The sequence below is a fragment of the Condylostylus longicornis genome, unplaced genomic scaffold, assembly GCF_029603195.1.
Source record: "Condylostylus longicornis isolate FDR11 unplaced genomic scaffold, ASM2960319v2 ptg000215l, whole genome shotgun sequence".
NCBI lineage: Eukaryota > Metazoa > Arthropoda > Insecta > Diptera > Dolichopodidae > Condylostylus > Condylostylus longicornis.
Genome location: NW_026578182.1, coordinates 1 through 144,179, shown reverse-complemented (window position 1 = coordinate 144,179; position 144,179 = coordinate 1). Strand labels below are relative to the sequence as shown.

Genomic DNA, 144,179 nt, shown 5'->3' with positions numbered 1-144,179 from the left:
AGTAATAAATAATAAATAATAAATATTAAACAATAAATAATAAATAATAAATGATAAATTATAAATTATAAATAATAAATAATAAATAATAAATAACAAATAATAAATGATAAATAATAAATAATAAATAATATACATTAAAAATAAATAAGAAATAATAAATAATAAATAATATATATTAAATAATAAAATATAAATAATAAATAACAAATAATAAATAATGAATAATAAATTATAAATAATAAATAATAAGTAATAAATAACAAATAATAAATAATAAATATTAATAATAAATAAGAAATGATAAATAATGAAAAAAAATGACAAATAATAAAAAATAAATAATAAATATTAATAATAAATAAGAAATAATAAATAATAAGTAATATATATTAAATAATAAAAAATAAATAATAAATAATGAATAATAAATTATAAATAATAAATAATAAATAATAAATAATAAATAATAAGTAATAAATAATAAATAATAAATAATATATAATAAATTATAAATAATAAATAATAAATAATAAAAAATAACAAATTAATAATAAATAATAAATATTAATAATAAATAAGAAATGATAAATAATGAAAAAAAATGATAAATAATAAAAAATAAATAATAAATAATAATAATAAATAAGAAATAATAAATAATAAGTAATATATATTAAATAATAAAAAATAAATAATAAATAATAAATAACAAATAATAAATAATGAATAATAAATTATAAATAATAAATAATAAATAATAAATAATAAATAATAAATAATAAATAATAAATAATAAATAATAAATAATAAATAATAAGTAATAAATAATAAATAATAAATAATAAATATTAAATAATAAATAATTAATAATAAATAATAAATATTAAACAATAAATAATAAATATTAAATAATAAATAATTAATAATAAATAATAAATATTAAACAATAAATAATAAATAATAAATGATAAATAATAAATTATAAATTATAAATAATAAATAATAAATAATAAATAATAAATAATAAATAATATATAATAAATAATAAAAAATAACAAATAAATAATAAATAATAAATAATAAATAACAAATAATAAATAATGAATAATAAATTATAAATAATAAATAATAAATGATAAATAATAAATTATAAATTATAAATAATAAATAATAAATAATAAATAATAAATAATAAATAATAAATGATAAATAATAAATAATAAACAATAAATAATAAATAATAAATAATAAATAATAAATAATTAATAATAAATAATAAATATTAAACAATAAATAATAAATAATAAATAATAGATAACAAATAATAAATAATAAATAACAAATAATAAATATTAAATAATAAATAATATATAATAAATAATAAATAATAAACAATAAATAATAAATAATAAAAATTAATAATAAATAAGAAATGATAAATAATAAAAAATAAATGACAAATAATAAAAAATACATAATAAATGATAAATAATAAATAATAAGTAATAAATAATAAATATTAAAAAAAAAGGAAATGATAAATAATAAAAAATAAATAACAAATAATAAAAAGTAAATAATAAATATTAATAATAAATAAGAAATGATAAATAATAAATAATTAATAAAAAGTAAAAAAAATAAATGATAAATGATAAATAATAAATTATAAATAATAAATAATAAATGATAAATAATAAATAATAAATAATAAATAATAAATAATAAATAATAAATTATAAATAATAAATAATAAATAATAAATAATAAATAATAAATAATAAATAATAAATAATAAATAATGAATAATAAATAATAACTAATAAATAAAAAATTATAAATAATAAATAATAAATAATATATAATAAATAATGAATATTAATAAAAAAAAAAAAATACTAAACAACAAATAATAAATAATAAATATTAATAATAAATAAGAAATGATAAATAATAAAAAATAAATGACAAAAAATAAAAAATAAATAATAAATATTAATAATAAATAAGAAATAATAAATAATATATATTAAATAATAAAAAATAAATAATAAATAATAAATAACAAATAATAAATAATGAATAATAAATTATAAATAGTAAATAATAAATAATAAAGAATAAAAAATAAATAATAAATAATAAATAATAAGTAATAAATAATAAATAATAAATAATAAATAATAAATAATAAATAATAAATATAAAAATAATGAATAATAAATAATAACTAATAAATAAAAAATTATAAATAATAAATAATAAATAATATATAATAAATAATGAATATTAATAAAAAAAAAATTAATAATAAATATTAATAATAAATAAGAAATAATAAATAATAAAAAATAAATGACAAATAATAAAAAATAAATAATAAATATTAAAAATAAATAAGAAATAATAAATAATAAATAATATATATTAAATAATAAATAATGAATAATAAATCATAAATAATAAATAATAAATAATAAATAATAAATAATAAACAATAAATAATAAATAATAAATAATTAATAAAAAAAATAAATATTAAACAATAAATAATAAATAATAGATAACAAATAATAAATAATAAATAACAAATAATAAATAATAAATATTAAATAATAAATAATATATAATAAATAATAAATAATAAACAATAAATAATAAATAATAAAAATTAATAATAAATAAGAAATGATAAATAATAAAAAATAAATGACAAATAATAAAAAATAAATATTAAATATTAATAATAAATAAGAAATAATAAATAATAAATGATAAATAATAAATAATATATATTAAATAATAAAAAATAAATAATAAATAACAAATAATAAATAATGAATAATAAAATATAAATAATAAATAATGAATAATAAATAATAACTAATAAATAAAAAATTATAAATAATAAATAATAAATAATATATAATAAACAATGAATAGTAATAAAAAAAAAATAAATAATAAATAATAAACAACAAATAATAAATAATAAATATTAATAATAAATAAGAAATGATAAATAATAAAAAATAAATGACAAATAATAAAAAATAAATAATAAATATTAATAATAAAAAAGAAATAATAAATAATAAATAATATATATTAAATAATAAATAATAAAAAATAAATAATAAATAATAAATAATAAATAATAAATAATAAATAATAAATAATAAATAATAAATAATAAATAATAAATAATAAATAATAAATAATAAATAATAAATAATAAATAATAAATAATAAATAATAAATAATAAGTAATAAATAATAAATAATAAATAATAAATAATAAATAATAAATAATAAATAATAAATAATAAATAATAAATAATAAATAATAAATGATAAATAATAAATAATAAATAACAAATAATAAATAATGAATAATAAATCATAAATAATAAATAATAAATAATAAATAATAAATAATAAATAATAAATAATAAATAATAAATAATAAATAATAAATAATAAATAATAAATAATAAATAATAAATAATAAATAATAAGTAATAAATAATAAATAATAAATAATAAATAATAAATAATAAATAATGAATAATAAATAATAACTAATAAATAAAAAATTATAAATAATAAATAATATTTCATAAATAATGAATATTAATAAAAAAAAAATAAATAATAAATAATAAACAACAAATAATAAATAATAAATATTAATAATAAATAAGAAATGATAAATAATAAAAAATAAATGACAAATAATAAAAAATAAATAATAAATATTAATAATAAATAAGAAATAATAAATAATAAATAATAAATAATATATATTAAATAATAAATAATGAATAATAAATCATAAATAATAAATAATAAATAATAAATGATAAATAATAAATAATAAATAATAAACAATAAATAATAAATAATAAATAATAAATAATGAATAATTAATAATAAATATTAAACAATAAATAATAAATAATAAATAATAAATAATAGATAACAAATAATAAATAATAAATAACAAATAATAAATAATAAATATTAAATAATAAATAATATTTAATAAATAATAAATAATAAACAATAAATAATAAATAATAAAAATTAATAATAAATAAGAAATGATAAATAATAAAAAATAAATGACAAATAATAAAAAATAAATAATAAATATTAATAAAAAATAAGAAATAATAAATAATAAATGATAAATAATAAATAATAAAAAATAAATAATAAATAACAAATAATAAATAATGAATAATAAATTATAAATAGTAAATTATAAATAATAAATCATAAATAATAAAAAATAAATGACAAATAATAAAAAATAAATAATAAATATTAATAATAAATAAGAAATAATAAATAATAAATAATAAATAATATATATTAAATAATAAATTATAAATAATAAGTAATAAATAATAAATAATAAATAATAAATAATAAATAATAAATAGTAAATAATAAATAATAAATAATAAATAATAAATAATAAATAATAAATAATAAATAATAAATAATAAATAATAAATGATAAATAATAAATAATAAATAATAAATAATAAATAATAAATAATAAATAATACATAATAAATAATAAATAATAAATAATAAATAATAAGTAATAAATAATAAATAATAAATAATAAATAATAAATAATAAATATTAAATAATAAAAAATAAATAATAAATAACAAATAATAAATAATGAATAATAAATTATAAATAGTAAATAATAAATAATAAATAATAAAAAATAAATGACAAATAATAAAAAATAAATAATAAATATTAATAATAAATAAGAAATAATAAATAATAAATAATATATATTAAATAATAAAAAATAAATAATAAATAACAAATAATAAATAATGAATAATAAATTATAAATAGTAAATAATAAATAATAAATAATAAATAATAAAAAATAAATGACAAATAATAAAAAATAAATAATAAATATTAATAATAAATAAGAAATAATAAATAATAAATAATAAATAATATATATTAAATAATAAATAATAAATAATAAATAATAAATAATAAATAATAAATAATAAATAATAAATAATAAATAATAAGTAATAAATAATAAATAATAAATAATAAATAATAAATAATAAATAATAAATATTAAATAATAAAAAATAAATAATAAATAACAAATAATAAATAATGAATAATAAATAATAAATAGTAAATAATAAAAAATAAATAATAAATAACAAATAATAAATAATGAATAATAAAATATAAATAATAAATAATAAATAATAAATAATAAATAATAAATAATAAATAATAAATGATAAATAATAAATAATAAATAATTAATAATAAATAATAAATATTAAACAATAAATAATAAATAATAAATAATAGATAACAAATAATAAATAATAAATATTAAATAATAAATAATATATAATAAATATTAAATAATAAACAATAAATAATAAATAATAAATAATAAATAACAAATAATAAATAATGAATAATAAATCATAAATAATAAATAATAAATAATATATAATAAATAATATATAATAAATAATCTATAATAAATAATAAGTAATAAATAATAAAAAATAAATAATAGATAACAAATAAAAAATAACAAATAATGAGTTATAAATAATAACTAATAAATAATACATATTGCTTAACAAATAATAAATAACAAATAATAAATAATAAATAATAAATAATAAATAATAAATAATAAATAATAAATAATAAATAATAAATAATAAATAATAAATAATAAATAATAAATAATAAATAATAAATAATAAATAATAAATAATAAATAAATAATAAATAATAAATAATAAAAAATAAATAATAAATAATAAGTAATAAATAATAAATATTAAAAAAAAAGGAAATGATAAATAATAAAAAATAAATAACAAATAACAAATAATAAAAAGTAAATATTAAATATTAATAATAAATAAGAAATGATAAATAATAAATAATTAATAGTAAGTAAAAAAATAAATAATAAATGATAAATAATAAATCATAAATAATAAATAATAAATGATAAATAATAAATAATAAATAATTAATAAACAATGAATAATTAATAATAAATAATAAATAATGGATAATAAATAATATATAATAAATAATATATATTAAATAATAAATAATAAATGATAAATAATAAATAATAAAAAATTAATAATAACTAACAAATAAAAAATAATAAATAATAAACAAAAAATATTAAATAATAAATAGGAAATACCAAATATTAAATAATAATAAAAAGGTAATAAATTAAAAAAATAATAAATAAGACACACTAAATAATAAATAATATATAATAAATAATATATAATAAATAATAAAAAATAAATAATAGATAACAAATAATAAATAACAAATAATGAATTATAAATAATAACTAATAAATAATAAATAATACATAATAAATAATAAGTAATGAATAATAAATAATAAATAATAAAAAATAAATAATAAATAATAAATAATAAAAATTAATAATAAATAAGAAATGATAAATAATAAAAAATAAATGACAAATAATAAAAAATAAATATTAAATATTAATAATAAATAAGAAATAATAAATAATAAATGATAAATAATAAATAATAAATAATAAATAATAAATAATAAATAATAAATAATAAATAATAAATAATAAATAATAAATAATAAATAATAAATAATTAATAATAAATAATAAATAATAAATAATTAATAATAAATAATAAATATTAAGCAATAAATAATAAATAATAAATAATAGATAACAAATAATAAATTATAAATAACAAATAATAAATAATAAATATTAAATAATAAATAATATATAATAAATAATAAATAATAAATAATAAATAATAATTAATAAATAACAAATAATAAATAATGAATAATAAATTATAAATAGTAAATAATAAATAATAAATAGTAAAAAATAAATGACAAATAATAAAAAATAAATAATAAATATTAATAATAAATAAGAAATAATAAATAATATATAATAAATAATATATATTAAATAATAAAAAATAAATAATAAATAGCAAATAATAAATAATGAATAATAAATTATAAATAGTAAATAATAAATAATAAATAATAAAAAATAAATGACAAATAATAAAAAGTAAATATTAAATATTAATAATAAATCAGAAATGGTAAATAATAAATAATTAATAGTAAGTAAAAAAATAAATAATAAATGATAAATAATAAATTATAAATAATAAATAATAAATGATAAATAATAAATAATAAATAATAAATAATAAATAATAAATAATTAATAAACAATGAATAATTAATAATAAATAATAAATAATGGATAATAAATAATATATAATAAATAATATATATTAAATAATAAATAATAAATGATAAATAATAAATAATAAAAAATTAATAATAACTAACAAATAAAAAATAATAAATAATAAACAAAAAATATTAAATAATAAATAGGAAACACCAAATATTAAATAATAATAAAAAGGTAATAAATTAAAAAAATAATAAATAAGACACACTAAATAATAAATAATATATAATAAATAATAAAAAATAAATAATAGATAACAAATAATAAATAACAAATAATGAATTATAAATAATAACTAATAAATAATAAATAATACATAATAAATAATAAGTAATGAATAATAAATGATAAATAATAAAAAATAAATAATAAATAACAAATAATAAATAATGAATAATAAAATATAAATAATAAATAATAATCAATAAATAATAAATAATAAATAATAAATAATTAATAATAAATAATAAATATTAAACAATATATAATAAATAATAAATAATAGATAACAAATAATAAATAATAAATAACAAATAATAAATTATAAATATTAAATAATAAATAATATATAATAAATAATAAATAATATATATTAAATAATAAATTATAAATAATAATCAATAAATAATAAATAATAAATAATAAATAATTAATAATAAATAATAAATATTAAACAATATATAATAAATAATAAATAATAGATAACAAATAATAAATAATAAATAACAAATAATAAATTATAAATATTAAATAATAAATAATATATAATAAATAATAAATAATAAATAATAAATAATAAATAGTAAAAAATAAATGACAAATAATAAAAAATAAATAATAAATATTAATAATAAATAAGAAATAATAAATAATAAATAATATATATTAAATAATAAAAAATAAATAATAAATAATAAATAACAAATAATAAATAATGAATAATAAATTATAAATAGTAAATAATAAATAATAAATGGTAAAAAATAAATGACAAATAATAAAAAATAAATAATAAATATTAATAATAAATAAGAAATAATAAATAATAAATAATAAATAATATATATTAAAAAATAAAAAATAAATAATAAATAATAGATAACAAATAATAAATAATAAATAACAAATAATAAATTATAAATAATAAATAATAAATAATATATAATAAATAATAAATAATAAATAATAAATAATAAATAATAAATAATAAATAACAAATAATAAATAATGAATAATAAATTATAAATAGTAAATAATAAATAATAAATAATAAATAATAAATAGTAAAAAATAAATGACAAATAATAAAAAATAAATAATAAATATTAATAATAAATAAGAAATAATAAATAATAAATAATATATATTAAATAATAAAAAATAAATAATAAATAATAAATAACAAGTAATAAATAATGAATAATAAATTATAAATAGTAAATAATAAATAATAAATATTAAACAATATATAATAAATAATAAATAATAGATAACAAATAATAAATAATAAATAACAAATAATAAATTATAAATATTAAATAATAAATAATATATAATAAATAATAAATAATAAATAATAAATAGTAAATAATAAATAATAAATAACAAATAATAAAAAATAAATAATAAATAACAAATAATAAATAATGAATAATAAAATATAAATAATAAATAATAATCAATAAATAATAAATAATAAATAATAAATAATAAATAATAAATAATTAATAATAAATAATAAATATTAAACAATATATAATAAATAATAAATAATAGATAACAAATAATAAATAATAAATAACAAATAATAAATTATAAATATTAAATAATAAATAATATATAATAAATAATAAATAATAAATAATAAATAATAAATAATAAATAATAAATAATAAATAATAAATAATAAATAATAAATAATATATAATAAATAACAAATAATAAATAATGAATAATAAATTATAAATAGTAAATAATAAATAATAAATAATAAATAATAAATAGTAAAAAATAAATGACAAATAATAAAAAATAAATAATAAATATTAATAATAAATAAGAAATAATAAATAATAAATAATATATATTAAATAATAAAAAATAAATAATAAATAATAAATAACAAATAATAAATAATGAATAATAAATTATAAATAGTAAATAATAAATAATAAATATTAAACAATATATAATAAATAATAAATAATAGATAACAAATAATAAATAATAAATAACAAATAATAAATTATAAATATTAAATAATAAATAATATATAATAAATAATAAATAATAAATAATAAATAATAAATAATAAATAATAAATAATAAATAACAAATAATAAATAATGAATAATAAATTATAAATAGTAAATAATAAATAATAAATAATAAATAATAAATAGTAAAAAATAAATGACAAATAATAAAAAATAAATAATAAATATTAATAATAAATAAGAAATAATAAATAATAAATAATATATATTAAATAATAAAAAATAAATAATAAATAATAAATAACAAGTAATAAATAATGAATAATAAATTATAAATAGTAAATAATAAATAATAAATATTAAACAATATATAATAAATAATAAATAATAGATAACAAATAATAAATAATAAATAACAAATAATAAATTATAAATATTAAATAATAAATAATATATAATAAATAATAAATAATAAATAATAAATAGTAAATAATAAATAATAAATAACAAATAATAAATAATGAATAATAAATTATAAATAGTAAATAATAAATAATAAATAATAAATAATAAATAGTAAAAAATAAATGACAAATAATAAAAAATAAATAATAAATATTAATAATAAATAAGAAATAATAAATAATAAATAATATATATTATATAATAAAAAATAAATAATAAATAATAAATAACAAATAATAAATAATGAATAATAAATTATAAATAGTAAATAATAAATAATAAATAATAAATAATAAATAATAAAAAATAAATGACAAATAAAAAAAATAAATAATAAATATTAATAATAAATACGAAATAATAAATAATATATATTAAATAATAAAATATAAATAATAAATAACAAATAATAAATAATGAATAATAAATTGTAAATAATAAATAATAAATAATAAGTAATAAATAACAAATAATAAATAATAAATATTAATAATAAATAAGAAATGATAAATAATGAAAAATAAATGACAAATAATAAAAAACAAATAATAAATATTAATAATAAATAAGAAATAATAAATAATATATATTAAATAATAAAAAATAAATAATAAATAATAAATAACAAATAATAAATAATGAATAATAAATTATAAATAATAAATAATAAATAATAAATAATAAATAATAAATAATAAATAATAAATAATAAATAATAAATAATAAATAATAAATAATAAATAATAAATAATAAATAATAAATAATAAATAATATATATTAAATAATAAAATATGAATAATAAATAACAAATAATAAATAATGAATAATAAATTATAAATAATAAATAATAAATAATAAGTAATAAATAACAAATAATAAATAATAAATATTAATAATAAATAAGAAATGATAAATAATGAAAAAAAAATGACAAATAATAAAAAATAAAAAATAAATATTAATAATAAATAAGAAATAATAAATAATAAGTAATATATATTAAATAATAAAAAATAAATAATAAATAATAAACAACAAATAATAAATAATGAATAATAAATTATAAATAATAAATAATAAATAATAAATAATAAGTAATAAATAATAAATAATAAATAATAAATAATAAATAATAAATAATAAATAATAAATAATAAATAATAAATTATAAATAATAAATAATAAATAATATATAATAAATAATAAAAAATAACAAATAAATAATAAATAATAAATAACAAATAATAAATAATGAATAATAAATTATAAATAATAAATAATAAATAATAAATAATAAATAATAAATAATAAATAATAAATAATAAATAATAAATAATAAATAATAAATAATAAATAATAAATAATAAATAATAAATAATAAATAATAAATAATAAGTAATAAATAATAAATAATAAATATTAAATAATAAATAATTAATAATAAATAATAAATATTAAACAATAAATAATAAATAATAAATGATAAATCATAAATTATAAATTATAAATAATAAATAATAAATAATAAATAATAAATAATAAATAATAAATAATAAATAATAAATAATAAATAATAAATAATAAATAATATATATTAAAAATAAATAAGAAATGATAAATAATAAAAAATAAATAACAAATAATAAAAAGTAAATAATAAATATTAATAATAAATAAGAAATGATAAATAATAAATAATTAATAAGTAGTAAAAAAAATAAATAATAAATGATAAATAATAAATTATAAATAATAAATAATAAATAATAAATGATAAATAATAAAAAATAAATAATAAATAATAAAGAATAATTAATAAATAATAAATAATTAATAAACAATGAATAATTAATAATAAATAATAAAAAATAAATAATAAATAATAAATAATAAATAATAAATAATAAATAATAAATAATAAATAATAAATAATAAATAATAAATAATAAATAATAAATAATAAATAATAAATAATAAATAATAAATAATAAATAATAAATAATAAATAATAAATAATAAATAATAAATAATAAATAATATATAATAAATAATAAATAATAAATAATAAATAAGAAATAAGAAATAATAAATAATAAATAGTAAATAATAAATAATAAATTATAAAAATAATAAATAATAAATAATAAATAATAAATAATAAATAATAAATAATAAATAATAAATAATAAATAATAAATAATAAATAATAAATAATAAATAATAAATAATTAATAATAAATAATAAATAATAAATAATAAATAATAAATAATAAATAATAAATAATAAATAATAAATAATAAATAATAAATAATAAATAATAAATAATAAATAATAAATAATAAATAATAAATAATAAATAATAAATAATAAATAATAAATAATAAATAATAAATAATAAATAATAAATAATAAATAATAAATAAGAAATAATAAATAATAAATAATAAATAATAAATTTTAAATAATAAATATTAATAATAAATAAGGAATGATAAATAATAAAAAATAAATAACAAATAATAAAAAGTAGATAATGAATATTAATTATAAATAGGAAATGATAAATAATAAATAATAAGTAATAAAAAATAAATAATAAATGATAAATAAAAAATTATAAATAATAAATAATAAATCATAAATACTAAATAATAAATAATAAATAATAATTAATAAATAATTAATAAACAATGAATAATTAATAATAAATAATAAATAATAAATAATAAATAATAAATAATAAATAATAAATAATAAATAATAAATAATAAATAATAAATAATAAATAATAAATAATAAATAATAAATAATAAATAATAAATAATAAATAATAAATAATAAATAATAAATAATAAATAATAAATAATAAATAATAAATAATAAATAATAAATAATAAATAATAAATAATAAATAATAAATAATAAATAATAAATAATAAATAATAAATAAGAAGTAATAAATAATAAATAATAAATTTTAAATAATAAATATTAATAATAAATAAGGAATGATAAATAATAAATAATAAATAATAAATAATAAATAATAAATAATAAATAATAAATAATAAATAATAAATAATAAATAATAAATAATAAATAATAATTAATAAATAATAAATAATAAATAATAAATAATTAATAATAAATAATAAATATTAAACAATATATAATAAATAATAAATAATAGATAACAAATAATAAATAATAAATAACAAATAATAAATTATAAATATTAAATAATAAATAATATATAATAAATAATAAATAATATATATTAAATAATAAATTATAAATAATAATCAATAAATAATAAATAATAAATAATAAATAATTAATAATAAATAATAAATATTAAACAATATATAATAAATAATAAATAATAGATAACAAATAATAAATAATAAATAACAAATAATAAATTATAAATATTAAATAATAAATAATATATAATAAATAATAAATAATAAATAATAAATAATAAATAGTAAAAAATAAATGACAAATAATAAAAAATAAATAATAAATATTAATAATAAATAAGAAATAATAAATAATAAATAATAAATAATATATATTAAATAATAAAAAATAAATAATAAATAATAAATAACAAATAATAAATAATGAATAATAAATTATAAATAGTAAATAATAAATAATAAATGGTAAAAAATAAATGACAAATAATAAAAAATAAATAATAAATATTAATAATAAATAAGAAATAATAAATAATAAATAATAAATAATATATATTAAATAATAAAAAATAAATAATAAATAATAGATAACAAATAATAAATAATAAATAACAAATAATAAATTATAAATAATAAATAATAAATAATATATAATAAATAATAAATAATAAATAATAAATAATAAATAATAAATAACAAATAATAAATAATGAATAATAAATTATAAATAGTAAATAATAAATAATAAATAATAAATAGTAAAAAATAAATGACAAATAATAAAAAATAAATAATAAATATTAATAATAAATAAGAAATAATAAATAATAAATAATATATATTAAATAATAAAAAATAAATAATAAATAATAAATAACAAGTAATAAATAATGAATAATAAATTATAAATAGTAAATAATAAATAATAAATATTAAACAATATATAATAAATAATAAATAATAGATAACAAATAATAAATAATAAATAACAAATAATAAATTATAAATATTAAATAATAAATAATATATAATAAATAATAAATAATAAATAATAAATAGTAAATAATAAATAATAAATAACAAATAATAAAAAATAAATAATAAATAACAAATAATAAATAATGAATAATAAAATATAAATAATAAATAATAATCAATAAATAATAAATAATAAATAATAAATAATAAATAATAAATAATTAATAATAAATAATAAATATTAAACAATATATAATAAATAATAAATAATAGATAACAAATAATAAATAATAAATAACAAATAATAAATTATAAATATTAAATAATAAATAATATATAATAAATAATAAATAATAAATAATAAATAATAAATAATAAATAATAAATAATAAATAATATATAATAAATAACAAATAATAAATAATGAATAATAAATTATAAATAGTAAATAATAAATAATAAATAATAAATAGTAAAAAATAAATGACAAATAATAAAAAATAAATAATAAATATTAATAATAAATAAGAAATAATAAATAATAAATAATATATATTAAATAATAAAAAATAAATAATAAATAATAAATAACAAATAATAAATAATGAATAATAAATTATAAATAGTAAATAATAAATAATAAATAATAAATAATAAATAATAAAAAATAAATGACAAATAAAAAAAATAAATAATAAATATTAATAATAAATACGAAATAATAAATAATATATATTAAATAATAAAATATAAATAATAAATAACAAATAATAAATAATGAATAATAAATTGTAAATAATAAATAATAAATAATAAGTAATAAATAACAAATAATAAATAATAAATATTAATAATAAATAAGAAATGATAAATAATGAAAAATAAATGACAAATAATAAAAAACAAATAATAAATATTAATAATAAATAAGAAATAATAAATAATATATATTAAATAATAAAAAATAAATAATAAATAATAAATAACAAATAATAAATAATGAATAATAAATTATAAATAATAAATAATAAATAATAAATAATAAATAATAAATAATAAATAATAAATAATAAATAATAAATAATAAATAATAAATAATAAATAATAAATAATAAATAATAAATAATAAATAATAAATAATAAATAATAAATAATATATATTAAATAATAAAATATGAATAATAAATAACAAATAATAAATAATGAATAATAAATTATAAATAATAAATAATAAATAATAAGTAATAAATAACAAATAATAAATAATAAATATTAATAATAAATAAGAAATGATAAATAATGAAAAAAAAATGACAAATAATAAAAAATAAAAAATAAATATTAATAATAAATAAGAAATAATAAATAATAAGTAATATATATTAAATAATAAAAAATAAATAATAAATAATAAACAACAAATAATAAATAATGAATAATAAATTATAAATAATAAATAATAAATAATAAATAATAAGTAATAAATAATAAATAATAAATAATAAATAATAAATAATAAATAATAAATAATAAATAATAAATAATAAATTATAAATAATAAATAATAAATAATATATAATAAATAATAAAAAATAACAAATAAATAATAAATAATAAATAACAAATAATAAATAATGAATAATAAATTATAAATAATAAATAATAAATAATAAATAATAAATAATAAATAATAAATAATAAATAATAAATAATAAATAATAAATAATAAATAATAAATAATAAATAATAAATAATAAATAATAAATAATAAATAATAAGTAATAAATAATAAATAATAAATATTAAATAATAAATAATTAATAATAAATAATAAATATTAAACAATAAATAATAAATAATAAATGATAAATCATAAATTATAAATTATAAATAATAAATAATAAATAATAAATAATAAATAATAAATAATAAATAATAAATAATAAATGATAAATAATAAATAATAAATAATATATATTAAAAATAAATAAGAAATGATAAATAATAAAAAATAAATAACAAATAATAAAAAGTAAATAATAAATATTAATAATAAATAAGAAATGATAAATAATAAATAATTAATAAGTAGTAAAAAAAATAAATAATAAATGATAAATAATAAATTATAAATAATAAATAATAAATAATAAATGATAAATAATAAAAAATAAATAATAAATAATAAAGAATAATTAATAAATAATAAATAATTAATAAACAATGAATAATTAATAATAAATAATAAAAAATAAATAATAAATAATAAATAATAAATAATAAATAATAAATAATAAATAATAAATAATAAATAATAAATAATAAATAATAAATAATAAATAATAAATAATAAATAATAAATAATAAATAATAAATAATAAATAATATATAATAAATAATAAATAATAAATAATAAATAAGAAATAAGAAATAATAAATAATAAATAGTAAATAATAAATAATAAATTATAAAAATAATAAATAATAAATAATAAATAATAAATAATAAATAATAAATAATAAATAATAAATAATAAATAATAAATAATAAATAATAAATAATAAATAATAAATAATAAATAATAAATAATAAATAATAAATAATTAATAATAAATAATAAATAATAAATAATAAATAATAAATAATAAATAATAAATAATAAATAATAAATAATAAATAATAAATAATAAATAATAAATAATAAATAATAAATAATAAATAATAAATAATAAATAATAAATAATAAATAATAAATAATAAATAAGAAATAATAAATAATAAATAATAAATTTTAAATAATAAATATTAATAATAAATAAGGAATGATAAATAATAAATAAGGAATGATAAATAATAAAAAATAAATAACAAATAATAAAAAGTAGATAATGAATATTAATTATAAATAGGAAATGATAAATAATAAATAATAAGTAATAAAAAATAAATAATAAATGATAAATAAAAAATTATAAATAATAAATAATAAATCATAAATACTAAATAATAAATAATAAATAATAATTAATAAATAATTAATAAACAATGAATAATTAATAATAAATAATAAATAATAAATAATAAATAATAAATAATAAATAATAAATAATAAATAATAAATAATAAATAATAAATAATAAATAATAAATAATAAATAATAAATAATAAATAATAAATAATAAATAATAAATAATAAATAATAAATAATAAATAATAAATAATAAATAATAAATAATAAATAATAAATAATAAATAATAAATAATAAATAATAAATAATAAATAATAAATAATAAATAATAAATAATAAATAATAAATAATAAATAATAAATAATAAATAATAAATAAGAAGTAATAAATAATAAATAATAAATTTTAAATAATAAATATTAATAATAAATAAGGAATGATAAATAATAAATAATAAATAATAAATAATAAATAATAAATAATAAATAATAAATAATAAATAATAAATAATAAATAATAAATAATAATTAATAAATAATAAATAATAAATAATAAATAATAAATAATAAATAATAAATAATATATAATAAATAATAAATAATAAATAATAAATAAGAAATAAGAAATAATAAATAATAAATAGTAAATAATAAATAATAAATTATAAATAATAAATAATAAATAATAAATAATAAATAATAAATAATAAATAATAAATAATAAATAATTAATAAACAATGAATAATTAATAATAAATAATAAATAATAAATAATAAATAATAAATAATAAATAATAAATAATAAATAATAAATAATAAATAATAAATAATAAATAATAAATAATAAATAATAAATAATAAATAATAAATAATAAATAATAAATAATAAATAATAAATAATAAATAATAAATAATAAATAATAAATAATAAATAATAAATAATAAATAATAAATAATAAATAATAAATAATAAATAATAAATAATAAATAATATATAATAAATAATAAATAATAAATAAGAAATAAGAAATAATAAATAATAAATAGTAAATAATAAATAATAAATTATAAAAATAATAAATAATAAATAATAAATAATAAATAATAAATAATAAATAATAAATAATAAATAATAAATAATAAATAATAAGTAATAAATAATAAAAAATAATTATTAAATAATAAATAATTAATAATAAATAATAAATATTAAACAATAAATAATAAATAATAAATGATAAATCATAAATTATAAATTATAAATAATAAATAATAAATAATAAATAATAAATAATAAATAATAAATAATAAATGATAAATAATAAATAATAAATAATATATATTAAAAATAAATAAGAAATGATAAATAATAAAAAATAAATAACAAATAATAAAAAGTAAATAATAAATATTAATAATAAATAAGAAATGATAAATAATAAATAATTAATAAGTAGTAAAAAAAATAAATAATAAATGATAAATAATAAATTATAAATAATAAATAATAAATAATAAATGATAAATAATAAAAAATAAATAATAAATAATAAAGAATAATTAATAAATAATAAATAATTAATAAACAATGAATAATTAATAATAAATAATAAAAAATAAATAATAAATAATAAATAATAAATAATAAATAATAAATAATAAATAATAAATAATAAATAATAAGTAATAAATAATAAATAATAAATATTAAATAATAAATAATTAATAATAAATAATAAATATTACACAATAAATAATAAATAATAAATAATTAATAATAAATAATAAATATTAAACAATAAATAATAAATAATAAATGATAAATCATAAATTATAAATTATAAATAATAAATAATAAATAATAAATAATAAATAATAAATAATAAATAATAAATAATAAATGATAAATAATAAATAATAAATAATATATATTAAAAATAAATAAGAAATGATAAATAATAAAAAATAAATAACAAATAATAAAAAGTAAATAATAAATATTAATAATAAATAAGAAATGATAAATAATAAATAATTAATAAGTAGTAAAAAAAATAAATAATAAATGATAAATAATAAATTATAAATAATAAATAATAAATGATAAATAATAAAAAATAAATAATAAATAATAAAGAATAATTAATAAATAATAAATAATTAATAAACAATGAATAATTAATAATAAATAATAAAAAATAAATAATAAATAATAAATAATAAATAATAAATAATAAATAATAAATAATAAATAATAAATAATAAATAATAAATAATAAATAATAAATAATAAATAATAAATAATAAATAATAAATAATAAATAATATATAATAAATAATAAATAATAAATAAGAAATAAGAAATAATAAATAATAAATAGTAAATAATAAATAATAAATTATAAAAATAATAAATAATAAATAATAAATAATAAATAATAAATAATAAATAATAAATAATAAATAATAAATAATAAATAATAAATAATAAATAATAAATAATAAATAATAAATAATAAATAATAAATAATAAATAATAAATAATAAATAATAAATAATAAATAATAAATAATAAATAATAAATAATAAATAATAAATAATAAATAAGAAATAATAAATAATAAATAATAAATTTTAAATAATAAATATTAATAATAAATAAGGAATGATAAATAATAAATAAGGAATGATAAATAATAAAAAATAAATAACAAATAATAAAAAGTAGATAATGAATATTAATTATAAATAGGAAATGATAAATAATAAATAATAAGTAATAAAAAATAAATAATAAATGATAAATAAAAAATTATAAATAATAAATAATAAATCATAAATACTAAATAATAAATAATAAATAATAATTAATAAATAATTAATAAACAAAGAATAATTAATAATAAATAATAAATAATAAATAATAAATAATAAATAATAAATAATAAATAATAAATAATAAATAATAAATAATAAATAATAAATAATAAATAATAAATAATAAATAATAAATAATAAATAATAAATAATAAATAATAAATAATAAATAATAAATAATAAATAATAAATAATAAATAATAAATAATAAATAATAAATAATAAATAATAAATAATAAATAAGAAGTAATAAATAATAAATAATAAATTTTAAATAATAAATATTAATAATAAATAAGGAATGATAAATAATAAATAATAAATAATAAATAATAAATAATAAATAATAAATAATAAATAATAAATAATAAATAATAAATAATAAATAATAATTAATAAATAATAAATAATAAATAATAAATAATAAATAATAAATAATAAATAATAAATAATAAGTAATAAATAATAAATAATAAATAATAAATAATAAATAATAAATAATAAATAATAAATAATAAATAATAAATAATAAATAATAAATAATAAATAATAAATAATAAATAATAAATAATAAATAATAAATAATAAATAATAAATAATAAATAATAAATAATATATAATAAATAATAAATAATAAATAAGAAATAAGAAATAATAAATAATAAATAGTAAATAATAAATAATAAATTATAAATAATAAATAATAAATAATAAATAATAAATAATAAATAATAAATAATAAATAATAAATAATAAATAATAAATAATAAATAATAAATAATAAATAATAAATAATAAATAATAAATAATAAATAATATATAATAAATAATAAATAATAAATAATAAATAAGAAATAAGAAATAAGAAATAATAAATAATAAATAGTAAATAATAAATAATAAATTATAAAAATAATAAATAATAAATAATAAATAATAAATAATAAATAATAAATAATAAATAAGAAATAATAAATAATAAATAATAAATAATAAATAATAAATAATAAATAATAAATAATAAATAATAAATAATAAATAATAATTAATAAATAATTAATAAACAATGAATAATTAATAATAAATAATAAATAATAAATAATAAATAATAAATAATAAATAATAAATAATAAATAATAAATAATAAATAATAAATAATAAATAATAAATAATAAATAATATATAATAAATAATAAATAATAAATAAGAAATAAGAAATAATAAATAATAAATAGTAAATAATAAATAATAAATTATAAAAATAATAAATAATAAATAATAAATAATAAATAATAAATAATAAATAATAAATAATAAATAATAAATAATAAATAATAAATAATAAATAATAAATAATAAATAATGAATAATAAATAATAAATAATAAATAATAAATAATAAATAATAAATAATAAATAATAAATAATAAATAATAAATAATAAATAATAAATAATAAATAATAAATAATAAATAATAAATAATAAATAATAAATAATAAATAATAAATAATAAATAATAAATAATAAATAATAAATAATAAATAATAAATAATAAATAATATATAATAAATAATAAATAATAAATAAGAAATAATAAATAATAAATAGTAAATAATAAATAATAAATTATAAAAATAATAAATAATAAATAATAAATAATAAATAATAAATAATAAATAATAATTAATAAATAATTAATAAACAATGAATAATTAATAATAAATAATAAATAATAAATAATAAATAATAAATAATAAATAATAAATAATAAATAATAAATAATAAATAATAAATAATAAATAATAAATAATAAATAATAAATAATAAATAATAAATAATAAATAATAAATAATAAATAATAAATAATAAATAATAAATAATAAATAATAAATAATAAATAATAAATAATAAATAATAAATAATAAATAAGAAATAATAAATAATAAATAATAAATTTTAAATAATAAATATTAATAATAAATAAGGAATGATAAATAATAAATAAGGAATGATAAATAATAAAAAATAAATAACAAATAATAAAAAGTAGATAATGAATATTAATTATAAATAGGAAATGATAAATAATAAATAATAAGTAATAAAAAATAAATAATAAATGATAAATAAAAAATTATAAATAATAAATAATAAATCATAAATACTAAATAATAAATAATAAATAATAATTAATAAATAATTAATAAACAATGAATAATTAATAATAAATAATAAATAATGGATAATAAATAATATATAGTAAATAATATATATTAAATAATAAATAATAAATAATAAAAAATAAATAATAAATAACAAATAAAAAATAATAAATAATAAACAATAAATATTAAATAATAAATAGTAAATAACAAATATTAAATAATAACAAAATGTAATAAATTAAAAAAATAATAAATAATACACACTAAATAATAAATAATATGTAATAAATAATATATAATAAATAATAAATAAAAAAAATAAATAACAGATAACAAATAATAAATAACAAATAATGAATAATAAATAATAAATAATGAATAATGGATGATAAATGATAAAAAATAAATAACAAATAATAAAAAGTAAATAATGAATATTAATAATAAATAAGAAATGATAAATAATAAATAATTGATAATAAGTAATAAAAAATAAATAATAAATGATAAATAATAAAATATAAATTATAAATAATAAATAATAAATAATTAATAATAAATAATAAATAACCAACAACAAATAATAAATAATACATAATAAATAATAAATAATAAATAAGAAATATTAACGGATAATAAATAATAATAAATAATGGATAATAAATAATATATAATAAATAATATATATTAAATAATAAATAATAAAAAATAAATAATAAATAACAAATAAAAAATAATAAATAATAAACAATAAATATTAAATAATAAATAGTAAATAACAAATTTTAAATAATAATAAAATGTAATAAATTAAAAAAAATAATAAATAATACACACTAAATAATAAATAATATGTAATAAATAATATAATATAATAAATAATAAATAACAAAAAATAAATAACAGATAACAAATAATAAATAGCAAATAATGAATTAAAAATAATAACTAATAAATAATAAATAATACATAATAAATAATGAATAATAAATAATAAATAATGAATAATGGATGATAAATGATAAAAAATAAATAACAAATAATAAAAAGTAAATAATGAATATTAATAATAAATAAGAAATGATAAATAATAATTATTGGTAATAAGTAATAAAAAATAAATAATAAATGATAAATAATAAAATATAAATTATAAATAATGAATAATAAATAATTAATAATAAATAATAAATAACCAACAACAAATAATAAATAATACATAATAAATAATAAATAAGAAATGATAAATAATAAATAGTAAATAATAAATAATAAATAATATATAATAAATTATAAATAATAAATAATAAATAATAAAAAATAAATAATAAATAATAAATAATAAATAATAAATAACAAATAATAAATAATAAATAATAAGTAATAAATAACAAATAATAAATAATAAATAATGAATTATAAATAATAACTAATAAATAATAAATAATAAATAATAAATAATAAATAATGAATAATAAATAATAAATAATGAATAATAAATGATAAATGATAAATGATAAAAATAAATAACAAATAATAAAAAGTAAATAATGAATATTAATAATAAATAAGAAATGATAAATAATTGATAATAAGTAATAAAAAATAAATTATAAATGATAAATAATAAAATATAAATTATAAATAATAAATAATTAATAATAAAAAATAAATAACAAACAATAAATAATACATAATAAATAATAAATAATAAATAAGAAATATTAATTATAAATAAGAAATGATAAATAATAAATAGTAAATAATAAATAATAAATAATATATAATAAATTATAAATAATAAATAATAAATAATAAAAAATAAATAATAAACAATAAATAATAAATAATAAATAATAAATAACAAATAATTAATAATAAATAATAAATAATAAATAATGAATAATAAATAATAAATAATGAATAATAAATGATAAATGATAAAAATAAATAACAAATAATAAAAAGTAAATAATGAATATTAATAATAAATAAGAAATGATAAATAATTGATAATAAGTAATAAAAAATAAATTATAAATGATAAATAATAAAATATAAATTATAAATAATAAATAATAAATAATTAATAACAAAAAATAAATAACAAACAATAAATAATACATAATAAATAATAAATAATAAATAATAAATATTAATAATAAATAAGAAATGATAAATAATAAAAAATAAATAACAAATAATAAAAAATAAATAATAAATATTAATAATAAATAAGAAATAATAAATAATAAAAAATTAATAATAAATAAGAAATAATAAATAATAAATAATAAATAATAAATAATAAATAATAAATAATAAATAATAAATAATAAATAATAAATAATAAATAATAAATAATAAATAATAAATAATAAATAATAAATAATGAATAATAAATAATAAATAATAAATAATAAATAATAAAAAATAAATAATAAATAACAAATAATAAATAATGAATAATAAATTAAAAATAATAAATAATAAATAATAAATAATAAATCATAAATAATAAATAATAAATAATAAATAATAAATAATAAATAATAAATAATATAAAATAAATAATAAATAATAAATAATAAATAATAAACAATAGACAATAAATAATAAATAATAAATAAGAAATAATAAATAGTAAATAATAAATAATGAATAATAAATAATAAATAAAAAATTATAAATAATATATAATAAATAATGAATATTAATAAAAAAAATAAATAATAAATAATAAATAACAAATAATAAATAATAAATAGAAAATTATAAATAATAAATAACATATAACAAAGAATAAATAATAAATAATAAATAATAAATAATAAATAATAAATAATAAATAATAAATAATAGATAATAGATAATAAATAATAAATAATAAATAATAAATAATAAATAATAAATAATAAATAATAAATAATAAATAATAAATAATAAATAATAAATAATAAATAATAAATAATAAATAATAAATAATAAATAATAAATAATAAATAATAAATAATAAATAATAAATAATAAATAGTAAATAATAAATAATAAATAATAAATAATTAATAATAAATATTAAACAATAAATAATAAATAATAAATAATAGATAACAAATAATAAATAACAAGTAATGAATTAAAAATAATAACTAATAAATAATAAATAATACATATTAAATAACGAATAATAAATAATAAATAATAAATAATAAATATTAAAAAAAAAAGGAAATGATAAATAATAAAAAATAAATAACAAATAATAAAAAGTAAATAATAAATATTAATAATAAATAAGAAATGATAAATAATAAATACTTAATAATAAGTAAAAAAAATAAATAATAAATGATAAATAATAAATTATAAATAATAAATAATAAATATTAAATGATAAATAATAAATAATAAATAATAAATAATAAATAATAAATAATAAATTATGAATAATAAATAATAAATAATAAATGATAAATAATAAATAATAAATTATAAATAATAAATAATAAATAATAAATAATAAATGATAAATAATAAATAATAAATATTAAATAATAAATAATAAATAATAAATAGTAAATAATAAATAATAAATAATAAATAGTTAATAATAAATATTAAACAATAAATAATAAATAATAAATAATAGATAACAAATAATAAATAACAAGTAATGAATTATAAATAATAACTAATAAATAATAAATAATACATATTAAATAACGAATAATAAATAATAAATAATAAGTAATAAATAATAAATAATAAATAATACATAATAATAAATAAATATTAGAAAAAAAAAGGAAATGATAAATAATAAAAAATAAATAACAAATAATAAAAAGTAAATTATAAATATTAATAATAAATAAGAAATGATAAATAATAAATAATTAATAATAAGTAAAAAAAATAAATAATAAATGATAAATAATAAATTATAAATAATAAATAATAAATAATAAATATTATATGATAAATAATAAATAATAAATAATAAATAATAAATAATAAATTATAAATAATAAATAATAAATAAGAAATAATAAATAGTAAATAATAAATAATGAAGAATAAATAATAAATAAAAAATTATAAATAATATATAATAAATAATGAATATTAATAAAAAAAATAAATAATAAATAATAAATAACAAATAATAAATAATAAATAGAAAATTATAAATAATAAATAACATATAACAAAGAATAAATAATAAATAATAAATAATAAATAATAAATAATAAATAATAAATAATAAATAATAAATAATAAATAATAAATAATAAATAATAAATAATAAATAATAAATAATAGATAATAAATAATAAATAATAAATAATAAATAATAAATAATAAATAATAAATAATAAATAATAAATAGTAAATAATAAATAATAAATAATAAATAATAAATAATAAATAATTAATAATAAATATTAAACAATAAATAATAAATAATAGATAACAAATAATAAATAACAAGTAATGAATTAAAAATAAGAACTAATAAATAATAAATAATACATATTAAATAACGAATAATAAATAATAAATATTAAAAAAAAAGGAAATGATAAATAATAAAAAATAAATAACAAATAATAAAAAGTAAATAATAAATATTAATAATAAATAAGAAATGATAAATAATAAATAATTAATAATAAGTAAAAAAAATAAATAATAAATGATAAATAATAAATTATAAATAATAAATAATAAATATTAAATGATAAATAATAAATAATAAATAATAAATAATAAATAATAAATTATAAATAATAAATAATAAATAATAAATAATAAATAATAAATAATAAATGATAAATAATAAATAATAAATAATAAATAATAAATAATAAATTATAAATAATAAATAATAAATAATAAATAATAAATAATAAATGATAAATAATAAATAATAAATATTAAATAAGAAATAATAAATAATAAATAGTAAATAATAAATAATAAATAATAAATAATTAATAATAAATATTAAACAATAAATAATAAATAATAAATAATAGATAACAAATAATAAATAACAAGTAATGAATTAAAAATAATAACTAATAAATAATAAATAATACATATTAAATAACGAATAATAAATAATAAATAATAAATAATAAGTAATAAATAATAAATATTAAAAAAAAAAGGAAATGATAAATAATAAAAAATAAATAACAAATAATAAAAAGTAAATTATAAATATTAATAATAAATAAGAAATGATAAATAATAAATAATTAATAATAAGTAAAAAAAATAAATAATAAATGATAAATAATAAATTATAAATAATAAATAATAAATAATAAATGATAAATAATAAATAATAAATAATAAATTACATATAATAAATAATAAATAATAATTAATAAATAATAAATTATTAATAAACAATGAATAATTAATAATAAATAATAAATAATGGATAATAAATAATATATAATAAATAATATATATTAAATAATAAATAATAAATGATAAATAATACATAATAAAAAATTAATAATAACTAACAAATAAAAAATAATAAATAATAAACAAAAAACATTAAATAATAAATAGGAAATACCAAATATTAAAAAATAATAAAAATGTAATAAATTAAAAAAATAATAAATAAGACACACTAAATAATAAATAATATATAATAAATAATATATAATAAATAATAAAAAATAAATAATAGATAACAAATAATAAATAACAAATAATGAATTATAAATAACAACTAATAAATAATAAATAATACATAATAAATAATAAGTAATGAATAATAAATGATAAATAATAAAAAATAAATAATAAATAATAAAAATTAATAATAAATAAGAATTGATAAATAATAAAAAATAAATGACAAATAATAAAAAATAAATAATAAATATTAATAATAAATAAGAAATAATAAATAATAAATGATAAATAATAAATAATATATATTAAATAATAAAAAAAAAATAATAAATAATAAATAACAAATAATAAATAATGAATAATAAATTATAAATAATAAATAATAAATAATAAATAATAAATAATAAATAATAAATAATTAATAATAAATAATAAATATTAAACAATAAATAATAAATAATAAATAATAGATAACAAATAATAAATAATAAATAATAAATAATAAATAATAAATATTAAATAATAAATAATAAATAAAAAATAATAAATAACGAATAATAAATTATAAATAGTAAATAATAAATAATAAATAATAAATGATAAATAATAAATAATAAATAATAAATAATTAATAATAAATATTAAACAATAAATAATAAATAATAAATAATAGATAACAAATAATAAATAACAAGTAATGAATTAAAAATGATAACTAATAAATAATAAATAATACATATTAAATAACGAATAATAAATAATAAATAATAAATATTAAAAAAAAAGGAAATGATAAATAATAAAAAATAAATAACAAATAATAAAAAGTAAATAATAAATATTAATAATAAATAAGAAACGATAAATAATAAATAATTAATAATAAGTAAAAAAAATAAATAATAAATGATAAATAATAAATTATATATTATAAATAATAAATAATAAATAATAAATGATAAATAATAAATAATAAATAATAAATAATAAATTATAAATAATAAATAATAAATAATAAATAATAAATGATAAATAATAAATAATAAATAATAAATAATAAATAATAAATTATAAATAATAAATAATAAATAATAATGATAAATAATAAATAATAAATATTAAATAATAAATAATAAATAATAAATAGTACATAATAAATAATAAATAATAAATAATAAATAATTAATAATAAATATTAAACAATAAATAATAAATAATACATAATAAATAATAGATAACAAATATTAAATAACAAGTAATGAATTATAAATAATAACTAATAAATAATAAATAATACATATTAAATAACGAATAATAAATAATAAATAATAAATAATAAGTAATAAAAAATAAATAATAAATAATAAGTAATAAATAATAAATATTAAAAAAAAAAAGGAAATGATAAATAATAAAAAATAAATAACAAATAATAAAAAGTAAATAATAAATATTAATAATAAATGAGAAATGATAAATAATAAATAATTAATAATAAGTAAAAAAAATAAATAATGAATGATAAATAATAAATTATTAATAATAAATAATAAATAATAAATAATTAATAATAAATAATAAATAATAAATGATAAATAATAAATAATAAATAATAAATAATAAATTATAAATAATAAATAATAAATAATAATTAATAAATAATAAATTATTAATAAACAATGAATAATTAATAATAAATAATAAATAATGGATAATAAATAATATATAATAAATAATATATATTAAATAATAAATAATAAATGATAAATAATAAATAATAAAAAATTAATAATAACTAACAAATAAAAAATAATAAATAACAAACAAAAAACATTAAATAATAAATAGGAAATACCAAATATTAAATAATAATAAAAATGTAATAAATTAAAAAAATAATAAATAAGACACACTAAATAATAAATAATATATAATAAATAATATATAATAAATAATAAAAAATAGATAATAGATAACAAATAATAAATAACAAATAATGAATTATAAATAATAACTAATAAATAATAAATAATACATAATAAATAATAAGTAATGAATAATAAATGATAAATAATAAAAAATAAATAATAAATAATAAATAATAAAAATTAATAATAAATAAGAAATGATAAATAATAAAAAATAAATGACAAATAATAAAAAATAAATAATAAATATTAATAATAAATAAGAAATAATAAATAATAAATGATAAATAATAAATAATATATATTAAATAATAAAAAATAAATAATAAATAATAAATAACAAATAATAAATAACGAATAATAAATTATAAATAATAAATTATAAATAATAAATAATAAATAATAAATAATTAATAATAAATAATAAATATTAAACAATAAATAATAAATAATAGATAACAAATTATAAATAATAAATAATAAATAATAAATAATAAATAATAAATAATAAATAATAAATAATAAATAATAAATAATAAATAATAAATAATAAATAATAAATAATAAATAATAAATAATAAATAATAAATAATAAATAATAAATAATAAATAATAAGTAATAAATAATAAATATTAAAAAAAAAGGAAATGATAAATAATAAAAAATAAATAACAAATAATAAAAAGTAAATATTAAATATTAATAATAAATAAGAAATGATAAATAATAAATAATTAATAACAAGTAAAAAAAAACAAATAATAAATGATAAATAATAAATTATAAATAATAAATAATAAATAATAAATAATAAATTATAAATAATAAATAATAAATAATTAATAAACAATGAATAATTAATAATAAATAATAAATAATGGATAATAAATAATATATAATAAATAATATAAATTAAATAATAAATAATAAATGATAAATAATAAATAATAAAAAATTAATAATAACTAACAAATAAAAAATAATAAATAATAAACAATAAATATTAAATAATAAATAGGAAATACCAAATATTAAATAATAATAAAAAGGTAATAAATTAAAAAAATAATAAATATGACACACTAAATAATAAATAATATATAATAAATAATATATAATAAATAATAAAAAATAAATAATAGATAACAAATAATAAATAACAAATAATGAATTATAAATAATAACTAATAAATAATAAATAATACATAATAAATAATAAGTAATGAATAATAAATGATAAATAATAAAAAATAAAAAATAAATAATAAATAATAAAAATTAATAATAAATAAGAAATGATAAATAATAAAAAATAAAAGACAAATAATAAAAAATAAATAATAAGTATTAATAATAAATAAGAAATAATAAATAATAAATGATAAATAATATATATTAAATAATAAATAATAAAAAATAAATAATAAATAATAAATAATAAATAATAAATAATAAATACTAAATAATAAATAACAAATAATAAATAATAAAAAATAAATAATAAAAAACAAATAATAAATAATGAATAATAAAATATAAATAATAAATAATAAAAAATAAATGACAAATAACAAAAAATAAATAATAAATATTAATAATAAATAAGAAATAATAAATAATAAATAATATATATTAAATAATAAATAATAAATAATAAATAATAAATAATAAATAATAAATAATAAATAATAAATAATAAATAAAAAATAATAAATAATAAATAATATATATTAAATAATAAAAAAAAAAAAAAATAAATAACAAATAATAAATAATGATTAATAAAATATAAATAATAAATAATAAATAATTAATAATAAATAATAAATATTAAACAATAAATAATAAATAATAAATAATAGATAACAAATAATAAATAATAAATAACAAATAATAAATAATAAATATTAAATAATAATTAATATATAATAAATAATAAATAATAAATAATAAATAACAAATAATAAATAATGAATAATAAATTATAAATAGTAAATAATAAATAATAAATAATAAATAATAGAAAACAAATAATAAATAATAAATAACAAATAATAAATAATAAATAATAAATAATAAATAATAAATAATAAATAATAAATAATAAATAATAAATATTAAACAATAAATAATAAATAAGAGAAAACAAATAATAAATAATAAATAACAAATAATAAATAATAAATATTAAATAATAAATAATATATAATAAATAATAAATAATAAATAATAAATAACAAATAATAAATAATGAATAATAAATAATAAATAATAAATAATAAATAATAAATAATAAAAAATAAATAATAAATATTAATAATAAATAATAAATGGTAAATAATAAATAATAAATAATAAATAATAAATAATTAATAATAAATAATAAATAATAAATAATAAATAATAATGATAAATAATAAATGATAAATAATTAATAATAAATAATAAATATTAAACAATAAATAATAAATAATAAATAATAAATAATTAATTATAAATAATAAATATTAAACAATAAATAATAAATAATAAATAATAGATAACAAATAATAAATAATAAATAACAAATAATAAATAATATATATTAAATGATAAATAATAAATAATTAATAACAAATATTAAACAATAAATAATAAATAATAGATAACAAATAATAAATAACAAGTAATGAATTAAAAATAATAACTAATAAATAATAAATAATACATATTAAATAACGAATAATAAATAATAAATAATAAATAATGAATATTAAAAAAAAAAGGAAATGATAAATAATAAAAAATAAATAACAAATAATAAAAAGTAAATAATAAATATTAATAATAAATAAGAAATGATAAATAATAAATAATTAATAATAAGTAAAAAAAATAAATAATAAATGATAAATAATAAATTATAAATAATAAATAATAAATAATAAATGATAAATAATAAATAATAAATAATAAATAATAAATTATAAATAATAAATAATAAATAATAAATAATAAATGATAAATAATAAATAATAAATAATAAATTATAAATAATAAATAATAAATACTAAATAATAAATAATAATGATAAATAATAAATAATAAATATTAAATAATAAATAATAAATAATAAATAGTAAATAATAAATAATAAATAATTAATAATAAATATTAAACAATAAATAATAAATAATACATAATAAATAATAGATAACAAATAATAAATAACAAGTAATGAATTATAAATAATAACTAATAAATAATAAATAATACATATTAAATAACGAATAATAAATAATAAATAATAAGTAATAAATAATAAATAATAAATAATAAGTAATAAATAATAAATATTAAAAAAAAAAAGGAAATGATAAATAATAAAAAATAAATAACAAATAATAAAAAGTAAATAATAAATATTAATAATAAATAAGAAATGATATATAATAAATAATTAATAATAAGTAAAAAAAATAAATAATGAATGATAAATAATAAATTATTAATAATAAATAATAAATAATAAATAATAAATAATTAATAATAAATAATAAATAATAAATGATAAATAATAAATAATAAATAATAAATTATAAATAATAAATAATAAATAATAATTAATAAATAATAAATTATTAATAAACAATGAATAATTAATAATAAATAATAAATAATGGATAATAAATAATATATAACAAATAATATATATTAAATAATAAATAATAAATGATAAATAATAAATAATAAAAAATTTATAATAACTAACAAATAAAAAATAATAAATAATAAACAAAAAACATTAAATAATAAATAGGAAATACCAAGTATTAAATAATAATAAAAATGTAATAAATTAAAAAAATAATAAATAAGACACACTAAATAATAAATAATATATAATAAATAATATATAATAAATAATAAAAAATAAATAATAGATAACAAATAATAAATAACAAATAATGAATTATAAATAATAACTAATAAATAATAAATAATACATAATAAATAATAAGTAATGAATAATAAATGATAAATAATAAAAAATAAATAATAAATAATAAAAATTAATAATAAATAAGAAATGATAAATAATAAAAAATAAATGACAAATAATAAAAAATAAATAATAAATATTAAAAATAAATAAGAAATAATAAATAATAAATGATAAATAATAAATAATATATATTAAATAATAAAAAATAAATAATAAATAATAAATAACAAATAATAAATAATGAATAATAAATTATAAATAATAAATTATAGATAATAAATAATAAATAATTAATAATAAATAATAAATATTAAACAATAAATAATAAATAATAGATAACAAATTATAAATAATAAATAATAAATAATAAATAATAAATATTAAATAATAAATAATAAATAATAAATAATAAATAATAAATAACAAATAATAAATAACGAATAATAAATTATAAATAGTAAATAATAAATAATAAATAATAAATGATAAATAATAAATAATAAATAATAAATAATGAATAATAAATAATAACTAATAAATAAAAAATTATAAATAATAAATAATAAATAATATATATTAAATAATAAACAGTAAATAATAAAAATTAAATAATATGTAATAAATTAAAAAATTAAAAATAATTCACACTAAATAATAAATAATATATAATAAATAATATATAATAAATAATATATAATAAATAATAAGTAATAAATAATAAAAAATAAATAATAGATAACAAATAATAAATAACAAATAATGAGTTATAAATAATAACTAATAAATAATAAATAATACATATTGCATAACGAATAATAAATAATAAATAATAAATAATAAATAATAAATAATAAATAATAAATAATAAATAATAAATAATAAATAATAAATAATAAATAATAAGTAATAAATAATAAATATTAAAAAAAAAGGAAATGATAAGTAATAAAAAATAAATAACAAATAATAAAAAGTAAATATTAAATATTAATAATAAATAAGAAATGATAAATAATAAATAATTAATAATAAGTAAAAAAAATAAATAATAAATGATAAATAATAAATTATAAATAATAAATAATAAATAATAAATAATAAATAATAAATGATAAATAATAAATAATAAATAATAAATAATAAATAATAAATTATAAATAATAAATAATAAATAATAAATAATAAATAATAAATGATAAATAATAAATTATAAATAATAAATAATAAATAATAATGATAAATAATAAATAATAAATATTAAATAATAAATAATAAATAGTAAATAATAAATAATAAATAATAAATAATAAATAATAAATAATTAATAATAAATATTAAACAATAAATAATAAATAATACATAATAAATAATAGATAACAAATAATAAATAACAAGTAATGAATTATAAATAATAACTAATAAATAATAAATAATACATATTAAATAACGAATAATAAATAATAAATAATAAGTAATAAATAATAAATAATAAGTAATAAATAATAAATATTAAAAAAAAAAGGAAATGATAAATAATAAAAAATAAATAACAAAGAATAAAAAGTAAATAATAAATATTAATAATAAATAAGAAATGATAAATAATAAATAATTAATAATAAGTAAAAAAAATAAATAATGAATGATAAATAATAAATTATTAATAATAAATAATAAATAATAAATAATAAATAATTAATAATAAATAATAAATAATAAATGATAAATAATAAATAATAAATTATAAATAATAAATAATAATTAATAAATAATAAATTATTAATAAACAATGAATAATTAATAATAAATAATAAATAATGGATAATAAATAATATATAATAAATAATATATATTAAATAATAAATAATAAATGATAAATAATAAATAATAAAAAATTAATAATAACTAACAAATAAAAAATAATAAATAATAAACAAAAAACATTAAATAATAAATAGGAAATACCAAATATTAAATAATAATAAAAATGTAATAAATTAAAAAAATAATAAATAAGACACACTAAATAATAAATAATATATAATAAATAATATATAATAAATAATAAAAAATAAATAATAAATAACAAATAATAAATAACAAATAATGAATTATAAATAATAACTAATAAATAATAAATAATACATAATAAATAATAAGTAATGAATAATAAATGATAAATAATAAAAAATAAATAATAAATAATAAAAATTAATAATAAATAAGAAATGATAAATAATAAAAAATAAATAACAAATAATAAAAAATAAATAATAAATATTAATAATAAATAAGAAATAATAAATAATAAATGATAATTAATAAATAATATATATTAAATAATAAAAAATAAATAATAAATAATAACTAATAAATAAAAAATTATAAATAATAAATAATAAATAATATATATTAAATAATAAACAGTAAATAATAAAAATTAAATAATATGTAATAAATTAAAAAATTAAAAATAATTCACACTAAATAATAAATAATATATAAAAAATAATATATAATAAATAATATATAATAAATAATAAGTAATAAATAATAAAAAATAAATAATAGATAACAAATAATAAATAACAAATAATGAGTTATAAATAATAACAAATAAAAAATAAATAATACATATTGCATAACGAATAATAAATAATAAATAATAAATAATAAATAATAAATAATAAATAATAAATAATAAATAATAAATAATAAATAATAGATAACAAATTATAAATAATAAATAATAAATATTAAATAATAAATAATAAATAATAAATAACAAATAATAAATAACGAATAATAAATTATAAATAGTAAATAATAAATAATAAATGATAAATAATAAATAATAAATAATAAATAATGAATAATAAATAATAACTAATAAATAAAAAATTATAAATAATAAATAATAAATAATATATATTAAATAATAAACAGTAAATAATAAAAATTAAATAATATGTAATAAATTAAAAAATTAAAAATAATTCACACTAAATAATAAATAGTATATAATAAATAATATATAATAAATAATATATAATAAATAATAAGTAATAAATAATAAAAAATAAATAATAGATAACAAATAATAAATAACAAATAATGAGTTATAAATAATAACTAATAAATAATAAATAATACATATTGCATAACGAATAATAAATAATAAATAATAAATAATAAATAATGAATAATAAATTATAAATAATAAATTATAAATAATAAATTATAAATAATAAATAATAAATAATAAATAATTAATAATAAATAATAAATATTAAACAATAAATAATAAATAATAGATAACAAATTATAAATAAAAAATAATAAATAATAAATAATAAATATTAAATAATAAATAATAAATAATAAATAACAAATAATAAATAACGAATAATAAATTATAAATAGTAAATAATAAATAATAAATAATAAATGATAAATAATAAATAATAAATAATAAATAATAAATAATGAATAATAAATAATAACTAATAAATAAAAAATTATAAATAATAAATAATATATATTAAATAATAAACAGTAAATAATAAAAATTAAATAATATGTAATAAATTAAAAAATTAAAAATAATTCACACTAAATAATAAATAATATATAATAAATAATATATAATAAATAATATATAATAAATAATAAGTAATAAATAATAAAAAATAAATAATAGATAACAAATAATAAATAACAAATAATGAGTTATAAATAATAACTAATAAATAATAAATAATACATATTGCATAACGAATAATAAATAATAAATAATAAATAATAAATAATAAATAATATATAATAAATAATAAATAATAAATAATAAATAACAAATAATAAATAATTAATAATAAATAATAAATAATAAGTAATAAATTACAAATATTAAAAAAAAAGGAAATGATAAGTAATAAAAAATAAATAACAAATAATAAAAAGTAAATATTAAATATTAATAATAAATAAGAAATGATAAATAATAAATAATTAATAATAAGTAAAAAAAACAAATAATAAATGATAAATAATAAATTACAAATAATAAATAATAAATAATAAATTATAAATAATAAATAATAAATAATTAATAAACAATGAATAATTAATAATAAATAATAAATAATGGATAATAAATAATATATAATAAATAATATATATTAAATAATAAATAATAAATGATAAATAATAAATAATAAAAAATTAATAATAACTAACAAATAAAAAATAATAAATAATAAACAATAAATATTAAATAATAAATAGGAAATACCAAATATTAAATAATAATAAAAAGGTAATAAATTAAAAAAGTAATAAATATGACACACTAAATAATAAATAATATATAATAAATAATATATTATAAATAATAAAAAATAAATAATAGATAACAAATAATAAATAACAAATAATGAATTATAAATAATAACTAATAAATAATAAATAATACATAATAAATAATAAGTAATGAATAATAAATGATAAATAATAAAAAATAAAAAATAAATAATAAATAATAAAAATTAATAATAAATAAGAAATGATAAATAATAAAAAATAAAAGACAAATAATAAAAAATAAATAATAAGTATTAATAATAAATAAGAAATAATAAATAATAAATGATAAATAATATATATTAAATAATAAATAATAAAAAATAAATAATAAATAATAAATAATAAATAATAAATAACAAATAATAAATAATATATATTAAATAATAAAAAATAAATAATAAATAACAAATAATAAATAATGAATAATAAAATATAAATAATAAATAATAAATAATAAAAAATAAATGACAAATAATAAAAAATAAATAATAAATATTAATAATAAATAAGAAATAATAAATAATAAATAATATATATTAAATAATAAATAATAAATAATGAATAATAAAATATAAATAATAAATAATAAATAATAAATAATAAATAATTAATAATAAATAATAAATATTAAACAATAAATAATAAATAATAGATAACAAATAATAAATAATAAATAACAAATAATAAATAATAAATATTAAATTATAAATAATATATAATAAATAATAAATAATAAATAACAAATAATAAATAATGAATAATAAATTATAAATAGTAAATAATAAATAATAAATAATAGAAAACAAATAATAAATAATAAATAACAAATAATAAATAATAAATATTAAACAATAAATAATAAATAATAAATAATAGAAAACAAATAATAAATAATAAATAACAAATAATAAATAATAAATATTAAATAATAAATAATATATAATAAATAATAAATAATAAATAATAAATAATAAATAATAAATAACAAATAATAAATCATGAATAATAAATAATAAATAATAAATAATAAATAATAAATAATAAATAACAAAAAATAAATAATAAATATTAATAATAAATAATAAATGGTAAATAATAAATAATAAATAATAAATAATAAATAATAAATAATTAATAATAAATATTAAACAATAAATAATAAATAATAAATAATATATAACAAATAATAAATAACAAGTATTGAATTATAAATAATAACTAATAAATAATAAATAATACATATTAAATAACGAATAATAAATAATAAATAATAAATAATAAGTAATAAATAATAAATATTAAAAAAAAAGGAAATGATAAATAATAAAAAATAAATAACAAATAAAAAAAAGTAAATAATAAATATTAATAATAAATAAGAAATGATAAATAATAAATAATTAATAATAAGTAAAAAAAAACAAATAATAAATGATAAATAATAAATTGTAAATAATAAATAATAAATAATAAATAATAAATGATAAATAATAAATAATAAATAATAAATAATAAATAATAAATAATAAATAATAAATTATAAATAATAAATAATAATTAACAAATAATAAATAATTAATAAACAATGAATAATTAATAATAAATGATAAATAATGGATAATAAATAATATATAATAAATAATATATATTAAATAATAAATAATAAATGATAAATAATAAATAATTAATAAACAATGAATAATTAATAATAAATAATAAATAATGGATAATAAATAATATATAATAAATAATATATATTAAATAATAAATAATAAATAATAAATAATAAAAAATTAATAATAACTAACAAATAAAAAATAATAAATAATAAACAAAAAACATTAAATAATAAATAGGAAATACCAAATATTAAATAATAATAAAAATGTAATAAATTAAAAAAATAATAAATAAGACACACTAAATAATAAATAATATATAATAAATAAATAATAAATAATAAATAATAAATAATAAATAATAAATAATAAATAATAAATAATAAATAATAAATAATAAATAATAAATAATAAATAATAAATAATAAATAATAAATAATAAATAATAAATAATAAATAATAAATAATAAATAATAAATAATAAATAATAAATAATAAATAATAAATAAAAAATAATAAATAATAAATAATAAATAATAAATAATAAATAATAAATAATTAATAATAAATAATAAATAATAAATAATAAAAAATAAATAATAAATAATAAATAATAAATAATAAATAATAAATAATAAATAATAAATAGTAAATAATAAATAATAAATAATAAATAATAAATAATACATAATTAATAATAAATAATACATAATAAATAATAAATAATAAATAATAAATAAGAAATAATAAATAGTAAGTAATAAATAATGAATAATAAATAAAAAATTATAAATAATAAATAATATATAATAAATAATGAATATTAATAAAAAAAATAAATAATAAATAATAAATAATAAATAGAAAATTATAAATAATAAATAACAAATAACAAACAATAAATAATAAATAATAAATAATAAATAATAAATAATAAATAATAAATAATAAATTATAAATAATAAATAATAATTAACAAATAATAAATAATTAATAAACAATGAATAATTAATAATAAATAATAAATAATGGATAATAAATAATATATAATAAATAATAAATAATAAATAATTAATAAACAATGAATAATTAATAATAAATAATGGATAATAAATAATATATAGTAAATAATATATATTAAATAATAAATAATAAATAATAAAAAATTAATAATAACTAACAAATAAAAAATAATAAATAATAAAAAAAAAACATTAAATAATAAATAGGAAATACCAAATATTAAATAATAATAAAAATGTAATAAATTAAAAAAATAATAAATAAGACACACTAAATAATAAATAATATATAATAAATAATAAATAATAAATAATAAATAATAAATAATAAATAATAAATAATAAATAATAAATAATAAATAATAAATAATAAATAATAAATAATTAATAAACAATGAATAATTAATAATAAATAATAAATAATGGATAATAAATAATATATAATAAATAATATATATTAAATAATAAATAATAAATAATAAAAAATTACTAATAACTAACAAATAAAAAATAATAAATAATAAAAAAAACATTAAATAATAAATAGGAAATGCCATATATTAAATAATAATAAAAATGTAATAAATTAAAAAAATAATAAATAAGACACACTAAATAATAAATAATATATAATAAATAATAAATAATAAATAATAAATAATAAATGATAAATAATAAATAATAAATAATAAATAATAAATAATAAATAATAAATAATTAAAAATAAATAATAAATAATAAATAACAAACAATAAATAATAAATAATAAATAATAAATAATAAATAATAAATAATAAATAATAAATAATAAATAATAAATAATAAATAATAAATAATAAATAATAAATAATAAATAATAAATAATAAATAATAAATAAAAAATAATAAATAATAAATAATAAATAATAAATAATAAATAATAAATAATTAATAATAAATAATAAATAATAAATAATAAAAAATAAATAATAAATAATAAATAATAAATAATAAATAATAAATAATAAATAATAAATAATAAATAATAAATAATAAATAATAAATAATAAATAATAAATAATAAATAATAAATAATAAATAATAAATAATAAATAATAAATAATAAATAATAAATAATAAATAATAAATAATAAATGATAAATAATAAATGATAAATAATAAATAATAAATAATTAATAATAAATAATAAATAATAAATAATAAATAATAAATAATAAATAATAAATAATAAATAATAAATAATAAATAATAAATAATAAATAATAAATAATAAATAATAAATAATAAATAGTAAATAATAAATAATAAATAATAAATAATAAATAATAAATAATAAATAATAAATAATAAATAATAAATAATAAATAATAAATAATAAATAATAAATAGTAAATAATAAATAATAAATAATAAATAATTAATAATAAATATTAAACAATAAATAATAAATAATAGATAACAAATAATAAATAACAAGTAATGAATTATAAATAATAACTAATAAATAATAAATAATACATATTAAATAACGAATAATAAATAATAAATAATAAATAATAAGTAATAAATAATAAATATTAAAAAAAAAAGGAAATGATAAATAATAAAAAATAAATAACAAATAATAAAAAGTAAATAATAAATATTAATAATAAATAAGAAATGATAAATAATAAATAATTAATAAGAAGTAAAAAAAATAAATAATAAAGATAAATAATAAATTATAAATAATAAATAATAAATAATAAATAATAAATAATAAATAATAAATAAAATAAAATAAATAATAAATAATAAATAATAAATAATAAACAATAAACAATAAATAATAAATAATAAATAATAAATAATAAATAATTAATAATAAATAATAAATAATAAATAATAAATAATAAATAATAAATAATAGATAATAAATAATAAATAAGAAATAATAAATAGTAAATAATAAATAATGAATAATAAATAATAAATAAAAAATTATAAATAATAAATAATAAATAATAAATAAGAAATAATAAATAATAAATAATAAATAATAAATAATAAATAATAAATAATAAATAATAAATAATAAATAATAAATAATAAATAATAAATAATAAATAATGAATAATAAATAATAAATAATAAATAATAAATAATAAATAATAAATAATAAATAATAAATAATAAATAGTAAATAGTAAATGATAAATAATAAATAATAAATAATTAATAATAAATATTAAACAATAAATAATGAATAATAAATAATAGATAACAAATAATAAATAACAAGTAATGAATTATAAATAATAACTAATAAATAATAAATAATACATATTAAATAACGAATAATAAATAATAAATAATAAATAATAAATAATAAATAATAAATAATAAATAATAAATAATAAATAATAAATAATAAATAATAAATAATAAATAATAAATAATAAATAATAAATAATAAATAATAATTAATAAATAATAAATAATAAATAATAAATAATAAATAATAAATAAGAAATAATAAATAATAAATAATAAATAATAAATAATAAATAATAAATAATAAATAATAAATAATGAATAATAAATAATAAATAATAAATAATAAATAATAAATAATAAATAATAAATAGTAAATAGTAAATGATAAATAATAAATAATAAATAATTAATAATAAATATTAAACAATAAATAATAAATAATAGATAACAAATAATAAATAACAAGTAATGAATTATAAATAATAACTAATAAATAATAAATAATACATATTAAATAACGAATAATAAATAATAAATAATAAATAATAAATAATAAATAATAAATAATATATAATAAATAATAAAAAATAACTAATAAATAATAAACAATAAATAACAAATAATAAATAATGAATAATAAATAATAAATTATAAAAAATAAATAATAAATAATAAATAGTAAATAATAAATAATAAATAATAAATAACAAATAATAAATAAATAAGAAATAATAAATAGTAAATAGTAAATAGTAAATGATACATAATAAATATTAAATAATAAAAAATAAATAATAAATAATCAAAAATAAATAATAAATAACAAAAAAATATATAATAAATATTAATAATAAATAAGAAATGATAAATAATTAATAATGAATAATAATTAATAAAAAATAAATAATAAATGATAAATAATAAATAATAAATAATAAATAATAAATAATAGATAACAAATAATAAATAACAATTAATGAATTATAAATAATAACTAATAAACAATAAATAATATTTATAATACATATTAAATAATGAATAATATATAATAAATAATAAATAATAAATAATAAGTAATAAATAATAAATATTAAAAATAAATAAGAAATGCTAAATAATAAAAAATAAATAACAAATAATAAAAAGTAAATAATAAATATTAATAATAAATAAGAAATGATAAATAATAAATAATTAATAATAAGTAAAAATAATAAATAATAAATGATAAATAATAAATTATAAATAATAAATAATAAATAATAAATAATAAATAATAAATAATAAATAATAAATAATAAATAATAAACAATAAATAATAAATAATAAATAATAAATAATAAATAATAAATAATATATATTAAAAATAAATAAGAAATGATAAATAATAAAAAAAAAATAACAAATAATAAAAATAAATAATAAATATTAATAATAAATAAGAAATGATAAATAATAAATAATTAATAAGTAGTAAAAAAAATAAATAATAAATGACAAATAATAAATTATAAATAATAAATAATAAATAATAAATGATAAATGATAAATAATAAATAATAAATAATAAATAATAAATAATAATTAATAAATAATAAATAATTAATAAACAATGAATAATTAATAATAAATAATAAAAAATAAATAATAACTAACAAATAAAAAATAATAAACAATAAATATTAAATAGTAAATAGTAAATAACAAATAATAAATAACAGATAATAAATAATAAATAATAAATATTAAATAAGAAATAATAAATAATAAATAGTAAATAATAAATAATAAATAAAAAATTATAAATAATAAATAATATATAATAAATAATGAATATTAACAAAAAAAATAAATAATAAATAACAAATAATAAATAATAAATAAAAAATTATAAATAATAAATAATAAATAACACATAATAAACAATAAATAGTAAATAATAAATAATAAATAATAAATAATAAATATTAAATAATAAATAATAAATAATAAATAACAAATAATAAATAATAAATATTAAATATTAAATAATAAATAATAAATATTAAATAATTAATAATAAATAATAAATTATAAATAATAAATAATAAATAATAAATAGTAAATAATAAATAATAAATAACAAATAATAAATAAATAATAAATAATAAATAGTAAATAGTAAATGATACATAATAAATATTAAATAATAAAAAATAAATAATAAATAATAAAAAATAAATAATAAACAATAAATAATAAATAACAAAAAAATATATAATAAATATTAATAATAAATAAGAAATGATAAATAATTAGTAATGAATAATAATTAATAAAAAATAAATAATAAATAACAAATAATAAATAATAAATAATATATAATAAATAATAAATAATAAATAATAAATAATAAATAATAAATAATAAATAATAAATAGTAAATAATAAATAATAAATTATAAATAATAAATAATGAATAATAATTAATAAATAATAAATAATGAATAATAAATAATAAATTAAAAATAATAAATAGTAAATAATAAATAATAAATATGTAATAAATGAAAAATAATAAATAATACATACTAAATAACAAATAATAATTAATAAATAATAATTAATTAATAAACAATGGATAATTAATAATAAATAATAAATAATGGATAATAAAAAATAAATAATATACAATGAATAATAAATAATAAAATATAAATAATAAATAAAAAACAATAAATAATAAAAAATAACTAATAAATAATAAAAAATAAATTATAAATAACAAAAATATAAATAATAAATATTAATAATAAATAAGAAATTATAAATAATGAATAATAGATAATAAATAGTATGTAATAAATAAATAATTTGAAAGAATATCAATTGATCTTTGAATATTATTTATAATATTAGTTTAATATTATAAATTGAGAATGCACAATTTTTTGAATTAAATATTATAAAGCAAAGGAGTCAAAGCTGATCTCTGAATGACATCAGCACTAGCGAAAGAATCTGTGATACAAAAAGGAATCTGTAATTTTAGTTAAAGTTATAGCAATATTCAAGCTTATGAGCTTAAATACCAAACCTTCCTTAGTGTAGGAACCTGCGGGGTTTGGGAATAGACTTAACTTTTAAATTGATTTTTTTAGATAAACAAGTTTTCTGAATAAGTTGAAAAGAATAACATAAAATTCTAGTACTTAAGACATATACGTCACAATATTTGTAAAATGTAAATTTATTTGAAACAATAAACACTATTGAATTAAAAAATTTATTTGAAATTCAATGAGGAAAACAAAATATAATGACCTTATCTGAAGGGGATTCAAATACGTAGATGTCATAACTAAAATTAAAAAAATAAAAAAAAATGACGTGAATACTAATAAAATATTTCCCCCTTTCATGTTGTCCTTGATTATACCGAAGACATAAATAAAATATGTAAAATAGAATATCTTCAGCACAAAACAGTAAAAGCTGGGCTTTAAACAAGTGGGTCCCTCTCGCAATGTAAAAGATGCCACAGATTGGGACATAGGTAAAGATTTTGCCAAAAAGGTGCAGAATGTTTTGAATGTTCTGGAAACCATATGAAGGAATGTAATACAAAACATAATTTTCAGGTCAGTTGTGTAAACTGAAACGAGGCATACTCCACTAGATAAGAAAAGACCATAAAAACTAAAGAAATTGACAAATAAAACAATGCAAAACCCTTAAAAAATTTACGGTTGTATAATGCAAATGATACCACATGCTACAAAGAATTGATGAAATTTCAATAAAATTAACTACAATGGACAATACAACTTAAGTTTATCCAGCAACCCTGACCCGATTTCTGTAAAATATCGGCAAATAAAATACGAATTAGTACGTGTTGTTAACTAGAAAGCACGAATTGGAGGTTTTTCTTAAAGCTAGGAATATAGATGTGTGTTTATTAAAATGCTAAAGGACAACCCACCCTGGTAAAGTTGGTTCACAGTCTTAGTAAGCTAGTTAATTGGACCAAGTTATTGTTGTTACGAAAGCTACGTGAATCATTTAGACGATTGGGTTGAGGTCGACGGAGGAAAAGTACTATCGCCACCCTCAACGGACTTTTCGGTCATATGCACGATCGGCCATATGGCAAGTTATTGGATTTACAAAGTTAGAAGGTAAATGTGTTTGCAATAAACGGGCATTTTAGTGTAGGTTTAAAGTGAGTAGGTTGTGAGTGCTGGGTCCAGATATAGAAAATTTGCTGTGAAAGTTTGATTGAAAGAAAGAAAATTTGGTTCCATTGTCAGTATTTTTGTTGTTATTATTATTTATACTGTCAATATTGCCTTTGTCATTATTTTCAGTATTGTTGTTATTATTTCTATGGTTGCTATCGTTATTATTGCTATTTAACAGCACAAAATGTCAAGAATCGCGTCATTCGGAAGATAAAAGGATTCTGAATAAATTTTCTCAAACTCAAAATAAAAATAGAACATTACAAACCAGTATCATATTAAAATTATATAAAGTGCTTATCGGCAGCTAAAAAAACGTATTCTTCGTCACGAAAAATAACTGATGGATCATATGCAAAAAGTAACAAGGTTTAAGCTGAACTACTCGTATTTGCTAATCACTTCTAAGGAATTTTTCAACCAAATGAACTGAATTCTTTTGTTTGCTTAATAGGAGATTTTTATATGGATGAAAGCACTATATGGCTTTATTTAATGAAAAGGAAATTTGCCAAGCGATAAATTTGCTTAAACCGAATAAGTCCCCAGGTTTTGATACCATTAATGATAAGATATTAAGTGAATTTCCGAGAAAGGCTTGGACATTTTTGAAAAAGGTGATTATTGTGGCATTGAGGTATACAGAGTTTTTCCGAAACAGGGTGACAGAATGACTTCAGACGAACAAAAAACACCTTTTAGAGACATTTTACCTTTTGGGCCCTTCTTCTCAAGGGCCACTAATATGAAATATGGAAAAACTGTCCAATTCTTACATTTTTATTTATAACTCGAGGAATGTGACAAGCCAACTTTAGATACTCATTTTAAAATTAATGAAATTCCTCTTCAAACTGTATCCCAGTGGTCGCAAAGGGTTTTTTAGTTTTATGTAAGTATGTAACTTTCGTTTAATCGCCACGATACTAATCTGACCTTCATTTTGATATAACACAATGTGGGAAAGATTTCAGAGGTCAAAACTTTAGAAAATCAATTAGAAAAAAGTATTTTCCAAATAAAACTAATGTTTTAAATCTTTATTATGCAATATTATGCATTATTAACATGTATTTTTTTTTTCCAAAACGAAATTTACATTACCTTTTTTCTTTTTTTATTTTTAGAAAATATTTCCAAAAGTTTCAGGAATATCATGTCTACTAGGCTTTTTAAATTTTTTAAAATTTGTATATTCATTAAACTTTCGTCACTTTTATAACATTTGTATTTACGTGTTAACTATTTTTAGGAAAAAAAATATGGCACCACAATCTGGGAATGTTGAGGCATCAGTTGAACCTTCAATAGAGTCATTAAAAAATGAAGAATCATCAAAATATGAAGACAAAGGAACTCAACTAATTCACACAAGTAAGTGAAAGTGAAACAAGTGATCAAAAAAAAGTGATCCAAAAATAAATTAAAATCCTTTATTTAAATATATTTTAAATTTATTTTACACACATGTCTCATTTTCCTGAAAAATTTTCGCCATCAAGTAACATGCATCTAAAAATATTTTTATATAAATAAATTCTGGAATTTCATTTTGGTATTTGTAAACAAAAATTTCCAAAAGAGAGAAATTTTCGTTCAAAATTTATTTATTAAAAATATACATACATACATATGTATTTCCTAAAATTTATAGAAATTTAATTAACACAGACCTTTCTAATTGCCATTTAAAAGGGTACTAAGTTTGAGTTATATTACAAAAAAAAAATCAAAATCTGATGTGATCAGCACATAACCGACCGCATTGTGTATTGTCTAGTTAAATGAAAGTGTTACAGAATATTATAAAAATGTCTGTTAAATACTTCTTTCCAATTTTCAGGACATTAGTAAGCTTATAGTTAACATACTTAGAAAAATGTAAATTTGGCTCTTAGTAGAGTTTCGCTTTGTGCTATCCGAATTCCCTGAAATGCTCGCCAGTTAGTTTCGGTAACAACCAGAACTCAAATATCAAATTTCAAGAAATTCCATCAATTTGTTCTGTGGATATGGTGAAAAATGTAAAATTGGCCCGCAAATCAGTTCTCGAGCCCTGATCTTTCCAAAAATGTTATATGTTCATTGCTTTAATATGAGGAATTCATATATGAAATTTCAATGAAATTGGTTGATTATTTCTCTTTATATACACAAAAGAGTATGTTTGCCCGTAGTAAACGTCTAGTTGCCGATGCCTGATCTTTCCAAAAAATTTACATGTTCATTGTTTTAATACGGGGAATTCATATATTAAATTTCAATGAAATCGGTTGATTATTTCTCTTTATATACACAAAAATGTATATTTGGCCCGTAGTAAACGCCCAGTTGCTGATGCCTGATTTCTTCCAAAAGTTAGGAATTTTTGCGCATGATAGAGCAAAGCTTATATATGAAATTTCAAGTAAATCGGTTGAATACTTTCTTCAAAATGGTGAAAAATGTAAAATCGGCCCGCAAATCCGTTTTCGAGCCCTGATCTTTCCAAAAAATTTACATGTTCATTGTTTTAATACGGGGAATTCATATATTAAATTTCAATGAAATCGGTTGATTATTTCTCTTTATATACACAAAAATGTATATTTGACCCGTAGTAAACGTCTAGTTGCCGATGCCTGATTTCTTCCAAAACATATGAATTTTTGCGGACGGTCGAGCTGAGCTTATATATAAAATTTCAAGTAAATCGGTTGAATATTTTCTTCAAAATGTTCAAAAATGTAAAACAGGCCCGCAAAAAAGTGCAGTTCCCGAGGCCTGATGTATACCAAAAGTTGATCGATCTGTGCCATGGTGGAAACAAACTTACATATAAAATTTCATCAAAATCGGTTCAGCCGAACTTGAGATACACGCGTGCACACACAGACCGACAGACCGACAGACGGACAGACGGACAGACCGACAGACCGACAGACCGACAGGTTGCTAAAAATTGTTTATTTACACTTCCCTACTATGGAAAAGTACGTTCCCACCGAAAACTCGATATGCAAAATTTGTTGCCATCACATAACCTACCTATTGTTTACACAATACGGTCGGTAATCAATTTTTAATTGAAAATGGGGTAAACTCACCAAATTCTGAGCATATTTTTCTTTTATTAGAGAACTTTACTGAAGACATCTATAATGACATGAAGACATTTATAAGTGAAATAAAAGTGAATTGATTATAATTTAACGAATGAATCAGTAAAAATATAGTTGTTAGTTATAAGAGATCTATAAAATTGCGAAAAAATATTTTTAGGATTTCAGTTAGAAGAACCTTAAAAGGTTGTAGTAAATGCCTTTAACTACTAATTTCTGTTGTAGTAAACGAAAATAAAAAAAATCTGATGTGGTCAGCACATAACCGACCGCATTGTGTATTGTCTAGTTAAATGAAAGTGTTACAGAATATTATAAAAATGTCTGTTAAATACTTCTTTCCAATTTTTAGGACATTAGTAAGCTTATAGTTAACATACTTAGAAAAATGTAAATTTGGCTCTTAGTAGAGTTTCGCTTTGTGCTACCCGAATTCCCTGAAATGCTCGCCAGTTAGTTTCGGTAACAACCAGAACTCAAATATCAAATTTCAAGAAATTCCATCAATTTGTTCTGTGGATATGGTGAAAAATATAAAATCGGCCCGCAAATCAGTTCTCGAGCCCTGATCTTTCCAAAAAAGTTATATGTTCATTGCTTTAATATGAGGAATTCATATATTAAATTTCAATGAAATCGGTTGATTATTTCTCTTTATATACACAAAAGTGTATGTTTGCCCGTAGTAAACGTCTAGTTGCCGATGCCTGATCTTTCCAAAAAATTTACATGTTCATTGTTTTAATACGGGGAATTCACATATTAAATTTCAATGAAATCGGTTGATTATTTCTACTTATATACACAAAAATGTATATTTGGCCCGTAGTAAACGCCCAGTTGCTGACGCCTGATTTCTTCCAAAAGTTAGGAATTTTTGCGTATGATCGAGCAAAGCTTATATATAAAATTTCAAGTAAATCGGTTGAATATTTTCTTCAAAATGTTCAAAAATGTAAAACAGGCCCGCTAAAAAGTGTAGTTCCCGAGGCCTGATATATACCAAAAGTTGATCGATCCGTGCCATGGTGGAAACAAACTTACATATAAAATTTCATCAAAATCGGTTCAGCAGAACTTGAGATACACGCGTGCACACACAGACCGACAGACCGACAGACCGACAGACCGACAGACCGACAGACCGACGGACCGACAGGTTGCTAAAAATAGTTTATTTACACTTCCCTACTATGGAGAAGTACGTTCCCACCGAAAACTCGATATGCAAAATTTGTTGCCATCACATAACCTACCTATTGTTTACACAATACGGTCGGTAAAAAAATATTAAGCAAACAAAGTGGAGCTACTTCTTGAACAGTTTTTTCAAACAAAAAAATAATTTTAAAAGAAAATAAAAAGAGAAAAAATATACGACTTATTTCAAAGTTGACCCGATTGAAGCAGTTTGGAAAATTTTTTTAATGCCTTATACTTACGAGGGCAGCGCATTAGAAGGAAAAGTGAAGCGATTTTTTTCTAAAAAAAATTTTACAGCCAAGAAAAGACAAATGTCACTAAAATCTTTGCAAAAAAAATTAAAATTTGTTTATTAACAGTAACAACAAAACCGTATAATTTTGTTTAAGAACATAAATTTTACATTAATTCAGGATTTTGCTTTAATAAGTTAAGTTTAAATTTATTAAACAAATTGTCATTTCAATTTTTGCCCTTTTCGTTAACGCAATTAAGAAAACTGTAATCGTTTCCTTCTAAACATTTTGTAAGTTATAGGATTTAAAAAAAACCTTTTTATATCTTAGTGTTTTTTTTTGATTCTGAGATGAGATTAGCATAATATTATTATAACTAGTCGAGTGTGCTTGCATTACAAGCATTGCAGACAATATGTTTGTAGCTTTGAAATAATGTTCCATATTTAAGATGAACGGGCAACCTTATTTGCCAAATCACCTGTTCGCAAAAGTTCAAGCTTATAAAAATATATCTTATGTTACTAAAATTTTTTCAAACAGTTGTGCGTGTAATATTCGCTGGTTTTTTTTTTTCAAAAAAAAGCCAGTACTATGCATATAGATAGGTTTTTTCCAAATAAACAATAACATAAAACTTAAAGACTCTTATAAATAACTACAAATAGCACATAATTAAATAAATGATTAACTTCATTTTAAACTTCATTTTTCACAATTTAATTTTTTGAGTAATTTTTTTTTTAATTTACCCTAATTTGAAGACTTAATATAATTTTTACAAAAGTTCGGCATCAACCTCGCTTTGGGTTGTTTCGCTTAAAATCGTAAATTGTCGTTTACAACAAAAAGTTTAAGCGAAGAATGTGTGGCGCTCATAACTTTCTAAATTACAAAATTTCGAATGTAATGTTTTGATAAAAAAATATTCTTTATTCCATTCTCTATATTTCTCTCAAACATTATAGCGGTCTCACACTTTTAAAGCATTGTTTTTGGCTCTCAAAGTTGGAAGTTTGTGGAAACACGTTCTAAACTAAAAATGTGAAGATCGCTTAGTAAAAATGATCAATAGAGGAAAAAAAGGAAAAGTAAACGCCTCAAACTGGAAAGACAATAAAAATAAAAGGATAAGCAATAGTGGAAAAAGTTATGCCGCCACAAAATGTCAAGTGGTTTCATCAAAAAGTGTTTCTGAACAGGTTTCTTGAAAAACGTTCTAACTGTAATTTCGTACTATTTATATTTATTATTTTTAATAATTTAGTTGGCGACTTGTAAATGTAAATTTAATTGTCGTGAACTTGCAAAAATTAAAATGAATTCGCTCTTCACTAAATTCTACAATTTAGTTTGCTATTTTTTATTGTAAATTAATTTAATTTCGTTTAAATAAAAAAAAATTTTTTTTTGGAAATTTTTGATATTATTGCATTTGTATGGAAAACTCAATTTGTGACGTTTACGTAAGCTATTGATTACGATCCATATACACAATGTATTTTTATTTTATAATGCGTCTATATATAATTAGGTAACTCGTAAACCATACGATTTCAATGGAAAACTTCTCAGGTTCGAACCCTGAAAAATGAAAATTGTCAAATGAATATTTTTACTGTGGACTTTATTTTTAGCACTTCTCCAGAAATTTTTTGAAAAACGTGCTTATTACTTTCACTCTGTCCGTCCATATGGACATTTTTAGTTCACAAAACTTCTACACTCTTGAAGATAGAAAGCTTAAATTTTATATGTATATAGATCTTTACTAGAAACTTATTTCCATAGAACAAAATCTACCTATCTCAGTCCCCCTAAAAGTTATACTCCCCCAAAACCTTAAAAATGGCTTTTTTTAACTATTTTTTGCAATGAAACCATAAGCATTTTTCAAATTTTGCAAACGTAAAAAGGTAGTGGCTTGCTTCTCCTATCATGGCATACTATAGTTAAACTTTAAAAAAACAAAATGGGTGTTAAAATTTACCGTTACCTAAAATCCGTTTTTTACTAATTTTGATGTCGTTTTTCTTCTAGACCCCAAGTTGTAGGAGCCTGAAATTTTAGGGGATTTTAGACATTAATTAATAGTTTATTTCGTTAGAAGAAAATTTTTTTCCATCTCCATCCCCTCTCAAGTTATCGCTTCTTGAAATTTGTAAAATTTGAACTTCTTATATTTTCAAAACCTTAAGCTTTTTAAAATTTCTATAAACGCAGAAAGCTAACGGTAAATTCCATGACAATAAAAAATATAATTATTTTTCTTAACTCACGCAACTAACCCTTAAATTTGAGCCTTATGTTAAACCCTCTTTATATTAATTTTTGCTTTATTTCAAAGACTGCATAAATCGTTCATCCGAAATATAGTTACATAGACTGTATTTAAAAGCAGTATTTTCACTTCTTAAAGGGAGAAGTGCTACAATACAAACCATTGGTTTGACCCAACTTTATTTGAATTATTTTTAATCTTTTTTTTAATTTATTTTGTACATATTTTTCTGTTTAATTTTATTTTTTACATATGACAGAAAAATATGATCATAAAAGTTTAAGGAAAATTTCCAAAAAAATATTATTATAATAGTTTAAGAAAAATTCGGGAGAAATTCAAAGACATACGTACATACATAAGCATGCATATATAATTTTTTTAAAGCTTCCAAACGAAACAAAATGTTAAAAACTATGAGTAAACATGAAAAAAAAAATTTTAAACACATAATTATAGAATTATATAAGTAAACATATAGAAATAAATTTTTCAAATAAAAAAAAGTTTATTCAAAAAAAAAATATTAATTTTATTCAGCTACGCATTTATACACATCTATGTATTAGAATTGAACATTTTAGAATTTTTTGTTCAAACACTAAGAACTGAAATTTTAAGTACATACATATTGTGGTGTACAACAATAGTAGATATGAGAAGTGATTTCTGGGTCATTTTCATACAAAAGTTTGCGCTTTTGCTTTACCTATGATCGTGATAATCGTCTTGTTGTATGATGATGTAAAAAGTTTTTGAAGCGCCATACGACAACTGATTGATTGAGTTTAGTAAGTAGAGGTAAAGTTGGTAAGTTTTCTGGGGCCGCGGGAGGCGACTGACATAAAGGTGCGAAGTAGTTTGGGTGTGGGGTTGGGTGGATGGGAGTCGTTGCTTGTTCGGTGTCTTGACGCTTGGCGGTGGGCGGCGGTTGGTGCGACGGTTTGGATTGACGTTTAGGTGGTGGGTTTGGTGGCGAGGTGGAGCGGCGGCGTTGATGGTGATGGGGGTTTAGATTATATATAATATCCTACAAATGTACAAATATGATTGTTTACCATAAAATATCAAAATAATATTCAATTTGAGCAGTTGCTTTTGTATATTATATAGATAAAAAATTCAGAGTTTCCGGTTATTGTATAACTTCTACATTTTGAATATAGAATTAGAGAAAAAAATGACACAAAATGACGCATATTTATTTTGTATTATATAACAATAGGTAATTATTATAAAAAAAATTAACAATGTGAGCCATTTTGTAATTACTTTTTATAAACATAAAACACCAATTAGCTAATTATTTAACCATTGTTAACACGATTGTTAATTGATTTCAATGGGGTAGTTAAATGGAAAAGCAGTTGAATGTTTTGAATATGTTGAAATTGCTAAAAATCAAATTTTGAGCAATGATTATTTGGAAAGCCCTACTATTTATGACACCGAATATTCAACTAATGAAAAAACTTTAATCGATTCGCGAAAGATGAAAAAAACTCATATAATGGAAATATTTTATTTTTCAATTTGTAAAATTGAAAAATAAATTACATTGTAATAAATTAAATCTTTTTTATTTAATCATGAATTAAGATATAAAGGTAATCCCTGCAACTTTACAAAAACTTTACTATTTTTAGTTTTCAGAATTTTTTCAACTAAGTAAACGTCTTTGTATTTAGAGTGTAATAATAGTTCTGATTCATAAAAACCTCTTTCAATTGGCTGGACTTGATAACCTTCAAACAAATATGTTACAGAGTTTGTGATCTGTACTTTCCTTATCTTGAATATTTCAGTTGTCCAAATAAGTGCGTAACAAGTATTTTTCAAGTTAATCTTTATTTTTTATTCCTTTCATAAAAGCAATATGCACTCAACATAACATTTAATTTTTTGAGACACGCTGGTATTAAAAATGTCCCACCTTTTTGATGCGTAATAACGCATGGTGGGATATTTCTCGACCCACCTGGAAATATTGGAATAGTTGCGCGCTGATACATTTTTTTTCTGAACTTTATTATTTAAAGTAATTGGCAACACCATTAGCATTGTTTTTTTATATCATTGTATATCTTTGTTAATAATAATACAACAATTTTGTTAAATTTTGAACGAAATAAAATTTCTGTGCAACATGGGTATTTTTATTTTATAAAATTCCGTGCCTCAAAGAGTTAACATAATTTGTTCAAGTAATATGCAGGAACGCACATCTAGCTATGTTTCAGGAACGTTTGATGAATATCGACAGTAAAAACTATAATTGGTTGTTAAAAGTTGAATTGATAGCAATCCTTCAGCTGATTATGATATTCGTTTGACATTATATCCTCATATTTTTTCATAAAATTATTTAATTTATATCCAATTTGTGGTAGGTTCATGTTTTATTTTATTCTTTTATACAATGCCCTCAATTTTTGGATTCCCTCCACCATGAATTAAGCTGACATACACAGGTACCAAGCACTGAATCAACTGATGGATACGGATATACAGTCCAATGAACATAATAATTCTTTGTTTCCAATTTTGTTGAGTTTTTAATTTGCTGTAGAAAATTTAAGTTTTATTTTAGTTCAACATAGTGTTCTCTCGAAAATTTTGGTATTCACTTGAAAAATTTTTTAAAACATATATTTTAATGTAAGTCATGCATGTATTCTGGTTGCTAATATTTCATTTTCTTTCTAAAATCTTTACGTTTCCTAAAATTTTTTTGGCTTTAAGGTGTGAGAAGTTTTTCACCCTCTTTATTTCCGATTCCATAGTTTTCCAAGAAATTTATTTCGGGTTTTAATTTTGTTTTCAACGAAAGTTCATCATCTAAAATATCTATTTTATATGCGACGTTTGTTAATATATTGTCTTTTAAACTTTTAATTAAGCTTAACTACATAATTGGCAGCTGACATTATTTCATTATCAGCAAATTTTTTAGTTGCCCACTGATTAGAATATATTGGTTCTTTAACGTGTATAAATCGCTTATTTTGATTATCATAATCACCATCAGGATTTAATGTGCAAAAAAATATTAAATTTTTTTCTTCCTTTGTTCATTCCCGGAGGGAACATAGGGCTTCAACAAATCCTCTAAATCGCACTCTATTTTGGGCTAGACGCTTTACTTCCGACCAGCACTTGCCATTGGACTCGGCCTCCATAAGCGTGGTTCTACGCCATGTATTTCGGGGTCTGCCAACCCTCCTTTTACCTTGAGGGTTCCAGTCTAATGCCTGCCTGGCTATCGTGTTACTAGATTTTCGCAACGTGTGTCCCAGCCATCTCCATTTTCTTTCTTTTATGACCACACTTATAGGTTTCTGGTTCGAAATCGCCCACAGCTCATCATTCGTTATTGTTCTAGGCCAGAATATGCCGCATATTATTCTCAGGCACCTGTTGACATATGCTTGGACCTTGTTGATGTACGCTGCAGCCACCATCCATGTCTCACAGCCGTACAGAAGCACCGATTTCACACAGGCATCGAATATTCTGATTTTGGTGCTTCTTGTCAGGTGGGACGATTTCCACACGTGCCATAGCTGGCCAAAGGCCATCCTAGCCTTTGATAGTCTGTGTTTTATGTCCAGCTCCGTTCCTCCATCACCCGCTATGATGCTGCCCAGATAGTTAAATTGTGACACGTTCTCAATATGCCTGTCGCCTAGAAGAAGGGGCTAATTGTTTGTTGTATGTATTCTTAGGCATTTAGTTTTGTTGGCATTGATCCTAAGGCCGACTCCCGCAGCTTCTTTCTCCAATATGCTTATCTTGGTCTGCATATCTGCATGTGTGTGGGCCAGGAGGCAGATATCATCTGCATATTCAAGATCCTCCAGCCTTCCGATCAATCCCCATCTGATACCCCTCGGCGCCATATTTACTTTTTTCATTATGTCGTCAAGTACTACGATGAAGAGAAACGGCGATAGAGGACACCCCTGCCTGACACCCGATGTTATTTGGATGGGTGTGCTTAGCTGGCAGCCGTGTAACACTCTGGAGCTCGTATTCTCGTACATGGCCTGAATGATGTTCACAATTTTTCTGGGGACGCCCTTGTGGTGTAATGCATTCCAGATGGCTTCATGTCTTATATTATCGAATGCCCTTTCGAAATCAATGATGGTGCAGAAGAGAGGACTATTCCATTCATTGAATTGCTCAATTATAATTCGGAGTGTATTAGAGTGGTCTATGCAACTCCTTACTTTTGTGTTTGATTGTATATTGAGCAGCTTCAACATGTCCAAACTTATTGATAGTCATTTTACAAATGTAAGAGTTTTTCAAATTTATTCGAATATATTCGTTTCTCTCAACTGTTCAACAGTGGAGTTGATTTCATTTTGATGATTGTTATTTTCGGCTCCTTGTTATGCTATTAAAAGTCTTAAAATTTCGACTGATTCATATGAATCATCCCAATAAGTATATCAAATAAGGCTTTTTGAGCAAATCATATTAGTTGTCCGTTTGGCTAAAGATTTCCTACTTTTTTAATTGATTTTGATAAGCTCCTAAAATAAAAGGGCTTATGTGCTCTTATATTATATTCGTGAGCGTAGAATTTATTTATTACTAGAAGCCCATAGTGCGAATCACACTAATTTCAAATATTTTTGAGAACATTAAAACAAAATTAACACGTTGAGCCTCATAACTATAAAAAAATATAATAAATGCTTGAGTTGAGCTCCGTCGTGTAGCACACGAGCAAATCTAAAAGACTTCGTACAGTTCTTACTCACCTGTGAGCGACTTTCTTTAAGTCCCTAGAGAAACTAAGTATATGTGTAAGTATAAGAGCTACATAAATATAAAATTTTAAGTTTTTTTTCTCCGTAGAAATCAAATTACTTAGTTATTCTGCGTTACTTAGTTATTCGTATGTTCAACAATGATTTAACGCACATAGGTTTTATTATGGTTACCATTTTTGGCATTTTAAATTTGCTCACCGATAATACATTGCGACTCGACGTGTCAATATATGAATGTATGTACATTAGTAATTCATTTAAAGAAGGAAATACACAAGATCTGTTTATACACAAGATAATGTCTAGTTTAGCTAAAATGTTGCATGAGACTACGAAAATGCCTTTTAAATACTTCTCAAACATTTTAGGGAGGTTAGTACGCTTTTAGTTAACATGCCTGGAAAAATATAAATTTAGCTCTTATAAAAGACTCTTACATTCGTCAGTTAATTTTAATAGCAAACAGAATTCAAACTTTTGATTTTAAGAAATTCCATTACTTGACATTAATATACAATAAGGTAGGTTATGTGATGTGCGCAAGTTATATATTCAACTAACCAAACACTTGCAGAAATCATAGAGTCAAATTCAAAGATTTCTGTTGATTCTGAAAACTAATATTATTCTCATAAAAATTTTATTCTCATAAAAAATTAAAATTCAAAATTTTAATTTTTGTTTTTTTTATTGTATTTTTTTTCTCATTTTACTCTAAAATTATTTCACACGGTTTTGACCAAATAAGTAAAGTAATTGTTTTTCATATTTTTCATGAATTTCAAATTTCAATGATAAAAACTTAACACATATATTTTCTTATAAATTTTCGTTTTTAAGTGAGAAAGACTAATTTCGACACCACTTAAAAACAACCAGACGCCTTTTTTGTTTTTTTTCCTTTTCTCATGAAATAACATATTACTACTTTGTGTGAAACTACCAGATTAAGAATTATTTTTCTCAAAGTAAATGTTTTAGTTTTTAAAACTAGCTATAAGAAAATAAAGATCTATTTTAAGGAATTAAAATAAAGAATGTTTTTTGTGTTAAATTTCTTCCTTTTATTACATATTATTGAAATTAAAAGTTAAATAAAATAAATATTGTGTTTTATTAAAATTATTACGGAAAATAATAATATCAATAATAAACATAAAATAAACAATACTGATTAACGAACAAAAATAAACTGGCGCAGTCGGTAGGACCGCCAGCTAAAATCTTGCAATTATTATAACTAAAAACAGTTGTAGTGATTTTAGTGTTTTTTTTTTAAATTTATGGCGATTAAAGACCAACAAAAAAAAAATTTTAGTTTTCAATATATAATAAAACTAGTCGTGTGTGCTTGTATTGCAAGCCTTGCAAGAATTATATCTGTAATTTTGAAATTGTGTTCCATTTTATGGCTGAGATATTTTAAGTTTTCTTTATTTTTTCAAAAACACACCCGTAATATACATATGTTTTTTTATAATAAATAATGAGATAAAACTTAAAATAAGAAAAGTTCATAAAATAATTACCAAAAAATACATAATTAAACAAATAATTAGTTCTTTTGAGATCTCATACCTTTTGAGTAATTTACTTTAGAACCTCGCTTTGAGTTATGTCGCATAAAATCGTAAAATACTTTTTCCACTTTTTAAGCACTTTAAGCGATAAATAACTGTATATTCATAAAATAATTCGCTACTAAAATGCATGCACGTATGAATTTGGAGTTTATAATACATGCGAATAAAACGTGTGACTGCAGAATGAGTTAACAAAATAGGGTAGTGCGTATAGCATACGATTTCTATGCAAAAATTTCGAACCCTGAAAAATGCGATTTTCCATATGAACTTTTTTTTATTGATAATTTTATTTTTTTGAAATTAAAATTAAGAAAGCTTCATCCTTACAAATCAATATCAGCGAGTTTCCGTTCTAAATATTTTTTGAAAATACCCTATTTGTAAAAAGTTTAATGCAATAGAATAACATTTTCTTATAAAATTTTGCCCTAAAAATATATTGTCAAGAAGTTTATTGTACACTTACATATGTTTTGATAACTAATACATTTTGCAGCAGATCACGAAAAGAATACATAACTAAATGCGTACGTACATACTTATTATAAAACAGTGTAAATTTTATTAAAACTTTACAATTTTCTTAAGAAAGTGATCACTTTTTGTTATAACTCACACTTCCAAATATGAATTTACATACAATATTTATACAACCAATAGTAAATAAAAAATTACCCCTACCATATGTAGTACCATTTTGTAAAAAATGTTTACAAAGCAACTTGGGAGGGGGTGAAGGGGAAGGGCGGGTGGAGTTCTTACTTTTTCTGGGACCCTGGAGGCAAAAGCCGATCGAATGCCTTTTGTCCCATGTTTCTAGCCCTTCTAGAAGTACCCGTACTTTTTGACACCTGAGAAGTAGCTATATATATATATAATAAACAGAAGTAAGTGGTTAATAAAACTTCAAAAGCCATATCAAACTTTTGTTTAGAAAAAGAAAGAACGCAAAAAGAAGAAAAAATAATAATAAAGTAAAAAGTGAAACATTTTATGAAACCGTATAAAATTTTTACACAAAAACGAAAAAATCTAAATAAGTGCTTAAATTACGAAAATTTAGAAAAAATGAAATTGATAAATACAAACATGGAACTTAGTCTAAACTCAATTTCTGCTAAAGACCTGATAACAGAAGCTAGGTCTATCCCTATTTTCAAGACGGAATCTTTGAATTATCGGCGTTTTTTAAGGAAGCCGAAACAATTATAGGATTAACACCCGATGTGGCTTTAAAGTCCTATTTATTCAATATCTTTTTATCAAAAATACAAGGACCTGCCGCAGTCAGCCTAAGGATACTGGAAAATGCAATGTGGGATGAAGTAAAAACTCAACTGAAGAAAACATTTGGAGTCCAAGAATCCTATTTAAAACTAAAAGAACAAACGGACCAAATAAAATTTGTAAATGTAAGTCAATTTTATTCAGAACTATCAATTATTTTAGATAAACTTAATTTAAAGTATAACTTAGATTCAAATTCTCCTTCAGAGTTTAAACTTAGTAATAATGCAAGTAGTATTTTAGAAAAATTTTTAAACAAAATTCCTCGTTGTGATAATATGTATTTGAGAATTAAAAACGTTTCAAGCTTAGAAGAAGCTTATCATGAATTATTACAAACCGGTATTTCAAATAACTTAAATTTAAATAATAAATATTCCAATAGAAATCAAAATTCATTTAATAGAAATAACAGAAATTTTAGGAGTTTTAACAATAATAATACTAATAATAATAATTTTAGTAATAATAATAATTATAACAATTTTTCATAACATAATAACAATCACAATTTTTATAACTGTAACAATAGTCAGGGCAATAAATATTTCAATAATAACAGATATAAGAATAATAATAATAAAAATAACGGTAATCGCAACGTTTCTAACATTAATAGAAATTTTAATAATAATTATAATAACTCGGGGCAAAATGGATTTAATGGAAAAATAAATTTTAATAACAATATTAAAAATAATCAACCGCCAGAACCTATGGATGTTGATGTTAATTTAGAATCACAAAATACCCCATCTGAAGAAAATTTTCATTTACAGCCTCGGACAACACTCTACCAATAGTAGAATTTACTATTGGACATTGGTAATAAAAAATTTAATTGTTTGATTGACACAGGCTTCTATTATTAACGATTCACTATTCCCCGAAAATACAAAGACAAAATTAAAAGAGCCTGTAGAACTAAGCACTTTAGTTGGAAAGAGCAAAATATATTATACATTAATAACTGATGTTCCCATCGAATTTAAATTTTCTTGTCCTTATGAAGTTGTTGACCAACTATATTCTTTAGACTTTAAAAATAACAACATTCTTGATTATATCAAAACTGACCATCTCAGTAATGAAGAACATAAAATGTTGAAGAAAATTGTTTATGAAAATAAAGACCTACTTTACCAAGAAGCCAACCAATTTAAATTTAACCAACATCAATTGCATAAAACATCAAATCATAACAACCGATAATCGACCTGTTTACTTGAAAATTTATAGATTTCCTAAAATTCATGAACTGGAAGTCGAAAATCAGGTTAAGGAAATGGTATCACAGGGAATAATTAAACATATTAGCTCTCCTTATAATTCTCCAATTTTTGTGGTCCCTAAAAATCTAGATCAGTCGGGACAGCAAAAATGGAGAATCGTCGTAGATTATAGGAAGTTAAATTAAATAACTGTAGAAGGCAAATTTCCGATTCCAAATATAGAATCACTTTTCGATAAATTGGGAAAAGCCCAATACTTCACAACACTTGATTTCGCTAAAGGATTTCACCAAATTCTTGTAGACGAAAAGGATCAGCAAAAAACAGCCTTTTCGACTTCTCAAGGACATTATGAGTTTGTCAGGATGCCATTCGGTTTAAACAATGCTCCGGCAACATTCTAGAGGATGATCAATTACGTTTTACGCAACTTCTTTAATAATAACGGCGTTGTATATCTTGATGATACACTAATTTTCAGTACCTCACTTCAGGAGCATCAAAATGCTATAATAAAAATTTTTGAAAAACTTAGAAAATCTAATTTAAAAATTCAGTTAGACAAATGTCTCTTTTTCTCTAAGGAATCGGAATATTTGGGACATCTTCTTACTGACAAAGGAATAAGACCCAATCCAAAAAAAAAAGATATTATAAAAAAACTTAAACTTCCAAACTCTCTAAAATATATTAAAAGCTTTCTTCGGATAACCAGGTATCACCGGAAGTTTATAAAAGATTACGCAAAAATTGCGCAACCTTTAACTTACTGTTTGAAAAAGGATAATAAAATCGATGTAAGTAATCCAAAATATATTGTCGCTTTTGAAAAATTTAAAGAAATTATTACAGGTGATCCTATTTTAACCTATATATAGTCCTATATTGACTACCGATGCAAGTGACTTCGCGATTGGAGCTGTTTTATAGAAAAAGAACTGTTAGCAATTATATGGTCTACCAAATATTTTAGACCCTACCTTTATGGTGTCAGATTTACGATAAAAACGGATCACAGACCTTTGGTATGGTTGAGCTCATTAAAAGAACCTAACTCAAAACTGCAAAGGTGGAGGATTAAACTTAATGAATTTAATTTCGACATAGAATACGTCAAAGGCAAAGATAATAAAGTTGCTGATTTCTTGAGTAGAATAAATGTAGAAAAAAATTAAATTAACGTGTTAGAATCAGACAGTAGATTAATAAGTCAAACTGATGTAGCTACAATTCAAAGTGGCGTCGAAAATTTGGGCGACCACATTCCTATTGTAGAAAACATCGTAAATTAATATTTAAATCAAATTTATCTTGTAGCAAAGAAACCTGCTGAACTGATTATAAAATAAAATAAATATACATAGGAAAATTATCTCTGAAGAAGACTTAAACAATGAAAATTATTTAAATGATTTTTTAAGGCGATTTATAAAAAATGGTATAACTGCAATTTATTCGGAATTAGAAGATAGTAAATTCAATATACTGCAAAGGAAATTGATCGAAGTATTTAGTAATGATAGAAAAATTAAGTTTGTCAAATGCTCTATATTACCTCAAGAAATTGAAAATGAAGACGATCTGATCAAAATTATAAAAGAAATAAACTAACCATCGCGGCATTTTAGACAATTTTAACGAAATTAAAAACAAGTATTATTATCCAAAATTAAAAGATTATATATATAAATATATTAACAACTGTAGCATCTGCAATTTAGATAAATATGATAGGAAACCTATTAAATATAACCTTAATATTTCTGAAACACCATCTGAGCCAAATCAGATAATTCATGGCGACACATTTTATTTAAAAAAAGAAGTATTTCTTACCACAATCGACAAATTTTCAAAACATCTTTCAATTACCAAGTTAAATGACAGAAATAGTGTAACAATAGTTCAAACTTTAAGAGTAAGAAATTCCATATTTGGCAAACCAAAAATATATATATATTTGATAACAACTTTGACAGTTTAAATATTAACGATTTCTGTAGACTAGAAAATATTGAAGTCCATTTTACATCCCCTAGAAGCCATACAGGGAATTCAGACATAGAAAGAGTTCACGGAACCATTACAGAACATATACGAATATTAACCATAACCGACCCAAATCTAGATACTGAAAGTAAATATTAAAAGCCCTTGAAGCCAATAACAATATTCTTCACTCTGTTACTGAAGCTAAACCAATACATTTTGTTAATGGTAGAATTTAAAATTTTCAAGAAATAAAACAAAGATTAAACAACCAGAATTAAAAGAAAATATAAATATTTTTCAGGTGACGCAACCAGTAACAACAACTCTTAAAAGAATAATATTACAAATTTTTATATTTTTACTATTCTTAAACGGCAATCTAGCATTAACGCTACCTTTTTCTTATCAGAAAATGATCCAACTTTTAAAATTTTAAAGGACAAAATTAGTAAAGTAAAGCATACTTTTAAGACGTTGATTCCCTTTAGTTATAAGAGATCACTAATAAACATTGGTGGCTCATTTCTGAAATGGATTTTCTGCACAATGGACGAAGACGACAGACTTGAACTGGAGGAACATTTAAAAACTCTAGACTTTAACACTCATAACCTAATAAATAATCAAAATTATCCAATTAAAATTAATAACAATATTCAAATAATATTAAAACTTTGCAGGAAACTATTAATAAAAACCATTTAAATATAAATAAAATTTTAAAAGATATCACTGTAGGAAATCGAAACATAACTAAACAATTACAATACTTTCAAATATTAACTAATATTAACCTTAAATGAAGAACTCGAAAAAATTCAGGAAAACGTGATATTTGCTAAACACCAAATTATGAGTAGATCAATTTTAACTTCTGAAGAAATGGATTTCTACAAAATAAATATTTTTAAAATTCAAGAAATTAAAATTTTATTGTCCGTAACAAATACTAATAAACTAATTTTTGTCTTACAATTACCAATTATGAGCGAAGAAAAAGCTATCAAGTATAAAATTGTTGCCGTACCGAACTTAAAATTTGAAGAAATAGAAATTGTAAATTCAGATATCATATTATCCCGAAATGTAACATATTATCTAACGCAGGAAAGGCATAAAAATAAGTTAAAAGTAACATCAAATTTTACAACAAATTTATTTGTAAAATCTTATGCAAATTGTTCAAAAACAATGGAAACAAAATTAAAAATAGTAGAAATAGACCAAGGAACAATTTTAGTAAAAAACTAGTCGTGTGTGCTTGCATTGCAAGCCTTGCAAGTATGATGCCTGTAGTTTTGAAATTGTGTTCCATTCTGTGGCTGAGATATTTTAAGTTTACTTTATTTCTTCAAAAACACACCCATAATATACATATAGATATGTTTTTTCCTGATAAATAATAAGATAAAACTTAAAACTTAAAAAAAAAAGTTCTGAGAAATAATTACCCAAAAATATATAATTAAACAAATAATTAGTTCCTTTGAAATCTAATACCTTTTGAGTAATTTATTTTAAAACTTCACTTTGAGTTATGTCGCACAAAATCGTAAAATACCTTTCACAATAAACTCTTTAAGCCATAAATTATTGTTAATTATAAACTACAATTCATGCACGTATGTATTTGAAGTTTATAATACATGCGAATAAAACGCGTGACTGTAGAATGAGTTAACACCAATTCTAACGTATATAGGGTAATACGTATTGCATACGATTTCTATGCGTATTTTTGGCATTTTTGGGCGCCAAACTTTGTTAAAACATTTTCATACAGGTCTTTTACATGATTGCATATCAATGCTGTATCGATTACTTTCCGATTGTACCTTAGTAGCAAATCGCAAAAAGAATACATATGTATATAAGTAAATGTGTATGTAATCGTACATGCTATAAAACTATATGTAGATATTATTAATTTTTTGTTTTCTTGTTATAACTCACACTTATAGAATTTAACTTATTTCCAATATATATGCCATCAAAATTATACAAACATTACCCCCATAAGATGTAATACCATTTTGTAAAAAAATGGACCAAAACATCTTTGGAGGGGTTGAAGGGGGAGGCCGGGCGGGCGGAATTCTTGCTTTTTCTGGGACCCTAGAGGCAAAACTCTATCTAATGCCCTTTGTCCCATATCTCTAGCCCTTCTGGAAGTATCCGTACTTTTTACCACCTGAGAAGTAGCTATATATATATAATGTAAAATAGGATGGTTTTTGAAGAGTTATACGAAATATGAATAAAATATAGAATTATAAAGGAAAATTCAATGTACTGCGTAGCCTAGTGGTTAGCGTGGTAGTCTCATAGTTAGAAGTTTATTTGATCAATGCTTGCCTGGATGTTGTCGTGTTTTTATTTTTTTGGATTATTTTAAAAATTTTTTTTTTATTTTATTTAAATTTTGTGTTTTATTTTTTTTTAATATATAACAGATAAATGTTATATAAAAGTTTAAAGAAAATTTCCAAAAAAATATTCTTATAATAGTTTGGAAAAATTCGCAAAAATTTTAAGTACATAAATATGTATGTATGTATATTTTTTTTTAAAGCTTCCTGAGTAATTTTTTGTAAGCTTTCTATATGAATTTAATAATATTCAAAACTGTAGAATATATAGAAATAAATTTTAAACGCATAATTATTAAATCATGGGAGTAAACATACAAAAATTAATTTTTCAAATAAAGAATAGGTTTAGTCAAAAACAAAATAATAATTTATGTATGTAAAAATATATGTATGTATGAATATATGAATATATGTGTGTATGTATATATGAATGGATTAGAATTGAAGATTTTAAAATTTTTCGTTCCAACATATGAACGTATGTACATATGAATGTATTAGAATCGAAAATTAAAAAAGAAACAAAAACAAAATAATAATTTATGTATGTAAAAATATATGTATGTATGTATATATGAATACATGTGTGTATGTACACATGAATGGATTAGAATTGAAGATTTTAAAATCATACTGCCCTTTGTCCCATGTCTCTAGCCCTTCTAGAAGTACCCGCACTTTTTACCACCTGAGAAGTAGCTATATATATATAATGCTGTAAATCATAAAATTTTAAATGATTGTAATAACGTAACATATTCGTTAAATAAAAATTATATAATTTCATTCAATAATTGTACCATTGAAATTGATAATGTAAAATTTGCAAATAGGAATAGAAAATTCAAACAAAATATTGTAATACCAAACTATTTTCATATGAAAAATTTGACAAATAGAATTAAATTAGAAACTTTAAATTTAGAACAAATAAAAAAATAATAAAGAAATTAAGGAGTTACATTACAAAAGACAAATTAACGATCATTTTACTTATACCAATTTAATTCTTGTTGTAATTATAATAATAATTTTATGTGTCTTAATATGTTATCAAATTAAAATAAGTAAAGGAAAGAGATTCCAAATTAATACAAAAAAGATTGATACTGAAAAAATTGTACAGGAGTACAAAAATCTTAACGAGGGGGGAGTTAAATATCCAACTAACCAAACACTTGCAGAAATCATAGAGTCAAATTCAAAGATTTCTGTTGATTTTGAAAATTAATATCATTCTCATAAAAAATTAAAATTCAAAATTTTAATTTTTGTTTTTTTTATTATATTTTTTTCTTATTTTACTCTAAAACTATTTCACACGGTTTTGACCAAATAAGTAAAGTAATTGTTTTTTCATATTTTTCATGAATCTCAAATTTCAATGATAAAAACTTAACAAATATATCTTTTTAGAAATTTTCGTTTTTAAGTGCGAAAGACTAATTTCGACACGGCTTAAAAACAACCAGACGATATTAGAACCTTTTTTGCTTTTTTTCCTTTTCTTATGAAATATTACTACTCTGTGTGAAACTATCAGATTAAGAATTATTTTTCTAAAAGTAAATTTTTTAGTTTTTAAGACTAGCCATAAGAAAATAAAGATCTATTTTAAGAAATTGAAATAAAGAATATATTTTGTGTTAAATTTCTTCCTTTTATTACATATTATTGAAATTCAAAGTTAAATAAAATAAATATTGTGAAGTTTATTTCGACTATTGATCAACTTTTGGGATACATTAGGCTTCGGGTACTGCACCTTTAAATGGGCCTGTTTTACATTTTTGACTTTTAAGAAAATATTCAACAGATTCACTTGAAATTTCACATATAAGCTTCACTTAACCGCACGCGAAACCTCCTAATTTTTGGAAGAAATCACGCGTCAGTCACTGGACGTATACTACGGACCAAATATACTTTTTGGCGTATATAAAGAGAAATATTCAACTGATTTCATTGAAATTTAATATTTGAATTCCTCGTATTAAAACAATAAACATATAGATTTTTTGGAAAGATCAGGGCTCGGAACTTAATCTGGGGGTCGATTTACATATTTTTATCATATATACGGAACGAATTGATGGAATTTCTTTAAATTTGATATTTGAGTTCTGGTTGTTACCGAAAGTGAAACTCTGCTAAAATTTTTCTGCAAAATATATAAAATCAGTAAAGAAATATAATTCGTGCAGGAATCATAAAAACGCATACGAAATAAAGTAGTACTCAAGTTTTTTTAAGTTTGGTTTTATTCATAAACTTAAGTAGCTAAAAAAGTTTAAATGCATTTATATCATGTTATAATAGAAAAAAAATCTGATGTCGTCAGCACATAACCGATCGCAATGTGTTTTGTCTAGTTAAGTGAAAATGTTACAGAATATTACAAAAATGCCTGTTAAATATTTCTTTCCAATTTTTAGAGCGTTTGTAAGCTTTTAGTTAATATACCTATAGAAAAATGTAAATTTTCCTGTATAGTTTTCAAATTGTTTTCCATTCTCTGTGTGAGATATTTTAAGTTTACTTTTTTTTTCTTCAAAAGCACACCCGTAATACACATATAGACATGTTTTTTTCTAATATTTTATGAGATGAAACTTAAAATAAGAAAAGCTCTTGAAACTAATTAGGAAAAAGTACGTAATTAAGCAAACAATTAGCTGCTTTGAGATCTAATAACATTTGAGTAATTTATTTCAGAATGTATTTGGAATTTTATAGCATACGATTTATTTGCAAAAGGTCTCAGTTTCGAACCCTGTAAAATGCAATTTGTCAGATAAACTTTTTTTTTATTGATAATTTTATTTTATTTTTTTGTTTTTATTTAAAAAGAAATTAAAAAAGCTTTACCCTTTCACATCAATATCAGCGAGTTTCCGTTTTAAATATTTTTTTTGAAAATACCCTATTTGCAAGAAGTTTAATGCAATAGAATAACATTTTCTTATAAAATTTTGTCCTAGTAATATATTGTCCAGAAATTGAATGTACACTTATGTTTTGCATACCAATACATTTTGCAGCAGATCGCGAAAAGAGTACAAAACTAATTGCGTACGTACATACTTATTATAAAACAATGTAGATTTTATTATATCACAATTTTCTTAAGAAAGTGTTCACATTTTATTATAACTCACTCTTCAAAATATGAATTTACATATAATATTTATACCACCAAAATTAATAAAAAATTTACCCCTACAGGATGTATCTTTTTTTGGATTATTTTAAAAACTTTTTTTTATATTTTGTTTGAATATTTTGTTTTATTTGTTTTAAATATATAACAGATAAATATTATTATAAAAGTTTAAGGGAAATTTGCAAAAAAAATTTGTTATAATAGTTTCGAAAAATTCGCAAAAATTTTAAGTACATAAATATGTACGTATGTATATTTTTTTAAAGCTTCCTAACTATGTTTTTTAAGCTTTCTATAATAATTTAATAATATTCAAAACTGTGGCATATAGAAATAAATGTTAAACACATAATTATTAAATCATGGGAGTAAATATACAGAAATATTTTTTTTTTTATTTTATTTTAAACTTGAAAAATTATAAAATCTTAGAAATTACATATAACAAAATTGAAAAATAACATTAACTTTAGATGTTAGCTTAAGCTGTGTGATCCTAAAGTACTTTTATCAAGATTATAATAATTATCGATTTCAAAATAAGGTATCTGAACTTAATTTATCACTTGATTATGTTTATTTTTATAAATATTATTTAAAAATTTATACAAATACATAAATAGTAAATAATAAAACATCTTTAGATAAGAAAAAAATAACTATTTTATTCCAAATTCAAAATCAGTTTAAAGCTAACAATGGTAAATGCCACAGAACACATATTACTCTACTATTGTTCTATTATTGTTCCAATATTCACCCACCACGCAAAAAAAATGCATCGCGAAACTTTGCATACGTTCAGTAAAAAAAAAAAAACTAGCCACCATCTTTGATATATTTCCTTATTCTTTTTTTGAAAAGACCAGCATTTTCTACCTCTTTAGGCTCCTGTAGAATGAAATTATGTTTGATAGAGTTATTTATCAACCTGAAAGCTGGCATATATAGCTCCTTTTTACATAAATTATCTAAACTTAAATACCGCTCGTCATATAGCCTATCACTTGGATACCTAACAGGAAGGTCCTTAGGCTTATAAACCACGTTTAATTTAGCTTAGCAGTTTGTGATGTCCTACTCCATTAAGGGTTTAAGTAAACTATATTCGACAAAATTAGGAACAAAAAATTGAAAACAACAAGCCAGCAGAGAAGTATGTTCGAAGTCGCCTAAGGATAAAAACGTATGGCGAAATTTTCTTGATAAAATGTTCCACATGACCTACCCATTTTTGCGCACTATCAAGGATTAAACCAAAGTAATTGAATGTTTTCACCACCCCAACAGCAACATCACTATATTGAACAAAAATCTCTGTGGTTCATACATCATAATTTTTGTTTTCTCAATATTTAACAAAAGACGATGTTTCCTGAGCCAGTAACCAAACGTTAGCAGATCTTCTTCAATTGCATCCTTCAAATTGGCCTCTTTGGTTACTGCATACTTTAAAACCGCGTTGTCTGCATAAAGTTGAATAGATCCTTTCAAGTTCAATTTAGCCATATCATTTGTATATATTTTAAACAAATCGGGGCTCAAGATAGATCCCTTAGAAAATCCAGCATTTCACTCAAAGGTCCGCAAAATTTCTTGATTAACTTTGCCGAAATCCCATCACATCCAGTTGCTGCTGCCGAAATTTTTTCACCTCTTCCGCAAAAACTAGAAAAAATTGTTGGCTTAAAGTTGCTCATATACTCGTGTTCGACCGAATCTGCTGGAATATCAATTCTTCCCGTAACATTCACAAAGTAATTTTTGAAACATTCTGCAATTTCGTTTTCCACGGAAACAGTGTGGTTATCAAATATTAAGGGCCAAATGGTGGCATTGTTCGTCCCTACTTTATTGTTAGTATTGAACATAATCCTTTTATAAATACCCCAGAGAGTTCTACTATTATAAGGATCCCTTGAAAATTCTTCTGAATAAAACTTTGCTTTTGCATCGTCAACCAGCTTTCTGACAGTAATGTTAGAATCCTCGTACAAAGCTCGAACATGTAGATCACCCTGATATTTTTTGAAATACTTGAAATATGAATCACGAATCTCTTATTGCTTATACGATCTCATTAGTTACCCATTCATGTCTTTTTTTATTTCTTACAGGTATATTTCTGGTATAACTTTCTATATTTCTTAGTAATTATCTGTTTTAGCCGCTGTACAAAAATGTTAAAGTTATCAATAGATGCAAGACCTGTCCAGATGTCAGGATCCGCTAGTTTCTCATAGTCTATTATCCTCTTGTAGCATTCTTCATTCTTTATATTTGGTCTAGTATCCACGCTAACAAATAACAATTGATGATATGACATGTACGTTTTCGAAACATGAAAATTGTACCAATACTTATTTAAGTCACTCTAGTTACAAAATCAGTCGATAATATATTATAAATAACATATCCATTGCTTAAAAGTGTATTATTATAAAATCCACCTACGCACAGCCACGCCTTAATAAATTAATATTAAAATCTCCAAGAAAAATAGATCGGCGGTATTTCTAAGTAACCTCGTCAAATTTATCAAAAAAGTCTCCCACACGCATTTTATGGTGTCGATAAATTGACATAACGTTGATTCCTTAATTTACCAAGTTAACCACCAAAAAAGTTGAAGAGTTAAAGACTTAGCTGTGCACAAAAGTATTACTAATTTCCGTCTTAATATATATAGCGAGCCACCATAAGGAACATCAAGATTCGAGAAATACGATTCATACCCATGAATGTTATAAAAAGTATTTTCATCTTTCTTCAACCAAAATTCTACTAAATTAATAACTAAAAATCATTCAATTTGTTCCGCAAACTTTGTACATTCAAATACAAAACATTCAGATTGCCCTTATAATTCACCACGGTATTACCCATATTAGAAAAATAATGCACCTACCACCTAAATGTCCCTGACATTTATTAACTTATCAATTACTATGAAAACAGAGAACAATTATTATGAAATATTGAATTGAGAATACAACTGATACCAATGACGTCACTCTATTTAATGTGCAACTTATCAAAACCTGTTGTAATACAATTAGTTTATCCAAAATTGTCTCGGTAGCCATATCGAATAAAAATTCATTTATACAAAATACTTCGTTATAGTTAATGAAACATTTCGGTGGCAAAAATATAGTTAATTTCCAATCGAAAATTAAACATTAAAGTGAATATTTTCAAAAATTAAGTATTTAAAAAACATAGAGAATATGAATATAATAGCTGTGATACTTTAAAACAATAGAGTAGAAAAAACTAAGTGCATATAACATACTTTCACAATCAAGCTTGAAAAGAGCTTTAACTTGGAAGTTTTTTTTCTTTTTTAAATATTGTAAATGAGAAAGTAAAATGTTTTGTTGTAAGAAACAAAAATCTGATGTGGTCAGTACATAACCGACCGCATTGTGTATTGTCTAGTTAAGTGAAAGTGTTACGGAATATTAGAAAAATGTCTGTTAAGTACTTCTTTCCAATTTTTAGGGCATTAGTAAGCTTATAGTTAACATACCTAGAAAAATGTAAATTTACCTCTTAGTAGAGTTTCGCTTTGTGCTACCCGAATTCCCTGAAATGCTCGTCAGTTAGTTTCGGTAACACCCACTACTCAAATATCGAATTTCAAGAAATTCCATAAATTCATTCCGTAGATATGGTGAAAAATTTAAAATCGGCCCGCAAATCAGTTTTCGAGCCCTGATCTTTCCAAAAAATTTATGTGTTCATTATTTTAATATGAGAAATTCAAATATTGAATTTCAATGAAATCGGTTAATTATTTCTCTTTATATACACAAAAATGTATATTTGGCCCAGTTGCTGACGACTGATTTCTTCCAAAAGTTAGAAATTTACGCGAACGGTTGAGCAAAGCTTATATATGAAATTTCAAGTAAATCGGTTGAGTATTTTCTTCAAAATAGTGAAAAATGTAAAATCGGCCCGCTAAAAAGTGCAGTTCCCGAGGCCTGCTATATCCCAAAAGTTGATCAATCCGTGCCATGGTGGAAATAAACTTGCATATAAAATTTCTTTAAAATCGGTTCAGTCGAACTTGAGATACACGCGTGCAGGTTTTGTATGTTACTTTTTAGCACTTTTCCAAAAAATTTTTTGAAAAAAGTGCTTATTAGTTTCACTCTGTCCGTCCGTCCGTCCGTCCGTCTGTCCGTGGACACTTTTTTTGTTTACAAAACCTCTACACCCTTGAAGATAGAAAGCTGAAATTTTATATGTACATAGATCTTTACTAGAAACTAACTTCCGTAGAACAAAATTTTTGCCTATCTCCTCCCCTCTAGAAGTATAAAACCCCCAAAACCCCAAAAATGGCCTTTTTTAACTATTTGTTGCAATGAAACCATAAGCATTTTTGAAATTTTGCAAACGCAGAAAGGCAGCGGCTTGCTTTCCCTAGCGCGGTATACTACAGTTAAACTTTAGAAAAACAAAATGGCCGTTCAAATTTACCGTTATCTAAAGTCCTTTTTTTCCAAATTTTTGATGTCGTTTTTCTTCTAGACCCCAGCTTGTAGAAGCTTGAAATTTTAGGGAGGTTTAGACATTAATAAATAGTTCATTTCGTTAAAAGAAAATTTTTTTCCATCTCCACCTCCTCTCAAGTTATCGCCCCTTGAAATTTGTAAAATTTGAATTTTTGACACCTTATATTTCCGAAATTGCACGTTTTTTCAAATTTCTATAAACGCAAAAAGCTAACGGTAAATTCCATGACATTAAAAAATATAATTATTTTTCTTAACTCACACAATTAACTCTTAAAATCGAGCATTATGTTAACCCCTTTTTATATTAATTTTTGCTTTATTTCAAAGACTGCATAAATCGCTCATCCTAAAAATATGCAATCCTAGAAAGAATTTTGTATATGAATGAAAATAATTTTAATAGTGTGATAGGTATACATAGACTGTATTTAAAAGCAGAATTTTCACTTGTTGAAGGGAAAAGTGCTACAATACAAACCATTGGTTTGACCCAACTTTATTAAGTACTAATTTTATTTAAAGACGAGAAAAAATAGAGTTGACTTTGTCAACCCGTACGAATTTGTTATCCTATGTGCGAATAAATATGCCATATTAAGATATTAAGTTGCAATTTTAACATATTAATTTATGCAAAATTTCGGTACTGTGTTTTCAATATTTTTTAGGATATGGCCAAACCACTATTGAAGTTGTATGGCAGATACCAGAGGGAGCCAAGTAATTTCAACGACTTTTATGAGACACATTGACCCTATAATATTCATTTTGTGTAAAATTTCAATACCACAGCTTTTATAGTTTCTGAGATATAGCCAAATAAATTTTGAAGTTGTATAGCAGCTACTCGAATCGGTACCCTGATCATGTCCAATTTAAAAAGGGTTCTGACACTTACTACAATAAATCATTTGTAAAAATTTGGTGAACTTAGCTCAATTAGTTTTTGAGTTATCGTTGGGACCGACGGACGGACGGACGGACAGACAAAGCTTAATCAACTCAGAAATTGACGCTGATCAAAAACATACACTTGAGTCTATGTCTAAGACCGTTATTTTTTAGCGTTACAAACGGTAAGGCAAATTTAGTATACCCTTCGAACATACGTTCGTACAGGTATAAAAATGAAACAAATAAAAAGAATTTATTTTATTCTTCTTTATACCTTTTCTTTCTTTTTAGCACTTTTCCAAAAAAATTTTTGAAGAAAGTGCTTATTAGTTTCACTCTCTCCGTCCGTCCGTGGACACTTTTTTTGTTTACAAAACTTCTACCCCCTTGAAGATAGAAAGCTGAAATTTCATATATACATAGATCTTCTCTAGAAACTTATTTTCGTAGAACAAAAGTTTTACCTATCTCCCCCCTTCTAGAAGTTATACCCCCCCGAAACTCTAAAAATGGCCTTTTTTAAATATTTGTTGCAATGAAACCATAAGCATTTTTGAAATTTTGCAAACGCAGAAAGACAGTGGCTTGCTTCCCCTAGCGCGGTATACTATAGTTAAACTTTATAAAAACAAAATGGCCGTTCAAATTTACCGTTATTTAAAGTCCTTTTTTTCCAAATTTTTAATGTCGTTTTTCTTCTAGACCCCATACTGTAGAACTTTGAAATATTAGGGGCTTTTAGATATTAACAAATAATTTATTTCGTTAGAAGAAAAGTTTTTTCCATCTCCACCCCCTCTCAAGTTATCGCCTCTTGGAATTCGTACAATTTGAATTTTTGACACCTTATATTTCCGAAATCGCAAGCTTTTCCAAATTTTTATAAACACAAAAAGCTAATGGTAGATTCAATGACATTAAAAAATATAATTATTTTTCTTAACTCACGCAATTAACCCTTAAAATCGAGCGTTATGTTAACCCCACTTTATATTAATATTTGCTTTATTTCAAAGACTGCATATATGCGTCATCCTAAATATATGCAATCCTAGTAAAAGTTTTGTATATGAATGAAAATAGTTTTAATAGTGTGATAGGTATACATAGACTGCATTAAAAAGCACAATTTTCACTTGTTGAAAGGAAAAGTGATACAATACAAACCATTGGTTTGACCCAACTTTATTATTTAACCTTTAAACTCGATGAAAGCAAATCTTAAACTAAACTTTTTACTTTCTAAAATCTTATTACAAAAGTATTCAAAAATCAAATCGATTTTTATTCAATTTCTTACATAATAACATTAATTTATTAAAACAAGAAAAAAAATACAATTTACGTAATATTCTTCTTTTCAAATGCAATAAATTTTGTTTGTTGCACTTGAAAAGGAAATTGTGAAACAAATTTTTACTTTGCCGTTTTGTAATATGATCCTTCGTTTTTAATGAACGAAAAAAAATAATTTCATGTAATTTATTTTAAGTTAATGAACTTGAAAAATAAATGTGTTGAAATTTAGTTTTTTATATTTTAATTGTTTGTTCAAAATTAGGATAGGTCAAGTACTTAAGAAATAATAATAAGAATAATAAAAAAGGAGGAATCAGAAATTATGATTCTTATTTGAATTTAAATAAGTCATAAAATTGTTTAAGTGGAAATTTTAAGAATCATATAATAAATTTTATATTTTATTACTTTTAGGACTAATAGAATTTAGTTCTATTATTCCGGATAAAATCTCATTGATCGGATATATAACTCCCCCATTCCTTAAGATTTTTGTTCTCCTGTACAAAACATTGAGAATCACTTTTATTTATATTCGTTAAAGGTTTTTCTTTTCTTGCTTTAATTAACATATAACTTAAAATGATTAAAATAAAAAGCATTATTATTACAAAAATTGTATTAAAATATGTTAAATTTTCATTAAAATTTCTTTTATTTTTAATTTCTTGAATTTCTTTATTATTTTCTAAAGCAATTAGAATTTAAATGCTCTAGTTTAATTGTATTGTTAATATTTTTAATTGTAGTACAATTCGGAATAACGATATTATACTTAAACTCTCTTGATTTTTGTTTGAAAATTTAATATTATTTATTTGAATAGTACAATTGTTAAAGTAAATTATATAATTTTTATTTAGTAAATATGTTATATCATTACAATCGCTCTTTAAAGTATGGTTTTGAGCATTTATTATTAAAATCATACCTTTATTTATTTCTTCTATCTTGTAACTTTTTTCAGTAGTTTTAGAATAATTATCATATGACATTATAAAAAAGTTTTGAAGTTAATAATGAAAATAGAATTTGAAGTTAATTGCAATTTTTTTATAAATCTCTCCTGAGTAAGATAATATTTTTTATTTTTGAAAGATATAATATCAGAACTTGGAATATCAACTAATTCAAAGTTTGTATTTGGTAATCCAAATACTTTGTATTTAATAGCCTTTTCGGTGCTTAAAACTGGTATTGCCAAAACAAATATTAATTTATTATCATTTGTTGTTGTTAAGGAACTCCTAAGTCCCTGAATTTTAAAAACGTCGAAATTATAAAGATCTTTTTCCTCTAGTGTTAAGATTGATCTACTCATTATTTGGTATTTGGAGAAGATTACGTTTTCTTCGATTTTCTCAATTTCGTCGTTTAAAAGGTTAATATTGGTAAGTATCTGCAAGTATTGCAATTGTTTGGTTATATTTTTATTTTCCGTTGAAACGTCATTTAAAAGTTTGTCAATTAATATGTGATTTTTATAGTTTTCTGTAAAATATTAAGATTGTTCTGAATGCTGTCGTTAATTTTTATTTGGTTATTATAATTTGTTATTAAATTATGGGTGTTTTGTTCAGAGTTTTTCATATGTTCTTCAATTTAAATTTTATCGTCTCCGTCCATTATACCAAATATCCATTTTAAGAATGAACCACCAACGTTCATCAATGCTCTTTTATGTCTATAAAGAATTAGTGTTTCAGTCGTATGTTTAATTTTATTTATTTTGTCAGTTAAAGTTTTTAAGATAACGTCGTCTTGTGATAATTTGTATGACTCGTTTATATAGGATTCTATAGTTTTAATTGTATATTCGATTTGATTTAAATTGATAGTATGAAGAATTTTAATATAACTTTCAATGAATGGAACTTTTCCCTATTTGATCGTTGTAAAACCAGATTCTGTATCAAGTTTTCTAATGTGATTATAATAAGCCATTATAGTAATTTGAAAAAGTATTCCAAAGATGACTTTAATTTGATGGATTACTTGAAAAGAATTTATACTTTCTTTTAATTCTGGTAGGGTGTAAATTTTTATTGTTAATATCAGTGGTTTTATTTGTGTATTTTTTCACTTTATTTTCTTGTAGCGAGGGTGTTCTTTATAATGAACTATAGCCGGATTTTTTATTAATATTTCCGATTCGTTTGGAACTTCGAATTGTATTCTATCTTTATTTAATTTAGTAATAATATTTTCTTTATTTTGATGTAACCTATCTTTAATTTCTTGAAGATTTGAAATTCTATTATTAATAAAATCTATTGGTTTAATTTTAGTTACCAAATGAATAGAATTATTATAAGCTTTTAGAATTTTGCTTTCTGTATCTAAATTTGGTTCCGTTAAGGATAATATTCTAATATATTCAATAATAGTTCCATGAGCCCTTTCTATATCTGAATTTCCTCTATGACTTCTAGGCAAAGTGAAGTGAACTTCAATATTTTCATATCTACAAAAGTCTTTAATATTTAAATTATCAAACTCATTGTCAAAAATATATTTTAAAGGCTTACCAAATAATGAATTCCTTTGTCTTAGGGCCTGAACTAATGTTACACTATTTCTATCATTTAACTTAGCAATATAAAGATGTTTCGTGAACTTATCAATTGTGGTCAAAAGTACTCCTTTTTTTAAATAATAAGTATCGACATGAACTAATTGATTTGTCTCAGAAGGTGTTTCGGTTATATTAAAATTATATTTGATAGGTTTTCTATCGTATTTAGCTAAATTACAAACATCGCAATTATTTATGAACTTATAAATAAAATCTTTTAATTTTGGATAGAAATAACGATCTTTGACTTCATTAAAATTTTCTAATATTCCACGATGATTAGTTTTTTCGTGAATATCTTTTATAATATTAATGAGATCATCCTCATTTTGCACATCTTGAGCTAATTTAGGTTATTTAATTAATTTAATTTTTCTATTATTACCAAAAAATTCAATTAATTTTTTCTGTAAAATATTAAATTTTTAATATATTTTTCAGATATAAAAATTTTATAATATTTATTATATTTCACTATTATTTCGCTGGTTTTATTTTTTACAAGGTGAATCTGTTTTAAATATTTTATTAACGATATTTTCTACAATCGGAATGTGGTCGTCCAAATCTTCGACGCCACTACTAATTGTAGCTATATCGGTTTCAATTTCCAACTCATCATTAGGTTGCAATATATTAATTTCATTTTTTTCGGAGTTAATTCTAGTTAGCAATCGGCAACTTTATTATCTTTGCCCTTCACGTATTCTGTATCGTTCCACTTGCAAACGATATAGGATGTCCGTTTTACGATAAAACAGCTCCAATTGCAAAGTCGCTTGCATCAGTAGTCAACGTAAACTTTTGGTTAAAAATAGGATATTTTCATATTGGGTGGTTTGTAATAAGTTGCTTTAATTTTTCGAAGACAGCGATGTACTTCGGATTATCAATTTCGATTTTATTATTCTTTTTTAAGCAGTAAGTATTAGCCTATTTAAGATTTTTAATAATTTCAATTTTTTTCGGATTAGGTATTCCTTTATCGGCGAGCCCTAAATATTACAACTGCTTGAAAAATATAGATATTTATCTATTTGAATTTTTAAATTAAAACTTCTAAGTCTCTCGAAAATTTTTGTAATAGCGTTTTCATGTTCTTGAAGAGAAGTACTGAATATTAATATATCGTCAAGATATACAACACAATTAATGTTTATGAAATCGCGTAAAACATGATTAATCATTCTTTGAAATGTTGCAAGAGCATTCCTTAATCCGAATGACATCCTAACAAACTCGTAGTGGCCTTGGGGAGTTGAGAAAGCCGTTTTTTGTTGATCTTTTTCGTCTACAAGGATCTGATGAAATCCTTTAGCGAGATCGAGAGTGGTAAAATATTAGGCTTTGCCTAACTTATCAAAGAGTAACTCAATGTTCGGAATAGGGAATTTATCTTCAATAGTTATGTCATTTAATTTTCTATAGTCAACAACGATCTTCCACTTTTGGCTACCAGGCTGATCTAATTTTTTTGGTACAACCCAAATAGGTGAGCTTTAAGGAGAATTACTATGTTTAATGATACCTTGAGACATCACCTCTTTTACCTAAGTTTCTACCTCTTGCTCGTGAATTTTGGGAAACCTATTTATTTTTGAATAGATAGGCAGTTTGCTTGTAGTAATAATTCGGTGTTTTATACAATTTATGTTAGTTAGTTTCTGACCATCCTGATAAAATAAATCTTTATTTGAATATATAATTTTTTTTAAAATTTTATATTCTTCGTTGTTGAGGTGCTTTGTTTTTATATAATTAAGAATGCTGCAAGATTTTAAATTATTATGGTTTAGTTCTAATATATAGTTATATGGGCAGGAATTTTGAAATTTTGTTTTCCTTCCCATAATTTCTATCGATTCTAATCCCAAATCTATTTTTGCACCTACTACTTTTAATACGTTCTGTCCCAAAATTGCGTCAAATTTATTACTTTGTAGATCTAAAACTTACCATACCATTTGAGCTTCAGGGTTGAACTCAATTGGCACATCAGTAATTAATGTATAAAAATTTTTATTAGTACCAAATAATGTAGATATCTTAAAGGTTCTTTTAATTTTGTTCTTCTTATTTCAGGAAATAATTTATCGCTAATAACAGAGGTAGTAGCATCCGTATCAATCAAACATTTTATTTTTTTATTATTAATAGTAAATATACTTATTGGTAGAGAGTTTTTCGAGGCTGTAATTGAACATTTTCATTCTCAATTCCCTGATGAGAATAATTTGTAGTTTGTTGTAATTCATTTATATAACTATTTTTTTGTTTTACCTCGTTTTATAGCATAGTACTGTGTCCCCTATTTTTTAGCACTTTTCCCTCTAGCAGTCCCCGACAAAACCCTAAAAATAGCCTTTTTTAACTATTTGTTGCAATGAAACCATAAGCATTTTCGAAATTTGGCAAACGCATAAAGGCAACGGTTTCTTCATTTGCCGTTATCTAAAGTCCTTTTTTTCCAAATTTTTGATGTCGTTTTTCTTCTAGCCTGTAGAAGCTTGAAATTTTAGGGGCTTTTAGACATTAACAAATAGTTCATTTCGTTAGAAGAAAATTTTTTTCAATTTCCACTCCCTCTCAAGTTATCACCTCTTGAAATTTGTAAAATTTGAATTTTTGACATCTTATATTTCCGAAACCGCAAGCTTTTTCAAATTTCTATAAACACAAAAAGCTAACGGTAAATTCCATGACATTAAAAAATATAATTATTTCTCTTAACTCACACAATTAACCCTTAAAATCGAGCATTATGTTAACCCGAGTTTTTATTAAGTTTTGCTTTATTTCAAAGATTGCACTTGTTGAAGGGAAAAGTGCTATAATACAAACCATTGGTTTGACCCAACTTTATTTGTATTTACTTTAATAATTCTTTAGTATTTTCTGAAGAATTTTTTCCTTCAAAGTAATTAATATCAACATCCATCGGTTCTGAACGTTGGTAGTTATGATTTTGATTATTGTTAAAATTTTGGTTTTGATTATTGTTACTACCCTGGTAACGATAATTTGATCGTTTACTTGGGTTATTATTATAAAGGTAATGGTCGTTACTATTAAAATTATTATTAGAAAAAGAGTTTTTATTATTATGATTGTTTCGAAAATTAGAATGATTGTTGTTAAAATTGTTGTTATTGTTGTTGTTGGGAGCATAATAATAATTATTACTACGATTCTTATGTGTTGAAAAATTATTATTTTTATTTTTCTTAAATGAATTTGAATTTTTGTTACTATTATTACTATTATTTGTATTATTGGAAACACCAGTTTCTAGAAGCTCGTAATAGGCTTCTTCTAAAGATTTAACATTCTTAATTTTTAAATACATATTATCTGACCTATTTAGTTTATTAAGAAATTTTTCTAATATCCTTTTTTCGTTATTACTGGGGCTGAAATTACTTTTTTCGTTATTACTGGGGTGTTAAACCAATGATTGAATCAATTTGGTCGATGAATGACGATAACTCAAAGGTGCCATCACCTTTGAATGGTGGGACTGATCTTGCCTCAGTTATTAAGTCCTGAGTTGTAATTTCTTCTAGATTTACTGACATATTTACCGTTATGTTTACCTTACTAGAATTTCATATGGTTTCATTCAGATTTGAATATATATAAAAGTATGTTTTCTTTTTCTAATGTTCTTTTTATCGCCACTAAAACCTGACACCTTTATTATTATTTATTATTGTTCAATAAATTTTTTTTTTTATAAATCTATTGCACTTTTTCACAATAGGTATATAAGAGTTACTTTGTTTATTGAAATCTATTGCACTTTTCACAATAGTTATATGAGTTGATATCATTAAAATCTATTGCACTTTTCACAATAGTCAAATTTAGCGTTTTTTTTTTTATCGCGTTGTATTTTAAAAAACTTTTAAAAATTTTCGCGATTGGCATCAGTTGGCGATCCTACCGACTGCGCCATTTTTCTATGTTACTTTTTAGCACTTTTCCAAAATATTTTTGAAAAAAAGTGCTTATTAGTTTCACTCTGTCCGTCCGTCCGTCCGTGCGTTCGTCCGTCCGTCTGTCCGTGGACACTTTCTTTGTTTACAAAACTTCTACACTCTTGAAGATAGAAAGCTGAAATTTTGTACGTACATCTTTACTAGAATCTTATTTCCGTAGAACAAAATTTTTACCTATCTCCCCACCTCTAGAAGGTATCCCCCCCCCAAAACCCTAAAAATGGCCTTTTTTAACTATTTGTTGCAAAGAAACCATAAGCATTTTTGAAATTTTGCAAACGCAAAAATACAGCGGCTTGCTTTCCTAAGCGTGGTATACTATACTTGAACTTTAAAAAAACAAAATGGCCGTTAAAATTTACTGTTACATAAAATCCGTTTTTTTTTCAAATTTTTGATATCGTTTTTCTTCCAGACCCCAGCCTGTAGAAGCTTGAAATATTAGGGGCTTTTAGACATTAACAAATAGTTCATTTCGTTAGATGAAAATTTTTTTCCATCTCCACCCCCTCTCAAGTTATCGCCCCTTGAAATTTGTAAAATTTGAATTTTTGACACCCTATATTTCCGAAACCGCAAGCTTTTTCAAATGTCTATAAACGCAAAACGTTAACGGTAAATTCTATGACATTAAAAAATATAATTATTTTTCTTAAATCACACATTTAAACCTTAAAATCGAGCATTATGTTAACCCCTCTTTATATTAATATTTGCTCTATTTCAAATACTGCATAAATCGGTCATCCTAAATATATGCAATCCCAGAAATAGTTTTGTATATGAATGAAAAAAATTTTAATAGTGTGATAGGTATATATAAACTGTATTTAAAAAGAGAATTTTCACTTGTTGAAGGGAAAAATGCTACAATACAAACCATTGGTTTGACCCAACTTTATTAAGTACTAATTTTATTTAAAGAAAATGAAACAAATAAAAAGAATTTATTTTATTCTTTTATTTAACCTTTTATTACCAAACTCGATGAAACCAAATCTTAAACTAAACTTTTTATTTTCTAAAATTTTATTACAAAAGTATTCAAATATCAAATCGATTTTTGTTCAATTTCTTACATAATAACATTAATTTATTAAAACAAGAAAAAAATATAATTTACGTTATATTCTTCTTTTCAAATGCAATAAATTTTGTTTGTTGCACTTGAAAAGGAAATTGTGAAACAAATTTTTATTTTGTCGTTTTGTAATATGATCCTTCGATTTTAATGAACGAAAAAAAATAATTTCATGTAATTTATTTTAAGTTAATGAAGTTGAAAAATAAATGTGTTGAAATTTACTTTTTTATATTTTAATTGTTTGTTCAAAATTAGGATAGGTCAAGTACTTAAGAAATAATAATAAGAATAATAAAAAAGGAGGAATCAGAAATTATGATTCTTATTTGAATTTAAATAAGTCATAAAATTGTTTAAGAGGAAATTTTAAGAATCATATAATAAATTTTATATTTTATTACTTTTAGGACTAATAGAATTTAGTTCTATTATTCCGGATAAAATCTCATTGATCGGACATATAACTTGCACACACAGACCGACAGAACGACAATTTGTTGCCATTACATAACCTACTTATTGTGTACACAATACGGTCGGTAAAAAGAAATTAATTTATATAATAGTTCAGGTAAAATAAGAGAATTAACTAATGTGGTAATATATATAAAAGTTTGTACATATATGTGTTTATAAAGAAACAATTATAAACAAAATGTAATTATTTATTTTGTATACATATTAAAGATATTGAAAAGAAAAATGTTAGTTTAAAATAACAAAATATAAATAATAGTGAAAATAAAATATAAAAAAGAAAATAAATTTTTTTATTCATTATATATATATAGCTACTTCTCAGGTGGTCAAAAGTACGGGTACTTCTAGAAGGGCTAGAGACATGGGACAAAAGGCATTAGATAGAGTTTTGCCTCCAGGGTCTCAGAAAAATCTGACATTGGAACTTTTTAGCCCCGAAATGGCTCTATTTTAAGATTTTCTGAAAAAATTTTTGTATAACAAAAGCACGTTTTTCTTTTATACTTTTTATAATTAGAAACACAAACCAAGAAATAAATTATACGTTTTACGTTATTTTTATTATTAGAAACACAAACCGAGAAATAAATAATATTTGAAAATATAATGATCTCACATATTTTTGTTTCGGATAAACGAATTAATCTTAACGTAAATAAATGTCAGCTTTTATCAGACATCAGATGTTTTGTGACATCTGAATATTAATATTTCATTTGTTATTGTTTTTAACCTTACGTTTCGTCAGCAAGCTTTAAAAAAATATATGTACATACAGAATATATGTATGTACGTATGTAGTTAGAATTGTATTTTTATTGTTCCAAACGGAAAACTGTAAATTGCTAAATTTTAATACATTTATATGTACATACATATATTTGAATAAAATTATTATTTTGTTTTTGCCTAAACCTTTTCTTTATTTGAAAAATTACATTCATATGTACATATATATATTTGAATACAATTATTATTTTATTTTAACCTAAATCTTTTCTTTATTTGAGAAATTTATTTCTATATGTTCACCCGCAGTTTTAAAAAAACTAAGTATACATTCATAATTATGTATGTTTGCATTTATAATTTTATTTATAATTTTTCCAACAGCAAAATTTCAAAATTTTCGATTCTAATACATTCATATGTACATACGTTCATATGTTGGAACGAAAAATTTTAAAATCTTCAATTCTAATCCATTCATATATACATACACACATATATTCATATATTCATACATACATATATTTTTACATGCATAAATTATTATTTTGTTTTTGACTAAACCTTTTCTTTATTTGAAAAATTAATTTTTGTAAGTTTACTCCCATGATATAATAATTATGCGTTTAAAATTTATTTCTATATATTCTACAATTTTGAATAATATTAAATTCATATGGAAAGCTTAAAAAAATTACTCAGGAAGCTTTAAAAAAAAATATACATACATACATATTTATGTACTTAAAATTTTTGCGAATTTTTCCAAACTATTATAAGAATATTTTTTTGGAAATTTTCTTTAAACTTTTATATAACATTTATCTGTTATATATTAAAAAAAAATAAAACACAAAATTTAAATAAAATAAAAAAAAAATTTTAAAATAATGCAAAAAAATAAAAATACGACGACATCCAGGAAAGCATTGATCCAATAACCTTCTGGCTATGAGACTACCACGCTAACCACTAGGCTACGCAGTACCTTGAATTTCTCTTAATAATTCTATATTTTATTCATATTTCGTATAACTCTTCAAAAACCATCCTATTTTACATTATATATATATAGCTACTTCTCAGGTGATCGAAAGTACGGGTACTTCTAGAAGGGCTAGAGACATGGGACAAAAGGCATTAGATAGAGTTTTGCCTCCAGGGTCCCAGAAAAAGCAAGAATTCCACCCGCCCGCCCTCCACCTTCACCCCCTCCAAAGATGTTTTGATCCATTTTTTTACAAAATGGTACTACATCCTTATGGGGGTAATATTTGTATAATTTTGATGGCATATATATTGGAAATAAGTTAAATTCTATAAGTGCGAGTTATAACAAGAAAACAAAAAATTAATAATATCTACATATAGTTTTATAGCATGTACGATTACATACACATTTACTTATATACATATGTATTCTTTTTGCGATTTGCTGCTAAGGTATAATCAATTATACTAAGGTACAATCGGAAAGTAATCGATAATTAACAATAATTAACAATAATAGTTTATAATTAACAATAATTTATGGCTTAAAGTGTTTATTGTGAAAGGTATTTTACGATTTTATGCGACATAACTCAAAGTGAAGTTTTAAAATAAATTACTCAAAAGGTATTAGATTTCAAAGGAACTAATTATTTGTTTAATTATGTATTTTTGGGTAATTATTTCTCAGAAGTTTTTTATTTTAAGTTTTAAGTTTTATATTATTATTTATCAGGTAATAATATATAATAGTTTGCACATATATAAAATGAAGTGCATGTAAATTACTATTTTTAAACTTTTTTTTTAGATAAGTTAGCTGTTATCATATTATTGTAATTTACTCTATTGTGAATTAATGTTTTACGATATACCTGATTTGACAACTTCATTTTTCATAAATTCAATGTCATTAATATTATTAATTTTAAATACCTTGGTTTTGTCATGATGCTGAAGAAAAATATTATTATTTTGGACCCACAAATATTTAGAGCCATATAAATTTTTAATTTTTTTCGCTTCATAGAATAATTTTGATTGCAAGCTTGTAAAATGATGTCGAAAAAATATTTCTCTGTTGTTGCACCCTTGCAAATCCATTTCATGTTTATGATCACGCTTTTTCTTTTGTAATTCAGCTTTAACTGATCCAAAACCAAGCTTAATTAGGTATAATGCACTAATTTTATCAGCAGAACTATTTCCAAACACCTAATATGTCTTCCTTTCTTAGATCCGCATTGATTTTTTGACTTATATTTAGAATTGTCTTAACTGGATTTGATAAATTAGAAGGTAGCCCAGCAATAACGATATTATTTTGATTATTGATTTGCTGTGATCTATCCAATCTTGATTCCAATTGGTTTAACTTATTTTCTAAAGCTTTACATTTTGTTGTTTGTATCAAAAATTTGATTCTTTAATTGCCTGCTTTCAGCAATAACTTCCTGACGTTGTTTTACAAAGGTATCCATTTTAGCAGAAAGATAAGTTTGCGATTTATGGATATCAAGTTACATAGAACCTAATGTTTTTAAGTAAACAGCTAATCCCTCTAATGTGCAGTTATTAGCGTTGATGTCAGGCAGATTTATTGCTGCAAGGGAATTTTCTTTTGGAAGTTCATCATCCTCTACAATCGTAACATTAATTTGAGGTGGACAATCTTTGCAAGACCAGCTGACTTTACCAGCGATAATGTCATTATATGTTGTTCCATTAATGCCAGCACACTTCAGATGATACGATGCTTTACATGGTCCATTGCATATCAATCCATTGTTTTTAGCACTTTTCCAAAAAATTTTTAAAAAAAGTACTTATTAGTTTCACTCTGACCGTCCGTCCGTGGACACTTTTTTTGTTTACAAAACTTTTACACCCTTGAAGATAGAAAGCTGAAACTTAATACATACATAGATCTTTACTAAAAACTTATTTTCGTAGAACAAAATTTTTACCTATCTCCCCCCCTCTAACTATTTGTTGCAATGAAACCATAAGCATTTTTTGAAATTTTGCAAACGCAGAAATTCAATGGCTTGCTTCCCCTAGCGCGGTATACTACAGTTAAGCTTTAGAAAAACAAAATGGCCGCTCAAATTTACCGTTATGTAAAGTCCTTTTTTTCCAAATTTTTGATTTCGTTTTTCTTCTAGACCCCAGCCTGTAGAGGCTTTAGGGGCTTTTAGACAGTAACAAATAGTTCATTTCGTTAGAAAGACACCTTATATTTCCGAAACCGCAAGCCTTTTTTAATTTCTATAAACGCAAAAAGCTAACGATAAATTCCATGACATTAAAAAATATATCTTTTTTTCTTAACTCATACAATTAACCCTTAAAATCGAGCATTATGTTAACTCCACTTTATACTAATTTTTGCTTTATTTCAAAGACTGCATAAATCGTTCATCTTAAATATATGAACGAAATAAGATATAATATATCTTAAATATATTAACGATACTACGTTTATGAATGAAAATATTTTTAATTGTGTGGTAGATATACATAGACTGTATTTAAAAGCTGAATTTTCACTTGTTGAAGGGAAAAGTGCTACAATACAAACCATTCGTTTGACCCAACTTTATTTGGTGTAAAATTTTTTTTACAAATAGTGCACTGATGTTTATTCATATTTTTAATTATTTTTTTATTTCTTTTTGCTATGTCCTTTTTTTATATTTCTCTGTATTTTTGTTTTTCTTTTTTTGCCGACCGTAGAGGCAAAACCCTATCTAATGCCTTTTGTCCCATGTCTCTAGCCCTTCTAGAAGTACCCGCATTTTTTGACACATGAGAACTAGCTATATATATATATAATGTAAAATATGATGGTTTTTGAAGAGTTATACGAAATATGAATAAAATATAGAATTGTTAAGGAAAATTCAAGGTACTGCGTAGCCTGGTGGGTAGCTTCCTAACTAATTTTTTTTAACCTTTCTATATGAGTTGAATAATATTCAAAACTGTGGTTTGGCATATAGAAATTGTGGTTCTAAACAAATAATTATTAAGTCATGGGGGTAAATATACAGAAATAAATTTTTCAAATAAAGAAAAAGTTAGGGCATAAATAAAATAATATTTTTATTCAATTATATGTATGTACATATTAATGTATTAGAATTGAACATTTTAAAATTTTTTGTTCAAAAAAGTTAGAAATAAAATTTTAAGTACAAACATACATAATTATGAATGTATACCTAATTTTTTAAAACTGTGGGTCAACATATAAAAAAAATAATTTTTTGAAATAAGGTTTGGACAAAAACAAAATAATAATTGTATTCAAAACTATGTATGTACATATGAATGTAATTTTTAAAATAAAGAAAAGGTTTAGGCGAAAACAAAATAATAATTTAATTCAAATATATGTATGGACATCCATATGAATGTATTAGAATTTAGCATTTTACAGTTTTTCGCTTGAACAATAAAAATAAAATTTTAACTACATACGTACATAAGTTCTGTATGTATATTTTTTTTCTCGCTGGCGAAACATAATATTCAAAATAATAGCAAATGAAACATTAATATTCAGATGCCACAAAACATCTGATGTCTTTGATAAAAGCTGACATATATTTTTTTTTTTTTTCCTTCTTCACTCCTAGGAGGAGTATAGGGCTAGTTCATGATATCTATGATGCTCTAGTTTCTACAGTCATAGAGAGTTAGCTAGGTAGGTGACTAGCCTACTGTAAATACCGTAAATTCTAAAAAGAAATACGTGCTTTTGTTATACAAAAATTTTTTCAGAAAATCTGAAAATAGAGCTATTTCGTAGTTAAAAAATTCCAATGTCAGATTTTTCTAGGACCTTAGACGCAAAACCCTATCTAATGTCTTTCATCCCATGTCTCTAGCCCTTCTAGAAGTATCGGTACTTTTTGACACCTGAGAAGTAGCCGTCAGCGAAAAATCAAGCCTCTGTTTGTTACATACACGCAGCATTCTGCTGACAGGTTCATATCCCCTTAATTGGTCCCATGAAAAGGAACTGTGAAAAGATCAGAGGAACGACACCTAAAGTTAAAATTAAAACAATTTTATTTGAACTGTCAGAAGAGATTAAGTTAATTTTCATAGCTGAAAAAGGAATAACACATATGCAACCTCACGTTCTTTGCCTAATGTAGGTAAGTCAATTAATTTGAGTCTGTGTTCATAAGGTGGAAGAATGATGAGATCATCCCAAGAAAGAAGGCGTGTTTCGAACCTCAAAAAATGTTTTTGAATAGACTCAATCCTGTTAATATCTATATTGTAATCGGGTAACCATACTTGCAAAGGGTGTTCAAGATGAAGACGGATAAGATAGAAGTAGGGGGATTTCAAGATATAGTGATCATAAAACTGCTGTGACCAGCGTTTAATGATACCCAACATTTAGTTTGATTTGCATATGATATGGTTGTAGTGGTTTTTGATTGATAACTAATTATCGAAGCATACACCTAGGTCCATAACTGAATCGGCTCTACTAAAAACTTGGACATTTATTGTACAATTATTTTTAGGTTATTACCAGGTTATTAGGTTAATACCACCTGTAGAAGCGGTTAAGATCATTCTGAAAATACATAGCGTCATTTGCACAGCCAAATTTTTCAAAGTCCCCTACTATTGATAGGTCTGATGACAGCTTGGGTCAATCGATCTATCGTTTGCTGATTTTTAACACTTGTATCAAAAAAAAATTTAATACCTTTTGTTCCATGTCTCTAGCCCTTCTAGAAGTACCGGCACTATTTCACACGTAGGTATATATATATAGTCTAAAATACGATGGTTTTTGAAGAGTTATAAGCAATAATGAATAAAATAAAGAATTAGAAAAGTAAATTCAAGGTACTGCATACCCTTGTGGGTAGTGTGGTATTCTGATAACCAGAAAGTTATCAGATCGTTGCTTGGCTGCATATTGTCGTATTTTTCTTTTTTCAGATTTTGTTTAGATTTTATTTTCTTTAAATTTTTTATTAAAGTATTTTTTAATATATAACAGATAAATATTGTTTTGAAAGTTTAAATCTCAATAAAAATATTGGTATAATAATTTTGAAAAATTCGCAAAAATTTTAAGTACGTATGTACATGCATAAGCAATTACGAGTATGTATATTTTTTTAAAGATTTTGGCATAAACAAAGTAATAGTTTAATTTAAATATATGTATGTTTTAAAATTGAACATTTTATAATTTTTCGTTCGAACAATAAGAAATAAAACTTTAAGTATAAACATATACGTAATTATACCTATTATTTAAAGCACCTAACGAAACATAATATTCAAAATTGTGGGTGAACGTATAAAATTAAATTTTTCAAATAAAGAGAAGGTTTAGGCGAAAACAAGGTAATTATTTTATTTAAATATATGTATGTACATAATATGTATGTACTAGAATTTAGCATTGCAGAATTTTTGCTCGAAGAATAAGAAATAAAATTTTAAGTACATACGTACATAAATTGTGTAAATATATTTTTTTAAAGCTTGCTGATGAAGTGTAATATTCAAAGGAATAACAAATGAAGCATCAATATTCAGATGCCACAAAACATCTGATGTCTGATAAAAGCTGACAATTATCTAAGCCCTTCGAACAAAAAATATGTGAAAATTTTCGTTACATTTTGGAATACTATTTATTTCTTGGTTTGTGTTTCTAATAATACAAAGTATAGAAGAAAAGCGTGTTTTGTTATATAAAATTTTTTTCAGAAAATCTTAAAATAGAGCTATTTCGGGGCTAAAAAGTTCCAATGTCAGATTTTTCTGGGACCCTAGAGGCAAAACCCTATCTAATGCCTTTTGCCCCATGTCTCTTCTGGAAGTAAGCGTACATTTTCACACCTCGGAAATAGCTAAATATATATGACGTCAAATAGGATAATTTTTGAAGAGTTATACGAAATATGAATAAAATGAAAAGTTAGAAAGGTAAGTAGTCTGATAACCAAAAATTTATTACTTCGATGTTTGTCGCGATATTGCCGTATTTTTCCTTTTTTGGATTATTTTTAAAATATTTTTCATTTAATAGATAATAATATTATTACAGAAGTTTAAGAAAATTTGCAAAAAAATATTTTTAAAAATTTTAAGTACATATTACATTACTTGCACACTTAAATGTAGACCTATGGAGTACAAATGAGCAATCAAACCGTTTCAAAACTAAAATTTGAAATTTTCAGTTTCAAAAAGAAATTGAATTTGAAAAGAAACAGAAAAAAAGTAACGTAAAGATCTATGTACATATAAAATTTCAACTTTCTATCTTTAAGTGTCTAGAAGGTTTTGTAAACATGTCCACGGACGGACAGAGTGAAACTAATAAGCATTTTTTTCAAACATTTTTTCTAAAAATGCTTAAGAATAGCCAAAAGCGAAAGTTTTCATGTAAAAATATATTTCGTAAAGTTAATACAAATTCAATAAATAGAGACCTTCCTCGTATTACCAGGGTAGTAAATAAAAAGTCATAAATTATTAATTTCGTAATACACATTTCGAAAAATAATTTCGGATGATGGCTTGATTCAGAATCTTGTAATCGGAATACGTTAAAAATTACATACAATTATTTTAAAATTTGGATTTTAAATCAAAAAAAAATATTAATCAATTTTGATATTAATCAACACAAATAATTTCCAACACTCCTTCCATATAAGTTTAAATATATTAAACTTATAAAATAAGTTTAAATATATTAAACTAATAAATTAAAATATAGTAAAAATAAGTTTTATATCCTAAACTTTAACGAGATTCAACTTACTTTCATTCATGATCAAAATATTTCAAAGGTTGTTTCAAGGGTCAATTGTATAGTTATATTTTTTTATGGCATGTCATTTACCGTTAGTTTTCTAAATTAATAGAAATTTGAAAAGTTTTATAGTTTCGAAAATATAACGCTGAAATTTGAATTCTACAAATTTTGAGAGGTAATAACTTAGAAGGGGTCGGAATTGAAAAAAAGTGTTTTATTAACGAAATAAACTAATTTATTTACTAAAATTTCAAAATTTCAATTTACCAAAAATTACTAAAATTTCAAACTATTTATACCCTGCTGTTTAGAAGAAAAATTATATCAAATAACTAGACAAAAACGGATTTTAGTTAAACGGCTTCCTTGAAATAAATTGTTTAAAAATGGGACTTTGTAAGGGCAAGCATTTTTAGAGATGCGGGAGATAAGTAAAAACTTTTTTGTGCGGAAATAAGTTTCGACTAATGATCTATTTATTCAGGATCAAGTTAGGAATAATTTACTATTAGTTAGAGGGTCGAAAATGAGTAAAACTTTTGTTCAGAACAAGGTGTCATATTAGAGCCATTTTCGATTACAGGAATTTTAATAAAATTTGGCGAAATTTAAACAGATCTAAATTTTCTTTGCTTATAACTTTCGTCCGAAAAAAGGTAGAAGCTTCAAACAGACAGTTTTTGAAAAACTTATTAGAGGACTTAAAATAAAGAACAGCGAATTGTTTCGTTCTATGGAAATACAAGCGTTTTAGTTTTAGGAAAATTTCAATTTTCCTTATCTTTTAATTTTTTACTTTTTTCTGTTCTGAGAATTTTTTATGTAGAAATTTCCTTACTGAAGAATTTCGTCTAGCTGCTGAACCATTTCTACGCCAAGTTTTTAAAGGCCCTAACAAAATTAAAAAAATCAAAAAACTGTCACTATTTTTGATTTTTAATGATTTAAAATGAAAATAAAAAGTATTTTGGAAATTTCAAAAAAATTCATAAGAAATTGTCGAGACAAGAAAAGGTAAAACAAGTAGAAACGTTTAAGTAGATATAAACCGATCGAATTGTACTCTGTACCTTTCATTGTTGTATAGCAATTACTCGAGCCAGTGAAACCATTCTTATAGAAACTTCACGGATATGTCTGACCTATAACTAAATATACGACTGCCAAGTTTCATGAATCTCACTTAATTATTTTTTTCAAATATTTAAAATTAGCTTTTGGAGTTGCATGGCAGTTACCCAAAACTGTCAAGCAATTCCACTAAAACTTCAGAAATATATCTGACCTAAAATTGAATACACGACTTCCAAGTTTCATTATTTTTCCGAATATAGAAAATTTGCTTTTGGAGTTGTATGGCAGCCATCCGAACCGGTGCTACCATCCCATCAAAATTTGTAGAGCATATGTAGAATATAATTGGATACACGTGCACAAAATTTCCTATTTTTACCTTTGGTAGTTTTTGAAATGTTTAAAATAAACTCTTTAATTTGTAGGGCAGCCCGTCATCCGAAATAGTCCAATTATATAGGGTTCGTCTTTGGCACAAAAGAAACGACTTGTGAAAGTTAGGTGACGATTGCATTATTCGTTTTTGAGTTATCGTGCGATCGGACGGACGAACGGGCAGACGGCCGGACACGTCTATATCAAAGCAGAATTTTAGGCTGAATAAGAATATATATATGTTCATACCGCAGACGACTCCTTCACGTAGTTACGAACTCAATACCAAAGTTCACGAAGTGCAGGGTATAAAAATTACATGACGCAAATTGGAAGATTAATTATCTTCCATTAGTTTTTTTGAATATAATAATTATTTTACTGTTAAACTGGTTAACTGCATTATGTCTTAAAATAATTTCCTTGAAATTCTTATCACAGAGTATTTGAGGAGTCAGAGTTCATTAAATAAACTGACATCAAAGTTCAGGATTGTTGAATTTTTATTTATATAGCTACTTCTCAGGTTTCAAAAAGTACGGATACTTATAGAAGGGTTAGAGACATGGGACAAAAGGCATTAGATAGGCTTTTGCCTCTAGGGTCCGAAAATAATCTGACATTGAAACGTTTTAGCCCCAAAATGGCCTTATTTTAAGATTTCCTGAAAAAAATTTTGTATAACAAAAGCATTGTCAAAGGTAATTTACGATTTTATACGACATAACTCAAAACGAGGTCGTAAAATAAATTACTCAAAAGTCAGATCTCACAGTAACTAATTAATTGTTTAATTATGTACTTTTTTGTAATTATTTACTTTAATACGTGATCATAGTTCAAAATTTTGTTATACGTTGAAAAGTAGAACTTTCTGCCAATTACCCAATTGAACAAAGTGTATTTGATGTCCTGCTCCTTCTTTTTTATCTTCACGTGCCAGTTCCTTTTCAGGTTTGCATCTAATGTTAAAGTTCGCGTTTGGAATAATAAAAGTATTAATTGTAACTGGCCAAGGTGACTCAATTCTTTTATAAGTGCAATTTACGTGTGAAGACTTAGTTTCATTCAATTTGATCTTCCAATCTTTACACCATTGGAAAATTTTGTCGATAGCTCTTTGTAGCTTATCTGTTACTTCCTCTTATCAAATTTACCTGTTTATCTGCAAGTAAATGTGGGTCATCTGCTAATGCTGCTGTCGTTGAATCTTCCGTCTGCGGAATACCGCTGATATACTGTAAATAAAGCACTGGTCCCAAAATACTGCCTTGAGGCATACCCGGTTGTATGTTTCGTAGTTCCGATGTATCTTCGCCCTACTTGAAATAGTCTTCCTTTCAGATATGATGCGCTTTAAAATGATTTTTTGGTAACATGCTGCATATAAGCCCCCAATCCATATTTTGTCGAATGCCTTCGCAACGTCAAAAAAAACCGAAGAGCAGATGCATTTTTCGTTCAGAGTTTCTTCGATGACATCAGATATCCTATGAACTTGTTCACTGTTTAAAGCTGATTTCTAAATCCAAACTGATGTCCTGGTATAATGTTTTTACTAGCAATTATTGGTTGCATTCTCTTCAGGAATAATTTTTCAAATAATTTTGAGATAAATGGAAAAAATAAATTGGCCTATCTGATGACGTTTCATTTAATTGCTTTCCCAGCTTTGATTCATAACTATTTCAACTCCTTCGATGGGATTCCACCTTGCCGTGGTAAAGGGGCTGAAGTAGGGTCAATGATCTTCAGAGCGATGTCGGCGGATTCCACGACTCTGTGGTGTCAGGCAGGTGTTTAGGCCCCACTTCCGACAAGGTCGAAAGTGAGGCCTGAAAACTAAGAGAATCTCCTGGGCATGAAGTAACGGCGTAAGCTTACCTTCAATAAGTACCCCCCCCCCCCCCCCCAAACTAATGGTGTTATACGATCCGTGCCTAGTGGACTAGTTGGTAGCCGCGAACGGAGTCTCTCTGATACCGGGTCACCTCAGAGAGTATTTTTGACCTTACTACGTCATGCGGGGCTCTGGTGTAGCGCACTTCCCCTTCCCTAGCTACTTGTGGGACCAAAACATGAATAGGACTCAAAAAACAAAAACAAAAATATCGACACGACGGGAAAACACCGTCATTGTTCTGGAGCAACCGGACAAAACAAAAAAGGAGAAGGTTGCAAGGGTAATGGAGACTAACCTCTGTGATACCCCTTACAATAACGAGAAAGGGAGGAATGGTATGCAGGAAAGTCGGAGCAGGCCCTCCGCATCCTTGCAGGCTATCGGTGTGATGAGCAAGCCTTCGGGGATGTACCGTGGGGGCAGAAGGAGGAAGCCCTCCTATCTGCCATCACTGGGTCAACCTGGAGGCTTGGATGATCCGAGGAGGCGAAAACTCAGCGGTGCAGGTATCAGATGGTACGTGCGCTTCCTGGAGCAAAGAAAATCATCTGATGAGGCTAGGAAACTGGCGGAAGAAAACAAGAGGCCTATTGGAGACGTACCTCCACTACCTCATTTGGGCAAGTGCGGACGTGAGTCCTTGACACCCCAAGAAGAGCAGGCCAAAAGAAGGAAGGCTCAAAAAAGGAATATGGGAATGCACCTCATACCCTCAACTTGAAAACGGAACCGGGCACTAGCTATGGCGCGGCCGCAAGGGCTGGGATAACATCATCCAATTTGAAGGAATACACTTCAGGCCCGGGATGGTACGCGTCGATTGTGCAGATGACGAGACAGCGGAATGGCTGATCAAGCGGGCGCCAGTTCTGGGCACATGGAGCGGACCGGAATTGATGGAAAGCAAAGGAGATGACATCCCTAAGCCTTGCGTAATCACCGACTTCGTCCCCAGGAGTGGGGGCAAATACTGGGAAAAAACTCTAATTTTGAATCGTCTTCCCTGACAAACAATGCAAGTAAAACAGCGTACAAAAAAACGTATGTACGTTATACTTGGATTATTTTGTTTAATTCTATGCATCTTCATGTTTTAATAATTTTTTATACCCTGCACTTCGTGAAGGGTATATTAACTTTGGTATGGAGTTTGTAACTACTTGAAGGAGTCATCTGCGGTATGGACATATATATATTCTTGCTCAGCGTAAAATTCTGCGTTGATTTGGACATGTCCGTCCGTCCGTCCGTCCGTCCGACCGCACGATAACTCAAAAACGAATAATGCAATCGACACCAAACTTTCACAAGTTTTTTCTTTTGTGCCAAGGACGAACCCTATTGTTATTGAACTAATTCGGACAACGGGTTCGGGTAGCTGCCATACAACTCCAAGAGTTTATTTTAAATATTTCAAAAACTAATAAAGCTATAAATATAAAATTTTGTATACATATGTCCAATTATATTTTACATATGGTCTAAAAATTATAATGGGATAGCTGCACCGGTTCGGGTGGCTGCCATACAACTCCAACAGCAAATTTTTTATATTCGGCAAAATAATAAAGTCAGATTCATGAAACTTGGCAGTCATGTGTCCAATTATAGGTCACATATATTTCTGAAATTTTAGAGGAATTGCTTGACAGGTTCGGGTACCTGCCATACAACTCCAAAAGCTAACTTAAAATATTTGGAAAAATAATAAAGTCAGATTCATGAAACTTGGCAGCTATTTGTCGAGTTATAGGTCAGTTGTATTTCTGAAGTTTTGGTGGAATTGCTTGACAGGTTCGAGTAGCTCCCATACAAGTCTAAAAGCTTATTTTAAATATTTGGAAAAATAATAATGTCAGATTTATGAAACTTGGCAGTCGTGTGTCCAATTATATGTCAGACATATTTCTGAAGTTTTGATGGAATTGCTTGACAGGTTCGAGCAGCTCCCATACAAGTCCAAAAGCTTATTCTAAATATTTGGAAAAATAATAAAGTCAGATTCATGAATTTGGCAGTTGTGTGTCCAATTATAGGTCAGACATATTTCTAAAGTTTTGGTGGGATTGCTTGACAGGTTCTAGTAGCTCCCATACAAGTCTAAAAGCTTATTGTTAATATTTGGAAAAATAATGATGTCAGATTTATGAAACTTGGCAGTTGTGTGTCCTATTATAGATTAGATATATTTCTGAAGTCTTAGAGGAATTGCTTGACAGTTTTGGGTGGCTGCCCTACAATTCCAACAGCAAATTTTTTATATTCGGCAAAATAATAAAGTGAGATTCATGAAACTTGGCAGTCAAGTGTCCAATTATAAGTCAAATATATTTCTGAAGTTTTAGAGAAATTGCTTCACAGGTTCGGGTACCTGCCATACAACTCCAAAAGCTAACTTAAAATATTTGGAAAAATAATAAAGTCAGATTCATGAAACTTGGCAGCTATTTGTCGAGTTATAGGTCAGTTGTATTTCTGAAGTTTTGGTGGAATTGCTTGACAGGTTCGAGTAGCTCCCATACAAGTCTAAAAGCTTATTTTAAATATTTGGAAAAATAATAATGTCAGATTTATGAAACTTGGCAGTCGTGTGTCCAATTATATGTCAGACATATTTCTGAAGTTTTGATGGAATTGCTTGACAGGTTCGAGCAGCTCCCATACAAGTCCAAAAGCTTATTCTAAATATTTGGAAAAATAATAAAGTCAGATTCATGAATTTGGCAGTTGTGTGTCCAAGTATCAGATCAGATATATTTGTGAAGTTTTAGTGGAATTGCTTGACAGGTTCAGGTACTTGCCATGCAACTCAAAAAGCTAACTTGAAATATTTGGAAAAATAATAAAGTCAGATTCATGAAACTTGGCAGTCGGATGTCCAATTATAGGTCAGACATATCCGTGAAGTTTCTATAGAATGATTTCACAGGTTCGAGTAATTGCTACACAATAACGAAAGGTGCAGGGTATAATTCAATCGGTTTATACCGACTGAAACGTTTTTACTTGTTTGTTATTCATATTATTGTGAGGCAAATATTTTTAACAAATAAGTATTCTGTTGGATTCTGTTGATCAGTACAGAATTAAAAGTTATAACTTTTTTAATAAGTGAAGCAAATAATTAATAATTTAAGGAAAAATTTTATACCCACAACAATTAAAATTATTTTGTTGTGTTACGTAAAAAGAAAATGGATAAAAACTTTAATGATGAAGAAGTGGTAACATTTTTCGAGCAGTCACCAGAAAATTCTATTACAGACTTTTCTTCTGGTTCTGATGACAATCACGAACCCAGCAAGAGTTCAGCATCTGAAACGCGTGAAGCGGAAGCAGAAAAACTTAAAGAATGTTTTATGAACTAAACGTTTCATAATGAAACCGTTACATCTACACTACAAGAAACACTACCCGAAAAAATGTTGGATCAGAAAAAATTTTAGAAAGTATTAATCAAAGTGAAAATGTAAAAAGATAATAAAAAAAAATTAAAAGAAATGAATTCAAAGCAAAAACATTATAACGGAATTCTGGTCAAGAATACATATGTAAAAGTGGTAAATTGATGAAATCGCAAGCTCCGACACAATGTATTTGCATATACTTTCACACACAAAGTATATACAAGAAAACTATCGCGAATGTCTCAAAAAACGCTTTGTTATAAATTTTATGGCGAAACCTTTTGCAGAAAATTTTACCGCCCAACTTTGAACCATTCAGACGCCCGCAGTAATGCCTTTAAAAAAGAACAGAATTTATCAGTTTAAAAAAATTCTCTTATTTCGAAATCTAATGCAAGAAAAATTGATAGTGAACTTGAAGAATCAATCGTTCAACATATACAATCTTTTCTTCCAGTTAGGTCGCATTGTACCAAAAAAAGCTCAAAAAAATTTTATTTTATAAGTAACTTAATAAAATGCACCTCACCGAGGCGGACAAACTGGGAGGGATACAAAAGGGACCTAGAAACAAAAATGTCGAGGGCCGCGGTGGAACTGTGGCCAGATATACCCTGGTGTTGGAAAGGGCTGTGGAGGAGCTCGGGGGAATTGTGGTCGAGGCTTTTGAATCGAACTGCCTCATTAGTGTTCCAAAGGATTTCATAGATGCACCCTGGTTGACCACGCGATTGGAAAACCTGAGAGTCGGGGTTCGCAGGCTTTTGATGAACTTGACAGCATAGAGCAAGGAGACCCGCAGGGCTAAACGCAGAAGCTTTAGATCATTTTGCGGGAGCATAGCGGAGACGCCAGCGGCTGCGAGGCTGGATAGGGCCCTGGCTAGAGGCAGGGTGCCAGTGACCGCTTCTTTAAGGAGCCCGGACGGCGCCTACATGGAGAACGAGGAGCAAAGGGCTCTTCTCCTCCTCATGGCGTGGGAGTGCAGGACACCACATCCTGAGGATTGGCAGAGGGCTGCACGTATAATTACGAAGGAAAGGATAAGGTGGGCTGTTGGCACTTTCCAGTCCTTCAAGGCGTCGGGAGTGGATGGGATTTCACCAGCACTTCTGCAATGGGGCTCAAGCCAATTATGCCGTTCTTAATAAGAATATTCAGGAATAGCTTAGCTCTCGGTTACATTCCCGACTCCTGGCGGGGAACTAGGTTTGTATTTATCCCCAAAGTGGGAAGAAGGGACATGGTGCCCAAGTCATTCAGACTGATTAGCCTCACTTCGTTCTTATTGAGGACGATAGAGAAAATAGTTGATAATTATATCCGGGCGGAGGTGCTCGCAAGGAAGTCGCCGAGCGATTGTCAGAACTCTTCCGGGAGAACTCTTCCGGGACTGTGGCAAGCCAATGAGCTCCTTAAGAGATTATGACCAGAAGCAATTTAAGAAAATTATAGGGATGGGCAAGAATCAGGTGAGAGTACTCACCGGCATTTTGACGGGTCACTGCAGGCTTAGGGAACGCCTCAGTCAGCTGGGCCTGGAAAATGAGGATACTTGCAGATTCTGTGGGGAGTATGGAGAGACCTCGGTGTACCTTCTGGGGGAGTGTGAAAGCTCTTCCTCATACGAGGGGGGAGGTACTGGAAGCTTTGCTCTAACGGTGGCGGAGTTACGGTCTTCTGGTACTCACAAGTTGCTTGAGTTTATCAGAACCGTGGGTCTCGTGCGTGTATTGTAGGGCATGCCCCTCACTCGGATGTGGGCGCGCAATAGATCCTTATACGTGGTCGCTGCACTCTACCCCCGTTGCACAAATCTACAAATACTGCATTCATAATTTTTACTAGAAGTAATATCGCTCTATCTGGAACATGTTGTAGGACCTCAATCGTGATTAAATCAAAACCTGGACTTTCCCTTAGATTTAATGCTTTTATTTCTTTTATTAATTCCGTCCGTTTAATTGGTTTCATTTGAATATAGGCCAGATTGTTAACCCTCCGTTTTTCATTAACATGCGTTTCGATGTTATTAGGAAATGTATTTTAAAGGTAATTAGCAAAGAATTCGCCTTATCCTTGTCGCTACGTGCCCACGTTCCATAGATTTTCTTGATTGGCGTTGAATGCTGAGTTGCCCTTTTTATTTTGCTCGTTTTTTTCCACAGTGAGTATTTTTTTCTTTCGTTGCAAAAAGACTGTAGAAACTTTTGCATAGAATCGTCGTTTAGATTCTTGTTTAGACATTGCGTTCTGGTATTTAATATTTTTTTTATCTACCGGTCTCGTGAATGTTGCCACTTTCTTCTAGCTAAACGCTTTTGCCTAATCAACGATTGTACATCTCTAGGTAAATTGTAACCAGCTCTTCGTTTTACACACCACTTCATATTTTCCCATGCGGTATTTTGAATATCCTTTATTATCTGCTCAGTTTCTTCGTCCAGATCTTCTTCCATACCAAGATTCACATCAGGATTTAATCTTTCTTGTAAATTTTGTTTAAGGCTAGCCCAATTTGTAGAAGCATCGCAAGGAGTTGGTTCATTTCTTTTATTACCACTTTGTCAACATTGCCGCTGAATAATCGGATTTAAAGTCCTACTTATCTTCGACCGTGATGAAGTTTTCCTGTAATTTTTTGTAATTTTCCTTGTAATGAAAAAATCTATAAGGTCTTGTATTTTTCTTTAGTCCAATATGTTGGTCTGCCGGTCGACTGAAATAAACAATTTGTTTCTCTTATAGCTTGCCTAAGCTCTCTTTCCCTTGTTAGTGTCGTCCTGGAACCACAAACGCTATGCTTAGCATTGAAATCTCCTTCCATGACGAATCTGTGTCCCAGTAGTTGAATTACTTTTTTAAATACAAGTTTTTTGATTGTGTAATTCGACGGACAATATACTACTTCCATTTGCAAGCAGTACTTAGTTGTTTTCACTTAAACTATACTTAACTGTATCTCTCTATTTTCAACTTTACAGAATTGATAATGTTTAACTGATTCCTTACTCATAACAGCACTACCACATTGTCCTGGGTTGTCCGGATGCATCGCAAGGTAAACTCTGTGCCCTCGAATTGTTATTTGTCGACAGTTGTGGCTCCCTGAGACAAGACATCCTAGGTAACAATTTTTATCTCAAAAGACCCTTGTGGAACTATAAGAGAATTGTTAAAGAATATTATTTTTACAATTTCAGTTTTGTGGAACACTAAAAAACCCTAGTAAGAGTTATTAATTCTTGTAATGAGAGTTAAGACCCCATAAAACCCCCATAAAACATAAAACTCCCATAACAGAACTAGTATAAGAGTGAGTAAAAGCATATAACTCTCATTCCAAAACTTGTATGATAGTTACGAAAACTCTCACAAGCCATTTGTAATAGCTTTACTAGAACGAGAAAGAAATACATTGTAAAATAAATATATCGGTCTTACTTCGAACTTTATAAAAAATCTATCCATTCCGCTTCTAATAATTATTAATTATTAATTAATTTTTTAACAAATTTAAATATTTGTATTCAAAAATTTAATATTGTAAAATTATAAATATGGGGAAACTAAAATAATTTTTTTGCCATGATTATAAATCTAAAAGTTGCAGGCATTAAAATTTGATTGATAAAAGTTGGTATTGTACTTCGAAAAAAAGCAACGCCAACAAAAATGAATTAAAATTTACAAAATTTTTATACATATTTTTTAACCCTATAATATCTTATTTCTTTTTTTTTACATAAATTTTAAAATTTAAGAATTGTTTATTAAAAAATAAATATACTAATGTGCATAAAGTCCAACTAAAGCTTTATTATATTCAAATAAAACTATAATTTTGCATTTCATTTATTTTAATTTAATAATTTCTGTACAATAAATATTTTTCGGACTTCTTTCCAAAAAAAAAAACAAATTATCACTCTCATTAGGGTTAAAATTCAGATAAGGAAAAATGACAATACTAAAATCGCCGTGCCTAAGAACTACACTTATGAGAATTAAACTCCTCTTATGAGAATAATGGATTCCTAAATGAATAATATTTACAGGTTACATTATTTGCTTCCGTTTGTAACACATAAAATGAAGTTAGCAATGATAATTCCCGACTGTAAAAGGTTATTATTTTGTTGTAAATTTGTAGAATCGTAAGGCATGATTATGTCTGATTGATAAGAATTAGAACCTTTTATAATATTTACATCAGGTTTTTTTAAAATTTGATTATGCTTTTAACTCTAGATATTTTTTTTTGGAATTTTTTTTGAAAGCTACATGATCTCTTTATTTTTCTCCAATTAAATTTTTCCATTTTATAAGATCGGACTTATTGCTTAAAGCAGTGTATAATTATTTATAAACGTATTTTTTACGTTACTTTTTGCGTATTTTATTTGCCATGTTTTGACATTTGCTTATAAAGGAATTCTTTTGAGAACAAAGTTCTATAAGAGTTGACATCTTATAACAAATATTTTATGAGAGTTAAAATTTTTTAAGGCTTGCTGAAAGTAGTTCTGCTATGACAGTAGCAGAATTTTTAGCACTACAAGTGCTGAGTCTTTACTATAAGAACCTTACGAGAGTTGCATAAAAACAAAAACAAGAAAAAAAAATTATGGGAGTATTGGAGTGTGGTATGACTCCAATACTCGATTTTTTAGGGTATTTTACTCTTAGAAATTGTTACTTGGGATCTATATTTTCCAAGTCTAATATAGTTTCTAACTCCAATTTCTAGAGACACCGCATCCGAATACGATAATCCATTAGTTAATTTTGTTGATGTGAATGTCTTTGGCTTAGAATTACTCTGTTTCGATGTCCTAATAATTCTTCTTCTTTGAATATTTTTCGCCACTTCACACCTTCTGTAGTTAGCTGGATGAGCTTCTTTGCAGCTGGCACATTTTAGTGCCTTGGACCTTGGCTTTGCGCAGGTAACCGTCAAATGGTTACCTTGATTCATTTTGATACATTTTGATGTTTTTAGTTTTTGTAGGTTATTTACATAAAAATTAATTTTAAACTGCCACTAATGGTTTGATGCATGTCGTTTCCAAACAAAAACGTTTTGCTTTTTATTTTTATTTTTTAGAAAATTATTAATAAATTTGGAAAAAGCTCACATTTTTTTCTCAATTTTATGCTGTCACATTTCGTTCTTAAACAGGTTTAATAATAATGCACTGTAGTGTATTATGATGAATTATCTATCTTGAACAGAGATGTTATGTTTGCGATTTCCTTATTACATTTTGCCTTTTTTTTGGATGCATTTTATTTTTGGTTTTTTTTTTATTGGACTGTTAAATTTTTCATACTCAAAAATTTTACATTAGATTGGTAATCCGATTATATATGGTTTTTCCTAATGCCAAACAAAACGCGAAAAAAATTGTGATAATAAAAAGTCTATAAACCATTAACCCCCAAAAAGTCTGAATTTTGACAAAAAAAATTGCAACTGATGATAAAAATCTTACTGAATCAGGTGAGAGTACTGACCGGCATTTTGACGGGTCACTGCAGGCTTAGGGGACGCCTCAGTCAGGAGAGACCTCGGTGTACCTTCTGGGGGAGTGTGAAAGCTCTTCCTCATACGAGGGGGGAGGTACTGGAAGCTTTGCTCTAACGGTGGCGGAGTTACGGTCTTCTGGTACTCACAAGTTGCTTGAGTTTATCAGAACCGTGGGTCTCGTGCGTGTATTGTAGGGCATGCCCCTCACTCGGATGTGGGCGCGCAATAGATCCTTATACGTGGTCGCTGCACTCTACCCCCGTTGCACAAATCTACAAATACTGCATTTAATTTTTACTAGAAGTAATATCGTTCTATCTGGAACATGTTGTAGGACCTCAATCGTGATTAAATCAAAACCTGGACTTTCCCTTAGCTTTAATGCTTTTATTTCTTTTATTAATTCCGTCCGTTTAATTGGTTTCATTTGAATATAGGCCAGATTGTTAACCCTCCGTTTTTCATCAACATGCGTTTCGATGTTATTAGGAAATGTATTGTAAAGGTAATTAGCAAAGAATTCGCCTTATCCTTGCCGCTACGTGCCCACGTTCCATAGATTTTCTTGATTGGCGTTGAATGCTGAGTTGCCCTTTTTATTTTGCTCGTTTTTTTCCACAGTTAGTATTTTTTTCTTTCGTTGCAAAAAGACTGTAGAAACTTTTGCATAGAATCGTCGTTTAGATTCTTGTTTAGACATTGCGTTCTGGTATTTAATATTTTTTTTATCTACCGGTCTCGTGAATGTTGCCACTTTCTTCTAGCTAAACGCTTTTGCCTAATCAACGATTGTACATCTCTAGGTAAATTGTAACCAGCTCTTCGTTTTACACACCACTTCATATTTTCCCATGCGGTATTTTGAATATCCTTTATTATCTGCTCAGTTTCTTCGTCCAGATCTTCTTCCATACCAAGATTCACATCAGGATTTAATCTTTCTTGTAAATTTTGTTTAAGGCTAGCCCAATTTGTAGAAGCATCGCAAGGAGTTGGTTCATTTCTTTTATTACCACTTTGTCAACATTGCCGCTGAATAATCGGATTTAAAGTCCTACTTATCTTCGACCGTGATGAAGTTTTCCTGTAATTTTTTGTAATTTTCCTTGTAATGAAAAAATCTATAAGGTCTTGTATTTTTCTTTAGTCCAATATGTTGGTCTGCCGGTCGACTGAAATAAACAATTTGTTTCTCTTATAGCTTGCCTAAGCTCTCTTTCCCTTGTTAGTGTCGTCCTGGAACCACAAACGCTATGCTTAGCATTGAAATCTCCTTCCATGACGAATCTGTGTCCCAGTAGTTGAATTACTTTTTTAAATACAAGTTTTTTGATTGTGTAATTCGACGGACAATATACTACTTCCATTTGCAAGCAGTACTTAGTTGTTTTCACTTAAACTATACTTAACTGTATCTCTCTATTTTCAACTTTACAGAATTGATAATGTTTAACTGATTCCTTACTTATAACAGCACTACCACATTGTCCTGGGTTGTCCGGATGCATCGCAAGGTAAACTCTGTGCCCTCGAATTGTTATTTGTCGACAGTTGTGGCTCCCTGAGACAAGACATCCTAGGTAACAATTTTTATCTCAAAAGACCCTTGTGGAACTATAAGAGAATTGTTAAAGAATATTATTTTTACAATTTCAGTTTTGTGGAACACTAAAAAACCCTAGTAAGAGTTATTAATTCTTGTAATGAGAGTTAAGACCCCATAAAACCCCCATAAAACATAAAACTCCCATAACAGAACTAGTATAAGAGTGAGTAAAAGCATATAACTCTCATTCCAAAACTTGTATGATAGTTACGAAAACTCTCACAAGCCATTTGTAATAGCTTTACTAGAACGAGAAAGAAATACATTGTAAAATAAATATATCGGTCTTACTTCGAACTTTATAAAAAATCTATCCATTCCGCTTCTAATAATTATTAATTATTAATTAATTTTTTAACAAATTTAAATATTTGTATTCAAAAATTTAATATTGTAAAATTATAAATATGGGGAAACTAAAATAATTTTTTTGCCATGATTATAAATCTAAAAGTTGCAGGCATTAAAATTTGATTGATAAAAGTTGGTATTGTACTTCGAAAAAAAGCAACGCCAACAAAAATGAATTAAAATTTACAAAATTTTTATACATATTTTTTAACCCTATAATATCTTATTTCTTTTTTTTTACATAAATTTTAAAATTTAAGAATTGTTTATTAAAAAATAAATATACTAATGTGCATAAAGTCCAACTAAAGCTTTATTATATTCAAATAAAACTATAATTTTGCATTTCATTTATTTTAATTTAATAATTTCTGTACAATAAATATTTTTCGGACTTCTTTCCAAAAAAAAAACAAATTATCACTCTCACTAGGGTTAAAATTCAGATAAGGAAAAATGACAATACTAAAATCGCCGTGCCTAAGAACTACACTTATGAGAATTAAACTCCTCTTATGAGAATAATGGATTCCTAAATGAATAATATTTACAGGTTACATTATTTGCTTCCGTTTGTAACACATAAAATGAAGTTAGCAATGATAATTCCCGACTGTAAAAGGTTATTATTTTGTTGTAAATTTGTAGAATCGTAAGGCATGATTATGTCTGATTGATAAGAATTAGAACCTTTTATAATATTTACATCAGGTTTTTTTAAAATTTGATTATGCTTTTAACTCTAGATATTTTTTTTTGGAATTTTTTTCGAAAGCTACATGATCTCTTTATTTTTCTCCAATTAAATTTTTCCATTTTATAAAATCGGACTTATTGCTTAAAGCAGTGTATAATTATTTATAAACGTATTTTTTACGTTACTTTTTGCGTATTTTATTTGCCATGTTTTGACATTTGCTTATAAAGGAATTCTTTTGAGAACAAAGTTCTATAAGAGTTGACATCTTATAACAAATATTTTATGAGAGTTAAAATTTTTTAAGGCTTGCTGAAAGTAGTTCTGCTATGACAGTAGCAGAATTTTTAGCACTACAAGTGCTGAGTCTTTACTATAAGAACCTTACGAGAGTTGCATAAAAACAAAAACAAGAAAAAAAAATTATGGGAGTATTGGAGTGTGGTATGACTCCAATACTCGATTTTTTAGGGTATTTTACTCTTAGAAATTGTTACTTGGGATCTATATTTTCCAAGTCTAATATAGTTTCTAACTCCAATTTCTAGAGACACCGCATCCGAATACGATAATCCATTAGTTAATTTTGTTGATGTGAATGTCTTTGGCTTAGAATTACTCTGTATCGATGTCCTAATAATTCTTCTTCTTTGAATATTTTTCGCCACTTCACACCTTCTGTAGTTAGCTGGATGAGCTTCTTTGCAGCTGGCACATTTTAGTGCCTTGGACCTTGGCTTTGCGCAGGTAACCGTCAAATGGTTACCTTGATTCATTTTGATACATTTTGATGTTTTTAGTTTTTGTAGTTTATTTACATAAAAATTAATTTTAAACTGCCACTAATGGTTTGATGCATGTCGTTTCCAAACAAAAACGTTTTGCTTTTTATTTTTATTTTTTAGAAAATTATTAATAAATTTGGAAAAAGCTCACATTTTTTTCTCAATTTTATGCTGTCACATTTCGTTCTTAAACAGGTTTAATAATAATGCACTGTAGTGTATTATGATGAATTATCTATCTTGAACAGAGATGTTATGTTTGCGATTTCCTTATTACATTTTGCCTTTTTTTTGGATGCATTTTATTTTTGGTTTTTTTTTTATTGGACTGTTAAATTTTTCATACTCAAAAATTTTACATTAGATTGGTAATCCGATTATATATGGTTTTTCCTAATGCCAAACAAAACGCGAAAAAAATTGTGATAATAAAAAGTCTATAAACCATTAACCCCCAAAAAGTCTAAATTTTGACAAAAAAAATTGCAACTGATGATAAAAATCTTACTGAATCAGGTGAGAGTACTGACCGGCATTTTGACGGGTCACTGCAGGCTTAGGGGACGCCTCAGTCAGGAGAGACCTCGGTGTACCTTCTGGGGGAGTGTGAAAGCTCTTCCTCATACGAGGGGGGAGGTACTGGAAGCTTTGCTCTAACGGTGGCGGAGTTACGGTCTTCTGGTACTCACAAGTTGCTTGAGTTTATCAGAACCGTGGGTCTCGTGCGTGTATTGTAGGGCATGCCCCTCACTCGGATGTGGGCGCGCAATAGATCCTTATACGTGGTCGCTGCACTCTACCCCCGTTGCACAAATCTACAAATACTGCATTTAATTTTTACTAGAAGTAATATCGTTCTATCTGGAACATGTTGTAGGACCTCAATCGTGATTAAATCAAAACCTGGACTTTCCCTTAGCTTTAATGCTTTTATTTCTTTTATTAATTCCGTCCGTTTAATTGGTTTCATTTGAATATAGGCCAGATTGTTAACCCTCCGTTTTTCATCAACATGCGTTTCGATGTTATTAGGAAATGTATTGTAAAGGTAATTAGCAAAGAATTCGCCTTATCCTTGCCGCTACGTGCCCACGTTCCATAGATTTTCTTGATTGGCGTTGAATGCTGAGTTGCCCTTTTTATTTTGCTCGTTTTTTTCCACAGTGAGTATTTTTTTCTTTCGTTGCAAAAAGACTGTAGAAACTTTTGCATAGAATCGTCGTTTAGATTCTTGTTTAGACATTGCGTTCTGGTATTTAATATTTTTTTTATCTACCGGTCTCGTGAATGTTGCCACTTTCTTCTAGCTAAACGCTTTTGCCTAATCAACGATTGTACATCTCTAGGTAAATTGTAACCAGCTCTTCGTTTTACACACCACTTCATATTTTCCCATGCGGTATTTTGAATATCCTTTATTATCTGCTCAGTTTCTTCGTCCAGATCTTCTTCCATACCAAGATTCACATCAGGATTTAATCTTTCTTGTAAATTTTGTTTAAGGCTAGCCCAATTTGTAGAAGCATCGCAAGGAGTTGGTTCATTTCTTTTATTACCACTTTGTCAACATTGCCGCTGAATAATCGGATTTAAAGTCCTACTTATCTTCGACCGTGATGAAGTTTTCCTGTAATTTTTTGTAATTTTCCTTGTAATGAAAAAATCTATAAGGTCTTGTATTTTTCTTTAGTCCAATATGTTGGTCTGCCGGTCGACTGAAATAAACAATTTGTTTCTCTTATAGCTTGCCTAAGCTCTCTTTCCCTTGTTAGTGTCGTCCTGGAACCACAAACGCTATGCTTAGCATTGAAATCTCCTTCCATGACGAATCTGTGTCCCAGTAGTTGAATTACTTTTTTAAATACAAGTTTTTTGATTGTGTAATTCGACGGACAATATACTACTTCCATTTGCAAGCAGTACTTAGTTGTTTTCACTTAAACTATACTTAACTGTATCTCTCTATTTTCAACTTTACAGAATTGATAATGTTTAACTGATTCCTTACTTATAACAGCACTACCACATTGTCCTGGGTTGTCCGGATGTATCGCAAGGTAAACTCTGTGCCCTCGAATTGTTATTTGTCGACAGTTGTGGCTCCCTGAGACAAGACATCCTAGGTAACAATTTTTATCTCAAAAGACCCTTGTGGAACTATAAGAGAATTGTTAAAGAATATTATTTTTATAATTTCAGTTTTGTGGAACACTAAAAAACCCTAGTAAGAGTTATTAATTCTTGTAATGAGAGTTAAGACCCCATAAAACCCCCATAAAACATAAAACTCCCATAACAGAACTAGTATAAGAGTGAGTAAAAGCATATAACTCTCATTCCAAAACTTGTATGATAGTTACGAAAACTCTCACAAGCCATTTGTAATAGCTTTACTAGAACGAGAAAGAAATACATTGTAAAATAAATATATCGGTCTTACTTCGAACTTTATAAAAAATCTATCCATTCCGCTTCTAATAATTATTAATTATTAATTAATTTTTTAACAAATTTAAATATTTGTATTCAAAAATTTAATATTGTAAAATTATAAATATGGGGAAACTAAAATAATTTTTTTGCCATGATTATAAATCTAAAAGTTGCAGGCATTAAAATTTGATTGATAAAAGTTGGTATTGTACTTCGAAAAAAAGCAACGCCAACAAAAATGAATTAAAATTTACAAAATTTTTATACATATTTTTTAACCCTATAATATCTTATTTCTTTTTTACCGACCGTATTGTGTAAACAATAGGTAGGTTATGTGATGGCAACAAATTTTGCATATCGAGTTTTCGGTGGGAACGTACTTCTCCATAGTAGGGAAGTGTAAATAAACTATTTTTAGAAACCTGTCGGTCTGTCGGTCTGTCGGTCTGTCGGTCTGTCCGTCTGTCGGTCTGTGTGTGCACGCGTGTATCTCAAGTTCGGCTGAACCGATTTTGATGAAATTTTATATGTAAGTTTGTTTCCACCATGGCACGGATCGATCAACTTTTGGTATTAATCAGGCCTCGGGAACTGCACTTTTTAGCGGGCCTGTTTTACATTTTTGAACATTTTGAAGAAAGTATTCAACCGATTTACTTGAAATTTCATATATAAGCTCAGCTCGACCGTCCGCAAAAATTCGTATGTTTTGGAAGAAATCAGGCATCGGCAACTAGACGTTTACTACGGGCCAAATATACATTTTTGTGTATATAAAGAGAAATAATCAACCGATATCATTGAAATTAAATATATGAACTCCTCGTATTAAAACAATGAACATATAAATTTTTTGGAAAGATCCGGGCTCGAAAACGGATTTGCGGGCCGATTTTACATTTTTCACCATTTTGAAGAAAGTATTCAAGCGATTTACTTGAAATTTCATATATAAGTTTTGCTCGATCATACGCAAAAATTCCTAACTTTTGGAAGAAATCAGGCATCAGCAACTGGGCGTTTACTACGGGCCAAATATACATTTTTGTGTATATAAAGAGAAATAATCAAGCGATTTCATTGAAATTTAATATATGAATTCCTCGTATTAAAACAATGAACATGTCAATTTTTTGCAAAGTTCAGGCATCGGCAACTAGACGTTTACTACGGGCCAAACATACACTTTTGTGTATATAAAGAGAAATAATCAACCGATTTCACTGAAATTTAATATATGAATTCCTCATATTAAAGCAATGAACATATAACATTTTTGGAAAGATCAGGGCTCGAGAACTGATTTGCGGGCCGATTTTACATTTTGCACCATATCCACAGAACAAATTGATGGAATTTCTTAAAATTTGATATTTGAGTTTTGGTTGTTATCGAAACTAACTGGCGAGCATTTCAGGAAATTCGGGTAGCACAAAGCGAAACTCTACTAAGAGCCAAATTTACATTTTTCTAAGTATGTTAAGTATAAGCTTACTAATGTCCTAAAAATTGGAAAGAAGTATTTAACAGACATTTTTATAATATTCTGTAACACTTTCATTTAACTAGACAATACACAATGCGGTCGGTTATGTGCTGACCACATCAGATTTTTTTTACATAAATTTTAAAATTTAAGAATTGTTTATTAAAAAATAAATATACTAATGTGCATAAAGTCCAACTAAAGCTTTATTATATTCAAATAAAACTATAATTTTGCATTTCATTTATTTTAATTTAATAATTTCTGTACAATAAATATTTTTCGGACTTCTTTCCAAAAAAAAAAACAAATTATCACTCTCATTAGGGTTAAAATTCAGATAAGGAAAAATGACAATACTAAAATCGCCGTGCCTAAGAACTACACTTATGAGAATTAAACTCCTCTTATGACAATAATGGATTCCTAAATGAATAATATTTACAGGTTACATTATTTGCTTCCGTTTGTAACACATAAAATGAAGTTAGCAATGATAATTCCCGACTGTAAAAGGTTATTATTTTGTTGTAAATTTGTAGAATCGTAAGGCATGATTATGTCTGATTGATAAGAATTAGAACCTTTTATAATATTTACATCAGGTTTTTTTAAAATTTGATTATGCTTTTAACTCTAGATATTTTTTTTTGGAATTTTTTTTGAAAGCTACATGATCTCTTTATTTTTCTCCAATTAAATTTTTCCATTTTATAAAATCGGACTTATTGCTTAAAGCAGTGTATAATTATTTATAAACGTATTTTTTACGTTACTTTTTGCGTATTTTATTTGCCATGTTTTGACATTTGCTTATAAAGGAATTCTTTTGAGAACAAAGTTCTATAAGAGTTGACATCTTATAACAAATATTTTATGAGAGTTAAAATTTTTTAAGGCTTGCTGAAAGTAGTTCTGCTATGACAGTAGCAGAATTTTTAGCACTACAAGTGCTGAGTCTTTACTATAAGAACCTTACGAGAGTTGCATAAAAACAAAAACAAGAAAAAAAAATTATGGGAGTATTGGAGTGTGGTATGACTCCAATACTCGATTTTTTAGAGTATTTTACTCTTAGAAATTGTTACTTGGGATCTATATTTTCCAAGTCTAATATAGTTTCTAACTCCAATTTCTAGAGACACCGCATCCGAATACGATAATCCATTAGTTAATTTTGTTGATGTGAATGTCTTTGGCTTAGAATTACTCTGTATCGATGTCCTCATAATTCTTCTTCTTTGAATATTTTTCGCCACTTCACACCTTCTGTAGTTAGCTGGATGAGCTTCTTTGCAGCTGGCACATTTTAGTGCCTTGGACCTTGGCTTTGCGCAGGTAACCGTCAAATGGTTACCTTGATTCATTTTGATACATTTTGATGTTTTTAGTTTTTGTAGTTTATTTACATAAAAATTAATTTTAAACTGCCACTAATGGTTTGATGCATGTCGTTTCCAAACAAAAACTTTTTGCTTTTTATTTTTATTTTTTAGAAAATTATTAATAAATTTGGAAAAAGCTCACATTTTTTTCTCAATTTTATGCTGTCACATTTCGTTCTTAAACAGGTTTAATAATAATGCATTGTAGTGTATTATGATGAATTATCTATCTTGAACAGAGATGTTATGTTTGCGATTTCCTTATTACATTTTGCCTTTTTTTTGGATGCATTTTATTTTTGGTTTTTTTTTTATTGGACTGTTAAATTTTTCATACTCAAAAATTTTACATTAGATTGGTAATCCGATTATATATGGTTTTTCCTAATGCCAAACAAAACGCGAAAAAAATTGTGATAATAAAAAGTCTATAAACCATTAACCCCCAAAAAGTCTGAATTTTGACAAAAAAAATTGCAACTGATGATAAAAATCTTACTGAGCTGAGGAAAACAAATTTTTTAATATTAAAATATACACATATAATTAAAAGATAAACAAAATTATTTTTTTAAAAAATTTTATTGTTAATTTAGAAAAAATAAGACAAAAAATTTACTACAATTTACCTATCGAAATTGAGTGCGGTTTTAAAAAAATGACAAATAACAAAACATAAATTATTGACAGTTTGACATAAATTTTTGACAGTTATACAGACAAAAATACACCATTTAGGGGCATATAAAATAAAACCTCTTTATTTAACGATTTTAAACGTGAATTAGTGGAATACATCACAGCATTAATTAATACCTCTTTATATGAAGCAAAAGATTTCGACAAACTTAAGATAAACAAAGTAATACCAATAATGAAAAAATCTGATGTGGTCAGCACATAACCGACCGCAATGTGTTTTGTTTAGTTAAATGAAAGTGTTACAGAATCTTATAGAAATTCCTGTTAAATACTTCTTTCCAATTTTTAGGGCGTTAGTAAGCTTAATACAACTAGGAGGTTTCGCGGCCGGTCAAGAGAAGCTTATGTATGAAATTTCAAGTAAATCGGTTGAATATTTTCTTCAAAATGCTCAAAAATGTAAAGCAGGCCCGCTAAAAAGTGCAGTTCCCGAGGTGTTACACACGTGCAACACAGACCGGCAGACCGACGGACCGACAGGTTCCTAAAAATAGTTTACTTAGACTTCCCTACTATTCCCACCGAAAACTCTATATGCAAAATTCGTTGCCATCACATAACCTACCTATTGTATACACAATACGGTCGGTAAAAAGTCTGATGTGATCAGCACATAACGGACCGCAATGTGTATTTTCTAGTTATGTGAAAATGTTACAGAATATTATAAAAATGTCTGTCAAATATTTAATTCAACATTCATACAGTATAGACGTGTTCGCTTTTACTTTTAATTTTCTTTGCATTTAATTTATTTTGCTTTTTATTTTCGTGCTTTTCTTTTTTTTTTTTTGTGAATCATACTCGTTATTAATTTGCAATAATAATATTGTAACTGTAATCGCGTCTTATAATAATTAAATCATACACTTATTGGTAATAATACAGTAACACCAGTCTAAGCGACACTTCATTTCTTTTTCTCAATATTTTATTAACGACTTTTAATATAACGTAACTATGTCCTTCAAATGCAATATGGTTAATTGTACAGCTACTGACAGTGAAACTAAGTCGGTTGTCTGTAAAGGCTTTTGTCACCGGACTCTTTATGGTGCCTGTATTGGAGCTTCAAGGTATCACCATTCCTTGAAAGAGTTCTTCGTTTTCACTGATTGCCAACAAGTGCATTCTCTTTTAAGGGCGATGTACGACAACATTGATAAAAATTACATCGCTTCATGAAGAAAAACACGGGATGATTCAAAAACTATCGTCTATAATACAACTGAATAACAATCTGACGGCAAAAAATATTGAAAGTCTCTCGCAATCAGTTTTTGATGAGAAGCCGAAAAAGCAAAGTCCGATCCAGAATACACGCAGAACAATTTCCACTTCTGGATAAAAGCATTTCATCCTTATCTGACTTTATGATATCAAAATGTGAGAAAATAATGGACTCAATTAACTGTCTCACCGAGAACCATTCTGTCATATCTAATAATTTAAAGTTACTCAGCACGAACCAGTCCAGCATATCAATGTCTATAAATGATATATATAACAAGATGGGCCCGCAAACTACAAAGGAACTTGACTCTGCTGGTGTGCTTGAAGCTGTAATGAGACGTCTGGTCAGCATAGAAAGCAATCTATGTTACACAAGCAACTCGATTTCATCGAAATTCTGTAAACCACCTTCGCCAAAAAATAATGAAGCTACTCAAAAGGCAGTGGAGTCTCTTCAGTATGAGATCGAGGCTTGCAAAAAAGTGTCATTTCCAAAATTATTAAGGAATTCCAATCATAACTCTATGGTTAAAACGAGTGACCAGAGCACAACCTACTTCGTAAAAGGAGCGCCAGTTTAAGCTGATAGAATGTGGATGTTAAAATTCTTTCAAAGCAACTTTTCAATAACGGCCAACAGTTGCGATATAATTCATCCTGCGAGGTTGCGTAATTAGAGAAAGATTAAGTACAGATGCTTCAAAAGTACGATTGGTTCTTCAATAATAAGAAGGAGGCTTTCACCTTTAAGAGCTTAACTCTTGCTTGTTGGAAAAACAGGTATGACACAGCTTCTAGTTCTAAATAAGCTTCTACAAATATAAATAAGGATACTTTTCCTAGACAGGCTAACTATACTAACAAAATATCTCCTTCAACTACTAACAAAACAAAAAACTTTTTCAATAATAAAAAACATTGTAATAGTAACACTTCTAAAACTACTTTAACTCAGACTGAAACAGATTGTGCAGTTAACAATATGTTGGGATCATCTAGCCAAAAAGTTCAAAAATACAATGACTTTGTTTATTCTCATACAATTAATCGGTATGACGACATAAATAATAATATTAATTGCAATGGGAATGATAAAACTAATAATAACAACAATATTAATAACAATAATAATAATAATAATAATAATAATAATAATAATAACAAGAATTATACTAATAATTATAATAATAATAATAATAATAATAATAATAGTGATAATAATATCAATAACAGTACTACCGATGATAGAACTAATAATAGTAATAATAATAATATTAACAATGATAAGAATAATGATGATAATAATAATAATAATAATAATAACAATAATAATAATAATAAAAATAGTAATAATAATAATAATAATAATAGAAATAATAATTATATTAATAATGATAATAATAATAATAATAATACTAATATTAATGATAAAAATAACGACGTTGCTACTACAAGAACATGACCGTTGATTGTATTAAGAATAACTCTCCCAACTTTGTAAATCCGCTTCTTCCTCCGCTTCTTCAATAGTTCGTATGACGCAAAATACGATACAAGGAGACAGCGTCTACGCGTTGTCTCGTTTCCGTGAACCTAGTGTTCTGAATAACGTACGTTTATTCTTATCATATATGCATGACCAAGGTAACAATATTTGCACGGAAGGCAAGACAAAAACTTATTTAAAGGTTTCACTTAGACAAGAAGGCTTGCCTAACAATTATAAGGATTTACTAGAACTGTTTCTTAAATACTATGATTCTGAGCGGATTTCGTCTAAGGATGCTAAAGCTGACTTAGAAGCTTATCAGCTTCAACTTGTGAGTAAAAGACGTGAATATCTGCAGAAAATAAGGGAAAACGAGCATAAGTTTTTTCGTTCCTGCACGTCAAAATAATCTCATACGTCCAATTGACAATACCAATAACAGTGGAAAACTCCTTAATATGTTTTACCATAATTGCAGTGGTTTGAGAGGTAAACTAAAAAACCTTTTTATTGACTCCAAATCATGCAATTTTAACATTCTAGTCTTCACTGAAACCTGGTTAAGTGATTCATTCAAAAATGAAGAAATACTTGATAGCACTTGGTCCGTATATAGAAATGACCGTGATTATAATTCCACAGGTCAATCTAGGGGAGTGGAGTTTTAATCGCCACCAATAATCATGTACCAAGTCAATTGGTATCTTCTAGGTTTTTTCAATTTTTGACCATCAATTCATTAAAGTTCATACATCTACATAGGTGTGGTGTACTTTCCTCCAAATTCTGGCGAATCTTCATGCAATAATTTCTTTGCAATATGTAACGATATATTCACAATTTTGAATGAGGATGATAATATTGTAATTTTAGGTGATTTCACCCGACCATCATTATCTTTTGTCATCGATGATTTTGATAACCAACTTCTTCCTATCAATTTCAGAGATGACATTGATTTTGACCTCATTAGTACTTTTTATGGGAACGACTTACAGCAAGTTTTTCGTTACCCCAACAGTAGAGGTAATTGGTTAGATTTAACATTTTCTAATGCTTATTACACCATTAATGTTCGTTCTGCCACTGACGAAGAAAATCTTTTCCGAAACTCAATCCATCACAACGCATTGGTTTTAGAACTACCCAATTCCAAGCATAAGTTCTCAAATACTTACAATAACGAAATTGTATATGATTTTATGAAATTACAACAGCATCAATTATGCCCTTAGTATAATATTGATTGGGAAGCGTTGTTGGAGCAGCATAATTTAGATAATATTATCTATGATTTTTATTCCATTATCTTTGAAATAATTGACAACCATGTTCCGAAAATCCGTAGAAAAGACAAATTAAAAGAACCTTGGCTAGACCGTAATTTAAGACATTTACGCAACCGGAGAAATAAATTATACCATAAAACTCACTTATAAATAATTATAATGAGTTGGCGAATGAATTTAAGATTAAAGTAAACGAGGCATATGATAATTATGTCCAAAATATCGATAACTCAATAATGAGCAACCTTAAAAAGTTTTTCGACTTCGTTAACACTAAACGCAAATCATCAGGTTACCCGATTTCGATGTGTATGAATGGAAAAATGTCTTCATCTCCCATGGAAATCTTCCAGCAAATTTATCGCCCTGAGTTACCTTCTAATAATGTTAATTTCAATCCTGCATCCCTTGTTAATAATACCAACCCGCTTTTCGAATACTTTCATTTATCGGTAGAAAATGTTTTTCAGGGCATCAGTAACCTAGACGTTAAGAAGGGATTTGGTCCTGACCTTCTACCACCAATATTTCTTTAAAATTGTCGCTACATCCTGACAAACCCTCTTACCTTAATATTTAACAGGTCTATATCCACCGGTATTTTTCCATCAGCTTGGACAAATTCAAAAAAGAAACAGCGATAGAAAACTACAGAGGTATTGCTATTCAGTTTGCTAACCCAAAATTATTTGAAAAATTAGTTACTAATATACCTGCGCTGGTCATCAATCCATTATTAAATAACGAGCAACATGGTTTTAGAACTGGTTACTCGACAACCTCAAATCTTACAATTTTCACATCTGACGTTCTTTCATTAATGGAAAAAGGTTTTCAAGTTGATACGATATATACGGATTTCAGTAAAGCTTTTGACCGCATCGATCACAATACCTTGGAGCGTAAACTAGTTAATTTTGGTTTTAAGTACCCTCTACTAGGATGGATCAAATCTTATTTCTCGAAGCGAACTCAATTCGTTAATTTGCAGGGTATTAAATCTAAACCTATTCGCGTTCATTCCGGTGTTCCTCAAGGAAGTCATCTAGGCCCTATTCTTTTCAATGTCTTTATTTCTGACCTTTCTCGTTGTCTATCGGGTATTTCTCATCTAACCTACGCTGATGATCTAAAAATGTACCACGTTATAAGTAATATATCTGATACTAACTACCTACAAGCGAAATTAGTACTTCTTGATAACTGGTGCAGTGCTAATAAATTAGACCTTAATGTTAAAAAATGTTATATTATCAGCTTTTTACGAAAGCGTTCAATCGTTTGCCAAAATTATTCTCTTCAAAATTCCACCTTAGAATGCGTCGACCACATAACTGACTTAGGTATCATTCTAGATAGCAAATTAAATTTTAATGCACATTATGATTATATGATTTCCAAAGCAAACAAAATGCTGGGATTCATAAACCGTAGAGCCAGAGAATTTGACAATATCTGCGTTATAAAATCACTTTATTGTTCTCTAGTTCGCTCTATTTTAGAATACGGCAGTATTATTTGGGATCCCGCTTTTGTAACACATAGTAATTGAATTGAATCCGTCCAAAAAAAATTACTCCTTTTTGCTTTAAGAAATCTTTATGATCCACATGACTTTCACAATATCCCTTCATACAAAGTTAGGTTGCAGTCCCTAAATATGATTAGTCTTGAATCCCGCCGTTCTATGCTTTCTTCGTGTTTCACGTTTGACGTTATAACTGGCGTTATAAATGTCGAATTCATTAAAAGAAAAATAATTATCAATAATGACGTCAGGCCTACTAGACACACTAAATTTTGAAAAGAACAGACACATAGAACTGAATACGGTAAAAATGAGCCCATTAATAGGTGTTGTACTGTATTAGTAGGTATTGGGTTTCTTGGTGCTGGGAAAAAATCAGCCCATATCGCACGCCCACTTTCACTTTCTTTTTTCCTGATATAGGTAGATGACCTGTTGAAGTGTGTCATGACCTATCTACATATGAATGTACGTAGCTGGGGTGTTTTAAATGGCCGTCAGGTCAATGAACTATAAAGTAGGTCAAAGGTTGCAAAGCAAGTTGTTTACTTGAGCGAGTTCAGCGTACTTGAGACTTTGCATGATTGATGTGTAAGTATGTCACGACCCTTTGATTGTTGTTGATTCGAGTTCTTAGAAGAGTTGTATGGCGTTGGTATCGTCGAGCAAGTTTTAATTAATGGCGGAAGTTGTTTTTAAGATTGTAGACCTAGCTTTGAAGTAAAAAGTTCACGAAGTTGGGTATAAAGAGAATGTTTTTATAAATAATGTTAACGGGATATTATTAAAAAAGTGGTATTATTTTTATATAAGTACCATGTGTAAGAATACTAATACTATAACTTTTTTATTATTTTGAAGAAGAGTGTAGAAAAATGCAATAAGATAACATTTATTTTTATCTTGTGATTAATTACATCTTGTATTGCTTTTCTTGTTTTGTTTTGCTTCTGTTGTTTAATTTTTCGCATTAAAAGGTAAAAAGAAATATGAAAATATTTCAATGCATTTTATGATGCATAACATACATATCTATTCATATCTATTCATATATAACAAGAAAAAAAATATTGGAGGCTTAAAAGTGATATGGAAAGAAAAGTAATTTTAAATGATCTAGTTTTGGTTGTGGTTTTTATAAAAGCAGAATGAAGAAAAAAAAAATAAAGCGTGTTTTTAACTCATATATTAAAAATGTCGTATTTTTTAAATTTTCTGAGAGCCTGGTAGAAGGTATATTGGTGTTATTTGTATATTGAAAAACAACAAAAAATAGATTTAAATGTTGTTCTTTTTTCTTATGGAAGCAACAGATTTCATAACATATAATCTAAACCTATGGAAAAAGGAAAATTATGAAACATTTAAAAACACATAATTATTTTTATTATAATTGAAATTTATTTCGACCATAACCCGTATCTGAAAAAAATTAAAAAAAAATCTAGGAAAATAAAAAAATACCTGAAAGTTGAAATAAAATACAAATCTTTCATTTTACTTTTTTTTTATTTTCATTTGTCATTTTAAAAAAAAGTTAAATTCCTTAAATACTTAATCAAAATTATTTATATTTTTGACAATTTTAAATTTTCATTATCTGTAGTTTTTATAATGAATTTGCCTGAATTCACCGAATGAAGGTAATTTTTATTTAATTTAAAAATCCTGACGTAATTGTCAGGCATGAAAATGTAATTATTTTTGGTGACGAACACCCAATATGAATTTTTTGTATTTCTACTAAATTTTTCTTCTATGCCTTCCAAGGCATAGTTCCGTTAAGTATTTTTTAACAACCGCTTGATTGTTAAATGACATGGATCTTTATTGATCCATGTATTATGATCGTCGCTGAACCTCAACCAATAAATTTAATAATTAGTTTTTATCTAATCTAATAATAGTTTTTTAATAATTTTTTCTACTAGGTAAGCATCAGGATATTTAACAGAAGTAAGTTCTTCATTATAGAAACCACCAGAAATAGTATTGTCTTTATAGTCAACTAATTGATATGTAATGGGATATGTTTTATTTACTTTAGCGATTTTAAAAATCTCAGTAGACCAGTTGGGTTGATAACCTTCTTTGTACAAACTGCTTTTTGTATTTATTTATCTTTACATAATCACCAATTTAATATTTACTTTTTTGAAAAATTTTAGGTTCTATATAGATATTTCTTAATAAATGTTGTTCATTTTTCTTTGTAACTTCTTCAGGCGAAATTTTTATTTTCTTATGTTTTATTGAATTATACTTCTGTATTAATGATGATAAAATATGTAACCATTTATAATTTCCATCTAAACTAAATGTTTTCCACATCATATTTTCTAATGTTCTATTAAATCTTTCGACAATTGATGCTTTTATTTCGCAGAATGTGTGATAATGATTAATTGCTTTTTCTTTCATATAATTTTTTAATTTTGAATTAAAAAACTCCTTGCCTTCGTCAGATTGAATATTTTTGGGAATTGATTTTGATCTTTTAATTATTAATTTTAAAGAGTTTAAAACATTTTCAGCATTTTTTGTTTTTACAGGTTCTGCGTATTTTGAAAATATATCTATAGCTGTTAACATGTATTTATATCCTTTTGCTTGAATTTTCTTCTGAGATATCGTTTTCTAGCTGGTCTATGTATCTCCGATACTATTTGAGATTTTGACATTTTTTTTATACCAATTAATCAATTTTGCAACTTTAATTTTGTATTTTTTTATTGTATAGCATTCACAAGTATCTGGTCCAGATGTAGTATCGTCGTACGCCCAAGGGCAAATAGTAAAATGGCTTCCGTGTATCGAACTAGTTAATTGTAATTTATGTTTAAATGTTTTTAAGTAATTGTTTAAATATAAAATTTGATTCTTATGTTCTTCCAAAATAACAGAATCATATACATTTAAAAACTCGTTGACATCCATTTTTAAAATAAGAAAAATAAAAAGGATTCGAAAAAAAACTTTAGTATACATCAATTTATAATCGTAGCAGCATAACTGTCAAACGAATTTTCCAGTTTTACTAAAGAAATAAAAATGGATACTCAATCACCAAGAGGGGATGGGGTTTCAATTATGTTCAATAATGAAGAAGAACCAATTCAGGTACCAAATTCATTTTGCTGGAATTGTTATAAATGTCTTATGCTGTATATGGTATTTTTATGTTTGCTTTTTATTATTTTTACAATTATTCATGTTTTAAATAACACAAAAATAATGTAAATAAAAGAAAAAATAAAATAAAATACAAGTTACATTTTAGTCTAGTAGCATAGTGCTTTTATTTATTTCTAAATATTTTTTTATCTTATTTTTAAGTAAAAACGGAATTTCATAAAACAATCTAGAATAATTACATTGAAAGTTAAATCGATCTAATGGTATATAAATTTCACTTATTAGTATGATTTCATTGTTTTCTACACATTGTCTTATATATTTCCTTACATAGTCTTTTACACCCTCTTCAGCCTTTTTACACCCTCTTAGCCATTACCAAATGAATAAAATCAATTAGGTTATGAAATTCATCCATCTCTTCACTCCTTAACACGAAAGTTTGTAAATTTTTTGTTTTTATTCCAAATTGTAGACAAGAGACCTTGTTATTTATAAATTTTTTTTTATACTTTGTTTGAATTGCTGATAAAATTCCACCCAATCTTCATAATTTATAAAAAATTATTTTTTTCCAATACGGTGTATTGAAATGGTTGCTTCTAATAATTCTATGGAATCCTTTTACTACTTTTACAGTATGTGTTTTGTTTAAAAAAAAAGTATACGCCAACATAATGTTTTAAGAAACACTAATTGAGTAGTGCTGATCTAGCTGTCTGTTTTTAAACTGCATTTTAATTGAGACATTTGATCTTTTATATAACATGATTTCTAGAAACACATGTCCAAATATTCTGCTTTTCAAATATTTTGTGAAATTTTCTTAAAACTATTTGATCATTTTTAATATGGTTGCGTTTCTTAAATTCACGTAAAAATTATTCATACTTATACCAAAACATCCATACCATGCATACACGCAACAGTACTCTCCACAAACTTCTGAAAAGGTGCTTTGTAATTGTTTGTCATTGAAAACAATACATTTATCTTTTAAAAAACTTAAAATTTAATTTTTATTTGGTAAACCTTTATAAGAATCAAAGTATTCAACACAACCATATTTTGGAATATATATCTAAAGCAAATACACCTCTAAATTTTTTTCTAGTATATTTATTGCAATTTAAATATTTTATAATATTATCTAAAGTATTCATAAAATTAGTTCACTTAAATCATAAACTGTACTGTTTTCTTTAATGTAATACGAAAATCTTTTTTGATTTTTCCGTTAGTCAATATCACATTGAATTTTTTAATATTTCTTTAAGTTCACAGCTTATATTGTCATTAATCAAAGTTCCAAAAGAATAGGTTTCAAAATTTTCATATATTAGTTCCTTAGTTGGAAATTTAACTAAGCAAATATCTTTTACAAATAAGGTATTCTTGTCGTCACAACAAAACGTTATATCAACAAGTGCATAAGACGATGACACCATCTTGAATATTAAAACCATTTATGCAAATGTTTCAACACTTGCATCAAATTCTCCATAGAAAATAGCAGTCAGATGATTGCGCTTTAGATAACCTTGCCTCAATTCTAATTGCACCTTGATTAAATAGACCCTGACATATCTCATTTCCTGATGCATCTGGTTTCAAATTGAAAGCCAAGATGAAAAATTCATTACTAAACATAGATTTGGATATTTGATTCCTGTACCAGAAAAAAGTGTATGGTATGCACGAGTATAACAATTATTTTCATCTGAAAAACTTGTTTCAATTGCTGTGTTTGGTACTTGTACACCATTTACATACAATACAAACTGGGAAATATCAAAATGTTGAAAATTATATGGATTTTTTGATCTTTTTCCAGAGTAGCCAACATTTTCTGTAAGGCAAAAAATTATGGTGTTGGGTAATTTCCCAATGAAGACATTATCAAGTGAAATAGTTGATGTATTAGAAGGAATTGTAAAACTTTTTACTTCAGCATGCTTGTAATTGTACTTGGCATTAGATTTTTCTAGAACAGCGTTATGGGCTAGCAGCACACTTGGGTTTATTGTTACGTGCTTCATAAATAATATAGCTTCCAAAATTTTTAACTCAGATTCATCAGCGTCGTCTGCAAAAATATAAAAATCTGATTTTTCAAGTGTTAAAATAATTTTCACATTAACGTTGTTTATTAAAACAGACGATTGGTTAAACATATCCAAATGTAGTTTACCCATTAGCTCTACGATATTGCTGTTATGATAACGTTTTTGACGTTCTTTTGATCCATTATTATCTGGTTTTGCTATGTTTGGTTTATCTAAACACCATCCAGCACACTCTAAATGAGTAGTAGCGGCATCCGTACCATAATTTAATAATGATTCAAGGTATGCTCTGTAATGATAATTTCCATCTGACGGGGTAACACTTTATCCGTTAAATTAAGCATTATACTGTTTTATTATTGAGTGTAGAAGATTATTCGCTACACTTGGTTGGGACAATATTTTTCCGTCGGCACCTTTGTCGTTATTCCAATGGTTTCCATCTTTTTTAACAATTTGGACTTTTAATCTAAGATATGTAGAAGACAAATCTCTGTATGTATCACCATGACCTAATGAGACAAATTCAATAGTTGACGGATTATCTAAAGAAGCAATAGGATTGTATGAAACTTCTTCAGATCTTAAAATACTAGATTGAATTGGCTTTGTTCTAAGAATATCCAATTCTGATTTCATACATTCAATCATAATTAATCAAAAATATCAATTTTTACCGACTGTATTGTGTATACAATAGGTAGGTTATGTGATGGCAACAAATTTTGCATATCGAGTTTTCGGTGGGAATGCATTCTCCATAGTAGGGAAGTGTAAATAAACTATTTTTAGCAACATGTCGGTCTGTCGGTCAGTCGGTCTGTTGGTCTGTCGAAAATTTAATTTTGACTTCTTCGTATTAAAACAATGAACATATAAATTTGTTGGAAAGATCAGAGCTCGAAAACTGATTTGCGGGCCGATATTACATTTTCACCATATCTACGGAACGAATTGATAGAATTTCTTGAAATTTGATATTTGAGTTCTGGTTGTTACCGAAACTAACTGGCGAGCATTTCAGGGAATTCGGGTAACACAAAGCGAAATTCTTCTAAGAGTCAAATTTACATCTTTCCAGGTACGTTAACTATAAGCTTACTAATGTCCTAAAAATTGGAAATAAGTATTTAACAGACATTTTTATAATATTTTCTAACATCACTTAACTAGACAATACACATTGCGGTCGGTTATGTGCTAACCACATTAGATTTTTTTGAAATGTAATACAATTTTTGTAGGAATATTACTATTGGAAAAATTTATTTGTTTACCATATTTATCACATAACATAATAGAAATATTGTCAAAAAATTTTCAACTGGAAAATAATGAATATTTTTAAATTCAAAAAAATTATTTTCGTATGTATTCTTTATTATTATTGATCGTAAACACCTAAAAGTATTGTCACCGACAATTTGTGGTTCTATAATGTCACTGTATACAAACATAATATCTGATTTATGTACTGGTATAAAATATAAGGTTTCTAAATAAGACTTGTACAATTACACAATTGTGTTTTTATATTTTTTAAAATCGGGATACTTTATTAAAAATTGGTTAAAACTTTCTTTGATAAAAACATCAATTGATCAATTGGTTTTTGCACATATTTTTGTGTCAACTTCTGGATCGCTGACACATATTTTAATCACTTCACCAGTATATTTAGTTGATTCTCCAGATTTTATGTAACTTGAGTTCCTTGAAATATAATCAAAAATTTGCCATATAAGTTGACGCTCACATTCCGTTTTTGTATATCCTGCATCCGGTTCTATATTTTGTATGAGTGTAGGTAAAACAAAAGTTTTCAAATCACAATTGATTTGTTCTTTGTAATAAATATGTTTTCATATTTTTTTTTCTCTACTTCCAATCGTAATTGCAATTCTTTTTTCGTCGTTTTCTCCGTAAATAAATGATACATAATCATTTACATACACTTCTGAAATTCTAACTTTCCATTTTTCATCAAGGGCAAATTGTTTATTCAATATATTAGTAAAAGCTGCCAATGTGTTTTCAGGATAGTAGTTAATGGACGAATCACTTAGTAAAGTTACATAAAGTTCATCATTTACCTGTAAGTTGTCCGTATGCTTGTCGATTTACTTTTACGTATGGGAAAATCAAGCTGTGTTTGTGTGTCACCTGTTTTAGCAGATCGTAAAACACGTCTTTGGGAATTCCTTAAGTTTTCGGTATTTCTAGTTTTTTCTTTTTTCGGAGGGGGCTAGGACTGTCTAAAGGAACTGTTATAATATCTCCATTTTCTGTTTCATAGATCAGAAAATTTTGATTTCTGATAGACTTACATTTTCTAAGACCTTCGCCAGCTGATGCGGCAGAAAGGGCTGTCGTTAAAACATTTTCATGCAATTCATTATCAAATACGTCGTCTTGGTCTTTTTCGAATATTTCCTCCTCGGAGAACTGTATTTTAGCATCCTTAAATTTTGTGGGGGTGGCGATGAGACCGCCGTGCACATTCTCTGCGACTGTCCGGCACTGGCTGTTCGGCGCCGCAATTGTCTTGGACATGGGTCCCTAAGTGTTCGGGAACTGTTGTCCAACTCCCTTAGGGATTTCTCCGGCTTTGTGATTCGGACGGGGATATTAAAGACGGAAGAGTGGGGGGGGGGGGGGGCTACAATAAGTCAAAAATGGCTGCGGTGGCTTGGGGGGTTACTCCTGTCCCACTCGGTTCCCTTAGAATCTACAATCTACAATCCTTAAATTCCACAAAATTCGCTTGGGTGTCTGTGTTTTTAAAAGCAGCTTTTGGACGAGTTTGAGTACTCTTTGTTTCCGTAAAAATCCCCCTTTTTGAATAATTATTTTTCATTTATTGTTTATAGATTTTTTATTGGAGGTTAACGCCCGAACTCTTTTTTATACTTCCTTAGTTGATTCGTTATTTTTTTATTAAGATTGCAATTTCCTTTTAATATACATATTCAAAGCTATTTCACAAAATGTTTTTATTATTTCTGGTTCACAATGTTTAATTATTATTTTTTGAAACCTTGGTTTAGAATTTTTTAATAGGTGCAATATATGTCGATTGGTTTTCAAACGTCTCATATTCTTGTACTAATTGCTCTAACTGATCTTTTGTACAAAAACTTAAATTTAGACCAAACAAATCACTTCTTAATCTAAAAAAATCGTTGACTTCTTGAGTGAGATCTAATAATATATATCCATATGGTTGTGATGTTACCTCATTATATACATTTTAAAATTCTTTAACCTGATTCGGATATATTTGTCTGGCCAAAGGTAATATTTGTGATTTATCTCTAGGGTTTTTGAAAAGTACTAAATATTTGCAATTTAATGAAATATCTCTTGAAAATTTTCCTTGATGAAATAGACTTTAAGTTACAAAAATTACAAACGAATTTCTGTGATGTGAACCTCTAGTAAATAACTCACATATTCGTTTGTCTTGTGTACTTAACACCATATCGTCTAATACTATTAATATAGGTTCATGATTATCATTTATGTCTGGAACAGTAACATAATGCTCAAGCCGTTCTATATTTTTGGGAACAGCATTTTTATCAGGATTACACCAAATTATTTATTCAACATAAGGTTTTATATTGTCTTTATTATTTTTTAATAGATTATGTATAAAAGTCGTTTTCCCACAGCACGATGGACCGGCCACCATCATTGTAAATGGGTGAAAAAACATAATGAAAATAAAAATTGATCTTGTAACCTACATATATTTATAACGTATAATATGTCAATTGGTCAAAATATTATATAAACCTAGTAACCTCTTCAGTACTTTTATTTTCATTTAAACTTTCATTGAGGACAAGCACTTGTTTTCAATATGAGCGAACAGATTTTTATTGTCGACTTCAATTTGTACAAGGAAATGAAAAACACTATTTTGTAAAAGAATTGGCCTTACTTGAAAAAGGAAGCATGATCCCCATGGTGTATTATTTTAAATCTCCATACTCTGAACGCAAACTTACCCAAAAATCAAAATATAATGTTCAATATTCTGAAGATAATATAAATGGAATAAAGTGGAATAGCGGAAATATAGAATATTCACAAGTACCGCATATTATTAAGCAAATTTTACAATCAGCTGAAAAGATTTATGTAAAAAGCCTTCAAAAAAAGGTATTCTTACAACAGTTCATTAACAGGTCCAAAATAGAGGATTTAACTGAAAGTATGCCATCATTATTACAAATTGAAAGCTATAAGTCTTTATGCCCTATTGCTGCACATAATGGAATTAAAAAATTAAGATGTACTGTAAAAAACGCAATAAATACTTCCATGCATTTGATAAAGGAAAAAATACTGAATTAACTAGATAATAAAAATATGAAAACAAAAGTTCACTTTAACTTGAAATTAAAAATTCATTATATGTATGCATGGGATTTTGCATACAGAATTGCTCGAAAAGGAATATACGAACAACTTGCACGAGATAGGAACCGGTTTCAAAGACGTATACAAATACTTGAACCAGTGATATCTGAAATTCTAACCTGTAGTCATCGAAAAAAAATATTTAAAGAAAGATTCCAAAAACAAATATGTACTTTACATAATTATATTAAAGAAAAAAGTGAAAAAAAAATGTGTTTTGTAATTTATAGGTATATACGTTCTATAGAACATTCTACTTTAAGAAATATGCAAATGCTTAATGTATTAACGTCTAGTTGTTAATATATAAAGCATTTTTTTGATTAACCAGTTTTTTTTTGTATTTAAGTACAATCGAAGAAAATGAAAACAAGAATTTGTTTTTAGCACTTTTCCAAAAAATTTTTGAAAAAAAGTGCTTATTATTTTCACTCTGTCCGTCCGTGGACACTTTTTTTGTTTACAAAACTCCTACATCCTTGAAGATAGAAAGCTGAAATTTAATACGTACATAGATCTTTACTAGAAACTTATTTCCGTAGAGCAAAATTTTTACGTATCTCTCCCCCTCTAGAAGTATAAAACCCCCAAAACCCTAAAAATGGCCTTTTTTAATTACTTGTTGCAATGAAACCATAAGCATTTTTGAAATTTTGTAAACGCGGAAAGACAGCGGCTTGCTTCCCCTGGCGCGGTATGATATAGTTAAACTTTAGAAAAACAAAATGGCCGTTCAAATTAACCGTTATCTAAAGTCCTTTTTTTCCAAATTTTTGATGTCGTTTTTCTTCCAGACCCTGTAGAAGCTTGAAATTTTAGGGGCTTTTAGACATTAACAAATTGTTCATTTCGTTAGAAGAAAATTTTTTTCCATCTCCACCCCCTCTCAAGCTATCGCCTCTTGAAATTTGTAAAATTTGAATTTTTGACACCTTGAAGGGAAAAGTGCTACAATACAAACCATTGGTTTGACCCAACTTTATTATTTTCAAGGCAACTATTTGCATCAACAACAACAAATTTCATGCATCTTGCTTTTTCTTATGCAAAAGTAAATAATAAGACATTCCTGCTATTTCTTAATTATGAATAGTAAAAACAAAAACAAAGCGGTACGCAAGCAACTAGCTACAATAACAAGAACTAAGGTAGAAGGAAAATAAAAATTATAGGTACCTCAATGTAAATATAAAAAGTTTTTTCCTTTTTTACTACCAAGGTAAAATTAAAATACGTACTTTCTGATATTTCTGATTACCTAATACTATTTTTAAAATATTTAATTTAAATTTCCTTATCTGCTGGACAACCCCGGCAAAGGAAACTCACATGTAAACAAATCATGCAAAGTCTCAAGTATGCTGAACTCGCTCAAGTTAACAACTTGCTTTGCAACCTTTGACCTACTTTATAGTTCATTGACCTGACGGCCATTTAAAACACCTCAGCTACGTACATTCATATGTACATGGGTCATGACACACTTAAACAGGTCATCTACCTATACCAGGAAATAAACGGCCCGTTATACAGGTCATGACACGCTTAAACAGGTCATCTACCTATACCAGGAAATAAGAAAGTGAAAGTGAGCGTGCGATATGGGCTGATTTTTTCCCAGCACCAAGACACCCTACTTGTATTCAATCGTTTTAGCTATCTTTTTTCACCTACATATTCCAGGAACACTTTCAAAAAAAAAATTCTTGACACTTTATACTAACCATAACCTACCACAATTTTTAAGTATTTCATTGACCTAATTATAGTTTCTTTTATTGTCATAAGTAGAAACATTTTCGACTTTTTTTAATAAATTTTTTGTAATATCAAATTACACTATATTGTACTCTGTATAATTTATGTTTTTTCTTTTGATTCACTTTTGTTTCGTTATATTTAAAATTTCTAATTTTGCTGCACCAGCAGTTATGTATTTATTGTTTGTAGGTTAATTATTAGTAATACTTTTTACCGACCGTATTGTGTATACAATAGGTAGGTTATGTGATGGCAACAAATTTTGCACATCGAGTTTTCGGTGGGAATACACTTCTCCATTGTAGGCAAGTGTAAGTAAACTATATTTAGCCACCTGTCGGTCCGTCGGTCTGTCAGTCTGTCGGTCTGTGTGTGCACGCGTGTATCTCAAGTTCTGCTGAACCGATTTTGATGAAATTTTATATGTAAGTTTATTTCGACCATGGCACGGATTGATCAACTTTTGGGATATATCAGGCCTCGGGAACTGCATTTTCTAGCGGGCCTGTTTTACATTTTTGAATATTTTGAAGAAAATATTCAACCGATTTACTTGAAATTTCATATATAAGCTTTGCTCGACCGTCCGCAAAAATTCCTAACTTTTGGAAGAAATCAGGTGTCGGCTACTGGACGTTTAATACGGGCCCAATATACATTTTTGTGTATATAAAGAGAAATAATTACCCGATTTCATTGAAATTTAATATTTAAATTCCTCGTAGTTAAAACAATGAAAATAATAATTGTTTGGAAAGATCAGGGCTCGAAAACTGATCTGCGGACCGATTTTACATTTTTCACCATATCTACGGAACGAATTGATGGAATTTCACATAACCTACCTAATGTATACACAATACGGTCGGTAAAAATGAATTTGGAATAAATAAAAATATGGAATTTGCACATTAATAACTGTACAAAAGCTACATTTATGGGTATTGAAACTTACGCGGCCGTCTCAGTTATTGATATTTTAAATTTAGCCTCCATGGGTAAAAAGGTTCCCCATATGGGTTATGCCCTTATGAGTAAACACAACTTTTGTATGTAGACGGTGTTAATGCCTTAACAAATTCCAAGTTACGGAGGCTTAAGCAAATCTCCAGTGATTTTTTATTTTTTGAATTTTTATGTATCTCCCTCTATACCTGGGCAAAATAGACGCAATATTAAATATGATTTGGAAACCTTGAAATAAAAGCTTTCCCATAAATATATCAATAATAATAAAAATTTTAATTTTTATCTTTTCATTTTTAAAAAACGTTAATTTTACGTTAAGGTAACATAACATTGCAGCTCCCATTTAACCACAGTTGGCAATCTTGTCAACTGAGCTTCAATTTCAATGACTTAGTGCCGTCTTTCATTAAGGCAACCCTATAAGTCAGTAATGATTTGAGCAATTCGTATTCAAAATTTTTTTATACCCCAATTGAATATGTTTCTTATTAATGAAATTCTGGATGCATTTTTTTTCCGTATTTGTTACACATTTAATGGTCAAGCTTATCTCATCATAATATTATATATGGTAATTTGAAAATTAAATGTGAGAGTTGCGATTTTAGCAAAAAAGTTAAATATAATACAAGTTATTATGCTCAAACATTAACTTACAAATTTACTACTCTTAGCTTCAATTCCCAATGATCCACCAAATGCAACATATACCTTGGTTAGTATTACGAGTATAACAAGAGCCGCAAACGAAAACAGAAAGGAAATTAGAGAGAAGTATTCTTATGAAATATAGCGCGTTGGATAAATTGAAATTTACATTAAGTGTATTATTTAAAATCACAATTATTAAATGTGAGTCAGCTCTCTTGACTTCCGTAGAATGCACTTATTGTCATATCTTATACTGATCGTGTACTTAATAAAAATAAAAACCAAAATTTTGAAAAGTAATCTAAAACGCGTGTTTAGTGATTAAATTGCATTCCACGGGAATAAAATGCCGAAAGTAAAAAAAAAGAAAATTAGATGATAATCAAACAGTTCCACAAACAGATGTAAATAAAAAACAACTTTTAAAAAATATAAACTATTACATATCTGCCATTGCAACTTGATAATAATTATGTTATAGACTCTAATGAAATGTAAAGTGGCAATAATTTTGTACCTGTTAAAATAAAATTTTCACCGATTACTTTGGTAAAACAAAATTTTAATTTCTAACAATTTTAATTCACGTAACAGTTCAATTACTTTGTTACATGATGTAAGTTACTCTTCAAGTACAAATAAAAATTATAGTAGTGTTATAAAATAATAGTAGTAGAAGCATTAATGATAATTTTAGAAGTAATAATAATATTCATAGCTCTAATAATGTAAATGTAAATTACAAATTAAAAACAAATTTATTTTCATTTGAAGAATTAAACAATTTAACTTCTGAACTTTTGGCTCAATTAGGTGGTTTTACAAATAGGCAATATTTAATAGAATAGATAGTATTGAATACAATTTAATATTATCACTCAACTCACATTTAAATATATGTATGAAATTGATGGGTAGTTCCAACAAAGTTAAAAACATATTAATTTGAAATGCACGTACATTTCGTTATAAGAGTGATGAATTTTTTAATTTTATGCTTTCTAAAGATGTTCAAATTGGTCTTCTTAGCGATACTTGGCTCAGTAATGAGGTTAGAATTTCTCATCCTGTGTTCAAGATATAAAGAAATGATTGTGCTACTAGTAAGGGTGGTGGAGTTGCTATTGTAATTGATAAGAAACTAAATCACAGGTTAATACCGTCATAAAATACTCATGTTATAGAAAATAAAGGTTTGGAGCTCTATTTGGAAAATGGTTTTAATTTAAAAATTTTTTCCGTGTACTTTCCAAGAAATAGTTGTGCTTGTCTTAATCCAAATTGTTAGGTAAGTATAAATACTGAAAATAGGAAAAGTAAATTATTAAATCGGATATTAAAGGAGTAATTTAATTTTAAATTACAATTTTCTGAAAACGAAATTGTTAAAAATATGTACCAACAATTACTATAAAATACAAATTTAAACTTTTTAGTAGGTGATAACAATTTTATTTTAGTTTTAAGTATAGTTATAAGTTCGAAGTCAGACAAGGTTTTTCCCATTTTTCCTTGAAAATGTAGATTTCTCATTTAAATTAATAAAAACATTAAAAATATCTTAGTTGCTTTTAAAATAGCCAGAACTCTATAAAATCAATAGCTAATTATTTTAAGACAAAAATTTGTATATCATTGGAAGATTATAAATAAAAATTAAATTAAATTAAATGCGATAAGGTAACACAGATATGAAACACTGAAAAGTTAAAACTTATAATCAAAGTCATTAAAATAATGAGAAATCTAAGAAAAACTGTAAATTATGTTATTGTAAAATAATAGCAATTCTATAACCGACGATTAGAAAAACGCAAATTTTGTTAATAAAATTTTTACTGATTCTGTACAAAAAGCAATATAACAATAACAACCACTACAATTTTTCGATGTTTCATGCAAAATCGGCAACGTTTTATTTTCAATAAACCAAATCTTGATAAAGTTATGGGTATCACTACGAAGTAGGTTACTAACTTGCTAAATAATTTTAAAAATTTGTGATGAAAGCATTTAACTATAATTTTTAATTTCATAATTGATACTGAAATATATTCAGGTATCTTGAAAATGAATAAACTCGTCCAAATTACTAAAGTTGATGGTGCTAGTACGGCTGGTATAGAATTGAATATTTGCGTATTTGATCCGCAAACGATTAAAATAACTTGCAACTAGATGGCAAGCTAATTATGTTTTGAGATGATATACGTTATGTATGTTTTACCCACATAAATTCAAGTAAGTGTTATAAACACAAATTGAACATGATGCTTCATTAATATTAGAGTTAATATTGCTAAATATCTAGATAAACATTTCCAAAACAATTTATTTTGGCAGAATTTATCTCGAAGTGCACTTAAAAGCAAGAGTTTTGAGTACCATGAGTTTATTACTTAAATTAAAAAAAACAATACTATATGCATATAAAAATACTTAAGAATTTCAAAATTTTAAAACTAGTACATAATCTTCCTTTTAGGCAATCTATACTTACTCTACATAAAAATTTTTACAATGACAATCCTACCAATGACTATCTACACAAAAAACAGCTTGTATTTTTGTGTATGAATTGAGACACTCTATTGCTTATCATACTATTAAGTTCAATCAAAACCCACAAAATCTTTCGGCGATATGTATTTTAGAGCTTACAAAACAAAAAATTACTTACTCAGGATTATTTGAATATTATAAATTATCTAAAATTACGAGAAATATGGAAAAAGTATCTATTTTGAAAATTCACTCAAGTTAGTGATTAAAGTGGAAAATTATTAAACCGGTTTTTATAATGTGTGTTATGAAAGATTTATAATGAAATACTAATAACAAATTTAGTTGCAATAAATATGAACTAATCAATTGTATAAAATATGAAATATCATTATTGTTAGCTGTAAATATTATTTACCTTGTATATCTAATTGCGCTTTAGGCCTCTAAAACTCACCTAGTGGCGCGGAGGCCATACTTAAGCTTTTACGTTACTAGCAATGACAAATAAAACAGAAAAAAAGTAAAAGTGTTCCAGTTGGGCTAAACCAAGAGAATTATATCCTGCACCTTGAGTATAAAGAATTATTTTTGAAGTATTTAGAATTAGCTTTCATGGTTCACGGATTACCAAAAAATTTCACGGATATGTTTGACCTACCCACGACTGCTAAATTTCATAAATCTATCCTTTCCAGTATATTTTTCCAATTGGTGAATTTTTCATTTTTATAACCTGCGCCTTAGTGAAGCGTATATTTACTTTGGTATGGAGTTTCTAGCAATTTGAAGCAGCCGTTTCCGGTACGAACATGTATATAATTCTTGCTCGGCGTAAAATTCTTTTTGATTTAGACATGTCCGTCCATCCGTCCCCACGATCGTACGATAACTTAAAAATTAATAATGCAATAGGCACTTAACTTTCACAAGTTCTTTCTTTTCTGCCAAGGATGGCTGCTATTGCAACTAGGCCAACTCGGACAACAGGTTGGCATAGTTGCCACACAACTCAAAGAAGTTTGTCTAAATATTTAGACTAATAAATATATTAATATCAAATTTTACAAAATTGTATACAATTACATTTTACATATGCTCTGAAAAATTTTAATGGAATGGTTGCACTGGTTCAGATACTTCAACTCCAAATGCTAGTTCTATATATTCAGAAAAATAATAAAGCTAGATTCATGAAACTTGGCAGTCGTGTGTCCAATTTTCGGTCAGTTAATATTCCTGAAGTTTTCGTGGAATGGATTGACAGGTTCGGATAGGTCCAATAGAAGTCCAAAATCAAATTTTATATATTCGAGAAAATAATAAAGTTAGCTTCATGAAACTGGACAGTTGTGTGTCCGATTTTAGGTTAAACAAATTAGTAAAGTTTCTATAGAGCGCTTTGATATGTTTGAGTAATTGATATAAAACAATGAGAGTTAGTTCTAGATATTTCAAAAACAATTTTTGAACTCAAATTGTCAAGTTTTAAACTGACTGAAACATGGAACGAGTAAAAACTTGTCTTAACTTCGTTTTTGAAATTATTTCACACCTGAAAAAAATTTTTAATTTGATGCTTATAGCTTTTGTTTTCATTTTGTACTTAGTTTTGTTTTAGAGAAATAATCCTTTCACTAAGATCTACCTTTCACTAATGTAATTTCTTCTTTCTATGTTGAACCATGTACGAAAGTTTTTGGAAACAATACAAACGGAATAACAAAGGTAAATTAATCCGCACTTTTTTCAATTTAATGACAAGTACTTCAATAAAAATACAAAAAGAAATTAGGCGAATTTTTGGAAGTGTGGATCATACATTTGACATTAGTTTAGGCTTTAGTGAGAAAAATCTCTAACTAGGAGATGAATTTAAATGACAGAAATTTTATTCCAAAATACACATTTATAATTTAACATTAAAAAAAAAATTTTTATTTTATTTTATTAATTATCGAAATTAAAATTTTATAGCTTCCGAAGAGCCTCCATCATTTTCAACAACTCAAACTGGTGTAATTGATGCGATTGAAAAGAAAGCGGAAGAAGCTGCAGGCATTATAAAGGACAAAACCGGAATACCTACATGGGGAGTAGTAGGCATATTCATTCTAATAGCGGCTCTAATTCTTGGAGTATGTTTCTTTTGTATACGAAGATTTTTCAGAAAAAGACGGGGCAAAGATGGTAAAAAAGGTAAAGGAGTTGATATGAAATCTGTTCAATTGCTAGGATCAGCCTACAAAGAAAAAGTAAGTTCCATTCCCCCTTATCGCCAAAATAGTTATTGTGTGCTGCAATGTTATAGGTACAGCCGGATATGGAGGAACTGACAGAAAACGCTGAAGAAGGTGACGCAGAAAGTAAACAAAGTGAACAAAAGTTGGGAAAACTTAATTTCAAGGTAGGAGAGGTTATACCAATACATGCATGTTTGTGTGTATTATGATTTGTAACAAACCTACTACCGTACACTGCATGAAACGCTATAATAATAAATAAAATGACAATGTAGAAAAGCGCGACTAAAAACTTCTTTCACAAAACTACTATCGGTAATTAAACTATTTACAGATTTCAAAAGTTTACTCTGGTGACATAAAAGCTTTAATTCCAACTTTTTAATTAGTTTTATTTACTTAATATTAGAAGAAAGTGTTTACATTAAGGATAGTTGGAAAAAATACACCTATACATTCAAATTCTCTTGGCTGTTTTGCATTGCACTTGAAGAACTGTTTTATTTAAAATTTTAGTACTGCATCAAGTTTCTCACACAAAACTTTTATAAAATAAATAAAATTGAACGCTCCCAAAAATATAATATTGAATATTCTGTTTTATTGTTTGAGTATTAATATTTGTTTTTCATTCCTTTTTTAAATAAAATCTTACAATAGTCAGATAGGTATATTTCATTTATCTTGAGATATATAACACCCAAAAAGATACATTTATACACCATATCGAACCATAGAATATATAATTTCTTGCTCAGAATCGACCTTATGTTTATCTAGTTGTGTCCATTCATATGTGTCAAGCGTTCATTCGAGAACAAAATATTTTTACTGCATGCAGAGAGGTACTGAAAATGAATGATCATGCCGCATATTGTTTGCAAAAGTCTCTGAAACCTTTACAACTTTTGTTAGACAACTGTTTGGAACATCGGTTCAAAAGACCGCACCCCCGCCCCTTTTCCTTTTAACTGCGAGCGGCAATATCACGCTCCCCCAAAAGCTGCACTGATGTTCCCCCTTCGTCCTCAAAGAATTTACAAATGTTTCCACTTTCCAGGCGCTTCCTAAGTCTGCAGTGCCCTGATAAGATCTCGCCAAGAATTCTCACCTGATTCTTGCCCAACCCTATAACTTCCTTAAATTGCTTCTCGTCATAATCCCCCAGAATTTCATTACCTGGAAAGGGATGGCCGATTCAATTGACCGCCTCCGGGTAAGGAGAGGTGTGTCAGTCACTTTCCTGCCTCATTGCCTTAAGAATATAACTAATAAATAAATTAGCATGAAAGTTTCAAAGTTTTGAGTTAAGATGCGGTAAATTTGGAATTGGCGAATATTCATTGCTCTTTTAAAAGACGAAAATTTTTAAATTCGTCGATTTTATTCATTGACAGCTCTTACTTTCTAATAAAATTTAATATGGTATCATGGGAAAGGAAGACACTTTTTAGATAATGAAGAGATTATGAATAAAATTAAGTTATAATATTTAGGCCGAAAAAGAAAACGAATTTTGCTTTCTATATATGGCTTCATATCTTCTTTGCACAAAATTAATTTCGAAAAAAACATAGAAGGCAAATACACTAGAAATAAATTCATTTTCCAGGCAAAAAAACAAATTTCCAAAACAAATATTTTCAAACAGATTTTGTTTCGACAAACATAAAAACTTTCATTTTTTTTAAATAAATAAACATCAAGTTACTCAACACAGTGGTCGCATATTAGACTTAAACCTCTTTTGTGAGTTGGAATTAGAGGAAATTATATTCACAATTTTCAAATTACTTTTACACTAATATTTTGCCAGTAACTTAAAGCAGCCAAGAGTGTAAAGCATATGCAATATATTATGTGCGTTTAGATCAACTTCAAATAACATGTTTTCCTCTACACTTGATTGTCGTAAAACAAAAATAATGATGGGCTTTGAGTGTGCATCCAAATTTTCTTTTTAATAATTTTTTTTAATTTATTTTTCTTATTTTCGCAGCTTGAATACGATTTCAACAATAACAGTCTCTCTGTGACAGTCATACAAGCAGAAGAGTTACCAGCGTTGGACATGGGTGGCACATCTGATCCATATGTCAAAGTTTATTTATTACCCGATAAAAAAAAGAAATTTGAAACAAAAGTGCATCGGAAAACTTTAAGTCCTGTCTTCAACGAAACTTTTACCTTTAAAGTATGTATGAACCAAATTTTGCTTTAAAATAATACAATTATTTAAATAAAAACTATCTCGATGTCAGAAAAAGTAAAACGTATGTTAGTTGATGTTCACTTACTGGTTTTAGGAACTTCTTTAACAACACCAAATTTAATTAATGCAGCCTCCTCACGCTCGCACTTGTCATATCTCCGCTCCAAGTATGAAGCCGAAGATATCCCCAAGGCTGGGCAGTCGCAAAGAATGTACGCGGGGGCTTCGTCGCCGCCCCAAAAAATTTGCATAGAGGGGAGCTCCATTTTCCAAGCCTATACATTTGATACCGCAGTGGTGATACTGATTTCCGTAAAGAAATTCGCAATAGCACGGATCCAGCTCCTATTCATCCCCACCAACTCTCGTGAACTTCCCCGAACATGATGGAAGAAACACCTTCTCTCGAACGTTACGACACCCTTTCGTATCTCACTAGTAAAGGCCGTATTCCGCCACGAGCAGGGAGGCGAGCCTAGTCCCCACGGCGGAAGAAGGCGGACCACCGAAAGGCAGTGGCTGCACAAAGTCAACTTCAGATCTCCTCCGGGCAAGCCCTACGATAACTTCGTTGCCCACATGTCCACTAAGGCCCGGCACCCAAATAAGCGTTACTCTGCTTAGCGATGCCGATTTCACAAGAGCAGGTAGCTCCAGACCAGCCTGGGCGTATGAGAATAAATAAATGGTACAGTTTTTATACCCTATTCCCAAACTGGCTCTCAGACAGAACTATATTGCACGTATTTCAGCTTAAAACACTGTGCAATACGGGTCCAGACTCTTATATATACGTGTGTCTGGATTGACACCGTATACGCCCGACACCATTTTGGACTCACTCTCGTACCACATGCTTGAACCCAACTTAAGTATCGGATCGCCCCAACCACACGTCCATCGATCGGAAATCAGAACCCTGTACCTGCAGTCAAAATTGTACCGTGTCAGATTGGAATCCGACATGGTTATTCTCAGAATCGGATCGCTTTTTAATAAAATATCTGTGAGACCTGTGGGCCAATTTTTGCCACGCCTCGTCCTCGCGCGAGAGATATCGGTAGGTCATTAGCCGAGCTTTCTTTAGTATGTATAGATGCAGTGGTGGCAACCCAATCATTAACTCCAATGGAGCAGTGGGAGCCGTCTGCGTTGCCGCTGCAACTCCCAAGCAGGTCAACCTCTGAAGTTTCCAGCTTGGCTTGATCGTATTTTGGGCTACTGATACCCCAGGCCCAACGAATGTAGCTCTTACACGTCCATAATGTCGCCCTAGCCGTTACAAAATCTACCACGTGGAAACCATCATAATTTGGTAAAAAATTAAGAAGGTTTACCTCATGGAAACCGAACAAATCACCAAATTTAATTATGTATGCTTTGGAATTACTTGAATAAAGCAACTACAATTTATTGTCCCCTGTAATTAATGCTTTTCAAATTTGTTTATTTAATTACGTTTTATATGTCGTACTCCGTTTAGCAAATCTGATAAGAAGTTTAAGATTTAAACCTAAAATTTCAATTTTATCTCTTAAGAATTGAAAAAACTTAAAGAACTGTATGATGTCTTAAGTATAGGATTAAGAATATTTTTTTTTTTTGAATATTTGAATACAAAAAATATTCACAAAAACAGTATCATAACATGCAAACTATAGACCATTACTCTAAAACTTCTTATAATGTACCTGCTTGAGGAATTTTAGTACTCAATACAAAATCAATAATTTGGCTTTTGTGAATGTTTTACTAAGGAGTCAATCCATATAATGAAATATTATATTACATTATATTATATTTTATAAAATAATAAATAATTGTAACAAACATTGATATTTATAACAAACATTATACAGAATCTTTATTTCTAATTAGATTTACATTAAGAAACAATTTTAAATGCGAACATTCTCTTTAACTAAACAGAATTTACCATATGCGGAAGCCATGAACAAAACATTAGTTTTTGCTATATTCGATTTCGATAGATTTTCTAAACACGATCAGATTGGAGAAGTAAAAGTGCCATTATGCACAATCGACTTAGCGCAAACTATCGAGGAATGGCGCGAACTTGTCAGTGTTGAAGGAGAAGGTGGACAGGTAATTGAAAAAGTTTTGAAAAACAATTTAATTTTTATTATATTTCCTATTACATATGTATAAACAGAATTTACCCCTTTTATTATTTTTATTTAAAAAACTTTGAATTTTAGTAAATAAATACATTTATACCTTTAAAATTGAACACAAGATACAAGAATTATATAAGTACATACCTCTGGAAATAAATAATCTCTTTCCAAATACATATTTACTCACAACAAACGTCAAAAATATTACAACTTTCAACAGATATTAATATTTATATACATATATATATATAATATTTTGTAATTAAATTTGTTTCTGTATATAAATATACAGATATATTATAACATGTTATAACATATTATATTATATTATATTATTATATTATATTATATTATATAATATAATATTATATTATATTATACTATATTATATTATATATTATATTATATTATATTATATTATATATTATATTATATTATATTATATTATATTATATTATATATATTATATTATATTATATTATATTATATTATATTATATTATATTATATTATATTATATTATATTATATTATATTATATTATATTATATTATATTATATTATATTATAATATATTATATTATATTATATTATATTATATTATATTATATTATATTATATTATATTATATTATATTATATTATATTATATTATATTATATTATATTATATTATATTATATTATATTATATTATATTATATTATATTATATTATATTATATTATATTATATTATATTATATTATATTATATTATATTATATTATATTATATTATATTATATTATATTATATTATATTATATTATATTATATTATATTATATTATATTATATTATATTATATTATATTATATTATATTATATTATATTATATTATATTATATTATATTATA

General features: G+C 21.7%; 1 protein-coding gene across 2 annotated transcripts; it reads left to right on the top strand.

Moving 5' to 3' along the window:
* The first annotated feature begins 48,533 nt into the window (after positions 1-48,533).
* LOC129616465 (synaptotagmin 1) lies at positions 48,534-143,337 on the top strand. 2 transcript variants are annotated; one of them, XM_055532104.1, is made up of 5 exons: positions 48,534-48,655; positions 138,676-138,953; positions 139,016-139,105; positions 140,941-141,135; positions 143,083-143,337. In XM_055532104.1, the coding sequence occupies exons 1-5, from the start codon at positions 48,544-48,546 to the stop codon at positions 143,320-143,322; spliced, it is 915 nt and encodes a 304-aa protein (XP_055388079.1). In that variant the 5' UTR covers positions 48,534-48,543; the 3' UTR covers positions 143,323-143,337. The 2 variants fall into 2 exon arrangements, with proteins under 2 accessions (XP_055388079.1, XP_055388078.1); XM_055532103.1 differs by having other exon boundaries at positions 139,010-139,105.
* The last annotated feature ends 842 nt before the right edge of the window (positions 143,338-144,179 follow it).

Excerpts from the sequence above, each read along its gene's own strand:
- LOC129616465 (XM_055532103.1), top strand. The coding sequence starts at position 48,544 with ATGGCACCACAATCTGGGAATGTTGAGGCATCAGTTGAACCTTCAATA. Across the intron at positions 48,656-138,675 it reads AACTCAACTAATTCACACAA|CTTCCGAAGAGCCTCCATCA; the intron begins GTAAGTGAAAGT and ends AAAATTTTATAG. Across the intron at positions 139,106-140,940 it reads TGGGAAAACTTAATTTCAAG|CTTGAATACGATTTCAACAA; the intron begins GTAGGAGAGGTT and ends TTATTTTCGCAG.